Source organism: Thermobia domestica, chromosome 1 (genome assembly GCF_964235325.1).
Source record: "Thermobia domestica chromosome 1, izTheDome1.hap1.1, whole genome shotgun sequence".
Taxonomy (NCBI): Eukaryota; Metazoa; Arthropoda; class Insecta; order Zygentoma; family Lepismatidae; genus Thermobia; species Thermobia domestica.
The window spans coordinates 95,922,208-96,066,386 of NC_137454.1; the positions used below are offsets into that span (position 1 = coordinate 95,922,208).

Consider the following 144,179-nt stretch of genomic DNA (forward strand, 5'->3'; position numbering starts at 1 on the left):
TGCATGAATTGCTATACTGTGCTATACATTCCATATCAATGTTATGCAGCGCTGGCCACACTGCGGTCCGGATGGCAACCCTGATTATGATCTTTCTTCGTCCTTGATGCCCTTGTTATGTTTAGTTTCGTTCTTTTAGTTGACTTTCTTTCCCTGTTTGCAAGAACTTAACTTTTCCCGTCATTCCTCACTTTCTTCAATTTTGCCGACATTCAATGTTTCCTCTTTCCTCGCTCCGCTCCCTATGGCCCTTAGCACCTTAAATTTCTGTGTTCTCCATATCTTTTCATGCTCAATCAGATGGCTATGTCTGCATCTGATTTGCGCGACAACCATATGGTCCCTTACTTGTCAGGACCAACGAGTAACTTGCTTAAAATGTGTAGCCTATATGCGTTTATGATAATAACAATAAAGGGGTAATAAATTAAGTAAAGTGGATATATATATATATAATATACGGCTGCTATTTTAGCAGCTGTTAAGAAATATGTCCGTACAAATGCTTAAAAAACGTTATTTAAAATAAAAAATAATATTTATTATTCTTTCGAATTGCAAATTAGACATATTATACATCTGTCAACTTATAATTCGGAAGATTATGTTCCACGTTCGTCTTGTGCACAAGAAAACCCTACTGCTGTTACTAGTATATAAAAAAAAGAAAAAAAAATAATTGCTCGTAATGAGAAAAACTGGGTAATTTTTACACAACAACTTCCAAAATGCAAGGAAAATATTTAACTAGATGCGAAAATAAAAATGTGTAGTAATTAAGTTAATATTTATTCACCAAATTATTAGACCAAAAGCCAAGGGAGTGTGATAACTCACCCCCCAAAGGAAATTTTTGCCACTATATTAGAAATGTTCCCTAAAATCCTTAGAATCAGAAAATAGATGTTGGTCAACATATAAGAGCAATCCTGGGTCCTGGGGCCCTTAACCCTTTAGTACCCGTGTATATTAACAGGTTTCGATGGGATCTCTTTAAGTGATCGTAGATCAGACCGTTAGTGCAACACTGGAACAAGTATACCTTGATCGATTTGAAAGGTCCTAGGCTTTTAGTTTACGTAATTAACGGGACATTTCTATGTACAAAGTAAAATTAATTGAGGGATATTTAAGAAAATTTCCCTACAAAAGTCGCTTTTTGCAATTCTTTTAGTTCTTACGTGGCGTGTTCTACAATGAATACAACTTCCAAACATGTCTACTGGTATGTAAAGTTATCAAAAAATTCTCGAAGTTATATCGTATGGCATGTATTCTTAATATGTAGTTTTAATATGTAGTTTTTTTAATTGCCGTAATATTAAACACTTTGATATATTCTTTGTGTTCTTGTCTGTCTGTAAGTTAATAACAGTAGCCAGTGGCGTATTTACGATTTTGTTTCGGAGGGGGCTTTGCTAACTTTCGGGGGGGGGGGCTTTGCCTGAAAATGTGAAAATTCAGCAAGATATTTCATATACTTTACTATAGTAAGTAAGATTTCGGGAGGCCTTAAGCCCGGAAGCCCCCCCCCCCTAAATACGGCACTGATAGTAGCACATTCGCCATTCAATAGAAAATTCAATGGTAACAGTTTTGGTCTTGTTGGATCTTTCGAAGGCTTTTGATCTAGTAAATCATGAACTCCTACTGGCCAAAATGAAATATTACAACTTCTCGGAATCAGTTATTAAATGGTTCCACAGCTATCTCTCTTGTAGACAACAACAAGTAATACTAAGAGGAGAAAAGACTCAGGTATCGACCCCATCCCTGATAAAGGCAGGAGTTCCGCAAGGTTCAATATTAGGTCCCCTATTATTTTCACTCTTTTCAGCAGATCTTTCTACAGTCATAAAACATTCATCAGTTCACTTCTATGCGGATGATACCCAGATCTTCATCAGTAGTACACCTGAAAATATTATGGACACAATAGAGTTACTTAATACGGATCTTTTAGCTGTTAGCAACTGGTGCCTTAAGAATGGTCTTTTACTTAATCCATTAAAATGTGTTTTCACTGTATTAGGAACATCACATCAGTTGAGCAAAATAACCCTGATGACCTAAAAGTAACTGTAGAGAATTCCAGTATTCCATTTTCTCCCTTTGTTAAAGATCTAGGCGTAATAATAGACCAAGGGCTTAGCTGGAATAAACACATTTCTGAACAGTGTATTAAAGCTAAGCGCATCTTACGACAGCTTTATAAATTGAAAGGCTATTTATCGCAAGAAACAAGACTATATCTTGTTAACACTCTGATTTTGCCTCTGTTCGATTACTGCGATTCAATATATGGTAGTTCTCTCTCCACTCAAAATACTAGAGCAATTCAGAAAATACAGAATTACTCTATACGCTTCTCTCTCAATTACAGGAAGTCCCAGCATATTCTGCCGGTACTTAATGAAAACAATATCCTAACCATGTCCCGAAGACGATATCTCCGATACTGTTGTTTACTATACAAAATAAATTCACATAAAGCACCACCTTACTTGCATCATAAATTAACATGTAGATCAGAAATTCACCGTTACAATACCCGAGGAAGTAATAAGCTGAATATGCCCCGGCATTCTTTAAAAATAACGGAGAAGGCATTTTCAATCTCGGCAGTAAGAATCTGGAACTCCCTACCAAAGTCAATCACTGACAAACCGTATAATCTATTTAAATCATCACTCCAAACATTATTATTTAGAGATCAGAGACAAAGCATTGGCACACATGACAGGTTTACTACAGTTTGAAATTGGACTAGCAGTATGAGTATAGTTTTTTTTTTTTTTTTATTTACATTTACTGAGTGTTTTATTTATCATTAGTATTATTGAATGTATCATGTTATGTTGTTATTTGTATCTTGTATCTTATTTGTGTCTTTATTTTTTTCTTTCTTTTCTTTGTAATGATGACAAGGGTTAGGTTGCAGAGCAGCCTCCGGCTGAACCTCGCCCGCTGAAATAAAGAGAAATTCAATTCAATTCAATTCAAATCCACGCGTTTTCAGTTATTCTGGAGAAAGAAGAAGAGAAGCTAGTCAGACAGACTACATTTGCAACAAGAAAAGGGATTACTGTTGTGAAAAAATCGAAAATTCTGTGTAATACATTACGCATAAAACGAAATTGACATGAGGACGACAAAATTTCATCGGAAAAGCTTCCATAAAAATTTTCAAGTCAAACAACTGAGGCAAGAAAGTAACACTGCAAAACTGCACCGCTTAACATCAATTTGCATCCAAATTCCTACAGAATACAACACAAACAAACACGGTTTATCGCTGGAACTAACAGTTTCACAAAATTACCACGATTTTTAAGTGATTCTGTTGAATCATGTGTGATGGGAAATTGTACACTCTTAGTGGATAATTCACTATATTTGGAGTGTACTGCTATACGGCAATGTGTAGCCGACATCTGTTTAACGAGGAGCAGTGCGTATTTTGGCAGAAATAGAGCTAAAATGGGGATCACGAAAAAAGGGAAAGGATGTTTCTTGGGAAACGCTAGTGACATGTGTCACTAGAATAGTTGAACGTGCCATTAAAGGAACACCTATTCGTTAAGAAGATGAATCACTACTGTTACAGATTCAAGAAGTGGATCTCATAGCAGCCGAAATGAGTTAACACAACTTGTACCAGATCGTCAAGCTGAAATTGTTCATGGAAGAAACATACCTATAGACAAATCCGTTGAAGGCGTACTCTGTGCAGGTATGTTAGTAAGTGTTTTGGTTATTGAAACAGATTTACTGTTAGGTGTGAGTTCCTTCGTGATCGCCCACGACGGGAATGCTACTATCCAAGAGCTCAGAATTACCTAATCTCTCATGCAGTTTATATTTCCCCTTTAACTGTAAGTGATACGCAAATCCTCGGAAATTATCCCATAAAAAGGGGGAGAACACAGATGAATATTTTTGACTGATGGCTGTAGGTCATCATCCCTTTTGACAACACAATCATACATTGCTGTTTCTAATTCAAATGTTTGTGAATATGAAGATGAGTGGCCTGTAAGGTTGAGCAGAATTATTAATTCTGTACTGCTTGTGAGATATCTGACTGTTAGACCTAGAAGCATCTGCTTTGGCATCAACCATGGTACACCTGAAACAGCTGAACAAACATTTTGCGCTAAAAATTTGGCGACACGGGTTTTCCGAAGATTTGGGTCTATATTACTTCCAGCTAAATGGATAGATATAAACTGAAAAAGGAGATGAGGTATGTCTAAACTCTTGGAATGTAGCAATTTTGCCGTTGGCATCCACAAAAATCTGACGCTTGTCGATGGTGATCAATAAAAGCTAGCAGTAACAATATAACTAAAACACTTACTGACATACCTGCACAGAGCGCGCCTTCAATGGCTTTATTTTTAGGCATGTTTCTTCCACGAATAATATCAGCTCCACGATATGGTATAAGTTGTGGTACCTCATTTCGGCTACTATGAGATCCACTTCTTGAATCTGTAACAATAGTGATTCATCTTCTTATTGAATAAGTTTTCCTTTAATGGCACGTTCAGCTGTCCTACTGAAACGTGTCACTAGAGTTTCCCATTAAACAACCTTTCCCTTTCTTCGTGATCCCAATTTTAGCTTTATTTCTGGCAAAATACGCACTGCTCCTCGTTAAACAGGATATCTGCTGTATACTGCCGTATGATAGCACACCGCAAGTATCCACTAAGAGTGTACAATTTTCCGCCACACATGATTCAACAGAATGACTTAGCAATCGTGGTAATTTTGTGAAAATTTGAAAGTCCCAGCGATAGACCGTGTTTGTTTGTGTCGTATTCTGTAGGAATTTGGATGCAAATTGATATTAAGCGGTGCACTTTTAAAGTGTCACTCTCTTGCCACAGTTCTTTCACCTGAAAGTGTTTATGGAAGCTTTTTTGATTAAATTTGTCGTCTTCATGTCAGTTGCGCTTTATGAGTAATGTATTACACAGAGTTTTCGATTTTTTTCACAACAGTAATCCCTTTCCGTGTTGCAAATGTACTCTGTCTGACTGGCTTCTTTTTGTTTGTCATTCTTCTCCAGAATAACTGAAAACACGTGGATTTCAGGGCAAAAGTGTTACTATTATTAACTTACTGACAGACAAGAATACAAAGAATATATCAAATTGTTTAATATTACGGCAATTAAAAAACTACATATTACATACTATATTAAGTGCACATATATTAAGAATACATGCCATACGATATAACTTCGAGAATTTTTTGATAACTTCACATACCAGTAGACATGTTTGGAAGTTGTAGTCATTGTAGAACACCAAAACAAGTATTGTCAAAAGAACATAACGTAACTGCACAACAATAAAATCATTGCTTTGAAATAATTTCTATTATACCATGGACCAACAAACCATAAAACCTTCCTGGGGGAATTCTCGGTACTGGGAATCTATCGTAATATAACGAATAAGAAAATCAACTAGAATAAATTGTATAACTTGTTTTCTATAGAGAAATAAAACGGAACATTGACACAAGTCATACTCGTAGTTCCATGAAAATCAATTATTATGAATCCTGTGAAGAATACAAAATACGTATTTCCTCTGCTGCTATTTGATGGATCAAGACGAAATTTTCAGTTTAAATCGAACATAAAATGGGACACATAAATACATTTTATTATTCACCTAGTTTGCAGTGTTGTCACGTAATAACTGTACATTGACACAAAGTCATACTTGTACTTCCATGAAGATAAATTATTATGAACCCTGTGAGGACTATAAACTACATATTTTCTTTGCTGCTATTTGATGGATCAAGACCAAATTCTCAGTTTAAGTTGAACATAGAACATAAATACATTTTATCATTCACCTAGTTTGTAGTGTTGCAGTAGTAGTGGCCCCCGTATATCTAGTCGAGTCAGCAAAATTTTAGTGACGTCATAGGTCAAAGGTCAATGACCTTGGCCCGGGATCAATGAGTTGGGGTACTTAGGACCATCCTCTCTAAATTTTGGCAGGGGTGCCTTGGCCCACCCTCTAAATTTTGGCAGGGTTACATAGGGCCACCCCTTAAATTTTGGAAATTGCCAAATCTAAAAATTGGGTGTATTAGCCTAGGACCAGGGTATGAACCTCTATTAGTATTTGGGGTCTATGTCGCTGTCTTTTATGGGTAAAAAATTGCCAAAAATTAAATTTCGGGGGTTTTCGACCTAATTTATCACCTTTGATGAGGTGTTATTACCTTATATAGTTATATGGGCATATACAGGGGTCCATTTCCTTTCATAAGATATGGGTATATTCATGCACCCCTTTAAATTTTTGGGAGAGGTACCTTGGCCCACCCCTAAATTTTGGAAATTGCTCAATTTCAACATTTGGTATTATAGTATAGGACCCTAATATGTATCATGATACATTTGGATGGTCCACCTCGTTCCCTTTTATGGGTACACAATTGGCAAAATATAAACGTAAGCAATACGTTGTACCACGTGTTTGGTTTTTGGTTCATTTTATCCCCTTTGATGAGGTCCTATTACCTTATATGGTTATATGGTCATGTATAGGGGTCCATTACCTACCATAAGACATGGGTATATTGATGCACCCCTTTAAATTTTTGGGAGGGGTATCTTGGCCCACCCCTAAATTTTGGAAATTGCTCAATTTCAACATTTGGTATTATAGTATAGGACCCTAATATGTATCATGATAAATTTAGATGGTCCACCTCGTTCCCTTTTGTGGGTAAAAAAATGCCAAAATAAAAACGTAAGCAATACGTTGTACCACGTGTTTGGTTTTTGGCTCATTTTATCTCCCTTGATGAGGTCCTATTACCTTATATGGTTATATGGTCATGTATAGGGGTCCATTACCTATCATAAGACATGGGTACATTGGTGCACCCCTTTAAATTTTTGGGAGGGGTACCTAGGCCCACCCCTTTAATTTTGGAAATTCTTCAATTTAACCATTTTGTACCACAGTACAGGACCTCAATATGTATTATGATAAATTTGGATTTTCCAACTCGTTCCCTTTCATGGGTACAAATTGCCAAATTTTAGTACAACCACGTGTTTGGTTTTGACCTAAGTTATCCCCTTTGATGAGATCCTATGATTATATAACGGTCAATTATCTTACATAAGACAGGTATATTAGTGCATCCTTTTTAAAATTTGGGAGGGGCCCACCCCTTAAATTTTGGAAATTGTTTAATATAAGCATTTGGTGTTATAGTATAGGACATCAACATGTATCACTATAAATTTGAGTGATCCATCACGTTCCCTTTTATGGGTAAAGAACTACCAAAAATCAAATTTCGGAGGTTATTGACCCCCCCCCCTTTGATGAGGTCTTATTACCTTATATGATTATATGGACATGTATAGGGGTCTATTTTATTTTTTAAGATATAGATACATTGGTGCATCCGTTGAAAATTTTGAAGGAGTACACTGGCCCGCCACCTTAAATTTTGGAGATTGCCAAATGTAAACATTTAATATAGTACTATAGGATCCTAATATGTATTAGTATAAATTTGGGTGGTCCATTTTGTTCCCTCTTATGGATAAAAATGTTAAAAATTCAAATTTCGGAGGTTGACCCCCTTTGATGCGGTTTTATTACCTTATATATATATATGAATGTGTTCAGGGGTCTATTTTCTCTTATAAGACATGAGAACATCGATGCTTTCATTTTAAAATTTGGCAGAGGTCCATTGGCTCACCCTTAAAGTTAGGAAATTGCCAATTTGGTATAATAATATAGGTTCTTATAAATTTCGTTTCCTTTCATGGGTAAAAAATTGCCAAAAATTTAAATGAGCCCTTTGATAAGGATGAATGAGTACAGAGGTTTATTACCTTTATATTTTTATATTCCCTTTTAAATTTTGTTGGGGTACATAGAATCATTTCTTAAATTTGGAATTATCAAATAACAAGTAGGTGTCCCTCTTATGGATAAATATTCAAATAACAAGTAGTTGTCCCTCTTATGGATAAATATTCAAATTTTAAAGGTTATTGACCTATTTTATCTTTCTTGATACGGCTTTATTATTGAATGAGTACAGGATTTATTACTTTTTCGTAAGACACAGGTGTATTTGTGTACCAATCTTAAATTTTGGGAGGGATACATTTCTCATCGTTAAATAAATAATTGGTAATTGTTCTTAAACTTGGATGGTATCTCATTCTTTGGGTAAATCATTGTCAAATATGAGTATGATCACGTGATCAGTTATTGGCCTATGATGGGATTAGGAGTCCAGGACATTGGTACATTGAAACTTTGTAGGATAATTTGAGAATTGTCAAATAAAATTACGTCATTAGTTTTGATTATTCCCGCCAAATTTAAACGTAAGCAATATGATGTACCACGTGATTGACCTTGATGAGGTAGAGTACAGGGACTCATTTCCTTTGTTGCGGTACTTCGTAAGTTTGAGTACACACTTCTAGGAAACAGTTGGTTCTACTAAGGTAAACAATTGACGGATATTATTGACTTTATTGAACATACATATAATGATATGGTTAATTTAAAGACAGGTATATCGAGAGAAGTATTCTTTAAATTGGAGTTGTGATAAACAGAATTTTAACATAAGGCGCGAAATTTGAAACAATACTTTGAACTTTAATCACAGCTCATAGTCTCAGATCATTGGTGTTGGTTGATTTGACCTTGAGCTTTAGAAATCTGATGGCTAACTTTATTGCATCTTATGACTCATAGTCTAAATGCAATACATGCTACAGTATTGCATATACAATGATTTACCGAAAGAATGAGATACCATCCAATTTTAAGAACAATTACCAATTATTTATTAAAAATGAGAAATGTACCCCTCCCAAAATTTAAGATTGGTACACAAATACACTTGTGTCTTACGAAAAAAGTAATAAATCCTGTACTCATTCAATAATAAAGCCGTATCAAAAAAGATAAAAATAGGTCAATAACCTTTAAAATTTGAATATTTATCCATAAGAGGGACACCTACTTGTTATTTGATAATTCCCAAATTTAAGAAATGATTCTATGTACCCCAACAAAATTTAAAAGGGAATATAAAAATATAAAGGTAATAAACCTCTGTACTCATTCATCCTTATCAAAGTGCTCATTTACATTTTTGGCAATTTTTTACCCATGAAAGGAAACGAAATTTATAAGAACCTATATTATTATACCAACTTGGGCAATTTCCTAACTTTAAGGAAGCCAATGGACCTCTGCCAAATTTTAAGATGAAAGCATCGATGTTCTCACGTCTTATAAAAGAAATTAGACCCCTGAACACATTCATATATTCATATAAGGTAATAAAACCGCATCAAAGGGGGTCAATAACCTCCGAAATTTGAATTTTTAACATTTTTATCCATAAAAGGGAACAAAATGGACCACCCAAATTTATACTAATACATATTAGGATCCTATAGTACTATATTAAATGTTTACATTTGGCAATCTCCAAAATTTAAGGTGGCGGGCCAGTGTACTCCTCCAAAATTTTCAACGGATGCACCAATGTATCTATATCTTAAAAAATAAAATATACCCCTATACATGTCCATATAATCATATAAGGTAAGACCTCATCAAAGGGGGGGTTAATAACCTCCGAAATTTGATTTTTGGTAGTTCTTTACCCATAAAAGGGAACGTGATGGATCACTCAAATTTATAGTGATACATGTTGATGTCCTATACTATAACACCAAATGCTTATATTAAACTAACTAACTAACTAACTCTATGGCCTATGGAACCCGGAGGTTCAGTGCTTATATTAAACAATTTCCAAAATTTAAGGGGTGGGCCCCTCCCAAATTTTAAAAAGGATGCACTAATATACCTGTCTTATGTAAGATAATTGACCGTTATATAATCATACGATCTCATCAAAGGGGGTAACAGGTCAAAACCAAATACGTGGTCGTACTCGACAATCTTTTGCCCATGAAAGGGAACGAGGTGAACCATCCAAATTTATCATGATACATATTGAGGTCCTGTTCTATAATACGGAATGCTCAAATCGGAAAACTTCCAAAATTAAAGGGGTGGGCCAAGGTACCTCTCCCAAAAATTTAAAGGGGTGCATCAATATACCCATGTCTAATGGTAGGTAATGGACCCTATACATGACCATATAACCATATAAGGTAATAGGACCTCATCAAAGGGGATAAATTAAATCAAAAACCCCCGAAATTTATTTTTTGGCAATTTTTTACCCATAAAAGGGAACGACATACACCCCCAATACTAACCAAACACGTGTTACAACGTATTGCTTACGTTTATATTTTGGCAATTTTGTACCCCTAAAAGGGTACGAGATGGACCATCCAAATTTATCATGATACATATTAGGGTCCTATACTATAATACCAAATGTTGAAATTGAGCAATTTCAAAAATTAGGGGGTGGGCCAAGGTACCCCTCCCAAAAATTTAAAGGAACGAGGTGGACCATCCAAATTTATCGTGATACATATTAGGGTCCTATGCTATGATACCAAATGTTTAAATTTGAAAGGGAATGGACCCCTGTATATGCCCATATAACTATATAAGGTAATAACACTTCATCAAAGGTGATAAATTAAGTCAAAAACCCCCGAAATTTATTTTTTGGCAATTTTTTACCCATAAAAGGGAACGACATAGACTCCCAATACTAATAGAGGTACATACGCTGGTCCTAGGCTAATATACCCAATTTTTAGATTTGACAATTTCCAAAATTTAAGGGGGTGGCCCTATGTACCCTGCCAAAATTTTGGGGGTGGGCCAAGGCACCCCTGCCAAAATTTAGAGGGGTGGTCCTAAGTACCCCTAGGTCATTGACCCCGGGCCAAGGTCACGTATATATATTATATATATATATATATATATATATATATATATATATATATATATATATATATATATATATATATATATATATATATAAAAGGTTTGCTAGCTACGGTGTAGCTAGCATCAATTGCTAAGGCTATACCCTCTACTAGGGAAAGAGATTTGACATAATTATGGGGAAAAGGATTGTTGTTGGGCAAAGGGACATTTATGGACTTTATTTAACATCCATTAGCATTTTTGTAATCTGAAGATGGAGTTCGGAAGTCTGAGTAGACTTACTATTTATGGTTTGATGAGTGAAATGAAATTATGATGAAATGCTGCAAAGACGACACAGCACAAAGGAACTGATTAATAAGACGAATGCTGGATTATAGTTTTCTGTCCAGGCGCGACTCTGGATATGAGGCGGCTCTGTTAATAACAAGTGAGTTTACTGTGCATGATATGAAGGTGAGATATGGGCCGGAATGTGTGACGTACTGAGGATACTGATGATGTTATAGTTCGGATGATCTGGAGGTACAGTATATTTGTATAATGCAGAAAGCAGTGATAGAGGTATAGGCGTGTGGCGATGGCTTTGAGTGTAGGGAGCGTCACTGTAAACGGTTTCAAAAAAGAGAGCGTGTTCGCTGTCATAACGTTGAGTGATAACGTTATAACGTGTCATAACGTTAAGACGAAGAGCTTCAAGATGGAAAAGAAGGTGAGGAAATGTGATGTGGTCATACAGTTCACGGGTTGGACTCGGTAACTGTATGCGGTAGGATAATCGGAGAGCATGTCGTTCCATTATTAACAGCTTTTCATAATGTTTTGCGCTTGCTGATATCCATGCGGTGCGGAACGAGACGGAGGAAGACCTTGTACATGTTGATGAGCGTGGAAGACTGGAGACCCCATGTTGTACCAATGAGACTTTTAAGTAAATTTAATCTATTTTTGGCTTTGCTTACGACGGTAGCGAGGTGTGGACGCCATGTAAGATGGCGATCAAATGTTATACTCAAGTAGCTCACTGTCTTTGAGTACTGTATTGCAGCATCATTGACTGAAAGGGCAAGACGAGCTGGGTTTCGATGAACTTGTGATCGACGTTTTGGTGGAAGAAGGACTATGGGCTGAGTTTTGGTAGCGTTTATTGTTACGCGCCAAGTCCGACACCAACCGCTAAACCGAAGAATAACTTCATTCATTGCAGTGTTTATTTGAGAGATAGTTTTAGCTAACAGCAGGAAAGCCGTGTCATCGGCGTACTGAAAATTATGAATATTTTGAGGTAAGGACGGCATGTCAGCGACATAAAGTAGATGAAGCCAGGCGGTTTGTAAGGAAATTATAGATGAAGCGGATGTACGTGATAGGAAGACAGAAAGACAGAAGTTTAAATAGAAGTCCCATGTGCCATACGTTATCAAATGCCTTTTCGAGATCGAATAAAACTAAACTGACAGTCTTGGAAGAATTGTAATGATTAGTGATCATGTTGGTGAGGCGAAGTAACTGATCATTAATACTATATTCTGGTCGGAAACCAGCCTGATGCAAAGGTAACTAATTTTTTGCTGTTAAGTGAGGTGAAGTCTGTTGACAAGGATGCGTTCCAATATTCTGCTGAAAGTCGGGGTTAATTGTATGGGCCTGTAAGATGATACGGTATTCAGTTGTTTGTGTGGCTTAGCAAACATGAGTGTTTTGGAAGTCTTCCACTAAGCCTGTGCGGAGAATAAACGTAAAGATAGTTGCCAAAAGGTGTAGTAAGACGAAATTCGCTTCTTTGACATGACGATAACTGATTGAGTCCAGACCTGGGGCGGTCTTGCGTTTGCGAGCCGTGACGAAGTTGATATCTGTTAAAGTGATAGGCGTAGCGAGAGGATGGTCAGATAAAATATGGGAAGTTCTGGTGAATTTATGTTAAAGATATGTGTGGCATGCCACGGAGGAATGGCAGCTTCAGATAGCGTGAAGATAGATTGTAGATAGGTTGCGAAGGCGTCTGCTTTCCCTTTATCCGTCTGAATAGGATTTTCGTTTTCTATAAGAGGATAGGTAGTGTGGATCTTGCGACCTGTAAGTATGTAGAAACGGTGTCAGTATCTGGATGTGTGTGCAGTGTCAGCCAAATTATTGCAAGCTTTTATCCATTGTCGGAGTTTATATGTTTTAACATAATTATTGTGAACTGTGCGTTGAAATTGACGATGTAAGAGCAATTTTCTGTACGTTTGTAATCTCTGTAGAGTGCTCGTGAGCGTCTGATAAGTGGTAAATAATGGAGTGGGAGCGTTCGGTGATAACTGTGGGGTGTACTAGTTGGTATAAAACGGCTGGTTGCAACTGATATGGATTAATTTACAATTTTATTAATAGCTGTCTCTATAACCAGTGTACAACAGTTATGTAATTATCAATTTTTAATAAAATAAATTTCACATTTTCATACAATATTGTGCTTAGGTGTTTACACAAATATTTTCTGATATATTGAATTAATATTTTCTGTACATACAATGTTAATATACAGGATATATTAACATTAGATAGATATCAAATCAAAAACAGGATAATAACCTTGCATGCTTTCTATACATATAGCATACATCACTACTTTACTGTAATATTGGCCCACACATAAATAGAAATTACTTGTACCGTACTTTTCATATCTATCCACATTTCACTACTTATAATTAAATACAAATATTATCAAATTACAATACAACTACCATTCTGGGCAGCTAAAAGCATGCATTTGTGCCAGAATCAAAATAGAAAGATAATCAAATCTACATATTTGTAGGACTTACTAGGGATGATACCATACTGGGACCAAGTACCTGATGAAAACCTATATATCGTTTGAAAGCTCTTGCCATGTGAAGGACGAAACAGTTTTCAAATCACGGGCAAACCCGCAAACTGGCCCCATATGGGGCCTGTTTGTTGGTGTTTGTGACCCTCTGTATGGTATACTGGACATAAATAAAAATAAATGTTACGATGCACCACACATAAGTCCCTGAGCCCATCGTGTTCCTGTTTGGTTCACTGCTAGAACGTGACTCGGGTAAGGGTTTGATAATATCACTTTGCACCCAAACGTACCCATTTCGTCAGTGTTGCCGACGAATTGTAAAAACAACGTTGCAGATGATTCTGTACCACTCGATGTATATCCATGAAAGGTGGCACAAATAATCATTCGTCACTAGAGAAAATATATGTCGGACATATTCCTCTCCCAAGGACCCCAGTTTGTCAGTGTTGCCAACCAAGTATAAAAATAAGAAACTGTAAAATAGGTTCCGTACGATGAGACGTTTATACATCAAGCATGGCAGAAACATCACACAAACTATGGCAAAAAGATGTTGAGTGTGGCTGTCTCCCAACCATTCTAGGCTTTCAGTGTTGCCAACAAGTGTAAATATATAGTAATGTTGAAAATTGTATGAATGCCATTGAAAGAATATATGACAAATGTGACAGAAGGAGCATTGGACAATGGAAAACATAGTGTATGTCCCCGTCTGATAGTATTGAGGATGATAGTATTAGTCATGACAAGCAATCGGTTCGACACATCAACCGGTACACATCAACCATGAATATTTTGTGTATATATACAGAACCGGTTGTTAAAAAATTAGAATAACACCACTGGTTATTGTTAACAACTACTCCGAAAATAATTAGTTTATTTGAATAATTGTGTGAACAACGAACCGCAGATACTATCTAGACCAATGATTCTCAACCAAAATTCCTATCACGACTCTCATTTTATCACATTCTCTTGCCAGCGACCCCCTTATAATTTCTGGTTTTAATATTCCTATTGTGGAAATCTCACGATATCCATATATATTGCTATAATAGTAGAATCCTTTATTTGTATATACTGGATACAGTAACTTCCCTAAAAGCGAATGGATTAAAACTAAATTTGCTCAGTTTATTCATACTATAAATACTGAATCCGATCCACCTTACTGTTTTAAAATGGAGGCCGTTTGAAAATTTTAAAACTTCATAACTCCCTTACTTTTGGTTCACATGCTAAAAAAAATAAAATGATTTCTAATTTTGGTTTTAAAAACTTGGACAGTTGCTTAAAAAAGTTATTGAGTATTTTAAATGACTTGATAATGTGCTTCACGAAGATTGAACCGATCTTTGTCGCACTAGTCATGCTCAGATATCTCATTAGCTTTCAATTTTAGTTGTATTTAATATTCAGGTTTTGTTGCATTTGTATTTTTCTGTATTTCAATATGCAGTTCTCAGTTTCATATCGTACTTCTTTCATTTAAGTTGATTTTTTAACAACTCTGCACCTGTTGAAAATATTTAGTAGATCTTTTCTTTCTTTCTTTTCTTTTCTTTTCTTTTCTTTTCTTTTTTCTTTTTCTTTTTTTTTTGTTAACAGTATGTGTAAAAGGAAAAATATGCATATCAGAACAAAATTCAAAATAATACTTTAAAATATTTTCCGGTATTAGGTTCTAATTATATTTATCTCTTGCGCTTATCTTCGCGACCCTCCAGGTTGAGAAACCTTGATTTAGACCACTGTCCCTTAGATCAAGAATTAATTGTGATTTCGATGTATAATTGTACACAAAATATTCATTATTCAGGAAAAAAGTACTTGCTGTAATATTGAAAAAAATATATTTCAGAATTATGATTTCAGCGCAATCAAATAGCATTACAAATATGTCGCTTTTAATTCTATGATTTTAAAAATGTCCACATAAGCTTATTAACTTCATCTGGACTATCCTGCTGAATAAAGTGATTGCCTCCTTTCACAATCTCAAGTTGTAAATTCACGGCATATTTCTTCGCTTTTTCCAACAATGCAAGATGCAAGAAGTCATCGTGTTCGCCGAAAATGTATAATCCAGGTACCTTGATTCCTGCTTTCTCATATTTTAGATTCAATGGTCTTGAATGTGTTCGCCTAAACGATGCTCTATAATAATTTATTGGAGGTGTAATTGCACCTGTAAATACAAAATATTACGAAAGGTTAAGACAAATAAAAAAAATGGTTTCACGTTAACAATAAAGTTCATTACTTAAGATATATTTTAAGATCTTTTCTACGAAATTTTGAGTTATCTACTTCAAGCATAAAGCATCTTCATGTGGTACTTGCAGCTCTCATGTTTACCCATCACTTTGTTCTTTCTTGATATCTTAAAAAAACTAGTTCCAACATAATGTTTGCCACAAATTCAAAATTTACGATGTGGGATCGAATCTTCGATTCTGTAAACAAGCGCTTCTTTCTATATTTACATATATATTATATGACTATTACAATTGTGATTTAATGGTTCAGTAATATCAATCAAACACAGGAATATTTTATGTAGTATTTTAGAAAAACTCGGTTGAGAAAAATACCAAACAACCAAAACTTACAGCAATATCATAAAAGACATTGAAGAACCAAAATGTAATATCTTTCAGTGTAGCCAGTGAGTAAACAATGTATGGAACACTTTGGATGATACAGAAATATAAATGTTGTAGCAACATTGACGAAAACAATACTAAAAACTATACATCAAAATATTTTTTATCTAACTTAATTGCTTCCTGTAAGGACAGACATTGAGAATATGCACGAGATCAGTTAGAGCTTCATAACATTCATTGCATAAGTTAGAATTCATATTTACAATATAGCGATAAATTAATGTATTATATGAGGCGTTCCGGGTAGTAGTAAGGTCAAACTCAACAAAGGTTTGTTTCCTGAAAATTACTCTAAACGGTTAAAATAGCCGTCCATTTATTCGGATTACGTAAAGTGGGAATTATTAGATTGTAATGTTAGTGCATACGTTACTCCACACGATAACTTTTAAACAAAATCGAATCTTTGGATTCTGGTTTTTTGCAATAACGATTGGCATGGTTCAGTTCATTAATAAGTGAAACCGTTATCATCTTCACGTGTTAACAGTGACTATAACGGTAGCTATCCATATCCAATTTTATAGAATTGAAACAAGGTATATGACTGTAGAAGGTTTAAAGTTACATAGTGTGGCGCTAGATGCCACCAAACATCCTCCAGCAGTTAACGCTTACCGGACGAAATTGAAACTTCTAGATGTGATCCTTTTAATACCATTAACAGTTTATTTCGAAACTGTATTTTCTAAGAGGAAGAGGAACAACTTCCATAAACTATACGCATGAAAAATATAGGCGCTCCCAAACTAACGGTGCTTATTCTCTATATGAGAGACATGTAGACTATCATCCACTTCAAACATTGCACTTTGTAATTCATATGATTTGCGATGTGTACGTATCGTGAAACTCTGCATTGTCAAGATTCTTCAGTTTGTTCTCATCTTCTGGCTTCAAGTATTGTTCTGAACACATTTTTATATCTTTAGTCTGCGTTCTTCAATGGAGGGAATCAGAGCCTTAGCCATACGTGGTACGCTGAACCCGTTACGATGGTTCGGATTACCTTAAACCATAGGTCCATGTCTTTCTCGGTGCTGAAAAGGAACGTTCAAGTTCTCCTTTAGCCCATCCCGCATAACCGTGGGACGTAAACTCAAAGGAATGTTCAAGTTTACCAACAAACAAAACGAGACACCATATTGTTTCGTAGGCAGCCCTATAGCCAACAACGATCAGCAAATGTTCTTAACTACAGCAATCATTTACCAAATTTCATATCTAGGGTTGTATATCTAGTGGTTCAAAAAGATTTCCTCCTTCACCTGGGTCCATCATATTTGGTTTCTCCCGTTTGACGGAAAGTTTCTTGAGATTCATATAGGTAATATAGATTTGATATTCTGTGTTTTCAGGAAGCTTCCATTAGCAATTGTCATGCTTGAACAAATTAGTAGTTTACAAGCAACTTTCTCTCCCCCCACGTGCATCATATTTAATTTGTCTTTAATTTTCAAAATGTGTGCAAGTGAGAGTGATATGTATATGCTTATTCTGTGTATCAAGTAGTATTAGCAAACCACATTTAATTTCTGTATATTTTGATGCGGAAAGTTCAAAAATTTCAATCTTCTTGTATCTGCCAAATTGAAATCATCTCTCATAGGCTAACATTTTGGTGTGTTGTTTCTCAAATTCGTGCAATGAGATGTTCATATCATGTGAAACAAAAAAAAATCCAAATAGCTATCAGTTTCCTTGCCTTATGTTAAACGGGTCAAAAGAAGCTTACAATAATGGTAAAATTTCTTCCTCTTCAATCAAAACGTCTGGTGGAATTTTTAAAATAAGTGAAAGACCATAGTGATTTGTACTATGTGAAACATTGTGAAAGAATTGGTGGAATGAGAATGCGGAAGGAAACGGGAGAACCTCGTGAAAATCCACAGACACGATGTCGTCCGCCACAAACTAACATGGCCTGGGATTGATCCAAGAACCTCTCGCACTAGATAAGCACTCTACCACTGAGCCACTCTACAAGATTTACCACTATTAGTATTGAGATAAGTATTCAATTTCCACTAGAAATATATAATTCTTATTGTGTCATATTGTAATAAGCTTGAGTCGATTCCAAGAATGATCCATAAGTTTAATTTTGTTACAATATGCTGAGTACTAACCTACACGTATTTTTATTGAGATTAGCTGTATAACATGAGTGACGTACCTGGCTGAGAAAAGACGTATTTGAAAGCCTCAATATCATCTTCGGTAATCTGATTTGGTTTATGATTATTCATGAATATGGCCTTGAAAATTGCAAAATCATTCCTTCGAAAATAGACCTCTGGAAGCCAAGGTAATTGGTGGAAAAAGATATACCTGAAAAATATTAGATTTATTACATTTTTATTTACAATAATCAACTATAGTACACCCAAATTCAACTTGTCATTTATCACACAATCATACTAGATATCTTAGCTGGAATTCGAAAAATCGCCATGTGCGGAACTGGTAACTTTCCGGATGAAGCAACAAACGTGCTCTCTCATTTACATTATTAACAAGTATAATATTTGTTTCGTTACTACAGAGAAAATATTAAGAATATAGGAATATAATGCAAGACAACTTTCTGCTCATATTGCAATGCATAAGTCATTTGCGACGGTCATGTCGAAAAGCTATTTTTTTGAGGGGCAAAGACGAAGGATCATTGTATCTTAAACCCATAGATCATTGTATCTTAGACCCATGGATCATAGTTACCCACTCCGATGATACAACACGTACAAGCATGCAAGAAAGAATAATAAAATCAATTACAAACAAGTGAAGTTTGTTTCACACTTGTGAAACTTACGGTAGACTTAGAAACTTGGCGAATTCAATACTGAAACCTGAAGTAATATAACTTTCAGTTGCAATAGAGGGATACATAAAGCTCTTAATCTGATATTGAATCTGTATCAAAAGTACTTTCTTGCTATCTCTTACAATAATTATTACTGTATAGAAATCAATATTGAAACCAAAAGTTCAATTTCTTACTACTTTCGACTTCAGTAAAAGAATAAAACTGAAACAAAATCAATTATCAACGAACTTAAAAAGTTCGTTACTGAATTCTCTGTCTGTCCGTCCGTGTCTGTTATTTGCGATTTTTTTCAATTTTGAACCCTACATTCGATAGAGTATCAGAAACTACCTCAGAAAATGATTAAAATTTTCGCCTCACTCTTACCGTTCCCGAGATATTGGCCCCAAAATGGCCGATTTCCAGATATTTAAGGAGCCATATCTTGGGAACCGTAAATTATAGCAAGATGATATTGGTGTTGATCAATACCTAATAGGATGGTAAATACATTTTGATAACAACTATTAACCGGTGTCCACTGGCTTGGTCAGTGGCTACCAATTAATATCGGTACCAAAATGTTCCTAGGTATTGATTAACACCAATATCATCTCTCTATGACTTACCGTTCTCGTGATATTGGCCAAAAATGGCCGATTTCCAGACATTTAACGAGCCATATCTCGAGAAACAGAAGTTATAGAGAGATGACATTGATGTTGATCAATACCTAAGAGAACCGTGAACATCCTCTTGGTACCAAATAGTAACCGATGGCCACTGACCATCTGACTACTGCCCAACTGGGCAAGGTTCCCCAGATATTGGCCAAAAAATTTCGAATTTCGGGAGATTTAAGGAGCCATATCTCGCCATAACTGTAAGTCATAGAGAAATGATATTTTGCGAATTTTTGCGAGAAACAGAAGGTGCGGATAAAAAGATTTACTTTCTTACAGAAAGTAGGTAGAAAAGAAAGGTAGATTTACTTTTACATGTAAGAACAATCACAGTTATCCTTCCCATTCCATCTCTCCATACTTTTTAAGTTCGTTCTTGGAGCATTCTCAACTGGTTCGGACCTGAATTCATATTTAAAAACTTATTGATTGCCTCCAATTACCATTTTTGCTCTATGGGAATCAATATTGGAATAGAAAGTAACAGTAGATTTCCACCCTTTCCGGCTGCATTGGAGGAATAAATTCTATGCATGTGCACAACGCTCCACTTCTTGTTGCCTACTTGGGTTCCGTCTTTTCCTGTGCGCCTGATAAATATACATACTAAAATACATTTAAAAGTTTGCAGTTTCTACACCAAATTGATCAAAGACTTTGGATGAAAGATGTCTACATAGTTTCATACTTACTTTAGCACTTGAGATAATTTGTGCTACTTTTCTTTTAGAAATACTGGAAATGGCACATGGTATATCTAAAGGCTAATTCAATCATCCTACGTCATTTACTATAAAATATTATTAAACGATGTTGTCGTATAAAACGAAAATCAAATTAAGATGAATATCATTAACTATTGTCTAGGACCCATTCAATTAAAAAAAAAAACGCGATTAGTTCTTCATATATACTTCGTTCCTAACGTAACTGAATAGATCTCTTTGATTCTGTCTTGTATCACACACTTTCAAAAGAACTCTTATTGTGAAATAAGTTGTTTCAATACGAAGGCTTTTCTTTCATTTCCACAATAACTACAAAACCACGTACTGGAATCCCCAACAACTAACTGTCTCTATAATAACCAGATACATTTTCAAATACGAATCACCAATCGCTTACTTGTTATTTGCCGAAACCTATAACATCAATATATGCTCCTAACAATAAAAAAGTTTTATTTCTAATTGGAAAAGACCTTACATAAATTTTAACATGTTGCAAAATGTGAAATGTAATAATTGTATGAGTCGTACCATATAGAAAATGGCCATAATCAGTGTTATAGTTCTGATCGAGCAGAACATCAACTGAAGATGATATAAAACCCGTACAACCCTTAACATTAACTGAAAATATTCAAGTACAGAACGAGAGTGATGAACTGAGTGAAAATCTTCGCTTTATGATCTGGAGAATAAAAGAAAAAGTAGTAATTAATGAAGTTCATGTTACACAATTTTAAATGAATACCTCCTCATGCGGATTGCTGTTAAAAATTTATTCCGCTACTGGTGACATAGGAGCAGAAAGAAAATGAGTCATAATCGTTTAGATTGGGCAAGTATAGATCACAGCTTCTGCAGAACATTATATAACAAGTAACAGAAAATTGATTTAAGACTATGAAGTTAAAAGAAAACTACAATCATCGCAGAAAGTTGTGTAATCGTCGCTGGAACTCGGAAAGAACGCTAAACTTTCTTCAAGTAAAGATGGTGTATGTTATCTTCTGTGACTAGAATAATGTTGTTCATCATGAATTGTTCCACTTGGACAAACCATCAATATTATCAATACTTCTATTTGTAAGCAATGCAGTATGGAAAAAGGCCCCTAAAGCACGGTCAAGTGAAATACTGATGTGCATTTAAGACGTTCCCATGCATTCTTCACTCCTTAGTCTAATTCAAAAGTTCGTCGAGAAACATAATACAGTTGATATGTTTCAACATACAGTTGATATGTTGTAACATATCCATCTCCCTTCCAATATATCAAACTTTGCACCAGTGACTTCTCGAGGATGGAAGCCAGTTTAAAACAACACTGTTTGCAAACGAATGAAGCGATTAAAGAGAATTTGCTATGAGAGGTAACGCGGTTCCACAGAATGTGTTCCAGGATTGCCAATAGTAGAGGAAAACGAGGAGGAGTAGAGGAAAATTGTAGAGGAGGAAAATTGTAGAGGAGGAAAACTAGTATTCTAGTGGAAGAAACTAGTTTGGAAGAAACTATACTAATTAAGTTATGTAACAGATAAATAAAATAATCTTGTATGGACGTTTTGTTTCATTTCTGAAAAGAAAAATAAAGAAATTTTACTACAATTTATTGTATTTCTTACAGTACAGTGAATCCGTACACAATTTGGAATGAGCAATTACTTATAATTTGTATATTTCACTTATGATTTGTATTTTCCTAATTAGAAAACTACAATTCTTACATTACTAACTTACCATGACATCAGAAACTGCTCAAGAGTTGATGTTACTAGTTCCATATAGGCTGCGGGATGAGGAGCATCCATGATTACGAACTGATCAACCATATCTTGATGTTGTGTCAAAAAATCCCAAGCTAACGCTCCTCCCCAATCATGTGCTACGAGAATACATTTTTCTCGACCTGCAAAGTGAGAAAATCAACATCAAAGTAGAAGGTAAATTAACAGAGTATGAGATATCAACATATTTTTCTCGAACATAGACAAATCCTTTCCAAACAAACATGAAAATTTATTTCAGTTCTAAGAAAATAAAGTAAATGGAAAATTGAATGTTGAAAGTTTCAACGCTTATGCAACGAAATAAATTAATCGCACTTATGTCTGGTCATGTTTCATTTAGTTAAAAATCCTAAAAGTAATTATAACGTTTAAAATCGTGTACAAAGTTTTTCTAATATTGATTATGTGACCATGACTATATTATTATTTTTCTAAAAGATTATGATCTTATTCTGGTCATAAAAGGAAGAAATCAGACTACTAAATTCAACACAAAAATAAAGTATGTGCATTCACTTTTATGATTCAATTACGGATCCATTATTGATTGATTGAATTATTATTTAAATAATTCAACTAAGAAACCAAGTATTATAAGTTCTTGAGAAAATCTTCCTAGTAATTTTCAGTACCTACTTGTGGTTACGTTTTAAAACCGAATAAATAGTGTGGGTAGCACCCTATATGACAGTTTCTTATATTCTGACAAACAAAACGGACAAATTTTAGGTCTCCTATAATCTTCCTTTCTAAAGTTCTGTACATTATTTATTTAAAATCTGCGTAAGATCTCCATCTGACATAGATTTTTAATATATATATATATATATATATATATATATATATATATATATATATATATATATATATATATATATATATATATATATATATATATATATATATATATATATATATATATAAACAGGTCTAATTGGAATTTCACACATCACTGCTTGTGGTAGAGAAAAACTATCAATAATCAAACCTCGAAATGTCCCGAATCGTATACCAAATTATGTAATAGATATCATTAGTTCATCTCGCACTTATGTTGGCATATACCCAGGTATATTCAATAGGGGCAGGAGTTTTTCGCAATTTGAAATTAAACGTTTCACATTTGGAATTAAAAGTTTCGCATTTTGTCGCATTTTGAGATATAAAATTTATCATTTTGTCGCTAAGTGAATTATTTTACAAACTCTAATATAGGCCGAATATAAATAATAAACAATAATACTGCTTAGGGCAATGAAATTATTCTTTATGCAGTTACTAACAACAAATTACTTGTTTCTTGTTTTACGTCTTTCATCAGGCATGTACTTAATCAACCACGACGAAATGCAGAATGGTCAACTTTTTCTATGAATATATTGAATTCAGCACTGCAGCAATATCTCGTTAGTCTCATTTATGAATTCAATCTTTTCTACTTTTGCCTTCTGTGTATTTGCAAAACCTTTCAATGTAATTTGTCGCTTCGCCCTGCTTGGTCCACATTCAACTCAGTTACATTTGTGTCCTGTCGACTTTATATGTTTTGTACAGTGTCTTTCCATTCAATGTGTGAATTACAAAATTTACACATTAACGTTTGGATATCGCCTACGTAAAAGCCTTCACTGGCAAATTCACTTGCGCGATCTTGTACAGTACGCTTTTTATTCGTAATTTTCAAAATTATAAACACTTAGCGTACCTATTCCACAAAACACCGAAGTAAGAATTTCTGCTGTTTTAACACGACGCTGAACGTTCGACATTCCACAACTACCAGCTATGAACTTGAAACGGAAGTTAGTAGTAATCAGCGTTGCCAGTTGCAAAAAGGAAACGTTACTTGGAAAATTATACTTTTATTTCTGTATTTTAACAACAGAAATTAACGTTTTAAAAAATTCGCAATTTGTCGCGTTTTGCGGCATATTTCGCTCAAAATGCCAGTTATTGCATTTTGTCGCGACGTCAAAATACCTATTTCCTCACTCAAGTTGACGTAGTACGTTGAAAAACCAACTCTCGGCTTTGTTGGAAAACTTTAGCGATTTCGCAACTTGCGAAAAACTCCTGCCCCTATCAATATGTCTTTGAAAACACATTTTTCTTCCAGAACATAAAAAAGGTGCTTCATAAACCAATACTTAAAGAGGAATATAACAATTATAGGCTTGAAACATTTGCTTATGATCTCAGTGTTTCAACTAAAATTGAAGACAGAGAGACATGTTTTTTTTTTTAAACACAAGCCAACCAGGCCGGTAGCCAGCCCAAAAATGTACGGGGCCAGCAAAAATTTAGGGGGGCCGACTCCCCTAAACCCCCCTGCATACGGGCCTGAAGCCAACTACTACAAATCTTTGTAAGTTTACTTAAAAACATCACCTGTGCTTCACAAAATAAAATCAAGTGTATGACATATTTAAGCACTAGACGAAAATGAAAATTGACACCCTGAATCATTATCAAACATGAATGAATTTTGATACACTCTGTATGCAAGAATTACTACATTAGGTAAGTTTTCTTTACTTATTTGAAGCGATAAAAGTTTTTTTTTTTTTTTAAGAAAAAAATCGATGTGACTTCCCTCAACAGCTGCCACTGGTATAAATATAAATATCTGATAATATGAACAAAAATCATATACAAGAAAAATTCAATAGCTTGTTACAAGTTCAACAACACTATAACTCAGGGTATATAAATTACCTTGGCACAATATTTGAGCTAATAGTAATGCATGGTATTTTGAGAAAGTAGTACCTACGATTTAAAACAGCTATGAACTTACCAATGCATACATGGGGCCAGGAAGCTGAGTCAACTTAAAAATTTTAAATCGAAAGGTATTGGACAGGTAAAGGAATGGGTTCAAATCGAAAATGGTTAGAATTAGTCACTTCCGGTTTCAACGTTTATCGCCATAGAACGAAAATTACGGTATAACAGATAGCGAGAAGCTGTTTTCACAAACGATTCAGCGTCTCAGGACAACATATCATGACTATCCACAACACACCACCGAAATCAGAAGTGGCTCAAATTTACTAATACTTCCGGTTTGAATATAGATTTTCGTAGAACTAAAACGGTAAATGTTAGGAAGATTATGTTTCTTGCAATCGTTTCAGCATCCCAAAAATATGTTCCATCTGTTACGTTAAACCTCTGTTCAAATAGGAAGTACACCATTTCGGGTTTTAACGTTTATCACCATAGAACGAAAATGGTAAGATATAGCACGAAAAGTTTTTTTGGAAACGATTCAGCATCTCAAGACAACAAACTATGACTATCCAGAATAATCTATCAAATCGGGAGTAATTCAAATTTACTATTACTTCCGGTTTCAATACTGATTTCTATGAAGCAAAAACAGTAATTGTCTAACGAGATGCGGTTTTTTTTACAATCAATTCAGCTAGCAAATAATAGGTTCCATCTTTAACGTTAAACCTCTATTCAAACCGGAAGTGGTTCAAATTAACCATTTTCGGTTTTTAGAATTTATCACTACAGAACAGAAATAATAATACCAACAAAGTGTTTTTGCAATTAATACGGTGTCGTATGTATATCACCACAATTCGCAACACTATATCGAAACCGGAAATAGTTGAATTTACTAGTACTTTGGGTTTCAGATTTTATAGAGCAAAAACTATAAGAGCTATCGAGAAGTGCTTTTCCTTCATTCTATTCAGGTCCCAGGAATAGGTTGTATCGCCTCCCTTAACCCTGTATTTAAACCGGTAGTAGTTGAAATATACTATATGATATTTTAACGTTTATCGCCATGTAACAAAAATAGTAAGGTATAGGAAGTAATGCGTTTTTGATACGGATTCAGCGTCCAAGGAAGAGGTTCTAACTTTGAACTTACTACTCTAATACAACTAGTACTTATAGATGCACTACTTCAAGTTTGAGTATAGAATTCGGGTCGTTTAGAAGTCTTCGTTTCACACTATGAATCGATACTCAGTTGTTTTTATATGAAGTTGTTTATATTAAGTTTGTGTCACAAACATAGGCTCAATCTCAACTTTAATCCTTCTATTGAAACCGAAAGTTGTAGCAATCTGTCGCTTCCGGTATAAATATTGGATATTCATAGGACAAAAGCTGTAAGAGTTGGCGAGTAACTGTTTCTTTTACAGACTCAGCATCTGAAGGTATGTTCCATCTCCTCATCATCTCCCTACTAAATCGGAACTGACAAATTAATCACTTCCGGTTAGAATATACGAACTTTATAGTTTGTAAGTCTAAAGGTTTAGAATGTTAACCGAAACTTCCTGCTGAAAATATGCTTTATATTTTGCGTTAGATTTGTTTTGACAATTTAAACGGAAGAATTCATCATTTTTTTCTTCTTTCAGAACGTACTGCAGGTTTCCTCTCCGTGATTTATTTATTTACAAATTCAATAACAAATGAATAAAATATGAAAAACACTAAGGAGCACATACTCACCTAATCCTTGAATAAATTGTCTAATATCCTCTACAAGAGTGTTCTTCATGTAATGTTCAACTCCTTTCGGTTTATCAGACTCGTTGTACCCACGCATATCTACAGCCACAACCCTACAAGTAACGAAAAGTTATTTTTTTAAAATATAATATTGGTAGTAAACATACGCTCGCTTATTTATTATTTATCAATATTAAATAATAATAATAATAATAAAGCTTAAATACCAAATATTGTCCATTCTTTGTACTTTCTTCAAAATCTGGACTTCATTAGGATAATTATATGCAGTGTTGTTCAAAAATATTGGCCAGCCACCATGTTTCAGATTGGCATATATTCTGGCAACGGTGCGTAAGAAATTCCAGAGACTTTAGCTCTCAATAATGATGTCAAGAGAAAATCCAAATTTGTTTGATTTAATTCCAACTATAGATAACTGTACATTGCTTTCCAAACAGAAGTGGGTGGCCAAGGGTTTTTTAAAGACCGTACTGATTACATACCGTACCTACATCTCTTACTTCTGAAGAAAGATTTCCATGTCTTCTACAAATTTGAAAAGAACAAACTTTGTGTGGGTCAAACTCAAGCTTGGTACGAATATCGCCGAAACAATTATAAGCAACTTATTGTGGCTAATAAAGACTTGGGCAAATTTTAAAAAATGGACATGAGTTCAAAAGTGAAAATGGACTAATCCACATGCCCTTGAATGCTTTTACATGTGCCAAAGCAATAAAAAAAACGATTGTTTTGGAAGTTTTTAAAAATGTATTGTACGATCAAAAGACATAATTACGAATTCACACTTGTTGGGTGTCCCGAAATCCGTCAGTCTAAGTTCCACCCACACGGACCGTGATAATCCTGTCATCCCTTCGCAAGTTCCCATGCACAGCGTCTCTACCCTACCGCTCTGGCACTATTGGGTCTTTCAGGTATGACTTCCTCAACCATGTTGAGGATCGTTCCTTTTCGTACCTTTCCTTTATCCGCTATGAGGGTGTCAGGTGTTCTTTCCATCATTTACGACAGGTTATAACTCGGAAAGGACGCTGGATTCAATTATGATTCACGTAGATTTTTTCGTATATAGACTTCTCCCAAACGCTGTAACAGGTGTTTAGTTACATCCTGTATAAGGGAACATCTATGAGCTGCAACATATAAGTTATTAACAATAAAATTCATGCTCAGGTGAGTATTCGGTACGAGTGAAGTAGTATGTAAGGTGATGTAGTACAAATTCGTGCAGCCACGACTTCCAGTGTGTTATTGATAGTAATGTTCAATCATAACTGACGATATATATATATATACAGAGGGTTGATTAATTCGTGTGTCAATTTCATTTGTTCACTGTGCAAAAGTGGTATGAGGTAAAGCCGTGTAATTTGGTGTAACTTTAGATGAAGACATAAGTTTTGTTTCGCCATAGAAGTATGTTACTCGTACTAAAGATTGAAGAGATATAGGGTCAAAAGTCAAATTTCGATTTTTTCCTTATGGGACTGCAATGTTAAATTCTGAAAGAGCCTGAAAAAAACGTAAATCGAAGTGCTAACGAAGAAAAAGTTGTATGGTATGATTCTATGTCGCAAGCCGACCAAATATGCGTTAATCAAGTGTCAAGGTCAGAGGTCACGGTCAGATCAAGGTCACAGGTCACCTTGAGAACCCATTTGAATACACTGAAAACAACGCAATGTCCGTACCTTATCATGTCAAATGGGGTATCAAGGTGACCTTGATCTGACAGTTACCTCTGACCTTGACATTTGATTGACGCATATTTGGTCGGCTTGCGACATAGAATCATACCATACAGCTTTTTCTTTGTTAGCACTTCGATTCACGTTTTTTTTCAGGCTCTTTCAGAATTTAACATTGCAGTCCCATAAGGAAAAAATCGAAATTTGACTTTTGACCCTATATCTCTTCAATCTTTAGTACGAGTAACATGCTTCTATGGCGAAACAAAACTTATGTCCTTCGTCTAAAGTTACACCAAATTACACGGCTTTACCTAATACCACTTTTGCACAGTGAACAAATGAAATTGACACACGAATTAATCAACCCTCTGTATATCTATCTATATCTATCTATCTATCTATCTAACTCGTCGGAACCCATCGTTAATGAAGACGAATAATGGAAGGGTCCCCAAACATTCATGGGACTTGTCACAAACAACTGTAGAGTACAACTAGCTGCAGAACTCTCTCAGTATGTAGAATGACCTGGTGCTAAACAGTCCAACGAGACTGCATAATCTCAACATTCCCGATCGGTTTACTATTTGAAGCGTTTGATCGCCGCCGCAAAAGAGGTGTTGGAAACAAAATATGGACTGCTTAATACATAGTCAGATGACTCATCTTTATTTGTTTTCCTACAACAGGCCGAGTAAATGTACAACAGACGTATATGCTCCGGACGGCTTTGTGTCGATGCGGCAGCGAGTTCAAGGCAGCCATTAACCGTAATATTACCCTCAAAAGCTGGAATACTACTGGTGGGCATGTGAACATCTGAGGTGAGTCCAAGTACAACGCTGTTTCCCAAATAACGATACAGCCTTCCAAGATAACAATGAGCCAATAAACACAATCAGTCCTGTTCAGGCGTGCTTTGAGGAACATCAGGATGAATTTTACCACTTCTCATGGCCCGCTCAATCGCTTGAGTTCAACATTATTGACTACATAGCCTATGTCAGTTTTAGGCCAGCAATTCCAGCATAGCTTTCTTCCTCCACCATTCCTGATGCAACTGAATGTTGTTACTACTTGAAGAATGGTCCAGTATTCCACTGAAAAAGATCCAAATCACAATTCTGCGATAAATGCAAGTTGTATTTCTCCCCGCTGGTCTAGTGTCTACCGTGGGTTCCTTTGGTGCACAAGATTGCCGGTAGGCGAGCATTAATATATATATATATATATATATATATATATATATATATATATATATATATATATATATATATATATATATATATATATATAAAGCTTAAACTGTAGGTTCATGCCTCATATAGTCTCTGTGCTGCAAAGGGACGCTAAACTTCAGCAAACAACAACAAGAAATAAAAGCTGTACTGCAGATCATATTAATAAGGTAAGTTGAATTTTGTTAAGAGTTTTTCATTATTCTGATAACTATCCTACATATCGTCGACATTTTTCAGGATGTGCAAAATCTTGATTTCGAGGAAACGAGGTTCAAGGTAGCAAATTTTGCATTGCCTACGAATCGTAAAAAATGGAAGCTTCACACTACGTCAAATCAAAGATCCAATATAGACAGTGGCAAAAAAAAAAAAAAAAAAAAAAAAAAAAAAATCAAAATGTCGAATTTTGCGTTTTGCCGGTGCGTGATGCATGGAAAATGGGATGAAAACATTGATGATATGTATAAAGTGTGAAACTTACAAGTACTTTATACAAAATAAAGTTTTACTTTGTATAAAACATTTGCCGCGAAATTTCACCACGATCGATTGTTGCCAAGCTACTATACTGCACTTTACTGCTACTTGAGGGAACGTATATATACCCATGAACATGAGTGAAACAAAATTTCCAGAATGAAACTCGTAGATTACTTTTAGAAAAGAATACTCTTCGCTTGTGTCATTTAATATATGCAGATAGTTTGAAACATTCTTGTGAGTTTGAAAAGAGGAAAGCAGTACGAGTTTAAGAGGTTACTATGTAGATATAGATCAATCATTTTCAATTGGATGCTTCGTTACCTCACACTCAGTTGCTCGAGTTGTCAGTAAGCACCATACGCAGAGCTACTCCATATGATACTACGTTCGAACATAAACGCATAAATAAAGCATGAAATAGGTTCAGCACATTCGAAAAACACAAATCTTTTAAATGAAGCAAAAATGTGATATGGGCTAATTTCAGTAAAATGTCTACTAGTAGGGCCTCCGGAAATAATATATATTTCTTATAGCTTTAAGTTGTATCAAATATTGTCAACTTGATTTAACTTGTGAAGCATAGAATGCGCCCACCATACTGTTTCCAAAATAACAAAAGAATTTAAAATATTGCTGCTGTCCCGTCATCTGAACAAAATGTATTTCCCTAAGACGAAACATAAATGTAATCTGGGCCCTACTTCAGTGAAACGTCAACTGGGGCCTCTAAAAGTAGTAAAACTGTTTATTAACCCTAGAAAGACCAAGGGGGTCAATTTTGCCAACAAGTTCTTTTTATATTTACTTTATATGGATTAATATGTATTCAGGACTCTCTGATTTTTGTTATTGTTTCTTTTGAAGAAAGGTTCGTTTCCGCCTTTTTCAACTGCAATATACTGCATTGTTTTTTTTCTTTTTGTAAAACAAATAATTCATGTTCTGCGGGTCGATTTGACTCCCTGTTAGTCATAGGTGCTACTCAACTTTGTTTTCCCCAAAACTCCTTTCATTTGTCTTTTTATATTTAAAACTTCTATTAGCTTTAAAAATGTTAGCTTTCTCCTTTATATAAACACATAGGCTTCCATAGATCTTGTCGAGTGTTAGTTATAATGGTAGTTTTCTGCATAGGGGAGACCGGGGCTATTTGAGTCAAGGGGCTATTTGGGTCAAACTTAAGAAAAAATGTCACTGCGCACTTAATATGCGCATCAATGCTCTGAATTTGCATTCATTTGTGAGTACGTTGGTAAAGGAAAGATTGTATGTGTCGTTGATCTGCTGCTTCCTTAGCAGCTGCTGTAGATATGAGACTATTCTGAGCAAGGTGTCTTGCAATAGTTTGTATTTTGGTCTGATATAAAATAATGTCTGTATAATATAAGGTGCTGAATCTGTGTAAATGCATATATTTGTAAAATTATTACCATACGAGTAAAATAGAACGTCCGTATGTTATAACCGCCATTTTTGGTGCTCTCTTCTGTTTCATGTGAAAATAGTACGTTTCTACGTAAGCATGTGCAAAACGGGGTTATTTGAGTCGAAAAAATTGGGGCTATTTGTGCCAATGAGGGCTATTTGAGTCAGATGTAAACCTACGTGAATACCTTTAATTTATGCATTTTAGTTTTGTATTTATGGTTCAGCCTCCTATGTGATGAATGTATGTAAAACCAAACACTTCATTTTCTTTTTAGACGGTACGAACATACAAATCAAAACATAAATACAGCAAGTGAAATAATGAGGACATGGAGAAGGCCACGCAAAGTGTAACAAAAAGTGATTTGAGTTTACGTGGAGCTTCACAGCTCCGCAATTTTCCTTTTGACACTGTGAAGGAAGTGCAGTTCGAAAGGGTGAGACTAGCTTGGATAATAATAATTAAACAGTTCAAAGTACAAAACCGAAAGTCCTAGGACATTCCACAATACTGACAGAAGAACAGGAGGAAGTTGGTATTGCGGATTATGACTCTCGTGGAAAAAGGACTAAGCTGCACCATGAAACGATTCGTAAAGCTGTGCATCGATATGTAACAATAAATCCAATTCCACAACCTTTTAGAAACTAGTTGGTGAAGATTGATTTTCAAGTTTGATGAAAATACATCCGAATTTATAATTACGAAAGCCTGAGGGACTTTCAAGAGCTCGTGCTCAGGGCGTTAATAAGGAACCAGTGAATCCGATTTTCAATTCTTGAAATTCGTTACTTCAACGATTGGTCTCAACTCAAAAACAACAGCGTATATTCAATGTGGATGAAGCAAAGTCATTGCTAAGAAGATGGGAGAATTGGTGGTATTTACTTTCAGTGAGGCGAAAATGCCACTGTGATAGTCGCTTGGAACGCAGTTGGACAATACTTCCCACGATTTATTATTTTAAAGATCAGCATATGAAGGAATAATTTGTAAACAATCTACCATCGGCTTCTCAAGTTTCCTTATCTGATTATGGCTACGTTAATAAAGAGCTGTTTATTCGCTAGATCGAGTTTTTTTTTTTTTTTTTCAAACAAACTGGACTGAGAGTCAACTGAAAATGTTTGTTAATTTTGTACGGTCATGTTTGTCACTGTTCACTACAAGCTCTCAAACTTTGTTAGCAACATGGCAATGTACTTTGCTTTCTCCAGCACGTTTTTTTTTTTTTTTTTAATATCTTACTATAGATTTAATTTTGACTGACAAGACTGATCGTTAAATGATTTTGAACATAAATCTTATTGTCAGTTCATTTTTATTTTAACAGTTAAATTTGAACTACAGTTTTCATTATTGTGTATTCTTTTTATCTACTGAAAATTAATGCAGAAAATGTAGAACTATCTGAAGTTTCTTTTCTTTATGTTATTCTGTCAGGAGTTCTCTTTTTTCTCGTTTGCTTTTACAAGTGTTTATTTCAAAGAGAATAAGTCAAACTACTCTAACGTTAACCTATACGTGTAAGGTAATATGTTACAGATAAGAAAATTAATAGTCATATTATTATAACGGTGAAGGAGTGTTATCTTATCTTTAACACTCTTTCCTAAAGAATTGCTCCACTTATTTTCTTTTACTATGAAGTTATGTTTGTTTACAAATTATATAAAAAAGAGTATAATTTAAGAATATACATGAAAACTAATGTAATTAATGTAAATAATGTTGATAGAGTGAAGTACCCAAATAGCCCCGTGATTTTTACTAGTTTCGAATTCTGCCATTTTTATTTTAAACTTGTTTCCTGAAATTCCATGATTTAATAGGTTCTTTGTTCTTTAATATGTTGCACTATAATAATGTACGGTACGTAGATTATGGGCTAATTATTTAAACTCTAAAGTGCGTCATGTTTTGGAAATTTCGAGTTTTCCCTTTAAGCATTATAAGAAATCCCCTAGCATTATAAGAAATCTAGTATAATATGTAAGCAGTTTTATGCACCGTATTTAGCCTGTTCTTTTACAAATCAAAAGCACAATTCCTTGAAAAAGTTTCTTTTTTGAAATTTAGTTAAACACGTTAACTCAAATTGGACAAATATACTCAGAAAGTTACTTAAAACCAGTGCGGACAAATTTGACCCCCTCCCCCTTGGTCCTTCACAAACTAGATGCGAGCATGGTCTTTCTAGGGTTAAGGTTTCAAATTCTGGGAGTGCAAATTTCACATTTTAATACAGGGCTCAACTTCATATTTTTCTACGGAGACCTAAATATCAATGCTTGCCCCCCAGGAAAATTTCCAAATTACAGAACTGCTTGTAACAATGTTTCATTCCATTCTACCTACTTCATCAACCCCCCTTTTTTTCTTCTGTTTCTCTTGTCTCTGATCACAAAAGCCAGCTCCTACATCGCATGTGCGGAACTTGGAAAAATAAAATTAACTGATTTCGAAGAATGTGAAACGCCATATATTACGGTATACCTCTAACATTCTCAGAAATTTGGAACAGTATACATACAATTTCGGAGCATGGATTTAAATATAATGGAATGTAACCCTAAGTCGGGAAAGGAAAACACAGAAGTCTGATTCTTTGGTTATCAGAAGATTAGAATCAACACAACAAATCGATGCGATCATAGGTGAAAGTACAAAGTCTATAGAGAAGTCTATAACAGTGAGCTGATCAACGATATAATCATGAATTAACAAGAAACGTGACAAAATAAATACGATGTTAAATGTCAAATCATTGGTAGTAAAAAATATACCTTTGATCTCACACCTGTAAAAAGTATTTTATCACAAAAAGAAATAGATAACGAATTGTGCATTGATAACGAATTAAAACACATCTGCACACATACACTTTGGCTTTGGTGGCGGTGATTTGCTGCGATTAATTCCCCTCCCCCTAATTTGATTTTATTCGTAGAATTCGCTATTCCCATAGTTGATTTGTAGTGGAAGCGGTACGCGACAATTTTGGTTAACATACTGCACTTTTGAAACATAGGTTGCCGCTTAGCACACTTGTACTAGAAACCTAATACAGTAGTAATTTAGAGTTATTCAAAATTTTCCTTAGGATTCAAGATGGCGACTATTTTCCCAATGGTGTCCTCCGACCGAAATTTTGTTCATATTTACTAATTACAAAGCCCTTGGATTCGTTAACATATGATTTTGACTCGTAAAGCACGAATCTCAGGCAGTGTTGAATTCAGGCATGTTCAAGTGGGACTGAACCCCTTAGAATATATATATGCCCCCCTAGAATATCTATAATTACACATGCATTGAAATATTTGTTTTTTTTTTCTGTTTAATTTTTTCGGAAATAAAAGTCTTTAAAGCAAGGATTTTTTTGAAGAAATTTAGTTTCTTCTTTTGCCCAACCTAAATGTTTTAATTAACAAATCGCGTTCTCGTATAAAGTCGAAGTTAATTAAAAACTTGGAAATTAGATACAGACGCATACACGCTTTACAACATTAGTTAGAGAAAAATGGCAATACATTAGTTATTGCAACCGACCAGACGATAACAAGTTGCGAGTTTTGTTGCAACAGATGCTTTCTGCTCTATTACAATCTAGAACAGAGCCCCCTTTAATTTCTATTGCCCCCCCCCCCCTTGTGCAAAAGTCTGAATGCAACACTGATCTCAGGTCAAAACAAGCATCAGACATTAATGCAAGCCATAGCATTATTATTTTACTATAAAATGACGTAAAAGTTAATGCAGAATAAAATAATCAAGTACAAGCAACAATACCTGGTTATTTTCATTCCAGATTACATTTTCTTCCTCTGCAATTGGAGCACATCATCGTGTATGGGATACCAATAGATTTGCTCTAGTATTTTCTTGATGAACATCAGCGTTCTAGGAGAAAAGCTCTGTTACTTCGTGAAAACCACGTAATGTGAAGGATTTTCTTCTACTTTTCCCGATATATGATCAATAAGTATCTTTCATTTCTGCCAAATCCATACATAATCCAGAAACCTGTCAATCCCGTAGATTTTAGGGTATGAAAGAGAGATAGGCTATTGATAGGACTGATTATGTATTAGTACTGAAACTGTTTCTTCCGTTTTCTCAAAGGTGTTGATGCCTTAAATACGATCGAAGTTGATGACAGAAATATGTTCGAGAATTTTTGAAAATAAGGCTTATTGATAAGCGTAAAAGGATTTTACGAATCTTAAAAAAAGACAACTCCAAGCTTTTTTACAACAGAACTAAATGAAGGATAAGAAAATTGATGAACAGCTTTTCTCTAATTTATTTATTGCTTGTCAGATTTGAATGCTTTCTTCTCCCATTAAAATCAGTCCTGTCCACCGTCTCTGTCTGTAAATGAACACCGATGTACGGGAAAGAAAAGAATCTTGTAATTGATAGAATCCATTGAACTGTGAACATTCCGGTAGAGTACACGGTCAGACGGCGTAGCCTTGTTAGACGATATAAAACCACACACTTCAAAAACATTCGGAGAATATTATGATAAAATTTCGGAAGTGTGTTACAAAACTGTTGCTTTTTTTTTTTTTATCTGCAAGTCGTATTAATTGTTCAGGAAATACATAATACTAACAACTTGAAGAGTTTAGTTAGGCAAAAACAAGAAATCACATCACGGCGACAAGTAACTCCGGAAATATAAGTACCGCGCAATCAGAACGAATTTCTTCGAAATAATCATAATAAACTTTTCGTGCTTCTGGTAAAAATAAGCACTGCATAATTTTGGTCATATTCATGTTGTCTCCTATTATTATATAAGATGTCCTATAAAAGACAACACATTATGCCAATGGTGGGAAACTATGACTCTTTGAATGTTTCTATTCGGCCTGCGACGTGATTCCTAATCTGACATGGTGAATTTCAACGAAGATTTCAAGATTTCAGTGCCATTGAAGACTTATATTTTCAGTATGCCTTTTAATGTGAACTGTGAAACCGTGAGACTGGACTTACAACAACTTGAATTAATTGAGTTGCAATGTAACATCAACTCAAACTCAGCTCAAACAATCTTTTTTCAATGTTCCAAAATGAGAGTTCTACAAGTACTTACAAAATCCACTTTTCCAAATCTGATATCTCATGCCCAGAGAGTTACTGCTATGCTGTGTTTCTTCCAGATTGGACGATCCAAGATGTCACAGAATTTGATATCCCCACTTGCCCGCGAGCTAAGATAAATTAAAACGCTATTACATTTCACTCTTGCACAGGGGCACGGCTTTTGGCAAATTATGTCCCAATGCAGCTCCTTCATTTTTCATTTTCCACTCTCCCCGAAGAAAACTTTCTACAAAAAGTCTGTTGCTATAATTGCTTCATCTTATATATGTGAAGATTTTTTTTTTTTTTTTTAATAATGAAACTTAGAAAGAGTTGTATTAGAAACTAATAGATGAGCAATTAACTTTCTGTGAATCAGTGCATTCCAGTTCGAACTAGATTATGCAGTTACAATTTCATCCATCACATTCTTCTTCATAATCTTTCAATCATTAGTAGGGTTTAGTAATCGAGAATTTTGTAAAATGTACCTCTACTTTTTAAAATAAATTATATTGGTCGAAAGGTTTTCTTTTTCCCTTTGGTTCCCTCCTAAAACAATTTGGCCATTCCCACATTACACACTGGCAAGATATCCAGGACATTAAAGTAAAAAACTGGAGCACTAAACAAGAATTAAAAAAAAAAAAAAAAAAAAAAACACTCGACACGCCATCTTCCAATGTGTTTCACATAACATACAGATTTATCAGAAAGCTTACTAACAACCTATACATATTTCGTCTTCATACTGTATACAGTTTTGAAACTTACCAATACTCTTTCGCAAATTCTTTCAATTGGTAGCGCCAAGAATACCAAAATTCTGGAAATCCATGAAGCATTAGCATTAAAGGATTTCTTCTATCTCCATTCTCTACATAATGAAGCTTCACCTCCTGAAATTGAATAATAAGAATATCGAAAATATTGTTATTTTGAATAGTTATTTATGTTTATTTGTAGAATTATTTTACACATTTTATATTCTATTATTTTAGTATAGTTTAATCTATTGGTAGATTATTGTCAATATATAATGAAGGTATTTCTTTATTATTCAACTACGTAACCAATTATTCCTACTAAACTAAGAAATCCTTTTTTCATTCTAGACAATAACCTGAAAGTTGATAAAGTAATGTACGAGAAACATGCCGAAAGTTTTTAGATACTATTTGAAAAATCAATTTATTTACATAAAAGCTTCTACAATTTCTTAAAGTAGTCCCCCAAGCATTAATACACTTTCGGATTCTTAAAAACTACGAGTGAAATATTTTTAAAAATTCGTTTTTCGGAATATCAGAAATTTTATTATTATGCATACGATAGGCTCTTCACTTGTTTGATAGCGGCGTCCTCGAAGCTATTTTTTTCTTACATGCTAGTTTTTGGAAGAAGGCAAAGTTACACTGAGCTAAATCTGGAGAATAAGCCGGGTGCAGTAGAAAAAAAGACTCAACTTTCCTGTAGAAAATCCAAAGTTTTCGCCGCTATGTGCTACTGTGCATTGTTGTGATGAAGAAGAAAGTAAGACAATGGAGACTTTCAGTGAGCAGATCTCCAAGCTGCAAAGACACTCGGGAAGGCAATAAACAGCGTACTACTCTGCTGTAACTACACTTCGTTCATCTAATTATAGGCCTAGTTACTGCATGGCCGGTCTTAGAGAAAAAATGACACCATGACACTTTAAAAATGCCACCATAACAACACCACGCTCGGTACTCGTTTAATTTTCGAAGGTGGAACTTCATTTTGAAAATATCATACTGTCATCTGATATTTTCTTTCGTTTACAAAATGTTCCTTTTTGTTGATTTGGGAAATCTGGCACCTGTCTAGATTGAACATTTCAGGCTTCACAAGAAATATTCAATTTATAGTGTGAGGATAGAAGTAGGTTATATCTATCTAGTTTCTTAGATAAGTGGCTACATAAGCAGATAGACTTGTTAAAAAGTTTTACTGAATTCCTAACCAAGTTCAATGAGTTACGGGGAGAACAAGGGGATTGTATTTTCAACTATTGAAGTGTTTATCTTTTGAGCGGTAACTGGTAAGATTAATAGAAAATGTTTTAAATACATACAAACCACTAGCTTCTGGCTGAGGAAAATTATTTTCACGAATTCAAATTCACAGGAATTCTGAACACTTAGTCTCGGTTCAGACGTGCAGAAAAGTCTGTTGCGGACCCGCGCGAGCCGGAAATACATTGGTTCATATCATCCATGCCACACGTGCAGACTTTCCTGCACGACTCTGCTGCGGACCCGCAGCGGGCAAGAATTGAGTTGCGGTGACTGCTGGCTCGCAGCGAGTCCGCACAGGTGTTGCGGGTCGGAAAACCATTGCTGGCAATGAGGCAAGCCACACGTGCAGATATTCCCGCGCCCGCAGAAATGGAAAGCGAAGAACTGAATGAAGAACTATTCATTAACGAAATACAAAAATATCACGAGATATGGAATTTAAAGTGCGAAATGTATAGAGATAGAAATAAAAAACGGGATGCATAAATAAAAAAGGTTTCACACACCTTATTCCATGCATCACGTTTTTTTTATTTCTATCTCTATACATTTCGCACTTTAAATTCCATATCTCGTGATATTTTTGTATTTCGTTAGTGAATAGTTTTTCATTCAGTTCTTCGTTTTCCATTTCTGCGGGCGCGGGAAAGTCTGCACGTGTGGCTTGACTCATTGCCAGCAATGGTTTTCCGACTCACTACACCTGTGCGGACTCGCCGCGAGCCAGCAGTCCCCGCAACTCAATTTTTGCCCGCTGCGGGTCCGCAGCAGAGTCGTGCAGGAAAGTCTGCACGTGTGGAATGAATGATAAGAACCAATGTATTTCCGGCTCGCGCGGGTCCGCAACAGAGTTTTCTGTTGCGGGTCCGCAACAGACTTTCTGCACGTCTGAACCGAGACAAAGTCATTCTTCAACCCAGCAATTTTGAAAAAGCCATCCCGTCGGGGTCATATTTCCAAAGTCATGCAAGTGAATGATACTTTCATATATATTCCGTAAATCACCATATACCACATTCAGAAAAGCTTCCCTGTATTCCCCTGAGTCTGCCACATTAAATTTGTCTCATGTCCCTACCCTTCGAGTTGACATTTCCAAAACGTATACAGAAGTAGACAAATAGTAACTTTCGTACCTTTTGATCAAGAACAATATTGCGACGAAAGTAGCAAATATAATGTTAATCTCAATAACACTACCTCAAAAGTTGTTAATATCATTTCAATATTGTCATAATGATTACTTTCTAAAAAGAATAATATCTTTGAAATAGAAAAGACTGGTTTTCAAAGATCATGGTATACCTTTTTTTTTTTTTTTGTTTTTTTTCAGTTTCCTAGAATGAGAGCATAGCCAATAACCATTCATTCTTATGTTCAACATCTATCTCCCTCTGTTCTATCCATTGTCATCCTATCTCATCCTATCTCTATCCATTGTCAGATCTTACTCTGCGAGATCTTACTTGACTTCGTTTTCGAAAATTTGATTGAAGTTGGTGTAATAGTTTCTGAGTCATTGACATCGATGTATATACATATCTGACCCGTTAGAGTTTTAAATAGTACAACAGACATATGAGAAAAGCTGTGCAAATATTTGAACCTCAAAAATTCGAAGCATCAACTAATCCTATGGCCTCCTGATGAATTACGTTAGCAGTTTATGAGTTCTTCTAAGTAAGATACTAGTAACTTTTTCATGATGAAAGAATATGCTTTTTTTTTTAAGTATTATTACCCAGAATAATAATATCACTGAACTAGTAGTGGAATATTAGGAGGCAGAAGTGAGCAGATCATGAAGCCAGAATGAAAGAGAGTAGGAATGCTTCCAAAACTATCGGGAAATCCAATCGTAAAAGGACCATTACGAACATTTAGATGCATATACGGGGACAATATCAAGGTGGATCTCGGAGAAATAGAAATACAAAGTAGAAACTGGATCCAGTTGGCTAAGGACAGAACTCAATGGAATGTGGTATTGAACCACCCCACATTCATTGGCCAAAGAGTTAGTTATTTTAAATAATGCTTTGCATTGCCCCCAAATGTCATCTAACTACTGAAATTATATTTTCATCTTTTCCTTTCGTTTAAGGACCAGAAAATCAAAGAAAGTAAAACTGAAAACAAGCGAATTGGTAACTTTCGTGGTTGGGAACAAAATACTAGAAAGGCGGCCAATTTCGCATAAACTATTTATTGTCAAGTTTAAGGACACAGGTTCCATGGTTATACACAACTGTGATTCAAAAGCTGTTTTCTTTGATGAAAGAATCATAAGTGAAAGATATGATTGACACTAAGGTATTTCTCCTGAATTCAGAGAGATGTTTGGATCCATGGTAGGATAGCATGGATCTACGAAATGTTTTTCATTCAGCCCCAATATCTCACTGCTTGTGAATATAATTATGATATCACGCCAATTCCTATTTTAAGGGCAAAAGTTTATAAATATTACAGTTGCTTGTATTTCAAAATTTGACAATGAGTGTCTCAACTATCTGAACTGATTAGGAATGCAAATACTCCGCACATCATTTCGTTTAATCTGGTGTGCGTAACTTATGAGTACCCTGTTTATATTTGTTTTCTCATATTTATTAACTTGAATATACTTACGCTTAATGAATATCTGATATAGGAGGTAATTAATAATAAACTATTTTATATTCTTGTGCTATGACAATATGTCCTTACACTCAAAGACTCGTAGTACTTGTGAAATCATTCTCTGTTTTTCTAACAGCTCTATTTCTATCAGAGAAGTTAATAATATATATATACAGTTTCCTTTCTTTACATAGATTGATACTTAGTTATTTTTCTAATTCGCGTGAAAAGTTTTGCAATGAATATTTTATATGACGTCATGCATATCAACAACTTTCATTTAAGAATTAAGTCAGAAATTAGAGAATCATAATATTATATTACGGAACTATATTAAGAAAAACGTAAGAGGAGTGCTTAAATTAGATGCGATTAATAGTTATATCCACTGACGTAATTACAAGTTTACTGCCAGCTATAAGTAATTATGACAGCTAAAACTCTAAAACAGGAATTAATAATATGTATTTTTGTCGTGGAAGATTATTTTTCTTCACTGTGCCAGCAGCAATGACTTTCTAAATTCAAATTCATTCAAGGATCTTTTTAATTCACTTTAATTTTAGCTTGTTCTCTCTAACACGAAGGAAGTAATTTACTACCTTCTAGCGACTGTAGGAGAAAATAAATTCTTGTCACCATTAAAAACAAAAATTACATACAAACACAGTTTTAACAAATTTACATAATGCATGTAATGTAGCAAAATGAGTTTTAGATGTTGATCCATCCATTCATATGTGCAGAAAAGTGAAGGTCAACCGTTCAATGTATTGTTCAACGTTCAATGTACAGTACAATGGATAAACTTCGATAATAACGTGTTAATAGGACTTTACTCCTATGAATAATAAGGGTAGTTTACTGGGGGACTGAAAACAGTATTTTTTTTTTTTCTGAAACAGGTTTAACGATTTTGTTCATTGCTTAAAGAACTATTACATGAACAATCCACAACATGACATAATTTACTTCTCTCAGAAAAGATCCAGAAAGGGTTGTTTACTGGATAACTGAGCTTTGTTTGAAAGTTCTTTCTTTTTAACTAACTTAACTCTGAAAACTGTGTATGTATTTCGTTGTGTGACTGCTAAAATCTGACAACCAAACTCCAGACGAGAAACAAGTAACTCCGGTGGCCCATACGTTTTATTTAATATAAGTTAACGCTTTTACACATGAAAGACAAAGTGAAAGTAGTGCTTATATTTGTTCCTATACTATCCTTTCAATAGCTTGCATGAGGCAAAAATAATAACATACCAACACAGATTCAAATAGATTTTCTTATTCATTTTCTGGGAGGAATAAATCTGACCAATATACAATTTTTTTTAAGGACTTTAGTTTACCGAAACTCCTTTTCATATATTTACCCTGCCTGTGTGTTCTTTCGTCCGTCTGGCAGACAAAAAATCCTCAAGAATTACTTGATGGATCATCAGAAAATTTGGACAGAATGTAGAGGATAAAAAAAAGAATCGAATTCGTTGATGGAGGCAATATTCTGAAGTAGCAGAAATCAACCATTTCCGGTTCTTACGTTCTTAACTATAGAGCTGAAATGGACATAGGTGGCGAGAAGCAGTTTTTAGCAATCGATTAAACGTATACTAAAGGGTATACTTAATCTTCATCTTAGCTGTGCTAAAACCGCAAGTGGTAGAAATTCATTACAACTTCCGATGTAAATAAAGCATAATCTACATAGAGAAAAACAGATAAGAGATAACAAGAACGGGATTTTCGGAATGCGTGCTAAGAAAAGGCACCATCTTCTCCCTGAACTTGCTATTCAAATCGGAAGGGACAGAAATCAACCACTTTCGGTTTTAACGTTGATTTCCATGGAATAAAAAACTTTAATAGATGGCGAGAAGCAGTTGTCAGCAATCAATTAAGCGTCTCAAGATATTCCACCTGCAATCTAATCTTTCTACTAAAACCAAATCAGAAGTGACAGAAATCAACCACTATCGGTTTTAATGTTGAGCGTTATAGAGTAAAAATTTGACACGGCGAGAAGAAAATTTCCTGCAATTAATTAAGAGTCCCAAGAACATGTTCCATTATCATTCCAATCTCTGTATTAAAACCGGAAGTGGCTTAAAATCAACCACTTATGGTTTTAACAACGACCGTTAGAGAGCAAAAAATGGTGACAGGCAGTAAGAAGCGGTTTGCTGCAATCGATTAAACGTCCCAAGAATATATTCCATCTCCACTCTAGTTTCTCTATTAAAACAAAAACAACCACTTCCGGTTTTAATAGTGATCCTATACGGGAAAAACAGTAATAGGTAGAGAGAAACGGTTTTCTGTAATCAATTAGGCGTCTCAAGAATATATTCCATTTCCACTCTATGATTAGTAGATTCCACTCTACTAAAACTTGAAGTAGTAAAAATCTACTACTACTTCCGTTTTCAATAGTAATTGAGAAAATATCACGCCCATACAAACCAAATTCTCTTACGTGGTGTAGGTACACGCAATACTGCTACTTGTTGGACTAAACATAATAAGTAGTAGTGTCACAGTGTACACTATGTGAAGAAATTTGGTTTGTTATAGTGTCAACAGCGAGAAAATTCAAATATGACTTTTGCACTCACCACTCAAAAAAAATGGTAAGACAAATAAATGAATAGCTCAAAATATGTAGAAAATGTATACAGTATTTAGGTTTCACAAGTGGAAAGTTATTTAGCTTTATTTCAGCGTTGATTGCACAAACAGATTAGTATTTTGCATCCTGAGCGTTATAGTAATCTTCTATTCTCAACATCACTCCACTAGTCTACCAATCAAGAATGATATTCATAATTATTCGAATAGAAATACATTTAAAAATGTCTTTTGATGTCCATATTTTGGAGTCAACTATAGAAGGATCACTAGATGGAATTGAGTCTTTCAACCAACTCAATTCTTAAACGTTTGACCCGCTACACCAGTGTTTCCCAACCTTTTTCGACTTGCGGCACACTACGGGTGTAACTTGGATTCTCGCGGCACACTTATAGATATTATTATTTGTAAATATAAAATACCGTGGTATTTTTTCTGTGATTACTGATCTCCTTCTCACAGAGAAGAAAGCTCGATCACTGGTATTTCCCTGTGGTAAATCATTATGCAAACAAGTCTCTTTTACTTTTAAAATACAAATGTAGGTAATTTGTCGAAAGGATTGAATGATATTTTAAATTTCCAAGTTACGAAATAGTCTGAACAATAAAGAAGCAATAATGGTCATAACAATAACAAATACTTTTTTCAACATTAGAAATGTACAGACAAGTACATGAAACTTAAAATTGTAGATTCATAGTAGAGGTTCATAGTAATGTATAATACAAATATACATTTTCCCCTGCGTTTTGCAATTTGATTGCTATGGAATTAATCATTTTGTTTCGATTTCCTCGCGGCACACCAGCGGCCCATTCACGGCACACCAGTGTGCCGCGGCACACCGGTTGGGAAACGCTGCGCTACACTCTGAAAAGAATTAAAGGTAATCCATCAAGTAGTTCTTGAGATTTTGTCTTTTGGACGACACACGGACAGACAGAGTACATATAAAGAAGTTTTTGTTAAAGCAAAGTTCTTAATAAAAACTGAATTTAATAAAATTGCAAAGTGATGAAAATTACCTTGTGTTAAATATGAAATACTACAACATATAGAAATAAACATATAACTATTTCTCGTAAATTTCACAAAATTTTACGGGGTACGGTGACCTAGGGATAGAGCGCTCACCTCTGTTGCGATGGGTCCCTGGTTCGAACCACAACCACGTGAGTTTGTGGTAGATAAGATAATATTTCTTCTTTTCTCGGGTTCTTCCATTTCCTCCCACATCATCATGCCTACCATTGTTGAATAATTGTTCAGTTCATTTACCTATTTGCACAGACTTATGGGAAAGTTCTGTACGTATATTGCATAGAACTTACCAGGGATGATATCGAAACTGCACCTTGAATTGGGAGACATTCTATTTATTTCCTGATAGGACTTCTCGAGCAAGTTCCAAAACAGGTGTTCGTTTCTTGCCCGGAAATGACCCCGCCTTCGCAGGGGCTAAAATATATAGAACATTTTGACCTATTTTCTATAGCAGGTGTACATAAAGTACGTTGCTACCCTTAAAAGTTGAAACCTATGCTAAAATGCCAAAACACCTGTTTCATCATTGTAAAAGCATAATTTAACGAAGTGAAAATATTTGCCCCAGGGTCTCCGCAGGGTCCCAGGTGGGGTCCAACTCAAAAATTGCAATTGAAAAGAGGGGCAAGTAGCATATCGTTTGAAAGCTAGTGTTAAAAGAAAAACGATAAGAGAAGTCTCACAGTTCTAATCAAGCTCTGTGCGAAATGGCGGAAGATTCAAAATTTGAAAACAGTCTGCAGCTAACAGTGCATGGCCACCACTAGAATTCCAAAACTGTGATACAGGTGTCAAAATTCAAAACACGTTTTTCATTATTTGAAAAGTGCTATTTATCGAAATGATAATTTTTACCCCAGGGTCCCCGCAGGGTCCCAGGTGAGGTCATGAGAGATCCGGAATTGTATCAAGAGTGTCCTGACGTACATCCAGGAACAATCACCCCAGGCTGTACTTCCTATGGACAGCAATTCGATGTGGGATATAATCTTTACAGAAAAATAATGGTGAAGCGTGCCCACAAGCATGTTCGGAATGAAGGACCTGGAGACAAGCTAGACATGACAAATCGGTATTTTAGTGCTCACTTGATTGGGGTAACACGAAATCAGTTGGAATCACCCAGATTCCAAGATATGACCAAGTACGCTTTCGGCAAATGTGGATACATCGACCTTCCTGATGATTTTAGTTACCAGTCAATGAGAGACTTGTCTTTCCGTTTTCACACAAAGGATAAAGCTTTCTCGACATGTTCGATTCCGGACGACGAACACTGTATGAAGAAGAGTTTTTATTCAGTGCAGTTGGTGTCTCCAACCACTGTGCTTTTATCACTTCTTCATGAACAATAGCATGGCCGCACCCCTCCACGAGATACTCAAGCCTCAATATCACGCCGTAGAGTGATCGTCATGCATATGGCCCTCAAACCTGCATAACAAAGATACAGTCCCGGCAGCTACCACGTTGCTACCACGTTGCTACGTGGCGTGTGACTTACGTGGCTCTCACAAATAGACCAGAACAAAAGCCAAGCTTCAGCAAACAACATTCGACGGAGCCGTATCTTCTAGACTGCTTCTACCAGACGGGTCGTCGGGAAGTTGAAGAACGATATCTTATAAACGATATACTTTTTGAAGCCTTTCCAAATGAAAACTTCGAGGTAGACTCCGCGTGAGACCCTACGAGGGCCCTGGGGCAAACATCTATTTTCATTTAGATAAATTGCACGTTTTAAATATTGTAACACATGTTTTCGAATTTTGACACCTGTATCACAGTTTTGGAATTCTAGTAGTGGCCATGTACTGTTTTCAAATTTTGAATCTTCCGCTATTTCACACAGAGTTTGCATTGAGCTGTGAAACTTCTGTTATCGTTTTTCTTTTAACACTAGCTTTCAAACGATACGCTACTTGCCTTTCTTTTCAATTGCCAATTTTCAAATGAAATCTGTAGCTTTTACGTCCCATGGTTATGCCGGTTAGGCTAAAGGAGAGGGTGATGATGAGAGATGAGTGAAATGGTGGAATGAAGAAAGTGGGAGGAAACGGGATAACCCCGAGAAAACCCACGAGCACGGTGTTTGTCCACAATTTCCAATTTTGAGTTGGACCACACCTGGGACCCTGCACGGACCATGGGGTAAACATTATCATTTCGATAAATAGCACTTTTCAAATAATGAAACACGTGTTTTAGAATTTTGACACCTGTATCACAGTTTTGAAATTCTAGTGGTGGCCATGCACTGTTAGCTGCAGACTGTTTCCAAATTTTGAATCTTCCGCCATTTCGCACAGAGCTTGATTAGAGCTGTGAGACTTCTCTTATAGTTTTTCTTTTAACACTAGCTTTCAAACGATATGCTACTTGCCCCTCTTTTCAACTGCAATTTTTGAGTTGGACCCCACCTGGGACCCTGCGGAGACCCTGGGCAAATATTTTCACTTCGTTAAATTATTCTTTTACAATGATGAAACAGGTGTTTTGGCATTTTAGCATAGGTTTCAACTTTTAAGGGTAGCAACGTACTTTATGTACACCTGCTATAGAAAATAGGTCAAAATGTTCTATATATTTTAGCCCCTGCAAAGGCGGGGTCACTTCCGAGCAAGAAACGAACACCTGTTTTGGAACTTGCTCGAGAAGTCCTATCACGAAATAAATAGAATGTCTCCCAATTCAAGGTGCAGTTTCGATATCATCCCTGGTTAGTCATATAGAGCAACATGTTTTTATAGTAGTTTGTCATTAACATTCGTGTGAACATTACACGAATATCCTTAATGTTTCCAGTAAATGATCATAAAACATCATGAGTAGTATGTCAATTTTTTCTTAGAAATCACTTTTTAAAAAAACTGCCTGAACGCATTTTAACTTCCAGAAAACAAAGTTATTTATCAATAGATTAACCATTTGTTTCCTATAACCTAAAGGGCATAACCGTAAAAATAGAAATTTCATTTCATTTCACAGAATGTTCAAAATGGACTTAACACACATTTGTATCTACTACATACATAATATGTCTAATTAAGAGGACGTCATAGTTTGTTGAGAGTGGGAAGGAAACGTTGGATAAGGTTAATGGGGAGTTTACTTAAAGTTTCGAACCATTTAATCTATATTATAGAATTGAAAGTGACTATGTTTGTGACTCTTAATCACTTGAACCGCCCGACCGATCTCGATCAAATTTTTGACGTAGATGCGGTTCTGGCCTGGGAGTATTTTTAGCTGTTCACTTTTACGGGAGGGGGATGTGGGGAGATACAGTATATAAAAATAAAAATAAAATAAAAATAAAAGTGACAAGTAAGTGTTTTTTATGATTTAATAACTCTTGAACCAGCCACCCGATCTCAATCAAATTTTCAACATAGATGAAGTTTGGGACTATAAGTTTTTTATTTTTTATAATTTCATCTTGACGGTAGAACCTAGGGGTGGGGGGAGGGAGATTATGAGGTGGGGGAAGTATATATGTAGATGAGGTTCGGACCCGGGACAATTTTGTCATTTTACTTTGACGGCCTTCTTAATCACTCTTGAACCACCCAACCGATCTCAATTAAATTTTCATCATAGATGAGGTTTGCACCTGGGGTGGTTTTTATCATATCATTTTGATGGTAGAGCTTAAGGGAGGGAGAGAGGAGGTTATCTATATATATATATATATATATATATATATATATATATATATATATATATATATATATATATATATATTGTTGTATCACTTTGATTTTCGGTTTTCCGAAAAAAAAAAATATTCTAAATTATAAAGTTCAATGTCCAATGCATCGGAAACAAGGAAGGAAAATTTAAAAAATAAAACAATAGGAAGACATTATATTCAAACAGAATGTAAATGCAAACGCATGAATATGTTGTAACGCAAAATGCGAGTAAACAATGACTTTGTAATTTCCTGTGTGCTTTCAAAAAATGCTTGGTAGAATCACGAGTTGTCAAGAAAATCTTCTTATGTATACATATTAAGCAAGTCATGATCTGACAAACGTCTGATGTTAAAATAATAATAATAGAACCCAATTCAGGACGAAAAGGAACAATAAAAACGCGGAAGTGTTAAGTCGTATAAAACTTTATGACAGAGATATTTCGTGGTCTTTTTATTCGATCTTTGCTAGAAGTCTATTAGACGTGGTTTTCGCCTTTAGAATTTTCATCTTCAACATTCTAATGATTAGGAGTTGGCTGTTGGTTGCCACTCCGACAGTACAACTCAGTTTCTTGTCTTGAAAACTGATCCAGATACAGATGTCTACGTTCAAAACTGTAGTCAGATACCAATAGACAATTCTCAATCAGATCGAGACGACATAAAGAGGAAGATAGAAGAACAACATCTTCGTCAGGTTCATCGCCACAGATTTGGAGTCACCAGGTCTACCTATCCCGAGACAAAGAAGACGGCGGAGGCGCTCCAGCACAAGTTAGAAATATAAGATCAGTCTTGCTAATTATGTAATGTTGCATTCCATGGCAAACCGTGCAACCTACTAAGGAACTTGAAAAAAACACACACTTTCTCAAACATTTTTAAAGAATTTAGAATCACGTTAAACTTATTAGAGCCAAATGCATTCATGTTTTCATTTACATATCACACAGCGAACCACAAGGGATTAGGCTGATTAGGAGTTACTATTCACAACAGAGTGGGGTGGAAATCTCTCACTCTCATTGGTATTGAAAATAAGTAGTTTTTTTCGTCCCTAATTCATACCAAAGAGAGGTGGGACGAATATATATATATATATAACCTAATAACTCTTGAACCACCCGACTGATCTCGATCAAATTTTCAACATAGATTATGTTCATGCCTGGTATATTTTTTTTATCATTTTGCTTTGACGATGCAACTTAGGGGAGGGAGTGGGGGAGATATATGTTTAAAAAAATATAATGAAAGTTATTGTCTTTGTAACTTCATTACTCTTGAACCACCCGACCTCGATCTCGATTAAATTTTAATCATAGATGAGGTTCAGACCCGAGATGGTTTTGTTATCTCACTTTGAAGGTGCAACTTAGGGGAGGGAGTGGAGGAGATATATGTTTTAAAAAATATAATGAAAGTTATTGTCTTTGTAACTTCATTACTCTTGAACCACCCGACCTCGATCTCGATTAAATTTTAATCATAGATGAGGTTCAGACCCGAGATGGTTTTGTTATCTCACTTTGAAGGTGCAACTTAGGGGAGGGAGTGGAGGAGATATATGTTTTAAAAAATATAATGAAAGTTATTGTCTTTGTAACTTCATTACTCTTGAACCACCCGACCTCGATCTCGATTAAATTTTAATCATAGATGAGGTTCAGACCTGAGATGGTTTTGTTATCTCACTTTGACGGTGCAACTTAGGGGAGGAACATTTATAAATGATAGAAAATGACCAACATTAGTGTCGAATCCATAGTTTTCGGGGTCGCTGAGATGAACAATGATCTTTCCGATGCCGTTTAAATCGATGCCACTAAAAACGAAAACAGCATATTTCAAGGATACCAAACATATGAGATAAGGAGTTGTGCATTTAAATTTTCATTTTAAACAAGCGAAGAGGGTAATCGATGCTAGTTCCCAATATATTTTTGGAGACACATCATCCTACGAAAAGATATTTCAGTAGGGCGTACAAGTAAAGTAGTTTGGAGATGATAGATTCATAACAAGAATCTGATTTCCTCTCAGCAAAAATACATTACGAGCAAACTTTTTTAGTAAATGAAACTAATATACTATGACTTGCAGAATTAGTCCGCTGTAAAACTATTAAGGCACGATATTTGAATGATAATTCAGAATTCATTCTAAATTCCATCATCATTTGTGTCGATTGCTAATTGATAACTCCTCTTGTCACTTTAATGAATGTGTATTGATTGATAAGCTTCTGCAATCAAAATTGAATGAACAATCAGATTACGTAGAAAAACAAGGCCAAAAGCTACAGTGAAATACGATAAAAGCACATTGATCAGATAATATTTTAAGTTCCGCATATACGAGTGTTCAAAAGTCAAAAATAAACATGCAGGTGCTCAAACAGAAATAAGCACGCAAATATGCAGGGGTGCCCACAAGGGGGGGCTATGACGCAAAGTGCGTCATTGAAATATTTGGAGGGGGGAAAAATCTGCATAAATATGTTTGAGGGAGTGTAAAAATTAATCGAAAAGAATATTTTTTCATGGAAGAACACCTACGGCTAGACAATTGGGGGGTGCGTCATGGACATAAGGGGGGGTGGGCACCACTGTAATATGTAGTATATACACAGACCTCTTCTGCTTCAGATAATCACGTGAATGCTTCGCATGAGATTTATTGAACGTAGATAAAGAAAATTTGGAAAAATACATATTCACTTATTTGTTATATTATGGTGATCTAGATTTTACTACTGTTCGCAGTACATTAAAGTACCTGAATTAAAACTACAAATCTTCGTCTTCTTATACACTCAATGAGCTTAATCTTTCCATTTCAGTTTGTAAAATTTTGCAATACAATTAAAGGGTAAACGGCACCTGAAGGGGACGTCTTATTATCTCCATGATCTTCAAATACACTCTCAATAATTAGTCAGGTTTCTAGCTCAGCAAGCCACTATCGCACTTTAGATCTCTCAACTGGCATTTCATGGTTGAATGAACTTTCTCTTCTTCCTGAAATCAGCATTGTAACCTTCTGTCTTAAGATAAACATTTTTAAATCTAACTCTTTAACAGAATAAGGAGATATCACTAGAAAGTTTAATTTCGAGAGTAGATCGCATATAATCTATAAACAGAATTCAGTTATATTAAATTATTATTAAAGAATATATATGATGTATTAAGGATAAGAGCGAACTCACCAGCGAGTCTTTTTCATCATCATCATCATTATTATTATTATTATTATTATTATTATTATTATTATTATTATTATTATTATTATTATTATTATTATTATTATTATTATTATTAGAGCGTCTCTCTGAGCCATTGAGAGATCTGAAGTGCGATAGTGGCTTGGTGAGCCAGAAACCTGACTAATTATTGAGAGTGTATTTGAAGATCATAGAGATAATGAGACGTCCCTTTCAGGTGCCGTTTACCCCAATTAACTTTGATACAGGAAGAAAATCGCCAAAGAACCAAAGTCCTAATAGTAAACTCCATATTGTAACAGGCCAATATAATTAGAACTGCTACATAACAACTTCATCAAGGTTATACATACAGCATTATTTCCCTTCCGTATTTTTGTCTTACTTAGTGCAGTCAAATTAGGATCTTACAGCGGAAAAGTTCCCAGAAAATTGAATATTGTTGTTTAAAATAATATCTAACACGTCCCTATTGATTTGACTCCTGCTAAAAAATTTATAGCGAGCCTAACAATAAGGAAAAAAACTAATCAAAAATAACCCGTGTTAGTGCCGAATCCATAGTTTCCGGGGTAGCTGTGATAAACAGACACACTTCCGATGCCGTTTAAATCTAAATTCAGCCACGCAACATGGCGAGGGGGAAGGGAGAGAAATATAAAAATGATGGTGGCGCTTCAGTAATAGTAAAAAGTGACTGACTAATGGAACATATTACTATTTTTTCTTATATAATTTAACCCAGCAAAACAGATAATTGACGCTAGTTATTTATATTCGTTTCACACAAAATTCATTTCCATCCTACATTTTATCTCAACATCCTGTACTTCAATATTTTTTATTCAAGTTTGTAATAGGAAATAATTATGTTAGGCTTACTATGTCTATACGGAACATCCACTTTTGTTTTTGAACATTTGTAACTTTTCATTATGATATAGTTTAATTATTTATTTATTTATAATAGGTTTCAGATACAGCACTAGGTCATTTTATACTGAAGCATTTTAACAATTTTAATAACGTAACAATTGAATAACAATTTGAGCACAAGATGGTACAGTACAACAGCAACATTACAAAAATAGCTTATTTATATATGATCTAGAAGTATACTCATTTAGAAAAACGTCTACAGTTTCTGGTAACTGATTATAAGTAGTGACAATTCGGTTTAGAAGGAACCTTTGGGCAATATTAACTCTCGCCGCTCGAGTGTAAAAGAGATCACTAGACCGTGTTGTTCTAGCGGGTACGCGAAAATTGATCTGACTTAACTCTTCACATGATATACGGCTATTTACATTTTTTTGCAAAAATATTGTCAGGAATTTTGTTTTTCACTAGGGGAGGTTTGATATTGATGGATTTTAAAACGTCATTTTTTGGAAGTGTTCGGAGGTGAGGTACTCGGTAGGATACAGTGGCTAAAAAGAAATTAATTACGGAATTTATTTTTTTTTTAAATGAGTAGGACAGCCCATGGACCAGATAGAACAGTACTCAATTGTGGGAGCAACATATGACTTATAGAGCAAGCGTAAGGAATTAGGATTTTTTGTCAGTGAAGCGATAAAGGAGTCCCAGTTTTCTCATAGCAGTACAAGATATTGTGCTTATATGATCCGCAAAAGTAAGTTTACTATCAACAATGACACCAAGATCTTTGAAAGAGACGGGATTTATGTTCTTATGACCAATTTTGTAAATGTGGTTTATAGGTTCCTTTTTTAGAGAAATCGTAAGAGAAGCACATTTTTCGATGTTTAAGCTAAGTTTCCAAGAGTTACACCAGTTGAGAAGAATTGAAGCATCGTGTTGAAGAGCAAGAGCATCGTACTCGGATTGCACTTGTCTGTAGGGTTTGCTATCATCAGGGAGTTGAGTTGATTTTAGTTTAGCGTCCCTTTCAGCAGCGAGGCTATATGAGACGTGGACCTACTGATTAACGTGGAATCCGAACCACATGAGCTCCCGCCGGGAATCGAACCCGGGTCTCCCCATCATCAGGGAATAGAAGAATATTGGTAGAGCTGTTTGTGAACAAAAAAGGCAAATCGTCCATGTATAATAGGAATAGAAGTGGACTCAGAACACTGCCTTGAGGAACTCCAGAAGTTACGGAAATAAAGTCAGAAAAGTAATCTGAAACTGAAACTCGTTGTGTCCTATTACTGAGATAGGTTTCCAGAAGACTAAGTAATTTGCCATGTATATTGAATCTAGAACTGAGTTTTTATATAAGAAGATGGTGTGGAAGAGAATCGAAAGCCTTAGCCAGGTGCAAATACAAAATGTCGAGTTGAGAATTTTCTGAGATGCTGGCCACGGCATCGGACAGAACAGATAAATTAGTAAGGAAAGATTTTCCTGGCAAAAAGCAGTGTTGTGAGGAATTTATAAATGGAGCAACAAATTGAATGATCATGTTTTTCATTATCTTTTCACAAACAAGTGAGAGAGGTGATAACAAAGGAATAGGTATATAGGAGGACACATAATTTTTGTTTTTACCAGACTTATGAATAGGAGTGATATTAGCTCTCTTCCAACAGCTGGGGAAGACATCTTCTGCAAAACAGCGATTTAGGAGTTCAGAAAGCGAACTGGCAACACTGCGTAGGAAGCATGTGTAGATATCTGGCCCTAAGGCGTGCTGCTGGGGCCATGTCAAGAGAGGAGAGAAAGTACTTCGGTCGATGTCGTACTGATAGAAGACAAAGACTCAGAACAAACAGGTTGAAGAGGGTAGGGGAAAGAGGGAAAGGTGGGAGGGGATGAAGCAGATACTAAAGTGCTGCCAAAATGTCTTGAGCCGTGACAAAAATGCGAACTAAAGCTCACACCCTCTACACACCCACGCGTTTAGCCAATAAGGTTTCAGCTGTGCTAAGCGAGAGAGCCTTAGCGAAAGGGAGTAGAATTCCTTCAGCCGATAGCAGCGCTTCGAATGGAAGACTAGGTGTCAAGTCAATGTGGTATATCTTTAGCAAAATATTCATTAAATACTCTTGCCCTGTCTTCTTCATTTACACAAACATTTTTGTAAGTCAGTTCTGTCGGTACACGAGAACTATTTCTTCGATTGTTTATTAGGGTCCAGAAACGCTTAGGGTTATATCGATTGGGATGTGTTCAATGTACTTCTCATACTTTCTTTTCATAAGATATTTACTATATCTTCTAATATCTGTAAAGTTCTTATAAGTATATTCACTGGGAAAATCCTTCCATAGCTTCCATGCACTTTTTTGTTGCGAAGTATGCACTTGAGTTCATCAAACCACGGGGGGGGGGACTTTGAATGTCTTTTACGGAAAGGCACAAAATCTTTAGCCACAGCCTGTATGACGTCTGTAAGTTACTCAGCTGCATCGTCAACTGAGCCTGAGGCAAGTAACCACCATGGAAACGTATAAAGATCTTGACATATTTCATTTCAAGGTGCCTTTTTCCACTGAGGTAAAGAAGATCCTGATTTTTGTCATTGATATATTTTGTGTTTGGCGCGGACTTCTAATATTAGCTAATATGTTCCATTTTTTCGTTAGTAGTCTAGAATGGAAGGTATGATCTACGCTACCCACTGGGATTATTCGGATCAGTATGTTCAATACAGAACATCGAATTTGCAACCGAACCACGCGCAAACAAAGCATGTGTGTTAACCTTTTTAGATTATCTTAGATGTGTCTCAGAACTCTACAGTTCCACTGGAAATTGAGTATTTAAGTTGATCACCAAGTTTGGTCTTCATTTTGAACTTGACAGTGAATTGTTCAAGCATCCTCTATATATTCGAATAGCCCTGAAACGATACAAAATCCCAACGTTACTTCTATATTGCTACTGGATTTCTGGAAACGGCAGTGTTTAATGTTAGATTTTTTTTTTACTTATTCCATATTTTTATCTGTGCTCTCTTTCTTATTCCTTTCTCCCCTTTTCTCTCTGTCTCACTTCTGTATCTCTGTCTAACAGACATTCAGCAGTTTTCAATATGTGTATGTTTAAGTTTCTCCCTTCATAACGTTATGAATCTTGTTTCGTCTCGCCTTTATTCTTTGATTTTGTCGATAATAATATATGTCTCTTTTGAAATTAGAATTGCGCTCATATTGTTTGCTGATTTTAGTATGGGAGAGACGAAGGAAGGAGAGAGAGGAGTCTCTTTACCAGAGACGATTATGTGGATAAGAAGGTGTCATTTGGGTAGCCTACCTGTACGGCGTTTGTTGTCACAATTTTATTGATGCGAAATGTGCACAGAAGCACTGGTCCTTTCTAAATATTTCATTTGCTTCACTGGAGTGAAGTCATCTTTATTTGCAAGATTCAAATGCACGTTCCTAAAGTTCTTGAGGTTGGCCATTTTTTGACACACATAAGTCGTTGTCATCTCCAACTGTTTTTCAACCAGGTGGGCTTCAGTCGTTCAGGTTTCATCACAAGTGACGAATGTATGAAAAGATTCTGGATAATTTCCAGAGGAACTTTGGTGATCATCACATAATTCTTTCTGATTCACATCATCTCTCTTGTCAAGGGCTGTGAAACCCAGAACATAACTTTTTCTGTAACTTTTTTTGTAACAGATCCTTTTGCAATACCTAATTGCTCCATGATTTGTCTCATGGTGATGCATCTTTTCAATGAGTTCCTCAATGGCTGGTGCTCCTTTAAAACACCCCATAAGAAAAAGGCAGGTGGTTTCAAATCAGGAGATCGAGCTGGCCACTCCATAGACCAACGTCGACCCGGGATCCAGCGATTCGGGAATGTTTCATTTAGCCACTCTTGCACTGGTATGGCACAGTGTAACGGTGTTCTATCTTTCTGTCATCACAGGTCACTAATGTCCGGTCGTGCAGAAAGTAAAGGATGCACAGTATCTCTAAGCAATTTAAGATAACTTTCTCCACTAACGGTATCATTGAAAAAGAATGGGCAAATCACCCAATCATAAGAGACACCACACTAAAACGTGACACCAGGACTTTTGTCATGCATACTGGTGTAAACATTAGAGTTTTCTTCCCTCCAAGACACGCAATAGTCTTGGTTAACACTTCCCCAAACACAAAATTTGGCCTCATTTGCCCAAACGATGTATTTTTACAAACCTGGATTTTCTTTCAGCATTCCCAGCCATTTTTCTGCGAACTCAAAGTGCCTATCTGGATCATTGTCATTAAGATCATTTATCATGAGGATGATATGGCTTTAATTTCAGATTTCTCGTTATTATCTGCACTGATGCGCCTGAAATATTCAAGTCTTTGCACATATGCCTTTGAGATTTCGGCTTCCCAGGGGACGAGTTAATGGCTTCCAAGACACGAGTTCTGTTATCATTGATATGCATATTCCAGGGCCTACCCGCTTCCTTCACATGCAAAACTTAGCGTCAAATTTATTATTTTTGTGGTTGTTAATACAAAGGGACCATTTCCTTCAAAATCGACTGTCATCCCCTGTCTCACCTCCGCATAATTGTTTGTTGCATATTACAAAGCACACTGTTCCAGAAACAACCGTTCCACCATCCTGTCAGGCATACACTAACGGTTCTAAATTTAAATAAACTTACAGAGCAGGCCCGTGCTGGCCCACCGGGACACCGGGACGTGTCCCGGTGCGCCCTCCGAAATATCACAGTATAGATAATAAAGGTACAAGTTTTTAGTAATAAATTCTTACAGTTTTATTGATAAATAACCCGCGAAAGGTGCAGTGCGCCCTTTACATTAGGCGCCCTTCCGAGACCACATCAAAGATGAATGATTTTATTTACTCTTCTCGTATAGCACAGTTCTGTACAATAAATACACACAGTTACTGTTGGCGAAGAACCCGTGAAAGGCACAGTACGCCCTTTACATAAGGCGCCCTACGAAACATCACATTATAGATAAGTGGTTTTAGTTATCCTGTATACCAGCTTTGTTTAATAAATTCAAATACTGACTGGTAGTACAGAACCTGTGAAGAATACAAGGCGCCCTTTACATAAGATGCGCTGCGAAATATCACTTTTTTAATTTCATTCTTCTGTATTTCAGTTTTGTATTATGAATTCATACAGTTGCTATTGGCAGAGAACAGGTAAACAGTATAATCACTTACAAATATATTAGAAAGTTATATAGCTATAAAACGAAACAATGTAATACATCAAGAATAGTTCGGATAGTCAAACGTACGATGCATTTATGTAATACTACATTGACACTAATCTCTAATTTACGATTTTTACGGCATCAAAGCTTTCACAGTCTTAATATACATCCATATATCCGAGTATATTCATTGTTCTTGTGTGTTTTAAAGCAGTGTTCGGATAATCAGTACCTGTTGTATTTCTGAAATATAGCTGTATTAATTTCCGTAAAATGTGGTCTTCCTGTCACCACAGCACGGCGCGTCCTCAGGTTGTGGATCGAGGAGAAGGCCTCTGGAATATAGAGGTTAACTGTGAATATACAGAGTAAGCAGTCGCGGACAGACAAGGGGTGATAATCAAGCTTGAGAATTTGGTGTGAGGATAACAACCTCATCCTGTAAAAAAAAAAAAAAAAAAAAAAAAAGTTCAGATAAGTTCGCAGAATCCTCGGATCAGAACTGATAACTTGGCACGAACTCCGCAAAGTAAAATCTACAAGAGATTTGGAACATGAAATATAAGAAGTCTCTATAGGGCAGGCGCGTTAAAATTTGTAAAAAATGAGTTTAGAAATAGAGGTTGGACCTATTGGGATATCAGGAAGTTAGATGAGAAGGAAATGGAGGAGTCAAGTCGGGAAATTTTACGTTTTTTTACGGGGAACAAATTAAAAATTACCAACTAGAAATAGGGCTTTCAGTTCACAAACGAATACGTAATATCAGCAATTACATAGGTTGAATTTATAAATGATAGATTTTCTTTTACTTCTCTTGAGGGTCGGTTGTGTAATATTATTGCTTTAAATGAACATGCCCCAACAGAAAATAAGGATGGTGATTTAAATAGTACAGTTTTTATGAAAGAATAGAACGGGTATTTCATCATCTTCTGCAATACCATATGAAAATTCTGAAAGGCGGTTTCAATGCGAAGGTAGGACCAGAGGGTATTTTCAAACCGGTTATAGGGAATAAATGTTTGCATAAGGAAGGTTGTGACAACGGCGTTAGACTCGTGAACTGTGCAATATCCAGAATCCTTATCGTGAAGATTACAAAATTCCAACATCGCGACATTCATAAATATACATGGATTTCATCAGATGGAAAAACACATATTCAAACTGATCATGTTTTAGTAGACAGAAAAGAACAGTTTAGCACAACTGATGTTCGGTCGGTCAGAGAAGTAGATTGTAATAGTAAGAGAGAGACTATCGCTGAATAAAGGAAATATTCAATATCTGAAAACGGAGCGTTTTTTTTTTTCTTTCTTTTTAATAGAGGAGAGTCAGGTAAGAGGGGAGCCAGATTGAAGTGTCGAACAGATTCTCGGTTTTAGAAGGTTCTGAGTACACTAGTGTTCAAGATACTTGGTTGAAATTAGAGATAATATTAAAATTTCAGCAGAAGAAATATTGGAGCACGCAGAAATACGTAGGAACAAACCATGGTCCAACCAGGAATGTACTAAAGTAGCAGAGAAGAGAAAACAGAAGAAACTGCGTTGGCTACAAAATCCGAACAAAATAACTACATAAAATTTCATTGTCATCTGGTAGAAAACTTCTAAAACTTTTAGAACAAAGAAACGCGACTTTTGAAAGTTAAAAATTAATTAACTTGATAATAGTGAAAACAAAAACATTCGGGACATGTATAAATGCATCAACGAACTTAAGAAAGGCTATCAACTTCGTGCTTATATATTGAAGAAACCTAAAGGAACAGTTCTCACTGATACAGATAGCATCTTAAATAGATGCAAAGATTTCTTTGGCGATTTGGTTAACACATAGCCAAAAACTAATGCGCGTGGAGAAAGTGAAATGCATACAGCATGATCGTATATACGAGAACCTAACCAGACAGAAATAAAAATCGCTATTTAAAAATGTTAAACACACATCTCCGGAAGTAGACGAAATTCTGGTTGACTTAATTTTAGCTGGAGGGGAAAATTGTAGAGCAAGATACACAAACTCATTCTCATTTTCTGGAACAAGGAGGAATTACCACAAGAGTGAAGAGAATCAATCATTGTTCCAGTTCAGAAGATAAGCAACAAAACAGATTTAATAATTATCGAGGCATTTCTCTTCTGTCAACAACCAATAAATCCTCTTAAACATTGTATTAAAAGATTGACTCCATACGCAGATGAAATTATTGGAGATTATCAGAACGGATAAAGGTAAAATCGATCAACTATCGACCAGATATGTACCATTCGACTAATACTTGAAAAGAAATGAGAGAATATAACATCCTGGAATATCAATTATTGACTTTAGACTCTGGTAGGAGGAAAACATTGTACAACATGCTTACAGAATTTGCAATACCGAAAAAGGTAGATTAATTAAGATATGTTTAAATGAATCCCAAAGTAAGGTTCGAGTAGAGACATTCTTGTTCGCGAGCTTTCACGTTGAGAATGACCTGAAACAATGAGATGCGTTGTCGTCATTATTATTTACTTTGTTCTGGAGAACACGATAAGGAAAATCAAAGACAGCAAGAAGGTCCTAGAGCTGAATTGTATTTGCCAGGTTATGGCACATGCTGATGATGTAAATTTAATAGGGGATGATAGAACAATAGAAAGGACGCAGAAATCTTAATTAACGCTTGCATTGATATAGGATTAAAAGTAAATGCAGACAAAACTGAATAAATGGAAGTTTGTCGGGATCGTAATACTGCATTTTATTGATGCGTTAAAATACCAAATAATATTTTCTTTCGACAAAATGGATACTTCAAATATCTAGGATCATTATTAACATACCAAAACCATAATCACTAAAAACTTTGATATCAACTGAAAGCAGGGATTTCGTGCTATTAATCAGTTAAAAATCTTTTGTTGTCGCTAATTCTGTTGAAGAATTTGTAGCTCAAAATATAAAACGATAGTCATGCCTGTTTTGCTGTATGGTTACGAAACATGGGAACTGACTGAGAGAAAATCGCAGGCTGAAAGTATTTGAAAACAAGATTCTTAAACCAATATTCGAACTCCAAAATGAACGGGAATGGGGAAAGGCGGAAACTTCATAAGGAGGAACTGCATAATTTTATACCGTTTACCAAACATTGTTAGGGTTATCAAGTCTAGGAGGCTCAAATGGAAATTTTATGTAGCCAGAATGGAAGAAAATAGAAACGCTTTCAAAGTTCTAACTGGAAATCTAAATAGGAAAACGACCATTAGGAAGACCAAGTCGTAGATGGGAGGACAATATTAAAATGGTTCTCGCAGAGGTTGAAATATAAAATAGAAACTGGGTTCAATTTTCTAAGGACAGAAATCAATGGAGAGCTTTTGAAAACGCGGCAATGAGCCCCCTGCGTCCATAGGCGTGCTATATTAAGTTGTTGATACATTTAGCTTCTTTTTATTTGACAGAAATGTTATTACAGGAGCTAAAAAGTTTTTCTGTAGTAAAGAGGATTTCGATTCTATTTACGTTAATACTAAAACAAATTTGGTGGTGATTTTGATATAAAATGGCACCCATACTTTCTTTCAAAATCTCTCTTTCTCTCTCTTTCTCTCTCTCTCTCTCTCTCTCTCTCTCTCTCTCTCTCTCTCTATATATATATATATATATATATATATATATATATATATATATATATATATATATATATATATATATATATTCCCGTTTGTATAGGCGCCCTTTTAGTAGACTTGTCCACCGCCCTCATTAGTATCCCAGCACGGCCCTGTTACAGAGTAATAAGTAATTAATGTTTTACGGGAGAATGTAGGTACAAAACAAACCTGGCCAAGATGAGCAGGTGGCTAACTTAGAGAGGTGGCCAAGTTGGCAGGTTTTACTGTATAAGTTTGGACATTGTCTCAAAGCTCTGTAATACGGCGTAAGTCATTCCTCTTCAAAAAAAAAATCCACAAAGGGTAGTCTACTCTCGGGAAAGAGTGTTTTCGGACTAGTTTTTCACATACACCCGAGAAGATTTTGTATAAAATGTATTTTATTAACCCTAGGAACACCAATGGGGGGGAGGGAGCTCTGAGGCCCACACTCATTGCTTTTAATGTAACCCAAAATGCCTTGGTGTTTCTAGGGTTAATAGAAGTACAATACAGCGATAGTGGTTTCTCATTCAAAGATCCACAAAGGATAGTTCATTCTTGGGTGTGAGTTTTTATTAGGCGATATTTTAGAATACATTGCAGGCGATTTTCCTCATATATCATAAGTATTTCATTAATTACCATATATTGAAGGTAAGTCATTTCCCCTGAAAAATTCTAAAAGAAGTTTATTCTTGGAGGTGCGATTTTATCGGTCGATTTTCTCAAAAACTTCTCAGACGATTTTGTTCATATTTTATAAACAAATGGAACTTCATATTCTTTTCTTCTGGGAATATTTTCAGATGGTTTTTATTCAAAATTACTCTAGTAATTTTGTTTACACTTCATAAATACATATTTCATTAATAAGCGTATAATATGACGTAAAACGTTTCTTCTGAAAACATCCACAAGGAACAGTTTATTCTTAGGATGAGTTTTCTCAAGCAAGTTTTCAAAAAAACACTACTTAGGCGCTTTTGCTCATATTTTATAAATGAACACAATAACAACGCTACAAAGTAGAAGAGTTTTCACTTGCACTCATTCTGGTTACCATCGAGGGAGTCCTTAATGGACCAGCCTTAATGTATTGCCGGTTCGTGGAATGCTTAAAAGGGACTTCAGAAGAAATGCCCCGAATTGTCGAATCCCCATTGTACTTAACTTGGCCAGCTCTTACAGTCTATGTTGGCCCTTAAAACAAGTGGGTACCTACCACCATTTGGCAGTAACGACAACCGAGCTTTATAAAACAAGGTTACCTCCTCCTGGATAAAGTAACCCCAAGTTAGTGTATCCTACGGTATGATCACAGCCCAGCAGAATCCAACCCAAACCAGGAACCCTAGGATGACTCTAGGTCGCTTGAATCCTATCCCTGCCTATCTACTTGCCTTTCAACCAGCGCCAAGGGGTAACGCGCAGGCGACCAATCAGATACCTCCCGGACCCAAGGAAAGATCTTAGCGCCTTACTCACCCATTTAGGAGGTATCCAGAAGACTTCCCTCCCCAGGTAGGGACAGCAGAGTCACAATCCCTGCCTACCTCATTTTATGGAAGAAGTACACTATACGATACATTACCAGTACCGATGTGTGATGTAGTTCATCTGCGCCAGGCAGATATTCCCATTTGGGAGGCACTAATCGCTCTTCCTCAGTAGGAACGGCTACAGTAGTGTATCTCACTGTTCATTAAGGTAGCCTTTATACTAGGATTCTATGAGCCGCTCGCGTGAACTGCAGCTGCTAGTTTTATACTGTCTTAAATGTACACCTTCACACATGCACTTCGGTGCAAGTGAGCCGCGGATCTGAGCTGCTATGATCATCCCGACAGTAGCTGGCTCGAACAGGCTGCTGGCAAGGAAGAAAATAACACGCACTCTTATGAGAGCCCTTCACACGTGAGCGTGAACTCAGTTGGAATGGAGAAAAGTATACATATATTTGATGTTGAAAATTTTCTAATTTTGGTGTTACTCTGATGAAATGCACACTTTATAGACCTACTACATATTATTAGTTCATCAAACGAGGTATAGACATCCTGAAGTAATTGAAAAAAAAAAATCTTTCATCTCTCAGTTTAGGAAACAGACTGTAAAATGAACATTCTTTCAGTCCTGATCGAATTAAAAGATGAATGCACATTGATCTACATCTTCTTTTCCTTTTTTTCTCGCAATTTATCGCAAGATTAAAGCTGCAACTTCTTCTGGCTCTTGCATGACTGCCATTCTGGTATCACGATCTTTTGAGCGGCTCAGAATTTAATGCCTTTTCACTGCAGGTTCACATGAGCGGCTCACAAAATCCTAGTGTGAAGGCAGCCTAAGATTGCCTCTTCTGACTCCTTCAGTAGGAGGTCCCATCACTACCTCCACGTATGTTCATCGCTTGTCGACTTGATCAGGAAGAGCCGGGCACAGAAAGCGATGTTATAATTGTTCCAAGCTATACGAGGATGTCTGGTGGCCATCACTAACGGCTTGAGTCCTCTCTCTTTCTCAAAATCTTTTTTAGTTTAACGTTTAACGATTATGCCGGTTAGGCAAAGGGAGAATGTCAAATGAATTATGATGGAGATCGGTGGAATGGCAATGTGGAAGGAAACGGGAGTAACCCGAGAAAACAGGAAGAATGTCAAATGAATTATGGAGAGATCGGTGGAATGGTAATGTGGAAGGAAACGGGAGTAACCCGAGAAAACCCACGGACACGATGTTGTCCACCAGAAACTTACCTGGCCGGGGATCGAACTAGGGACCCCCACACACATCAGAGATAAGCACTCTACCATTGAACAATTGTACCCCCTCCCTTTCTCAACACGAGTTTGGGACTGACTACGTCAGAGTTACAGCAACCCTTCATGAAGGGTTGTTCAAGTTAAGGAAAAACAGTTTAATGATATTGGTGCGAAAGAAGTTATTACAAAAGAAAATCTTAAAAGGCTGAAAGAAAATTAATTGTTCCATTCTGCTACTAAAAAGCTGAACTACTTATAACTTACTTCAATAAATAGAATTTAATTATAGGGAACCTCTCAAGCATCCAATAGGAGTCATTCTATGCACATTTGATATGCACAATGGGTTACTAAATTATTTTGAACTCCACATTATTATTATTATTATTATTATTATTATTATTATTATTATTATTATTATTATTATTATTATTATTATAGTGGTGAGCTAGAGTGAAGAGATATATACAGGGTGACCAGACGTCCCGTTTTAGCCCGGACAGTCCCTTATTTTCAACCGTTGTCCCGTTTTTTTTCTGATTCTCAAACGGGACGCCTAAATGTCCCGTTTTTAAGCAAACATGACCCAGGTGTTCCGTAATTATTATTCAAAATACAAATGGACAATGCTAATTCTACACTCTTCCGTACCAACACTCATTGGGAAGGTTCAGCCGTGCCTAGAACTTCTGAATATTGAAATGAGAATTGAGCGTTCTGTGGTTCAAATGGGAATTGAGGGAATTCTAAGTTTTGAAGTAGTTAAAAGTATTTTTGGGTAGTACTTAAGTTAGAAACGCTGTGTTATCATTCTTACTTGTGTATTTTGTAAATTGAAAACACTGCTGAGACTCAAAATGCAATGTGGGGGGCGCGGTGGCTCAGTGGTAGAGCGTTCACCTCCGGTGCTTGGGGTCCGTGGTTCGATCCCAGCTCGCACCGTGTGGACTTTGTGGTGGACAAACACCGTGCTCGTGGGTTTTCTCGGGGTTCTCCCGTTTCCTCCCACTTTCTTCATTCCACCATTTCACTCATTTCTCATTATCACCGTCTCCTTTAGCCTAACCGGCATAACCGTGGGACGTAAAACTAAAGATTTCATTTCAAAATGCAATGTGGAAGCACCCCCTTTCCCCCGTCGCCGATTCGTATGGGTCCCGTTTTTTAAAATAAAAGTTCTGGTCACCTTCGATATATAATTAAAATTATGGTTAACTAAAACACATGATTTTATAAATTATTGATCTTAATTGATTTTAAATTTTTAACTGTCCCCCAAACACTTTTATGCCCCGTTAAACTTCTGTAGTTGGTTGGCTGCCTGCTTTGCGCTGTGTGCTCTTCGTCCACGCCTCTTGTGGAGATTCTCTGAAACATTAATCTAACATTGTGCCGGCTCAGTTACAGAAGAGATAGCAATGAAATGTTTCATTTCTTCCGATTTTTTTTTAAAAAAATATTATGAATGAAAATTTATATGGATAGAGCATTTCTTTTTCTTTAGAACTATAAATTCTCTAAATTAGAATAAAAATAACAATTGCACTTACCTTTAATTGAAGATATGAATGTTGGCCCAAAGCTGGATCTTGCAAACAAGAAGGGGGTGTATCGCGGCGTTTCGATGAACACCAAATCCTAGAAGGGTGGAGTATTGTATCTAATAATAGTTTGCAAATAATCAGAAATCCATAGAAATAAGGTAAGATGTGTCCTAAGAGAAATAACAACATTCGATGTATGAAATTCATTCTGTTAAATTGCGTTTAATTGATATGAAGTGAAACAAATCATTCACAAGCTGTGAAGCGGTACTTTTCTTATCTATGGAATAAGCTGAGTCACTGTAACTCTAAATCTCAAAGTATCAAACTGTTCGGTAAAAGACACATTAGAAATACATATAACCATGCGGATGCTCTATCTAACGAATGCTAACAAATCGAGGCGAGCCGCACACTTCGGCAGACGTTTGGCTCCTTGCCAAGTGCTTCCTGCTACCCGCCACGCGCGTAGCTGCAATGACTGTTTATGAACAGAGCAAACAGAACTTCGACTTTTCCCGTTATCAACAGAATACCATTTACAAATTCTTCTTTTATATTTCTTTTAATTTTCAAATGCCTTTATAAATATTATTTGCAAAATTTCCTCGTACAATTAGTGTTACTTAGGAAGTTATGCAATAAATAGTACTCAAGTAATAGGTTCCAGTCTTTCTTCTTCTTCTTCTGCTTATTATTTCTATGCGAAGTTGAAAACCTTCAAAGAGGTATCCCAAATAGGAAATAATTTAAGGAAGTAGCATAATATCTCTTTCCAGTGAAATGCAACGAAGGAAGCTGTTGTTATAGCTTAAGGTTACCAGATTACACGTTTTACCAAATACTATCCGTTTTTGAGAGCCTTTAGAATTCCAAACTATGCTTTGCTTAAGCATAGGAAGCAGGGGCGGACCAAGGGCCGGGAAACCCGTACAACTGCTCAGGGCGTAACAGTCAGGGGGTGCCAAAATGAGCCTCAAAATGTAAATTTTATAACGTGTTTTCCACTGGAGTTTTTAGTGTAAATTCTTGTAAAGTAGCGTCAACTATATCATTTTTTCCATTCCACTTACTTATCAAACTTACGAAAGTTAGAGGATTTCTAAAACTTGCTAAAACCTGTTATTAAGCTTTAGTTTTGTAAGAGCGAGCATTCAGCTTTTGTACAAATTCATGAGATATGTTTTATGAGTGCTATGCACTTCAACTACTAGGACCTACATAAAAAGGGTTGTTTATATTGCTGTGCTTAAAACAAGTTCAATATACAGTATGTGAAATGTATTTATTGGTATTTCACATTATTAGAATAGATTATTACACAGTCGCATATATGGTAGAATGCAAGGGCGGCGTTCCTGGAGGGGCGAGGGGGCCCGAGCCCCCCAAAGCTCATATGGACAATCGCATTATATTTATAAATATACAATATTTGGCATAATTAGAATGCAATTTCTCTTAAAATCCTCATATATATGCCTTTTGTATCTGAATGGGCCAACCAAATTTACAGAGAAATCGGAGCCCTTTAGTATTGATACGAGACGAGACTTCAGGTTGTCTCGTCTCGTCTCGTGCAAAACATGCCTCGTTTCGTGTCTCGTCTCGAAAAAATGTGCTCGTCCCGTCTCGTGTCTCGTCTCGAGAGGTTCTCTCCCGTCTCGTCTCGTTTGTCTTCTTTTGTCTCGTCTTGTCTCGTAAAAAATATAGCAGCAAACCATGGGAACGAAAGTAAAATGTAGCAGGCTGCACCATGCTAATCAAGATACAACTAAGTTACAAGTATTATCCAGAACACACAAGACAAGAAATGTCACGGTAGCTACACCGTGAAGCCTTCACCTCTGGTGTGTGGTAGTCGGTTTGATCTCGGTTAGTGCCATGTGAGCTTTGTGGTGGACAAACATCGAATGTGTGTGGGGGCCGTGGTAGCTCAGTGGTAGAGCGTTCACCTCTGGTGCTTGGGGTCTCGGGTTCGATCCCAGCCCCCGCCAAGTGAACTTTGTGGTGGAGAAACACCATCTGCGTGGGTTTTCTCGGGATTCTACCGTTTCCTCCCACTTTCTTAATTCCACCATTTCATTCATTATTCATCATCACCGTCTCCTTTAGCCTAAACGGCATAACTGTGGGACGTAAAACTAAAGATTTCATTTCAGTTTTCGAATGTGTGTGTTTTCTTCAAGTTGTCTAGTATCCTACCACTTTCTTCATTCCACTAATTTTCTCATCATCATCCATTCGGGGTGAGCCAAAGTTGCCTATAGGCAAATAAATTCAAATAAGCTCACAAGGCAAGGACAAATAGTTTACAAGATAATATATCTCTGCTGTTAGTTGTCTGAGGCTTCTCGACCCTGGCTTTTTTTTTTTTTTTTTTTTTTTACATTCTTTAACATTGAAATTTGTTTCACCAGTTTCAGTACACGGATATACAGTAAATTGCTCATAAGTACGTCGAAGATGAAGACACTAATGTTAAATAATGTTTACATGACAAGCAAAGTTCGATGTAAAGGTGTCACCATCCCCGACACTATCGTATACTATCAGCCCACCAGAGATGGAGTGGGTCGGTGGGTCAAGTTTTCTGGGTGGTCCAGTGGGTCGTGGGTCAACTGCATGTCACCCATTGCGACCCACCACCCACCATGACCCACTGTAACCCACCACCCACCGTGATCCACTGCGACCCATCACCCACAATGACCCACTGCGACCCACAGACTCAGTCTGACCTATCGACTTACTCTGCTCAGTGCATTGTAGACAGTATCTCATGAAGATTGGTGAATTTGTTTGCGTTTTATACTTTCAAGACCTTCATTTCCCTTCCTTTTCCATTTGTTTCTGTCTACTTACCTGAGGTAAGTAGGCTATATCTAAGTGGAAAAAGAACTTCAGGCATTTTTGGATATTGTTCTTTGTAATTGTAATAATAGCGATAGGACGTATACTACTACTTGGCTTTCGAGGCCAGTGAGTTTTTAGAGGAGCTAACTACTGGAAAAAAATACATTTTTGAATCACTGTAATATATAAATTATTATATAAAAAATTGAATGTAACTATGTGTGCCTGATCATCACGGCCAAATTGCAAAGTCAAATGAAATTACTTTTGTTATATAGTTAGGCATTAATCCACACTGGGATGTTATATTACTTTCATTATAATACATATCCTAAGGAGGTAATGAGGTATCGAATTTTTACGGGAAAAAAGAGAGTATTACGCAAGTCGTTAGACTTACGGAGCTGAAATTCAGCGTATTAACTGTTTATTGAAAATAAACATCCTAGCATTTTTTTAAATTCTCCTTTATGGGGGGCGGTGCACTTTCTATATATGGAAAAATGGTAGTGAGTTGGTTTGTAAAAATGATCAAAAACGATCGATATTAGTTAAGAAAAAATTCAGAAACAAAAAATACAGTCCTTCGCTTCATATATACATTGCTTTCTACTATAATAATTGCTGAAGCTTGTGTTTATTATATGGAGCGCTTACAGCACATGGCAATCAACCCATAAAGTTGTAAGGAAAATAGACATAAAATTTGTACTGTAAGCTTAATTACACGGCAATTTTAAGTTTGGATTGTACGCATAATTATATGGAAAATTCTACTCTTTCTTTTCCCTTTACGTTGGTCTACTTACCTGGATTTGGGACTTTCAAATTTCATTCTTTTTTCCACTGAAAAGTATCAATAATTCATCAAGGAAATAATTATACTATGATAATTTAATTGAAATTCATCGTAATTTGGCCCATGACAAACAGCAGTGTGGTAATTGAAGGGGAAAAGGGGGGAAATTCCCAGGTACCTCTGAACAATTCTCTGGGACCTCGTTCCCTTTTGCCTTCTAGGGGGGAGGGAACTTGGTAATGACATCAAACCTTCATGTGCAATTACAAAAAATAAATTTATATACAAATAAGAAATCATCAGTTTATCAGGTTTTAGTTGATAATTTATGCACTAGATTTCCTATCGAAGATGTGGTAGATGAAGTTTCTATTCTCCATGAGTCGACATTGCCAACTGACATAGTCGATATGGAAAAGATGTTGTATGGTGATAGAGAGGTGATACTTCTTGCTGAGTATTTTAAAACTGACCGAGAAAAATCGTTATCAGACTTAAGTCTAACAAGCAGATTGTAGATGAGATGCAGAAATTTCTACGTCGGATAGAAGTATTATCAATTTCCACGACAGAATGCGAACGGGGATTTCCCCTTATGAATTTACAGATGACTGATATTAGAAATAGATTAAGTGCTCAAACATTGTCTAACTTGTTGTTCATCAATGTTAATGGCCCACCGCTAGACAAGCTCAAAGTAGACGAGCTAGTTATTTCTTGGCTGAAGGATGGACATCATTCCGCTGCGTATGATTTACCACGAAAAAATCCTGGAAGCCAATAGGAAGTAAACCCGATTTCAGATTTGTTTTAAGATGGCAAACAAGTTATGGAAAATGTATACTTGTATTACTAATGAATTATTTGTATTATTCAACTTTGTACCTAATTTTTAATAAGTATCTTTCATTTTTATAAACTAGAAGGTAAACTACTTTGAATAAATATTCATAATAATTGCAATTATGCATATTTGTAACTTAAATTTAACGTGGTGTTTTAGTGATTACACAAATTACAATTATGAGCGTACTTTATGGAGAAGCTCTCACAGAGGGTACCCGAGCACCTTTATATGCTATGAAAAACTGATTTTTCAAGTCTTCTGGAGAAAAATACTGTGAACTGAGAAATAATAACCTTTTCCATATTGTATATACAAGGGTATTTTCCTGCGAATAGAAGTTTCTTTTGGAATGCGTTGAGAAATTAACACTTGCAAGAATACTCTCTTAGTACAAGTATATTTTATTCACACACTAATTTCCCCGCGCCTCTAAGTGCTTCGATTTCCTCAGTGACGTAACACTTTACCATTTTATATCGTAAAGGTCAGATCCACCGTTATTGTAACAGAGTTGTGCTTGAGCGATTGACCGCAGAAATTCAAACTCCGATTAGTGACAATATCACAGTCTTGTTTTATTACAAGTGTAAACTCTTTAGTCAGTAGAGAAGAGGACGTGGATCATGTATCAGAGTTGATGACGATGGATTTTGGTGAGTCAAAGTATGTCACAGTGGATGAGAGTGGTTCATGGTGGGTGGTGGGCAGGCCCGTAGCCAGCCTCCAAATTTAGGGGGGCTAAATGTAAATTAGGGTGGGCACACACACAGAGAGAGACAGACATTATATATATATATATATATATATATATATATATATACAGGGTGGGCCATTTTAATTAATCCACGGAAATATCTGAAAAATGATAAAACAGAAGAAATATTTCAAGTACACGTTATATATTGCTAAGAGGGAAACCCAATTCCACCAAAAGTACCCCTCCCCGCCCCCCCTAAATGGGGGTAACTTGGGGTAACTTTGAAATGTCAAATGGGAACATGGGTCGAGTAATACCTCGTTCGAAAGGTCTTGGAAAACTAAGTAACGCTGTACCAAAAGATGTTCCATATTGTGCATTGGTTTCAAAATGGCCGCCATAATATGGTTCGAAAACTCCAGTACCCGTAGTGTGAAAACCATGGAAGGTAAATGAATGGAACAAAATTGTAATACGTAAATATCATAGGGCATATCGAACGGTGTGGTCCCTGTGATCCCAGTGGCCTCCCTGAAGGGTTCTTGGGGCCAACTTCAAAATTTCAAATAGTAACATGAGTCGAGTGGTACCTCGTTCGATAAATCTTGCAAAATCAAACATCTTGCAGGGGAAAACGATTGAGATGAAATGGCACTGTTCTCAAAAGGCCGCAGAAACATAGTATCCGTATCAGAGAAAAGGTGTAGTACTCGTAGTATGAAAGCGATTGGAGATAAATCAACAGAAGAAAAACTGGAGTAGGTAACTGAGTTAGACACATCGAGAGGCGTTGTCGGGGTGACTTCAAGGACCAACTGAAGGGTATCCGGGGCCAACTCCAATCGCTTTCATACTACGGGAACTATACCTTTTCCCTGACACGGATACTATGTTTCTGCGGCCTTTTGAGAACAGTGCCATTTCATCTCAATCGTTTTCCCCTGCAAGATGTTTGATTTTGCAAGATTTATCGAACGAGGTACCACTCGACTCATGTTACTACTTGAAATTTTGAAGTTAGCCCCCAAGAGCCCTTCAGGGAGGCCACTGGGATCACAGGGACCACACCGTTCGATATGGCCTATGATATTTACGTATTTCAATTTTGTTCCATTCATTTACCTTCTATGGTTTTCACACTACAGGTAGCGGAGTTTCCGAACCATATTATGGCGGCCATTTTGAAACCGGTGCACAATATGGAACATCTTTTGGTACAGCGTTACTTAGTTTTCCAAGACCTTTCGAACGAGGTATTACTCGACCCATGTTCCCATTTGGCATTTCAAAGTTACCCCCCGTTACCCCCATTTAGGGGGGGCGGGGAGGGGTTCTTTTGGCGGAATTGGGTTTCCCTCTTAGCAATATATAACGTGTACTTGAAACATTTCTTCTATGTTTTATCATTTTTCAGATATTTCCGTGGATTAATTAAAATGGCCCACCCTGTATATATATATATATATATATATATATATATATATATATATATATATATATATATATATATATATATGTGAAGGAATTATTATTAAAATTTTCCCCTATAGCGTTAGCACAACTTTACCTGAAAGATAGAATACTATGTGTTTCCTTTTTATTTATTTGTTATGGCAACAATTTTTTTCCGTTTTCTCATCTTCTATTAAATAAAAAAAATATTTTTTTAAAAAATAGTTGACCGAACAAACCAATCATTAAAATTTCCAAAGAATTAGTATAGGAAATACGTTTTCCAATTTTTGATCGACTAAAAAAATATTTGTGAAACTTGAAGAAATGACATGTAGAGAGTAATGACATTTAATACTACCTTCAAAGAGATTCTACAGAGAAGGGTCTCAAAATCTTAAATCAATATTTTGAAATACATGTGGCCTAAACAAATATATGCATATTGGAAAAATGAAATTAACATCTTACCTGTATTATTATTTACATCTCCTTAAATATGAAACTTTATATTTCTTCAAATATCACGCGCTTTATTTTACACTTGTACTTCTAAACATTTTTTGAATAGTTTTTTTATGGTGATGTTCGAAAGAAACAATGATATGTTTATGGATTTTTGCTATCTACAAATTTATAAATTTCATAAGATTAAGAAACACAAACACAGCACGCATATACACACTCCTCATGTTAGCACACTATAGTAGAAACAAGTTGAACATTTGAACAATCACTAACAACACAATCACAGTATGTCTCCTTGTTTTGGATGCTGCCAATCTTAGAACAATTGTGTCCAGATCGAAGTTTCTGATGATGTCCTTGTTGTAACTCAACAAAACAAGATCGGCACGTGCAGTTAATATACAACTCCTTAAAAAAATGCCCTAACAAAGAAGGAATTCCTCTCACCTGAAGTAGTCCTATATAACGGTTGACCGGCTTCAGAGCAGAAATTTAGTAAAGAAAATATTCAAATTTACAAACGTAGGTATAATTTCCAATTGCTTACTTTTTTGTAACTGAAAAAATACTTCTGGCATAAAAGCCGTGAGTTCCATTTTATCACAACACATTTCAATTTTTAGACGTCGCGGATCCCATAGGTAGGTCACGTGAACCCCCAGGGTCCGCGGACTCCAGTTTGAGAACCACTGCTCTAGACTCTTTGGAACATACTACTACAATCATTTAGGAGGAGTGCTACTAAAGTCAGGTTTAAGTAAAAATAATCTGTTATGTTTTGGTACTCGAGCATTCAAATAAGAAATAACTCCAAAAAAGCTCCCTGTTCTAGCGCAGTTACCTTCTTTCTCGAAACGAAATTAATAAGAGAAGTAACAGTTCATTAAATTTTCCTTGTATAGTGCAGTTCATATCAAAGTATACATGAAATTCTTCTTTACATTGTACAAATAAGAATTCGAGATCAGTTGCTTTCGTAGGTACTAAAAAAGTTTAAGTTAAGAACTAATGATTTAAACAGCTATTTACTTATTTCTATTGAAGATATCTCTTCTTCAAAATGAAACTACATTAACAAATTGTTACTTTTGTGGGCTACCTCGTAACCTCGTGGGTACAGCGCTCGCCTTCGGCGCGTCTGGTTTCGGGTTCAAACCATACTGGGAGTCCTCGGAGTCAAACCGATAGTGATTTGGATGTTACTTTAAGCTATAAGTCCCGTGTCTATATAGCCTCCTTGTTGAAGAGACGCTAAACTCCCCAACGCACCCTGTTTTAAGTCAAAGGTCAAATTTCAAATTTATAAAGAATTATACATATTTTCATCCAATAAGGTTCAATTTTTAATTGAAAATTCTGTTTTTCATATAAGTGCAACTACTACCTCCGTTTAGTCCGCTGCATTTTTTGTTTACATACCAGAAGATTGCAAGGTATTCTTTTACAAAATAGTAACTTTGGATGATTAGGCTTACGTTTGATGATCTGCATGAACATTTGATTCTGGCACCAGATTGGCAACAATTATTAAATTATTTTAATATAAGTATCTAATAATTCATCCCCGATAAAGATTAAGTGAATCGAACTTATCTTTAGTTTAAAGATATATTAACAATATTGCTTACTTATTCCAAGTTATTTAACAAATAATCAAGTTGCTGCTTCACTACAATTCTCATTCTTCAATTCAACTTCGGTGCATCTTCAGAAAAGCAGCATCGATCAATTTTCAATTACAACCATGTTCAATGCAACAGAACAAGAGTAAATACAATTAAGAAAAGGATACTTTTCTTACTCCGTTATCACGTGACATAAAACGTAGGGTAAGAGGGTACAATTTCGAACACTTTAGAAACTTTTTTTTATTTTCGGACAAACTAGACGCAATAACAGGATAATTTTTGGTAAATACAAAGTTTGTAATCTATGTGTTGCGTTACAGAAATATTAAGAAAAAAGCTCTGTTACAATGTCCATAAACATAATTTTTTTGTTAGCACAGAAACGTTCAGATTTGTACCACATCAGGTACAATTCCGAACACTGGTAGGTACAATTTCGAACACATACATTTTCCACAAATAAATTGTTTCTTACCTTGTGCACCTACACACACTTCATGATACCACACTTGGCAAGATTGGCATCGTATCCAGTCGCCTTTCATGACGAATTCTTCACTGTAATAGCTCAACTGACAAAAGTCATATATGTCCTCATTTGTTGGAGTTAATGCCCTGCTTTGCGGCTGTCTTGTAACTTGAAGCTTCTTTCCTGGAGTAGGCCGGTTAACAACACATAATTTCTTAGCCCGTACTTCAACAATGTGAGCGTTGCTTGTAAGATGGAGCGAGGTTAGGAGTTTTCTTTTACGTGTAGAAGGTTTCTTCTCAGGAGGTTTGAGGATGTTACGAACCAAAGCATTTTCCGGAGAATCGGAGGGTTTTTGTGTACGTAAGAGAATGGTAGGTTTGTCTTCGTCTTGTGGTATAGGAGAACCTGAGGTATTTGGTGTAGGTGAGATAATAGTGGGTCTATCTTGATCTTGTGATGTAGATGAATCATCAATTTTTGATGTTCCTGGTGCACAAATGTCATTAGTTTCAGTGTTATTCCTACACTGATTTTTTTCTTCCGAAGACGATACGGACATGAGGGAAGGAGCAAATTTGGACTTTGGAACACTGTCGTCCGAAAAGGGCATGATTCCAGTACACGCAAAACCTTTTTTGGCCGAGCCAACAGAAGCTGCCTCGTTCCAAGCCTCGCAAAAGAGAGGATTAAATCTGAGCTTCGACAGAGTCTCGTTGGGATGGCGATGTTGCCAGTTTATTGCTTTCCTGTGCTACTGTGCCTTCAGAGACTTGAACAAAGTTCTATCTAAAGGTTGAAGAACGTGTCTACTATAAGGTGGTAAACCCACGAGCTCGATCTCATTCTCCTGGCAGAATTTCAAAACATTGCAATTGGTGTGACTTCCATGATTGTCCAGTATAAGCAAAACTTTACCAGGAGTTTTGTGTATACAAAAATGTTCCAACCACCTAAGGAAAACCCTTTTCGTTGATGTAACCAGACTCGCTCAACTCCACAACTGTTCAAGGTGGCAAACCATCATTGAATTCCGGGCGCATTCTGACACCTTTGGAAATGGACTAAGAGCCAGAAGCATTGCAACAAGCAACGACTGTTACGTTTTCCCCTTTTTCAACGTTGGTTAGTGACACGATCTCACGCTTTCCTTTCTGACTTACTATTTTCATGGATCTGTTATTCAAGGGAATCCCTGTCTCATCCATGTTGTATATGCATTGAGGTTTATCAAACAAATTAAAGTCATTCATTACACCTTTCAGAATTCTAAAGTAGTTCCTCACCTCTTCTTCATTCATAGCTGCAGCTCTAGCTCTCAATAGTCCTTCTGGGTTTCTCAAACTTTTTTGGGTGCCTTTTCATAAAGGTTTTGAACCAGTCATCACCAGCTATCTTCACATCTGGATTCCATGGGTTCTGAACTCCACAGGCCAGATCCACATGAAAAGAAGAATGTTTTACTTGCAAGGGTGTAAGTCCTAATCCTCTGTTCTCGAAATACACTAACCTATTCACCAAAGCCTTCTCTATTTCTTCCGATAGTACTGTGGGATGTCCAATATTGCCTGTTATCGGTGGAGTAAGTGCAATCTGCCTTTCCTTTTCCTTTCCTACACGGTCACGAAGGGTGCCTAGTGGAATGTGATACAATGTCAATGCCCCTCTTAACGATAAATCACCCGATAAGACGCTCTTTACTGCTGTTGCCATATTAGAAAGATTGCACAAAAGACGCTTCTTCGTTTCAGTTTTCCGTTGTGGCATCTGTAATGACAAAACACGGAAGGCACACTGAGAATGGTAGCAAAACTGGCTCATATGTATCTTCAATCTAGTGTTCAGAATTGTACCTTATTGGTGTTCGAAATTGTACCTTTCGCTATACTTTATCTGCGACTAAACAGTTACAAATGCTGCTCGTAGATGGCATCTGGTGTACCATACTTGTTTCCATCATGGACCGTGCAACATACTACAGTAAACTAACAGCCAACATTTCGCAATTTAAAGCAACAATACAACGTCAAACAATGAGCTATTTTATAGTACGACATTTTCTAAGGTTGATATACACACCTTTGCTTGAAGAATAATTTCTGTACGGCCTCAACAAACAATTAAACACACAACTCTATCAGAAACAAACAAGCACAGGAGTCACTGTCAACGCCATATTCTTTATTCAGTGTTGGGAACTGTTGTATTTCGAAAAATGGTGCAAAAGCTTACTGTGTTCAGAATTGTACCTGTTCGAAATTGTACCCCCTTACCCTAGTCAAAATCGCCTGTGTGATTTAGAGCGAAACAGTTGCGACCCCCTGTTGAGGGATGCTGTCTTTTCAATCTCTCGCATATTGACCGAAAGCCAATGGCTCACAGCAAAAGGATGTTTTCAGTTGCAAATTCCAAAAAAGGACAGGAAAAAGGAAACTCTTAAAGGTAAGATTAAGGTAAAAGTATGTTGTTTCTGAACACAAATGCATGTTTGCCGATAGAATAACCATAAATTATTTTTCTCCTGCAGCGAGAGTCGTTTGCACATGAAGCATTAAAACAGTCTCACGCTCAAAGAAATATTAGCAATTCAAAGAAACGTAGCGCATAAATAGGCCAATATATTTAATTGAGGATAATAAAAGTAAATTTTAATTTAGCACTCTAAAGTACATTTAGAAATACAATTTCTTCCAACATTTCAGTGTTCGAATTAAACTTTCGAATGAGACGGTGATGTTTATGTATTGTTGCTGTAAATGTAGAAGGCGAAAATTTATCACAGACAGGGATGTTATATTACTTCTGTGATACGAGCCGGACATAAATTTTTACCGAAGAGGAGTTTCCCCGGCATTCCCGTTAATTCCAACTATGATTTTAGTTAGGGGGCTGCAAAAAATTTAGGGGGGGCTGAGCCCGCCCTAGCCCCCCTCTGACTACGGGCCTGGTGGTGGGTCATGGTGGGTCTTGGGTCAGTGGGTCATAGTGGGTCGTGGGTCAAGTTTTCATTGACCCACGCCAACTCTGCAGCCCACTTGCTTTATAGTGTCTGTATATATATATATATATATATATATAGAGAGAGAGAGAGAGAGAGAGAGAGAGAGAGAGAGAGAGAGAGAGAGAGAGAGAGACCACCGGCTTGAAGGCCCCGGGTTGAGTCCCGGAAGGGTCATGTGTATGGATTTTAACAGCATTTGTTTTTTCGTATTGTGTCAGGGAGCGAAATCGTACGGGATAAAAGGATTTCAGTCTGAAAAAAATTGGAGAGAATATCCTCCCCAGGATACTTTCATGGGAGTAAGGAATTAGTAAAAATGTAGAATATACATTTTATAGCAGGTTTAAAATTATGGTTTGGGTATCGTATTTCTTTTCTGTTAATTATGTTCTTCAATGTTCGAATTTTGATCATTCTCATGATATTTTCTGCTTTCAACGGAGTTCCATGAATATTATACCAAATGTTCTTTACACTCTGTAAGAAACCATTTCTGAAGATAATTTAGTTCCTAATGAATATTATTCACTAGGAAAGGGAAGTATTCAACTCCTCTCAACATGGAAGCAGAGGGCAATTCCGCACTCTGGTAAGATCAAACATTTCCGCGTAACAAAACGAAGGTCCCCCTGTAAAACCTCTTCACTTAAAGTGTTATTGTTAGTATCATAAATTTGCTGAAAGCAAACAATTTGAAGGGTTCGTCGATAATATCTTGTCCTTCGTCCGCCTTTCGAAGGACAGAAGGCTTTCTTTGTCCTTCGCCCGCCTTCCAAACGAAGAGGTGAATTTTACAACATGACTGCTGTATAATAAGCGAGCGATTGGTAGGTAAAATGGTAAAAGTGTGTTTTAATGTGCATGTGTGTGGGTTTAGCGTATGATGCGAGGACCTGGGTGCAACTTTAGAGCGTGAATCTGAGGACCTGCTGCAAAGCGAGGACGTGTGTGAGGTCCTCAGATTAAAAAAAGTTGTATTTCGTCGTTATTCGTCATGAAACATGTTTTGACATTGGAATCCAATTTTTTATATAAGTCCTCATATAACATCTTTTTGATTATGCATGTAATTAATCTGTGTGACCACCAGAGGCTCATAAATAACAGCTTCACACTTGATCTGTGTGAATCAGTTATTCACGTTTTCTTTGAGGACCTTCCTCACACTAATAATTCACACAAGCTTAACTTTTACCACTATATCGGAGGACTTCAAGAAAACCCTTTCAATGTGTAACTCTTTTTAATTATTTTAAAAAGTATTTAAATTAGTAAACAAACATTGAATCTTATTTAAATTATTACAATGGAAAGAAAAACAGTTTGGTTTTTATGGATGTCTAAATAAAGTATGATACTTTATTATAAATGCTTTCTTTATAAAATATTGATTCAATTCATTTAGGTTTTAGTTAGTTTCCATATTACAAAAATAAGCTTTGCCAAAGATAAGCAAGCAGAAACAGCTACATAAAAAAACCTGATAATTTCAAAGAAACATAGCTTTAAAAACAGAAAGAACAGTCCAAAACGTTTTAAGCGAAATGAAGATACTTTAATTCAAATATAAGTAACATATTTTGGTAAAAATTGTATGAATGAATAATCTGTGATGTCTATATTATGATTCAGTCTACACTCAAAGGCAGTATAATAACGTGCACATTCCTTATTGTTGTACGAATCTAAATAACGTACGAGGGCTATCCAGAAAGTAGATTACGTTTTGGAATAAAAAATCAACAAAGTATAGGAAACAAATTTTATTATATACAGATGAAAGCCACACACAAATACTACTTTTCGACATAGTCACCATTCAAATTAAGGCATTTATCGTAGCGATGTACGAGCTTGGAAATTCCTTCGTCGAAAAATTCGGCCGCCTGCGACTTCAACCACTTCGTTACCTCTTCTTGCAGCTGTTCGTCGTCATCAAAACGCTGCATAGCCAGCCACTTCTTCATTGCTGGGAATAGGTGGAAGTCGCTCGGTGCCAGGTCGGGACTGTACGGCGGATGAGGAAACAACTCCCACTGAAAAGATTCAAGAACTTCACGCGTGACATTTGCCGTGTGGGGCCGGGCGTTGTCGTGAATCAACAAGATCTTAGAGCTCAACATTCCTCTGCGCTTGTTTTGAATTGCTCTTCTGAGGTTTTGCAGAGTTTGGCAATACCTTTGAGCGTTTATTGTAGTGCCTCTTTCCAGGAAGTCCACCAAAATCACACCTTTTCTGTCCCAAAAAACAGTCGCCATCATCTTCCTTGCCGACATTGTTTGCATGCATTTCTTGGGTTTTTGGGGAGAACCTGTGTGCCCCCACTGCATTGATTGCAATTTCGTTTCACAGTTCACGTGTTTCACCCATGTTTCGTCACCAGTAACGATGCGATCGAGTAAAGAGTCACCATCCTTATTGTAGGCGTCCAAAAAGTGCAACGCTGCAGCCATTCGCTGATTTTTGTGGTCCTCTGTCAAGATTTTTGGAATCCATCTTGCACAAAACTTGTGGTAACCAAGCTTTTCGCTGATGATTTCGTGCAACAAACTTCGCGAAATTTGTGGAAAACTCAAAGAAAGTTCCGTTATTGTGAACTTTCGATTTTCACGGACTTTAACATCGACTTTTTCGACAAGTTCGGCAGTCACTTTGCTGGGTCTCCCACTTCGATCTTCGTCGTGAACATTGGTTCGGCCATTTTTAAATCTTATGACCCACTGTCGCACTCCACCTTCAGTGATAATGTTGTCCCCATACACTTCACACAGCTGCCGATAGATTTCTATCGGTTTACAGTTTTTTGCTGTCAGAAACCTTATTACTGCACGCACCTCGCAGCTCGCGGGATTTTCAATTAACGCAGACATTTCAAACCGTCACAGTATCTTAACGGAGCACAGCACGAACCTCTCACTAGCACGGCTAGATGCCGACTGAGCTGCGCAACGCTCTGACCCCAAGATGGCCGCGCTAGCCCCGCCCCTAGCGGACACAGACGAAAACGTAATCTACTTTCTGGATAGCCCTCGTATCTCTTATATATTTTACGTATTCGACAATATGTAAACCGTACTTGATACTGCAAGTAGTTTCTAAGCTATAATGCTTTGAAATTACTCGATTTTCCTTGAGGCAGGCCCGCAACCAGAGGGGGACTAAGGGGAGCGTGCCCCCTCTGAAATTTCCGTGGCCCCTGCAGACCTCAATACAAAATACTATTATTAATGCAAAAATCATAATTTAGATATTTGCAAAATAATTTTTAATGACTTGCCCCCCTAACATATCCATGCCCCCCCCCCAACCTCTGTGGCTGGTTTTGGGCCGGCCTTGAGTTTAAGACTTCTAGTTCCGATTCCAATTTGTGTAGGGATACACATAAGACAAGATTTGATGCTGTCTCGTCACGAAAAGGAGTCGCGAAAATTTTGTCTTGACTGGAAAACTGTATATATTTCTATTGGAAGAGCTCCGTCTCGTCTTGAATGTTGTAACGAAAATTCTGTCTCGTGCCCATCCCTAAACTTCTGACAGGGAAAAATCACATTAGATTTTACTGGCTGGAGCCCCATGGCCAAATTGTTGGAAAGAATTTTAAGTAAGCAAATATATATTTTAGTTGTTGGCTTGAATTCAAGATTATAGTTGTGTTCCTCTTTCTCTCTTGAAATTTATTTTAACATTATTTTAGAGAATTCCATAGCTTCAATGAAAAGAGCAAAGTTTCTTTCATATTTTGGTCTTAGAAAAGCGCGTTTATATATCTTCCTATCTGAAATTAATAGCACTTACAGGTATATTTTTGGATCAAAAGGTCCAATATATTTCAGGCAAAAATTTTCCTTTAGGCCTTATATTTCGAGAACAACATACAGTGTAGCCAAACCAAAACTAAAAATTTACTCGTATAATGTGCTTATTCCGAAAAAAAAAACCCCTCGATTGAGGTGCCGTTTAAAAATTTTATGACCCCAGATCCAAAAAATTCAATACACTTCATTCAATCAAATATTTTCTTGTACGCCCCATATTTTGAGAACTACATATAGTGTATCCAAACCAAAACTAACAATTTACACAGTATGATGTTCTTATTCCGCTAAAAATATGAAAACTCAATTTAGGAGCCGTTCAAAAATTTTGTGACCCCTGATGCAAAACAAAAAACTCTGAAGAATTCCCTGCATGTGAAATTTCATCGTTGACCTGAAGACATTGTGTAAACATCGACTAAATTTTAAGCATAATCTGAGGACTTCTGTTGGTGTATAACTTTGTTAACCAGGGGCCACCATGCTAAGCGGCAAATGCCGGGTGGGCCCAACCCAGCTTTATAGAAAGGGGGCTCCATTCAACCTCAGAGAGCAAACCAGCATGAAAGGTGTTTCGAGCTTATGAGCAACTGCTATGGCCTCCACAATCGCCAGACCTGAATATCATTTAGCCCTTCTGGTCATTTTTTCAGCTGCTTTGGTAGAAGAATGGTGTGACATCCCTTTGACAACTATACGCGACCTGTATTTCTCCATTCCCCGTTGACTGCAGGCCGTTCAGGGTGCCAAAGGTGGTCCTACTCGCTATTAATACATGCAATGTGCAATTTGTCAGATGTTTCCATATTCATTTCAATACCCTATATCTTCATAGTTGTCTCTATTGATAAATGGCTTTCAAACCGTTGAGCAATTCCAGTTAAATTTAGCAGACCGTGAATACTCGACATCATTATGTATATGTTAAGGCATAACTTCTTTTTTGTTGTTGTTGTTTGAGAGCGTATTTCTGGGGGAGTATGAACCCTACCTCCCGAAACTTTTATAAGTTATTCAAATAAAGCTTAAAATTTCGTTTTTATTCTCCGAAAAGAAAATCCGTGAGAGGACCACCTGCCTTTCGAACAGACTTCCTGGCTACGCCTCTCTCCCTGAGATTACCTGTAAATTTCATTGCAGTCTGATTAAAGACTTCGGAGATAAATGGTGAAATATCTGGATGTATGCAGTGTTAATATTGTGGTTAATCGGCTTCATTGAGTTTATGCTCAGATATAACTTCGGTACCTATGTACCGATTTTAAAAATTGCTTTTTAGTTGAAAGAGTATGCTTTCTTGCTGATTTATTGTGAATGTGGTTGAGATTAAATGGCAGTCTTTGGAGTTTGATCATGAAACTCATCAATGGCAGGAAGCACTACAAAACAGAAAATAACTATAAAAAAATATTTTAACCGACTTCAAAATGCATTGAAAAACAAACAAATAATAGAAAAGCAGTAACTAGCAGAATAGTAAAATATTAAGAGTTTTGAAGTCTGTACCGAGCTAAGCAAAATAGGGTTTAATACAAAATTAGTAAAACTATTAATGGCTTTGGATTGATTATTTTAACAAAAGAAACACTGACAAGATGTTTTTTTTCGATATTGTCTGAAGAAGGATATGTTAGATATCCGAAACCGTTACGAATTATAATTTAAAATAAAGTGTGTTTTAAGCTTTGGTCAGTGTTTCTTTTGTTAATATAACAAAATTAGTGATGAGCGCAATAGTCTTGGTCTTGCAGTTTTTGCAAGAGTCTTGCATGCAAGACCAAGACCAAGACCAAGACCATACCTGCAAGACCAAGACTCTTGCACAAGTACCGGCACTACTTGATTTTTTTTTTATAAAATGTAAATAAGAAGGAGATGAATGTACAAAAATAAATAAAATTTAATAACTCCTGAATCACCCGACCGAACTCGATCTCATTTTCAACATAGATGAGGATCGGACCTGAGATGGTTTCTGTCATATCACTTTGACTGTGCAGTTTAGGGGAGGGGAGGAGAAAATATTTTAAAATGATCGAAAATGACTGATATTAAAATGTAATTTATGGTTTTGGAGGTAGCTGAGATAAACAGTGACACTACTGATGCTGTTCAAATCCAAATTCAGCCCCGTAGCTTCTCGTAAGGGAGGGAAGATATATAAAACTGATCGAAAATGACGAATATTAGTGTCGAATCCATAATTTTCGAGGTCGCTGAGTTGAATAGTGACACTTTCGATACCGTTTACGACCATATTCAGCCTCGTAACTCCAGGGTGGGGAAAATACATAGTAATGATCAAAAACGACCAAACATTAGTGTCGAATCTATAGTTTTCGGCGTCGCTAAGGTGAACAGTGATACTTCTGATCCCATTTAAATGCAAATTCAGCACCTATATAACTTTACTGAAAATGACCGATATTAGTGCCGAATCCATAGTTTTCGGGGTTCCTGAGACAAACAGTGACACTTCTGATGCCGTTTAAATCCAAATTCAGCCCCGCAATTTGTGTAGGAGGGGAGAGAAATATAAAAATAATCGAAAATGACCGATACCAGAGAGCGCTTTATTAATAGGAAAAGTGACTAGCAAAATATTATTATTATTATTATTATTATTATTATTATTATTATTATTATTATTATTATTATTATTATTATTATTATTATTATTATTATTATTATTTTAGTTTAACCCAACGAAGTGGGTAATTGATACTAGTAATTCATATTCACAAGTGAGACTTCAAATAACTTGGAGTTTGATGCCGTTTTTTTGTATTTCTAATAGATACAGGTCAAAAGTATTTATACAAATTGAGTTTACACAAATTACATAGATAGTTGAGTCGTCTTCAGTTGTCACTCAAATTATTTTAAAATATTAAGAGGTTTGATTATAATAATTATTATTTTTAATTTTCTCTCTTTTTTGGTCAAGATTGCTAAACATATCATCATCATCATAGTTATTCTGCCATTATTGGCAGGTTACTTGCTGCAACGGAGAAGGTTCGACGTTCGGTGGTTTTCAGGTAGTCTCTTCGTCTTGACGTAGCAATTTTCTGTTTTAATATCTTCCTTCAGCTAGTCTCCTTTGCTCCCTCCCTCTCTTTCCTTCCACAATACCCTCTAGCATGTAACTCATAATACAGTTCCTCCTCAGCCAATATCCTAACCAGTTCCTATTCCTCATCTTAACAATATCTAAAATTCTTCTTTTCCCCACTACTGCTAATGTTTCTAACACCTTCTCATTCGTTTTCCATTCAACACAGCTAATTCTCTTTTTTTTTTCTCCATGTACATGTTTCGAAAGCCTGCATTTTTTTCATCGCTTTTGCATAATAGCAATGTTTTCTGCACCATAGAGTACATATTGAAATCAGTAAAACAAAACCTCAATATTTAATTGGAAGTTTGTTTAAATACAATGATTAGCTAGTCGTGGTTAAAAAGAAAAATCTGACGCCTTTAAAGTGTAAAAATAATTTTTCAATTCATGGTATTTCAATAATCTGTACCGTCTTGACTTTCTTTCATGCGTCTCAGGGGTAGCCTCCCCAGTTTGGGAACCAGTGAGTGTTGGATCTGTTAGAAAATATAAACAGATTACGAAACATTGTGATTTATCTAAGTAGTGAAGCGTGGGCACCCATTAAGAAAAATAAAGGTCATCACCTATGTTGTACACTATCATCATACTTACACAAAGTTAAACTATATTACATTTAAAAACATGCGTTGTATTTCCGTTACTATTGGCGCATTGTAGAGTTTATTATCCCTTATATCCATAGTAAAATTTACCTATGAAAAGCTTGAGATTTCTTAAATGCAAAATTGCAAGACTGTTGCATGCAAGACCAAGACCAAGACCAAGACTGAGTGTGCAAGACCAAGACCATGACCAGGACCAAGACTGGATGAGCAAGACCAAGACCAAGACCACTCCGGTCTTGGTCCTGGTCTTGCATTTGCTCATCACTATACAAAATTATAGTTTCGATAGTTTCAATATAATGAAGCCTTAATTTGCTTGACTTGGCAAGACCTGCTATACAGGGTTATTCAAAAAGAAAGAACAGGTTTCAAACATTTATTTCTTCCAAACTACACAAAACAGAAACATGATTCGAACGTTACTTGATTAAGAAAATTTACAATTTATTGTTCGTAATTATGGTGTGCATTCAATATGAGCACCGTGTGTTACACGACAAATGTCAAAACGGTGGCTCATTTCTTGCCACACACGAATCAGCTGGTCTCTAGTTATCGAATTCACAGCTTCAACAATTCGATGTCGTAAACCTTCAAGAGTGTCAGGAATAGGAGGGAAAAAAACATAGTCTTTTACGTAACCCCATAGATAAAAATCACACGGAGTGAGATCTGGAGACCTGAGAGGCCACCGGCGATAATGTTGATCTTCTGCTCCTCCTCTTCCAATCCAACGTCCTGGAATGGTGTCATTCAAGTAACGTCGAACGTGGTTAGAGAAATGAGGCGGGGCACCATCTTGCACGAAGATGAAGTCATCTGAATCATCTTCAAGTTGGATAAATAACCACTTTCGAAGCATGTCTGGATAGGTTGCTTGCTTGTGATGTGGATTTCTTTGGGCTCTTTCGTAAAGTGTACAAATACGCTCGACATTCTCGTTCGGTGTGCGTGGACGTCCCGTGCTTTTTCCTTTGCAGATGCAACCATCTTCTACGAATTTTCGATGTCACTCGTAAATTTGCTTATGATGCTGCGGATGTTTATTAAATTGACGGCGAAATGCTTGCTGAACTGCAACAATGGACTCTAGTTTTCTCCATGAAAAAGAAAGGCCCATAAACTTTGGTTACAGATATCGCACAGCGTTCATCTTTGGTGAATCTCTTTCATGTTGAATACCTGCCGCAAGATTTTCACTTGCCCAAATTCTAACGTTATGGCGAATTTACCAGAAAGATGAAAAGTGGATTCATCGGAAAAAAATTAATCGTTGAGCAAAATTGTCTTCTTCCATATCATCTAACATGCTAATGCAAAATTCGTACCTTTTGTTGTGGTCGTCAGGATGCAATGCTTGCAATAACTGCAGTTTTTGTGGCTTCATGTGCAGACGATGTTTTAGAACTCGCCATACCGTTGGTTGAAGAATGTCAAGTTCTTTGCTTGCTTGTGATGTGGATTCCTTTGGGCTCTTTCGTAAAGTGTACGAATACACTCGACATTTTCGTTCGGTGTGCGTGGACGTCCCGTGCTTTTCCCTTTGCAGATGCAACCATCTTCTACGAATTTTCGATGTCACTCGTAAATTTGCTTATGATGCGGCGGATGTTTATTAAATTGACGGCGAAATGCTCGCTGAACTGCAACAATGGACTCTAGTTTTGCCAATTGTAGCACACATAAAGACTTCTGCTGTGGTGACGCCGCCATTTTACTAACAACAACAAACAACAGCGCCAATGCGGCCATGATTGGAACTTCTATCCGGGCTGTTTAAATTGTAATCTTTTCTTAATCAAGTAACGTTCGAATCATGTTGCTATCTTTTGCAGTTTGGAAGAAATACATGTTTGAAACCTGTTCTTTCTTTTTGAATAACCCTGTACTTTTAATATAAATACTACTATTTCTGCTTTTTACTGCATTTTTATTATTATTTTCTGCTTTTGAGTGCATTTTGAAGTCGGTTAAATTTATTTATTTATTTTACTAAAAATTATTTACTTCCGAGCGACTATAGGAAATAAAATTCGAAACATAAGGTTCTTAAGATTTTTATCAGATTCTCCATGGAGAGGTGTTCGAAATTTCTTCATACCTCCCAAACTAAAGGTGGATTTTTAAAATACTATTTACTACGAAACAGCTTAAAGAGTTTGTTTATATTTCATAAACGAAGTTTCATTAACAATCCTATACTGCGGTATTACCTGACCAGCGAACGAGTGCGGGCGGCCGGTTTTGTAACTAAAATACAAGCAGCAGTGTTTCTAACCGGATTACTTGTAATTAATCTATCACTGTTGTCTTTGTCCTGTTCGTAATAAACCACTTCATGCATATGTTCAAGTTCAGACAAACACAGTTTCAAAAGTTATGTAAGTTACTTCCAGATCATTTTAAGGGACCTGCAAAAGAAAGTATATACACCCACCATATTAATTTGGCAATAACTTTCGAATAAACTAACCTCAGTGTTGTACAAAGAAACACTAAGAACTTCGTAGCATTTGAGCGTAAGGAATTCCTAGTTCTCCTTAACAAAACTTAGAAGTTCATCTTTGTGAATCAAGGTAATACTTCGGCAATTGCACTTTCATTGTTTAAAGCAAGTTCTATTGTTTAGTTTTGAGATAAGACTCTTCAAAATTGTGACCAAGTTGGACAATGCGATATCCGACAGATTGTCTAAGCAGTGTCTTGAATAACACAATTATTTTGCACTGAGATTATCTTCGGATGTGCTGCAAGAGTCCGGTCAGAGAGAAACTGATAATCTTTCACCGTCACACTCCTAAATCCGAAGGAGACTTGGATCCGCACCTGATTGAGATGGTAGATAAAGATAACTCTCTCTGATGTCTAACCTCTCATTATTTAGCGTGGTTTGGTAATTTTAAAAAAACTGTTATTTCTTCCATATTTTGAAAACTTTATTTAAAAGAAATATACCCAATGTTACATTGGAGGCGGTAGGGGAGCGATTAAAGTTTAAAGTGGGGTGCCTGACAATGGAAGGTTCCTTATAACTCCAGCGAAATTCAGAAAAACTCAATTGCGTATAAAAAAAAAAACATACAAAATAAATTTTCAGGGTAACTCTGTTATTGTAAAACTAATGCTACTTCTGAAACTGATTAGAGTGAATAAATACTATGTATCAGATTTTACAAGTCAATTCAGAAAGGCAAGCTATCCAATTCCATAGCCCTTTTAAAAATAAAGAATAAAATTTCTTCACCTCCTTTTCTCCCAAAGAGTTCACATTCACCGAAAGAATGAAATGAAATTTCTTTAGTTCAACGCCCCATGATTGTGCTCTTTATGCTAGAGAAATGTTTATCCGATTTCTGAAAACCACTTTTCATTATCTATAATCGCTTTTCCTGTATAATGATCAACATTGAAAAAGGAAATGGCTCATTCTACCACTTACGGTTTTATTAGAGTGTTAAGAATGAAGATGAAAGTTATCCTTGAAACGTTTAATCGATTGCCGAAACCGCTTTTTGGTATTTATTACTTTTCTTTGCTCTGTGATCAGCGTCAGAACCGAAAATGACATTTCTATCACTTCCGGTTGACAAATCACCTCCATTAATAAACTCCTTCGAGATGCTCACAGTCTTCTATTCAAGAAACAATTTTAAAATCCGCATTCGCTCAAAAGTTGTCGTGCGGAATGACGGACGGTCGGATACACGTACTAATGTTACGTACCACTACGTAACAATAACAATAATAATAATGACAATAATAATAATAATAATAATAATAATAATAATAATAATAATAATAATAATAATAATAATAATAATAATAATAATAATAATGTATATGCGTACACATTTGTGCAATGGAACTGTAATTTTGGCGCTTATATGTATTTCTGTTCCAAAAGCATCCTCTTTGGTCTTTGCCCGCTGAGCATTTAATCCTATAAAGCTACCGACGGAATGCGAAGCAACAGGCACCCCACGGAGTGACCAGTTGCAGAGGTCTAGTTCAGTGGATATTTTTCCCGAACGGTTAGTAAATAGGTGACAAAGACATTTTTGTTGTAAAGTACATCATATCACAGGCTATACTAAACCAGAAGATCTCATTTAAGTTAACAAGACAACCACAAAAATTAAGGAAGGAATAAGAAACATTGTCAATTTTACGAATCTCCAAGTGGCGTACTATTTTCTTTAAGAGTACTTTCAAGCCTTGTTACAACTATATTTAGAAATGAAATGAAATGAAATCTTTAAGTTTTACGTCCCACGGTTATGCCGGTGAGGCTAAAGGAGACGGTGATAATGAGAGATGAGTGAAATGGTGGAATGAAGAAAGTGGGAGGAAACGGGAGAACCCCGAGAAAACCCACGAGCACGGTGTTTGTCCACCACAAAGTCCACTTGGCGTGAGCTGAGATCGAACCAGGGACCCCAAACACCGTAGGTGAACGCTCTACCACTGAGCCACCACGCCCCCCAACCATATTTAGATTCATGAATTCAATGCTGTATGGTGAGCAAGTGAATAAAATAAAATACATCGTTTTCCCATTGACCCACAATTCTACAGGACGATATTCAAACAAAATGCATATTCACTTCATAGGCGGATCCAGAAGGAGGGCGAAGGGTCGTCCCCCTGCCTAGCAGCAGTATTAACATTGTACTTTAGTAGTAATTTGTGGCAGCTTCAGATTATCAGAGGACTATTTCACCATCAAAACATCTAAACGCCCACTGAGAAGTTCATCCGCTCCCCCTAAGAATCCGTCCTGAACCTGCCCCTGATTCGCATGCAAAGTTGCTTCTCTTCAACAAAGTTTTCGATTCTGCTAACGATTCTTAATCATTTCGGCGAGCACTTGATGCTATTTTAAACTTCCAGTTTCAAAGGAATACGGTGTTTTAAAGCTGTATTCAACCTCTTAAAAATACTATAAAAATGCTGTGTGGTATCATTGTTCTCAAAAACAATCAACCACTGAAAAAGGATGATTATAATAGAAAATGAGTATTATTCAATATTTGAATTTGAAATTGAATGTAATTTTTAAGTCCTTTAGACAAATTTTGGCTCAGACCGAGTGTTCTATATTATCTTGACATGTAACAGTCAACATCATCTGAAGTTGTAGTGAAAAAAAAAAAATATTTAAGTCCCCTTGTTGATTAACTCAATATTTATCAAGTTTCTGTAGCGTTGAGTAGCTATATGGTAGCCAGACAAAAATACATGCCTTAAGAAATCATATGCATTTTGAAACTTTCTCAAACATTTTTATGTAGCCATCATGCAACAGCCTATGTTAAATGTATTCCAACAATTTATATACACCTTATATATAGCGTGGACAAAAGTTAGGTATCAATATTTTTTGGGGGGGAGGCAGGGAACGAAAGGTCTCATGAAAATAATACGAAAATGTATCTTAGTCATGTCAATCATTTCTCAAATTCCTCTTCGTTTCGGAACTAAAGTTTTCCGAAAGCGTGGGAAATAGCCTTCATATTTCCAACAGGACTAATAATAGAGCTTAAGCGGCATGTTACGTCAGAGGCTTCTAAGTTGCTTTATCCAAAAATTCATATTTCAAAGTTCGCACTTGGCAGTACGGCAGCGTTCCGCAAACTGTGTTCAGCGTACTACAGGTGGTTCTCGACTTCTATTCTTGTGGTCTGAGTCTAAACTAGATTCAGCTGGAGTAAGTCTGAATAAGAAAGCAACGGAGAACTTCAAGAGAATTGCGTTTCGTACAGAGTATAGTTGAGAATCACAAAGAATTATTTCGTCTGGACTCAAGCATACAATGAATATTAAAATTCGAACTGTGAGCGTGGTCACAAGTTTAAATTCCTCCGGAGTCAGTTGAATAGACTGATTCAGAACACGGTGCGAGGAGGAGCCTTCATTCAGCCGGTACAGGGAGATTGCAAAACATGGGTATTTAAATAAAATACATACTTCTTCCTGTGTAATTTCTTCGACCTTTTGTAATAGGTCCTATAGTTTTCAACCTAAGAAGTTTTAACATGTGATTTTTCTCATTACCAGCATAACTGTAAAGCTGTAAAAAGAGGCATTTGTTGGCCCACGTTTGTTGGGACATTTTTTAGGACACTGCATACATTTAAAGGAGTAGATGATTAGTAACTGTGATCACAAATAATTTTACTTTTCTCAATTTACGTGCGTATGTGCACATTTATTCTAATGTCTTGACTTTGTTAATTTAAAGATCACTTTTATTTACATATAATATGTTCATAGTTGTAGAACTTTTTTACTTTTGGCTTATATGACACGATTTCTTGACAGTTGTAACAGACAAGGTTCCCCTTTGGAAGCTGCATCTTTTATTTTAAAGCTTCGTATTTTTCACCAAATGTATCTATCTGAACCTATATTATTCCATGATTCATCAATCCTTAGCGAACTAAGCTTCTGTTTTTATTCCATCAATCACTGAATAAACTATAATCAACTATTGTCCTTGAAGAGAAATCGTCACAGGGTTAAGAACTTTAAATATCTTAGAGATATACATTGCAGCAACAACTTCATAATAAGTTGTTTGGGCAAATCTTTACATGTAGCTATAGTATCGCCATATGAATCTTTGTCTGCACTCAGTTCATAAAGAATTTGTTTGATCACATCAACACAGGACAACACAGTTCTTAGAGTATCATTCTTATTTGTCCATCTTGTAGTACCCACTCGTTTTAATCTTTCTTCTGTTCATCTCTTCTTCAGACTTCTCTAAGTTGTCTGTAAGTTTGGATTGTCGGAGATTACCAGAAAAGGAAACGCACAGCTTCTCTATTAAGGAAAACATATTCTTCATTCTTGCACAAATATCTATGGATTTTTTAATAACTAATGCAAAGTTGTGGGCGTAACACCACATATACAACTCATGTACCACCTCCGTCCATGCTTTAACCAATTATGTCTTGGAGATTGATGTTAAGATGTTTTTAAGAGTTAATTATACGACTAGATATATTAATGTCAGTTGTATCTCCATTTGTAAAAACCGATAACAAATGTTTCAGCGGTTTTGCTTCTAAATTTGCAAAGCAAAAGTGTTTCACGTAGCGAACTAAGACTGCAGTTGCTTCTTTTTTACTAGCGTCATATGTAAAGTCCACAATGATAGAGTAGTATTTTGAAAAAAAAAATACATTGTGCAATAGCAGAGACAACAAGCTTGCTGGTAACATCTATGAGGTGCGTGGGTTTTCTCGGGGTTCTGCCGTTTCCTCCCACTTTCTTCATTCCACCATTTCATTCATTATTCATCATCACCGTCTCCTTTAGCCTAACCGGCATAACCGTGGGACGTAAAACTCAAAGATTTCATTTCATTTCATTTCAACATCTATGAGGTCAAAAATGTTTCGGTAGCTTAAAAGGTTGGAGCCTATCTTCTTATTTTCGTCTAGACTCATGTACCTTTTCACAATAGATTCGAGCGTCTGGATTATGTTTTGCAAAGGGTCAAAATAGTTTCATTAATTTTCCCGTCATCTTACTAAAAGCCAGCAGCATTTCCTCGTTTAAGTATTTGGAGCAGTTAATAATAACCTTCATTACTTCTCAATATGATTTACAAGTTCATTATTTTGCACCATAAGACTTGAATAAATTCGATTTCCTGCTAACCATTGTATTCTTGCAATTTGACATTTCAAATGCCGTTTTGATACTTCGTGAATCTCTACATCTCTAGAAGCATTCTTTTCTATCCATTCTTTGTATCCCGTTGTAGATCATACAGTTTGATTTCTTGGTGATGCATAGCATGCAATGCACGCAGAAAGCCGCATCTTTAGATTTGCTGTAATCACTAATCAACTTAGGGAAACCAAAAACGATTAATTTGAAACTAATATCGGTAATTTTCAATGATTTTTACTTATCACCATCCGCCTATAGGAATAATAAGGGAAGATTAATTTGAATTTAAACGGCATCGGAAGTGTCACTGTTCATCTCAGCGACCCCGAAAACTATGGATTCGATACTGATATTGCTCATATTTTGTATCTCCCCCTTCCTCTCCCCCAAGTTGCGGGGCTAAATTTGGATTTAAACGACATCGGAAGTTTCACTGTTCATCTCAGTGACCCCGAAAACCACGGGTTTGACACTAATATCAATCATTTTTACATATCCCCAAGTTGCGTCTTCGAAGTGAAATGATAAAAACCATCCCAGGCCCGAAACTCATTTATGTTGGAATTTAGATCGAGATCTGTCCTGTGGTTCAAGTATTTAACTTACATAGTCACTTTCATTTATATATTCAAGTAATTAACTTACATAGTCACTTTCATCCTCGCACCATCCGAAACATCCTCGCACCATCTGACTTTCACCTAGTAATGCTACCGTGTTGCTGCTTTATGAGAAAGAAATATGCCAAGGTGTTTTCTCTCGACGTTTCTCCCACTGTCCGCTTGTTTCAATGCAGGCACAACCAACCCCTGTTTCCATGTCAAATTTTGCAGGATGACCCCCGTCAGAGATATTCAGATGACCCCCGTTGAAAAGTTCCAACTTCCGCCATTTGAAAGTTATCACACGATCTTGCTGGCTAACAAACATATTTTCTAGAGGATGACGAACAGAAAAATTACATAGAATTTTTCACTAAATTTCTGATATGAGGGTTGTAAAGAAATGTTCCTTATACCTATATGAAACGCATGCCATATTTAAGAAATAGCTGCAATATATGCATTTTTTAATTATTATTAACAGTTCTTTTCTGATGTATTCTCTAAGAAATGGACTGAAAATGTAACTATCCTGTACATTTCTGTACCATTTTTTTTCGGGTTCACCCTTTAATCTACTGTACTAGGTGCTGGGAGAAAGATTATTTTATTAAATTGTTAGTTAAAAGCAAGATTAAGTTTAAAATTATAAATAATAAGTATATTTTTCTGGCTAGTCCACTACAATGAGGATTAATATTACACATTAGAAAAAGTATATATTTCATTCTTCTGAAATTAATTTTTTACCCTTTCAGAACCTTGAAAGCTCAAATCTCGTGGTCGGCAATCATAAGAATATTTTTAACCACACAATCCTTTTATCCTTTCAAGGCAGTACCGAAATTATATCGAATAATAAAGCCATTATTGGCACCCTCTCTTTCTGGCCGTCTTAAATACAGTTAATAAGGAATACCAATTAATCAAAAGTTTTTACCTTTAATTTAAAATTTTGTAGAAAATAAAACAAAATATTTTCTACATAGTAAAAATGGTTAATTCAACTCAATTTTAACACAGGGCAGTGGTTCCAGCGTGGCTACCATTATGCGGTGTTAGTTCAACACATACCCCGCGGTATTGGCGTTTAACACAGGGGGTGTGTTACGTCTTTAACACACAACCGGTGTTGAGCCGTGAAGTAAGCGTTAATGAACCACAAAATTACACCTCTAAAATATGTTAAATTGCCTATATGCGTAATGTGTTTAATTATGCTGAGTCTAAAAAAAACTTTAAACAAGTAAAAAAAATATACTCCATTGGCGGGGGGCATGAACCACCAACCTTTCAATTACTACCCACGTGCTCTTCCGACTAGGCCACGGAGGCGATGAAAGAAAGGTCGCTTGTAGAGGGATAAATTGTTGAGGTCTTTTAAATTTGGCTAATCAGAGTGCTCCTTTAAGCCGCGTATATTAGACGATAACTGTTCGGGATAAGTTAAAATCTGCTCACCATATAGACCTAATTTTATAACAACAGGACTAATAATCAACAGGATCTGTCTATTTACTTTATTATATAGTTCTTCCATATTCACTTTCAAATGATCGGCGAAAGTTGTCATCTAATAAAGTTGATGCGTTTGTTGCTTCTAGTACACAATAACTTTTAAAAAAAGAAGCAATAAATGCATCAAATGTGGGAGATGAATTTAGAACACCTAAATGGCACATGCCTAGCACATCTTGTGCTGTTAGGGTTTCTCCAGAAACATTGTGTAAAACAATTGAAAACACATCGCGCGGTTTGCATTTTGAAATTTTGCGTATACCTGGATTTGTTTAAGTATTTCTTTTTGCTGTGCTTGTCTGTAGCTTCAATTCATAAGCCTTTATAATTAGATGCCCAACATATTTGGCAATCACGCAGAAAACAACACCGAAGATTCTACACTTGTTAATTTAACACACAGGCTGTGTGTCATTTCAACTACCGTCATTTGACACACAATTCCAAATGGAGAGTGAGTTGTTCTATAGATAATCTACATTGACTTGATCCCTAGTCTTCCGTTGCAAGCGCTGCTATCGGCTGAAGGAATTCCACTTACTTTCTCTCGCTTAGCAACAGCTGAACCCTTATTGGCTCAACGCGTGGGTGTGTGAGGATGTGAGCGTTAGTTCGCATTTTTGCCACGGCTCAAGACATTTTAGCAGCATAATAACCACTTGTCTGTGTTATATTTTAACACAATCGTGTTAACACATAGGCATGTCGTTGAAATAACACAACGATTTTTTGCAGTGTACTCTTAACACTAGATGGAGTGTTTTGTTCCCTCAATCAGCCTAACTCTTTTTGAAAATTGGCAACACCGCAAAATCAAGCTACAAAAAATTCAGACTTTGCTGGGAAAAGATCTTCTGAATATAAATTCTCTTTAACTAGTTTTCGGCCAAACAGGATTCGGCCAAACAGAAATTCCTGATTCGCCAAACGGCCGCCTGCCCAGGTGTGCGATTTATTTAATAGCCAAAGGCATTCGGGGAAACAGGAAGACACGATTATAAAGCAGGATTGAAAAAAAATAGTTTAAAAAAAACAGAGCATATGTTTAAAACATAAAAAAGATGTTCAAAATGTTTTAAAACACACACGGAAAAAAATGTTTTAAAAATTTTGAACAGTTTAAAACATGATTTTAAACATATATTTTAAACCGTGTAATAACTTATTTGTTAAGACTTTTTGCTCTTTACTTGCAACTGGTGCTACATATTCATCCTGTATGTGCCGTTTAGTGCAACATTGATAATAGAAATAAAATCGTTTGACTAAAAAGTGGCTTTTATACGGATTTTTAAAATGAATTTTTGTTGACCATATTGGATTCAGGATGATTTTATATTTAATACTTTTGTAGTCGAATAGTGCAATGCACCTTAATATATCAAATTTCGGTTTTGTAACACCAGCGGTCTTGGAAATGATTTTTGAGTGCCCATATCGGTTTCAAAATGCTGACTTTATTTTCGTAAGCTATTACTGATAACGCAATTTTTTAGAACCTAATTTCATTTGTGTGGCACCGGTGGTTTGCAAAATGACTTTTTAATGACCATTGGATTTAACATAGCATTCTTTGCGGCATTTAGCTCAAATAATTGTATGGTTATCGGAATTGTACATGGGTGTGCGTAATTTTTACTCAATTGGTCACCTGAAGGCGGATGAAATTTAGTTGCAAAATTTGATTGTAATTTCGGAACACTGATGCTAATAAAATTATTTTAATTAATAAATTATAGAAAAGTACTGTTTGAAACACACTTCATGTTGTGCTAACTTTAGAATATTTTCTGCAACCCTACGTATTGTTTGTTTTTTAAAGTCATTAATTGAATTGAACAAATACAAAAGTAATATGTAGGGCATTCAGAGCACAATGGATCCAAGTTAATCTCAATAAGGTTCAGTTTTGCTCAGCAAATGAATTCTATTGCAAAATGTAATATCTTCGCAGTCAAGAGTCCGAAATAAATGAAACTAAATCTATGTGAAACGGCGTGGGTTAGTTTCACATGACTACCACTAGATACAGGCGTCAGTGGGGCGGGGAACAAGAGAGCTGCCGCCCTTATCCCCACCCTGCACTTCAGATTTGCGACCAGTAAGATAGTTTCAGAAACATTTTGATGAGCAAAGTCCAACAGAACAAGTTTGGGGTCCTTACACCGAATAAATACGGAGGAAATACAAATGATCAAAACTGGAAAGTGGCTTAAGCCCAATTTCCAGAATTTTAAACAGGCTCTAAACTCCAAAGAGAGCCACCTTTAGAATCTTTCAGAAAAAAAAAAAAAAAAAAGTAACATAGGCCTATAGCTCTTTACGGCGAATGGAAATGGATTATAACTGCTCAAAATCCATATTTTTTGGTGTAAGGACTTCAAATTTGTTCTATTGGGCTTTGCTCAGCAAAAGATTTCTAAATCTGCATTTCTGTCCTCAAAATCTGAAATTCATTGTGGGGGCCGGGTGACCTCTAAACGGACGCCCCTCTCTAGCGGCAATCCTATAAAACTCAAGATTACACCTTGTGACGTAGTTTTCCTTTCTTTCGTTTCAGATTGGTGGTTACGAAGATCTGACGTTTTTCGTCGCGTATTCTTTTGGACACACCCTGCATTTATTTAACTTAATTATGCATCTTTGACTATGGCATTCGGAGCTTGACTTGTTAATCTTTATCACGCTGCAGCATACAGATATTATAATGTTAATATCTTAAATTTATGAGCAGGGAGGGGGAAATTAGCCTCCCTGTTCTCCCCCGTTCCAGAAATGCCCTTGTCTAACGGTTGTCCTATAAAAGTCTAGCGCATAGGCCCCGTTCACAAGGTTTTTGTTTCACTTATTTAGGATTCTTGGTTACGAAGATACTACGTTTGCTCAGCAAAAATGTCTTTCTGAAAATGGACTTGGATCCCTTGTACTTTGAATACGTCATATTTAAAATATTTTTGAAAAAAAAAGTTGAAGTCAAATTTATCCTGCAATCCAGGTTTGTTAGAAACGTATAAAATTAATTTGTTTGGTTTGATTGCTCACAGTTTTGCATCAGTAGCAAGGCTATATGAAACAGGACTTATTGTTTAAAGTGGGATTCGAACCATTAATTTTGAAATTTTGTGCCGGATTGCAGTCAAAATCTATACAACAAATTCTAGACGTCTTTGCCTCTACCCTCCAAATTTAATGTTAAAAGGCCGAAAATTGCACCCTGTAGCGTAGTACATACATACACACAGACACACGAACAAATGTAGATCAAATCGTCCCAGGAGCCTCACTGACGTTCGGCAATGATGTGACAATAAGTATCACGCCTTAAGGGATAGTTACGCGGGTGACTGCCATACCTCGCGTTTTCTTGCCTGATCCCTTCAATACAAGCTGTGCCATTATGTAAAGTGTTTAGGAAAATTTAGAACGGAGGTGGGAGAGAGGATGAAATAAAATTTTCATAATAGTATAATGAAAAAGAAATTGATTATACAAAATTAATTCTTCCCTGAAGTTCCCAGTTGCATCTCAACCACACCACTGACGTTAGAATCATCAGAAGCAATTTTCGGATCAACACTTTACTATCTGTTTGGGTTTCCAGTGTCTTTCACATCGTTGCATTTTCATAATGATTCTTCATTCTTTGAACTATACCAATCATTTCTTTCTTACACGTTTTGCAACGAGCTCGTATGGTCGTTTTCTTATCTGGTAAGCTCCAAAAGATGTCATTTTTCTTCCCTTAAAACTCATATTAAACGATTCCGAGTTCTACAAAAACTAGTAACCAACATGTACTGTATCAACGAATGCCTGCGATATTTTAATTTCAGAACCGCAATTGAGCGAAAATCTTTGTTTTCTGAAAACAACACAAAATCTTGTTTCCAAGATAATAATTATTATTATTATTATTATTTAAATATCAGTTCTACAAGTAATCCAACCGTTGACTACACTTTCTCGCAAGCTAACTGATACGCATTTAAACAATACAATAAACGCTAAAAACTAGGGAAAAAGAGAGAAAATAAATTGTAGATCACCACATTGACCTGCTGTAGCCATGAGAAATCAAAACATTCACACGGGAAGAAAATAGCCTTTTAAATGGGGAGTACTCTTCGACAATTTTCTATTTCTGGCAGATTTTTTGTATAAAAACAAAACAAAAAAAAATACATATATGTTTAAAACAAGCTTTAAAAATGCACGTGTTTAAAAGAAAATGTTTAAAACGTATATAAAATTTGTTTTAAACAAAATCCAATTGTTTAAAACAAGTTTTAATAATTTGTTTTAAACATTTTGTTCTAAACAAAACAACCCTGTTATAAAGAAAAAGAAACTTTATCTAGAAAGGTTTCATTTGATGAATATATATTGTAGATATTGATTATACTTTTCTTCTCTGAAAATACGTAAATGTTTTTGGCACATCAAGTTATTATGCCTTTGAAATGTTTTTTTTTTTTTTTTTTTTTTTTTTGTTGATTATAAGTTTTATAATATATTAAAACTGGTCAGCTCACGTCACTTTTGTTCACGTGGTTCCTTGTTCGATTCCTGGTAGGTAACTATTAAAATTTGAAGAATTAATGTGATTTGTATTAAAATTTAAACTGTAGGTTTACGTCCCATACTGCGTCGGTGCTCTAAAGAGACGCTAAGCTTCAACAAAAAACAACTATATTTAACAACTCGCTCTTTCAGTTCTTCTCACCCAGTCGGTTCTACATTTAGGGCAAGAATTCAAATTCTAGAAATTTCTTGAACTGAATCCTCGCACGTGAGTGTACTTTGTATCTTTAATGGGATGTCTACCCATCATCAGAGGCTTCAGAATTTCCATAAGATAATATGTAAAATTCAATTCATAAAAGTATTACAAAATTCTGCACTTAATAACTTGCAATTTTGTACACAAATGCCAAAGAGCAATACAATTAAATTACTGTCACAATTTTGCACCTAATCACTTTGATTAATTCTAATGCTTATTTCCGTAATAAGGTAATGACTACTGCAGGTAGAGAGTCAAAAGACCACTTGCAGACCTCATAACTACCTTATTTCTTGACATTCTTTGAAGAATACATTCTGGGGAGGGACGCACTATGGCAATTAGAGAAGAAAAACTCGCGTCTACCACCTCCATTTTCGTAATCATTTGAGCAGCCTCCCTTCCTCCCTCACTTCCCGATGAGTTCCTACAACTTCACGACGGCAACTCTCTGAATTTGCTTTTTCGGCGGGAACTGGTATGACTCACGCGTCAAAAGAATAATTCCTAGAACAAAGATAATGATCTTCAAAACCTCAGTATCGAACATATGTTTCCAGTTGCTTTTCTAGTTATATCTTTTGTTGCTTGAAACGGACAAATTCTCCTTCGAAGCAGATTTCACCTCTGCCACTCACAACTATACAATCAAGGAGTCTAAATGTTTCTTATTTGCCTATCTCTTTTGTTTTCTGGAAGGATAGGTTTTTTTTTTCATGTTATGTTATTTATCATAGAAAACACATAGTACCATGTTTCTGTCGTTAGAACGGATTAATTGTATGCAGGGGTTGCGAAAAACAAGTTTTCCTTCTTTGCTTTTAAAAAATTAGAGTGGTTTACCAAAACTCCCTTATATATTTACCATACTCTTGTGTCCGTGTCACAAAAAAAAAAAAAAAAACTCATGAATCATAATCAAATTTGGTCAAAACCTAAAAAGTCAAGAATTAGAAATTGAGTTTTTTATTAAAGCTATCCTCTCAAACCATTTCCGGTTTTGATTGATCAGCATAAATTGTAAACGGTAATACATATTGAGGTCTGGTTTTCTGTTTCGTAAGAACATATTTAATCTCTCTACTAAAACCGAAAGTTGTTCATTCAACTATAATTTCTGGTTTCAATAAATATTGATTTATACAGAGCAAAAAACGGGAAAATATAGATGAAAGCAGTTTTCTCCAATCGAGTAGCTCTAAAGCGTCTCATTAGTACCTTTCATCTATTCTATTGATCTTCAATTGAAACTGGAAATCGTAGAAATTAACCACATCCGGTTTCAATGGTGATCTCCATAGAACAGGAATGTTAACAGCGAGAAGCAGTTTTTTTTTTTTTTTTTACATTCTATTTAGCGTTCTAAAAATAGCTACCATCTTCTTTCTTAAACCTATATTCAAATAAGAAGTGGTAGAAAATTAACCACTTCCGGCTTTAACGTTGATTGTTATAGAGTAAAACCTGTAATAGATAGCAAGAATCGGTTTTCTGCAATCAATTAGGCGCCCCAAGAATATACTTTGTTTGTAGTCTAATCCCTACTAAAACCGGAAATGGTAAAAATGTACTGCCATTTGCGGTTTCAATATTACTTGTGAAAACATTTCACTATTTCAAACGTAAACTAGTTTTACAAATGATTTATCAGTAGAACACAAATTATTTACCAGTCTCCCCATTCAGAACTGTTCAACCTTGACTAAACCAAACCGAGGATTGTGAGTGAAAGAAACTAATATACAAGATTAATTGCATGAAATTAAACCTACTTTAGATTTGTAATAAGGGAGAAAAATTGTAAACATCTGAGAGGTTATTTGGTTCACACAGTTGTTAGAGCCTAAATTAGAACAAAGCGGGAAATATAAAATCTTCCATCACGCTATATTGTGACAACCAGCCTCCAATAAAATTCGTAAGCGCTTGCATACTTTTGTAATGAAAGTCTTGATTTTGAGGGAAAAGAACTAGTTGATCTCTGACCTCAAGTTTTACTGGTTTGCGGTCACTTCTTGAGATTGAGACCGAGTTCAGTCGAACTAGCATCCTCAAATTTCAGTTATACTAAAAAAAAGTAGGGCCATGGTTACAGTACTTTTACTTTATTTAGATTAAATATCGATAGAAATCAGTTTCTAGTCGTTCTTATGTAACAGCGGGGTTATGAAGGATGGAATCTACGTCTTAAAGTGGGACACGAATCACTACTCAGTTTGTATCCGAGAGAAACTGTCCTCTAGCCGATTACAAAAGTGACAATACTACAGACTCATCCACGGAGGACACCTGATAGAAATATGTTGTACTGATCTTGTATGTACTTCTGAATGTTTTAAGAGTCACTTTACAAGAACAAAAAAAAAAAAAAAAAAGAAAGAAAAAGAAAAAAGAAAAGAAAAAAAAGAAAAAAAAGAAAACTACACGAAATAAGTACAAAGCACAGAAGATATAATTTATTCCTCCAAGTTAGTTCACTGAGTCAGAAATTCAGTGACCTAATTTAATTTGTATATAAATATACGAACAGAAGAAAGATATGAATTATTTGAGTTCAGTCTAGTTCTGAACTATTTATATTACTTTGAAATGAAAATGAAATAAAATCTTTAAGTTTTACGTCCCACGGTTACACCGGCTAGGCTAAAAGAGACGGTGATGATGAGAAATGAATGAAATGGTGGGATGAAAAAAGTGGAAGGAAATGGGGTAACAGCGGGAAAACTCACGCACACGGTGTTTGTCCACCACAAAGCTCACTTGGTGCCAGCTGGGATCGAACCAAGGACCCCATGAGAGGTGAACGCTCTACCACTGAGCCACTGCTACCCGTTATACTACTTTATTGGTTTAAATCAATTGTTTGTTTAGCACACGCAACTTACAATCCTGACTATGAGTATTAACTTGAATTTCAATGGGAAAATAATTTAGTTCACACACAGCGGAATAGGTATGAAGTTCGTGATCCGAGGTTTCACTACGTATGTTCACAGGGTGCTCGGAAACGACATAAATCAACTTAGGCAAATTAATCCTTACGCGAAAGCACAAATGAAAGTTACGGATCACCGCACAAAAAAAAAAAAAAAAAAAAAAAGCTCAAATTTTTAAAACTAAATCATTTTACGCGTATGCTCCAGTAAAATACAACAGAACTATAAGGTGTTTTCAGAAAAATTTGAAATACCACCCCCGAAAATAAACTACCTTTTGTCAATTCTTTCATGAGAAATGTCATGCTATATATTAGGACTATTAATGATATATCTGTGTATAAAATATCAACAATATAGTGTAAGTCGTATTTTAGGAAATATTGAAGAAACAACAGAAGAGAAAGAAAAAACAGCAAACTAACCAAGAGTAAATTTCTCCTTGGAGATTTTTTTTAAAGAGTAAATATTACATTATGCCATTATGTCAAGCCATTGAGTAGTTTTTGAGAAAATCATTCGAATAGAACTCACCCTCAAGAATAAACTATTCCTTGTGGAATTTTCAGGATAAGTAATTTTCGCCATATGTCAGGTCATTAATGAAATATTTATATCAACAAAATTGTGTTGGTCATTTTTTTTTTTTTTTTTTTAAGAAAATCGTAGGTAGAAACTTATTTCCAAGCATAAGCTACCCCGTGGATTCTTTGTAGGAAAAATGAGTTATGTTATATTGTCATATTATTAGTGAAACATTTATTTATGAAATATGAATAGAATGGCCTGAGCAGGTTTTTTTTTTTTTTTTTTTTTAATCGTCTGAAAAGAACTCACCCCAAGACTAAAATGCTCCTTCTGTTTTTCTTTAAATGCCTTATAACACAGTATAGGGTTGTTGTATGAAATGTAAACAAAATCCGTTAGAGACGTTTCCGAGAAAACAGTATTCTTTCTTTCTTTCTAATTTTCATTCTTCAGAAAAATGCTTTTACCGGTATTTGCAACCCTTTTCGTGGAGAATCTTGGAAAACTGGCACACTTCCTATATCCACTAGTACATTAATGGAATCTAGGCTGAAAATAATCTCTATGTTCTTTTATCCAACATTTCGCTCTCGAGTTATTGCCTTCTTGTACCGTTACGATCAGTTTTCTGCGGAGTATATCTCTGAAATAATGCATTTTTGCACCAAGGTTGGTCTACAGTTGTTTTAAAGTTTTCGTGTGAGTTGAGTTGATTCTGAGTTTAATGTCACGTTCAGCAGCGAGAAATGTTCGAAGTCCTAGTTCCACTTGTATTTATTACCATAACCTGAAAACATTAGAAAATCGCCCACGTAGTCTAAATTATTTAGCTTGGTTGGTTTGGTGAGTTTAGTGTTTAGCTTCCCGGCCGTGAGCCTTCAGTGGAATCTGAATCCTTAATGATGCTTTGAAGTTTCAAGGCTTTTCAACCAGGTATAGAACCTGAGATCTGTGATCCAAAGGTGCCCGAGTTAGCCACTAGACAGACCAACAGGAAAGGTTGCCGTATTTTTGAAAGGTTACTTATGTTTATTCACGGGAAAATTGGTTCATGGGGTTCAGTCCATCGTTTCTGTTGTATGGATCATGAAGTAAAGTTGATTTTTTTCATTATTTTCAGAAAATTATTTAAATAATGTTGCCAGAAAGTAGAAGTAACTTCCCGCTACGAATTTCAAATCCCAGTTACTAGAGAAAATTATGTAGTGTGTATCCATATGAATGTCTCATACAAACTTAGTGCTGCAATGGAACGCTAAATTTCAACCATCATCTGTGTCGAATTATAGATCCTGCTCTCCAAAGTATATTTTCTCCCATTGAGGCAGTGTTATTTATTACAAAGAGTTGGAACTTATTAATATGAAATTAGTGGCTACTGTGTGTTTCAGATGTAAAGCATCACGGGAAATAGCCAATGGTGCGCGATATTCCGCGCCGTGTTGCCGGATCATGGACTCCCCTTTCCCTTCTCGCTCTTCCTCCAGTTGGGATTATGACACATACATTGGCAACATTATTCGCAATGTAAATATACTATTCCAGCAAACTCAAGAATTTTGACTGTGCATCCTAGAAGTATATATAGCAATTAAATTACTTATCTATTAACTTTTCCAGTTGATATGCTAAACACTCGTCTTCAACACTACTTTCACTATCGTCTATGTCAGTTAATATTTCGTCATTGTCTGAATCTGAGTCTTATAAATTTATTATCATGGGCTAAAAAAAAAAAAAAAAAATGTAAACACAAAAAATAATTCTTCGAGCCTGATTTCGTAGCACTTTATTTTTTATTTTATTTTATTTTATTTTATTTTTTTCAAAAGAAAGCTCCGCACTTGTACTCGGTTTGCTTAAATACATTGTCAACTATAATTTTGGAGAAGAAACGAACCACCACGAAAGAAAGTAACCCAGACACTGATGAATTCTGTTTGTGCTAGAAGAGAAGTTACGTTCCTACATAACTAGCCCTTTGTTTCCTTCTCAGTTTTCGTAACAAATAACATTCTTGGGCTTGGTCTAGGTCACACAAAAACAATCCGTCTGATTCCTAAGTAAGTCCATATGATCGAGTTTGTTTTGGGTTACGATAATTTACGACACCATTCAGACGCCTGGTGCTTTTGAATCCCTGCTGGAGGAGGAAAGAGGGAAGAAGTGGTCGCATATATGTAAGGTAGTGAAACGTGAAGGAAAAAAAACAAACAAACAAACATACTGCGTTTTTTCTATCGAATAAGGAAGAATTTATCCCGAAGTAAATTTCAAAACAACATTAAGAACTTCCCATACTTTGTTCTTACGATATTAGGCATATTATATATAATTCATATATATAAATATAAATCAGGGCAAGGCATATATTAGGCATATTATATATAATTCATATATATAATATTTTTTTTTCCTATATATATAAATCAGGGCCGGCGCGAAGGGGGGTCGAGCCGTGCCACCGCCCAGGGCGGCAAGTCTGATGGGCGGAAAAATTGAAAAAGAAAAGAATGCAGAAGCGGCAAAATTTGAGAAAGAAAATATTAAAGGGGCGGCATGTGAAAGTACCGCCCAGGGCGGCAAAACTTCTAGCGCCGGCCCTGATATAAATGAATCATACCAAAGGCGCGTAGCCACGGGGGGAAAGGAGGCCCTGTCTTTCCAAACTATTTCCAACTCCAAAATGAGGTTCGTGGTATGTTGAATAAACTTATTTAATAGTTAGTGCAAATGAGGGACGTTTATAATAACATGAAAATTTAAAAAAATATCAAACATCATCAATACGATTTCTGTACCTAATTAAACAACTAAAATTAACCATATGCTTTATATTCTCATTTCCCTAACTGGGAGCACACCGTATGAACTCTCTATTAGATTATTGCATAACAATATCTGAGTTGATATTTTTTCGAGTTTTTTTTCCTTTACTATTTTAACCCATATAAATACAAAGTCAGATACACAGACTGCTATAAACAGCATTTGTTTTCTTATGAATAGCTTATTGATTCATCTACAATCCGGTTTTCAACTCAGTACTGTCAAGATCCGTCTTTTGATAAGGTAGCATCGTGAAAATATAACATGTGTATAGTATGTATGGTGAGTTAAAATGCTTTCATATTCTGAAAGAGTTCATTTGTTCTCTTTTAAATGTGTGAAAAGCTTTCCTCCCCCTGAAAGTAATGTTCCCCTAGAACAACCTGCTGGTTACACCCATGATTATTCTGTAATAAAAGTTGAGTTCTATTTCCAAATTGAAGAAAAATCCACTGGAAATTAGACGCGGGACTCATCGCTCGTTTTACTAATTGTTTTATATGGAAACCTATAAAGCGTGTATCATAACAACCAGTTGACATAAAAAGATGTAGTTTTCACGTATGTGTTCGTAATTCTTTTCTCTACTTCGTAAAGTGAGCAGTTGATGTGCTAATACAATATTTCTAATAAGCACCTCTGGTATTGTCAAGATTCGCAGTAGCGCGAGAAGTCAGCGTGCAGGACTGCTTGCCGCGAATTGTCAACACCGCTCAAAGCCAATTGGACGCCGCGTGAAGCCAACTTAAGGCCATGCCGCTTATCATTTGAAATCTGCAATAGTAATAATTATTTAACTGGAGTTACTAATAATGAACAAATTGGCGTTCTGTACCTGATCATTGCTTTGGCAGTGTACATCATACAACAGGAAATCGCAAGAAGCAAATAATTCAAATTTTTGGGTTCTTTCTTTGTGGTGTTTACAGAAAATCTTCTATCCGTTCTTCAGAAACGAAGGAAACTAATGGGACGAGGGTGGCACCCCACGATGATCTACCACGCCCATTGGAAAACTACTTGAGAGGGTGAGGAAAATCTCGAACTTAGGCAATTTCGTCACAGGAAATTTCGCCACTGGAAATATTCTCACGGTAACTTCGTCACCGGTAAATTTGTCACCGGAAAACAATTCAGTTGGTATTGAACTCTGCAAAATCGAAGTTTCGGATACTCGACGCAAGAACAAACATTAATAGAACATAATGCCGCCAAAATCAAATGTTAAAAGGGAAAGTGGGCTCCTAATGGGTTGATATATCACTATTTACAAATATTAGGTTTTGGCAATATCAAAATGTCAGAACAAAAAATAGCAAACAAAATATAACTTGTTATAATACAACAAGTGTTTTACATGCTCATTTTCTACTATGCGCAACATTCTAAGCAATAAGAAGCAAAGAATCTTTCAAACTTTTAGTTACAGTGTTATACGTTAAACACAAAGACTAGAGGGGAAAGCGTGTATTGGTATACAAGATTTTCCCTCATATCTATTCCGTCTATCAATACAAAACTTGGTACACACATTCTTACTCTCCATAGTATTTTTCGAGATACATTTAGATTGTATGCTTTTACCGGGGCCCACTCCAGAGAGTGTCAACGTTGATGGGAGGAATTTCTGGAGGGAATTTTCCCGACACTCTACCAATTTTCCCTGTTCAAGTACGTTATAGGCCCCAATACATAGCACCTCTGGAAAGCTTGTTTCATGCTGAAGAGAATGAACTATAAACTATGACTTTCCAATGAACAGTGTTGATGCAATAGTTATTTCACTGCGAGTCTACGATTTTCCTTTTACTAACAGGATTAATGGGCCACTGGGACCTACTCCGTTGTGCATGGCACCTAATTTTTGTGCATGAACATATCTTTGTTATCAGTGTGCGAATTAGATAATTATATTGGGGGGAATAAAATTAGGGCAACAGGACGTAAAGTCTGAAGGTGCATTAATTCAAAATGAGACAATAATGCCTTACCCTCCCTCACACACACATAAATATGACATCTGTAATAAATAAGAAATTTATTAACTCAATAAATCTAGACAATAACTATGTACGTATATATTGTCTGATATGCACACACTACACCTAACTTCCTGAACGTGTTTAAATGTTGTACTCACTCATGTGCCCGTAGCTCGCTAAGGTTTATTTATTTAATAATTCGGCCCGAGCGATAGCCATGATCACAAGTATATGTTAATTTTTCCATTCATATTGAAATCTATTTTGCGTTATTACACACAGCTTAAAAAAAAACTACTTCAGTATCATGAAAACCACTAAAATTATCAGTACAGTTAAACCGAACTTACTTTTAAAAAATCTAGGTATTAGCCTATCATACGAGAAATGGATTGTTGTTCCCAATTTCGGCATCAAGGTCAAATCGAACGCCAAATATTTAAAAACTGTCAATTCAAATTACGAACTTGTGCTTCTACTCCCCGCTAAAGCTGCGTTCTTTAAAGGGATGTCTGCCTATCATCAGAGGCTTCAGATCTACATAAGGTAAGAGAATAAGATAGATTGGGTTAGAGCCTAAGTTAGGATAAAGCGGGAAGTACAAAACCTTCCATCATGCTATTTTGCGACAACCAATTAGGTTACATAATCTCCAATAAAATTCGTAAGCACTTACACATTTTTGTTATGAGCGAGAAGAGCTAGTTGACCTTTGACCTCGAGTTAGACCGGTTTTCGGACACTTCTTGACATTGAGACCGAGCTCAGTCGAATTAGCACCCTCAAATTTTAGTTATTCATTAAAAAATGTAGGGTCCATGGCTACAACACTCTTACTTTATTTAGATTACATATGGATAGAAACAAGTTTCTTAGCCTGTTCTTCTGTAACAGTGGGGTTATGAAAGACGGGATCTACTTTTTAAAGTGGGTTAGAAACCAGTACTTGGTTTGAATCCGAGAGAAATTGTCCTCTAGCTGTGCTCAAACCTGGGACTCCTGATTACAAAAGTGACAATTCTATAGACTCATCCACGGAGAACACCTGATAAAGATATATTGTATTGATCTTACATGTACTGTACTTGTGAATATTTTGAGTCACTTTACAAGGGAAAAAAACTGAACAAGTGAAATCAGTACAAAGTACAGATTACACTGGTCGACAGTGAAAAATTTTCTTTCATGAAACAAAGTTTTCCTTATAGTTTTCGAGCTGCTGAAAACGAATCTGATCTTAATTTTGGCTCTGCACCCTCAGATTTTGAAATAATGTCAATTATAGTAGATTTTGGTTAAAATTTTAAGGAAATCACAGAACTGTAGGTTTGAAACTGTTTTTTAAGACATTTAGAGAAGTTTGCAACACTGACAGTCACAGTACGCAACCATAAGCTCAGTGACCCATATCCCATACATTCAGGTGTGTTATATTAAAAACTCAAAGAGATATCTCAAACACAAGGGGAGTAAAACAGTGTGAAAGTAATTTAAACAGGAGGGAAAATTTAATATTTGAAGAAATTGAAAAGAGTTTGCAACACTCACACTTGCGATACTCACACATAAGCTCAGTAACGAAAACCTAATACATTCAGGTAAAATACTCACAAATGTTATTTGAATAGAAGTTTAGAAAATTTTGCTAAATGAAGTTACCATGTATGTAAATTGTCAACGATTGTTTTTAAAAATTTTAGCTTTTTTTATGGCAAAAAGAAACATGGTCAGAATTTCTTGAATTACATCCAATATTCCAATTTGTGAGAAAAAAGTGGCCTATTGAAGTCTGGCGACATTGTATTTTTCCTCCCTCCCAGTCACCATCTACTGTTGCTCAGTTGTCTGAAGGTTTGAGCGTGGGGCAGGGAGTCTGTACACGTCTTCCTATCGTGTAAGTGTTTTTGTGACTGTCACAATGCCTCGAGATTGTGTTACCCACTCAGATAATGTTTGTTATGTCTGTGGAGAATACATAGTTAAGGCTAAGAGGAAAAAATTAATACTTTTGGCGAAAAAGGCTTATGAACTATATACTTCGGTTTTCCGGTCGTGGTTGAATAACAAACGTCAAGGTAAAATGTCATTTGGTGTTCCGAAGATATGGCGTGAGCCGCCAACCACGTAAGTGACTGCTACTTCTGTGCTGTATACATTCAAGGCATGAAAGGGAAGGACAAAAAAAAAAAAAAAAAATCGATTGCAATAAGACCTGTCGAACACGGTGATAATGTTCCAATTCCTGTACCTCCAGCAACATGATCTCTGGAAGAGGAGAAAACAAACGTAGCTTCTTCAGAATCTGAGAGCTCAGAGTCAGATTTTGAATTTGAAGAGAGAAACAACCCACATTTTGTAACACAAAGTGATTTAAATGACATACAGGAAACGACATGCACCATTCAGTTTTTTTTTTTTTTTTCAACAGGAAGATACACTTTGTTTTTGTTCTGATGTCAATGGTTTGTTTGCTGCTCTTGGTACGACACATGTGGCACGGGAGAGGAGACTTTTTATAGACTCCTCAAAGAGCAGTCTTAAGGCAGTTTTAATACGTGATGGCAATATCCTCCCAACTGTACCAATTGCTTATGACACTCAGGTGAAAGAAATGAAACTTATATTAGAAAAAAGTTCAGTACAATGTTCTTAAGTACCACATTGTTGCCGATTTCAAAGTTATAGCATACTTACAGGACTACAGAATGGATACACGAAACATTGCTGTTCTTATGCGAATGGGACTCTCGAGCCCAAGATAGTCACTACCGCAGGAAAGAATGACCACGACGCAGTACAATGCAAGTAGGTGTTAAGAATGTTGCAACCCCTCTCTAGTTAAATCTGAAGACATATATCTCCCTCCACTCCATATAAAACTTGGCCTATGAAATCTTTTGTGGTTGGAATGGACAAGAGTGGAGCTTGATTTTAATATTTGACACTAAATTTCCGAATCTCAGCACTAACAAAGTGAAGGCTGGTGTGTTTGTCGACACCCAGATAAGGGATCTAATGCGGGACCATAACTTTGACGCAGCGCTTAGCCCTTTTGAGCTATAGTGTTGGGTATCGTTCAAGAGTTTGTGTTCCGGTTTCTTAGGCAAGACAAAGGATGAGAACTACAAAAACACTCGTGGACAACTTTTTGAATAATTACGGAAAGCATGCATACAACATGTCGTTGAAAATTCACTTTCTACACAGTCATCTAGACTTCTTTCCACCGAAGTCTAAATGACTCTGCGACGTAAGTGATGAGCATGGAGAAAAAAGTCACCCACAAAAAAATGGCAGCAATGGAAAGACGTTACCAAAGTGGAAGTGGATGGAAACCGAATATGCTTGCGGACTATTGTTGGGGATTGGTTACGGACACCGAAGATACCCACACGAAAAAGGTCAAACGCAAAACAATGTACTAGGTGAATCATGTGTAGTGTTCTTTGGTCACATATATATTTCTGTATCACAATGTGAATATTCATATTGTACATATATTTCTTTGTTTACTCGAGTTAACCATTTTTTTCTCGCCTAGTAAATAGCAATCTCTATGACTCTTTTAATATAATGAATGTATTGGATGTGTGTTACTGAGCTTATGTGTGAGTATCGCAAGTGTGAGTGTTGCAAACTCTTTTCAATTTCTCCAAATATTAAATTTTCCCTCCTTTTAAAATTACTTTCACACTGTTTTACTCCCCTTGTGTTTGAGATATCTCTTTGAATTTTTAATATAACACACCTGAATGTATGGGATATGGGTTACTGAGCTTATGTTTGCGTACTGTCAGTGTTGCAAACTTCTCTAAATTTCTTCAAAAAACCCGTTTTTCCCAGTTTTTTCAATATTTTTCTTCTTCTTCTTCTTCTACACATTGAGAACTTACCGTTGGAATGTGTGATCCATGCCCTTTCCAACGAGGTATCATTTGTTATTCTGGGATAGTTAGGAAAGGAGTAGAGAGGCTTCAAACCTACAGTTCTGTGATTTCCTTAAAATTTAAACCAAAATCTACTATAATTGACATTATTTCAAAATCTGAGGGTGCAGGACCAAAATTAAGATCAGATTCGTTTTCAGCAGCTCGAAAACTATAAAGAACACCTGCTTTCATGCAGAAAAGTTGTTTTGAAGTTGAATTTTGTCGAACAGTGTTATATACTTCATTCCTCCAAGTTAGTTCACAGAGTCAGAAATTTAGCGACCTGATTTAATTTCCATATAAATATAAGAAGTGAATAAAGATATGAATCATTTGAGTTCACTCAGTTTCTGAACCATTTATATTATTTTATTGGTTTCAACAGGGGTGGATCCAGAGGGGCGATCTCCCCCCTAGAAGAGGGAACTTCTTATTTTACATATAAATAAAACCCGCGATCTTTTTGTTTCTTTCAAATATCGATTCCGTGACGGAGCTCATGAAGTCAACACTTACAATTACTTTACTGTTAGGTTTCAGATTAGTTAATTCACTGTGCTACGTTATTCAAATAAAGTATAAACATTATATTAAAGTTTTCCAGACAACATTATTGGCGTGGACAGCAAATTGTACAGCGAAAAGAAAGATGGAAAAATGTAAGGTTAACTTTAAAAAGCCCATTTCAGTTGAAGTGCTTATACAGACACAGAAAATGGCATGGAGAACCGGTCGTATTAACAAATGCTGAAGCAAATCTTCAATTATGCGTTTACTCACCTTCACTAACATGTCTACTCACTCTGGGCGCACATCCATCAACTTGTGAAGCACTACAAGTTGGGTCAATGGGTCTCACATATTTTGACTCCGGGCCAGAAGGCAACGCGACAGTCGCCTGTGTTTATTTACTGTTTTTGAAGCTCCACGGCGCCGTCATCATTGATTAACATCCCATGAACCGATTTCAAAACAGCCGAAACCAGCACTGTACCAGAAGAAGGTCCTTCTGTGTGTTTGGTGCATCGTGCATCGGGAACTGCTACCAGCTGGTCAGAGTATCAATGCAACTGTGTAGTGTCAGCAGTTGAGCTGTGCTTAACAAAAACTCAAAACTCTGGAGCCATCACTTCTGAATTACAAATGGGTCCTCGTTTACGGGATAACGCTAAGTCTCACGTGGCTAGGATGACTCAGGACACCATTTTCCGCCTTGGGTGGGAAACAATATTGCAACCACTATATTTCCCGGGTATTGCACTGTCCGATTATCACCTGTTCCATTCTTTGGACAATCACCTTAGAAGACGCCAGTTCAAATCCCTAGTAAAAGTGCAAAATGCACCTGATACCTTCTTCGTTTCACGGCCCACCATGTTCTAACGCGATGAAATCAATGGCTTTTCAGAATGTTGGGAGAAGGTCGTCGATGCTGATGGGGACTATTTTTGATCTTCCAGGTTAGGTGACATATCGATGTTCGAAGGTGGTGGGTGAAAAAGCAACAAAACTTTTCTTGGTTACCTTTATATTTAAATTTAAGACCTTGTATACAGAACCTATCTACACAAGATTGATTTTCTTTGAAATTTCACTTAATTTCTTTACGATTTCCTGGCAAAAATACTTAATTATTATTCGTGACTTAAAAAAAAAAAAAAAAACAATTATTTTATTACACTGAGTAGAAATAAAAGAGAGCGCGAATGAAATTCAAATTAAATAAAAGCATTGTTTCTCGCCAAATTTTCCATCCTCTATGTCAGCGTTTCCCAACCTTTTTCAACTTGCGGCACACTACGGGTGTAACTTGAATTCTCGCGGCACACTCATAAATATTATTATTATTATTATTATTATTATTATTATTATTATTATTATTATTATTATTATTATTATTATTATTATTATTATTATTATTATTATTTGTAAATATAAAATACAATGGTAATTTTTTCCGTGATTACTGATCTCTTTCTTGCAGAGAAGAAAGCTCGATCACTGTCTCTCTCCCATGGTAAATCAATATGTTTATTTTTCATTCTAATTTAAAAATAGAGAAGGATTGCAATAAAAATAGGACTCAGTTTTTTAAAAATGCACTTTCTTTTTCAAAATTGTATCCAATCTTTCACTAAGAAGGAATATCACTAAATAACGAACGAACAAGCAAATCTCTTGTACTTTTAAGACACAAATGTAGGTAATTTGTATGCATGTTTGCTTTGTCGAAAGGATTTTGCGGTATTTTAAAATTTCAAGTTACGATGTAGTCTGCAAATAATGAAGCAATAATGGTCATAATAGTTGTAAATACTATTTTTAACATTAAAAATGTACAGAAAAGTAGCACAATAGGAAACATAATTTATTAAGATGGTTAATATACATGACAATTTTCAAATATTATATGAAGGTTATTGTTAAATAATACAGTATTAGTAATGTAACAATCTTTCAATAATATCTATTAAAGGTTACAATTGTTTAATAATAATACAATTTTAAAAAATTGTAAGACGAGTTGGTGCACGAAGCAAAATTAATGTGCAACTTGAGCTTGATGTTCTTTTATGATCTTTTTCAATTGCAGACAGATAGTTGATAAACACCCCCCTCATATCTTCCGGTTGTTACACTTAATGGTGTTCATTGCAGAAAATCTTGCTTCACTTAAGTAGGATGTAGAAAAGGGAATGAGAACTTTCACAGCCTTTGTAGAAATAGGGCTGCTGGAGAGAAATCCAGAATGATGCCCTGTCTTGCTGTGAGTGCTAGAGCCTCAAACCTCGTTCATTCCTCACATCGACCAATTCACTTTCTTCCTGAACATTTAATTCTGCTGACTGTAGGAGAGAATTCGCAAAGGGGTACCTCACCCATTCAAATGAAGTCAACTGAAGTGTAGGAAAATACTTCTCAACATTGGTACGCAACAAAGACAGTGTGTCTGAAATGACTGTTGAGAGGTTTGTGTCAATTTTACAGCACTTTGTAAGCTCAAAAATGTCACATTTGTTTTGTTTTCTAATTTTGTTCTACCAAAGTGAGAGTTTCTTCCTAAATGAACAAATTTTGAGTTGAGTTGAGTTAATTTTGTCACTTAAAGTTAGTATATTTTCGTTTTTTCCCCTGCATGCTTTGGTTTAGTGCATTCAATGTTTGGAATGTGTCGGCAAGAAAAGGTACTTTATTGCAAGAAGAATCATTACTAAGGAAATCGGCATATTCACTTTCTTCGGACAGAAAGAATAGGAGAAGTTATTCTTTGAGTGTATAAAATCTTTACAACATGCGACCACGAGACAATTACCTTACTTCTGTGTGAATAAGCAACTGACTGTATTCAAAATTCATTGCAGAACATAGACCTGAAAATAGTTTTGTTTCAAGAGGTCTTGGCTTTATGTAATTAACCATTTTTACCACTTGATTTAATACTTTTGCAAGTTCAAAAACAAGTGATTTTGAAACAAGTGCTTCTCTACGGAAAAAACAATGTGTAAATATTATCTCCGGATTCTTTTGCTTTACTAATGCCAAAAATCCCTTTACGGAACCTGTCATAGAGGGATTGCCATCTGTGCCAACACTCAAACAAGATTTCCATGACAAACCTGCTGCATCAAAATAATCACTTACTATATCAAATATATTTTATCCCTCAGTTGTTTGGGAGAGCGCTTTACAAAATGAAAACGGTATAAATTTGAAAGTTCATTTCACCTCTCTTTATGGACTTTCAATTGAAGCGTAATGTAGCAGTTAACCGTGAAAATGCACTGAGAAAAAAAAATGTAGGTGGCATACTTAAAAACGTAGGTTACATTCGTAATTCCTGTAGTTTCTGGACTTAACGTACAACCGTATATAACATCCTGCAGCAAACGTATAGCTGAAAAAGTATGTATTATACGTACTGTCTGCACAAGTGCAATGACGTCATTCGTGTGACGTTATCTGCAGTAACAAGTATATACGGAGGTAATATCTAGCTTTGTGACGTCAGGGTCGTATGTAGCATGTGGGTTAATAATGACGACATACACTGACTATCAGGACGGAGCATGATTTCAAGAAGTATGCAATATACGTTCTGTACGTATGTTTCTTGCGTTCAACCCCGAGACAGCATCTATATTGTACTTGTGCCCCATACGTACGACTAGATACAGTATACGTATTGTACGTATGTATTATACAGATTTTCCTTATGTCGCACACAGCTTGTCCAGATACAGCATACAGAATATCCGTATGCACCATACAGAGTGCATATATGTAGCTTACAGACTGTCTGCATGCAGCATATAGATTATACGTATGTCGCGTACAGGTTGGCCATATGTAATGTATAGATTGGATGTATATAGCTAATAGGTTGTCCATATGAAATATACAGATTTTACCTGTATCGAATACGTATTGCCTTCTTGTAATGTATGGATCGGACATATGCAGGATCTAGAGTGTACGTATAGTGCACCATTATTAAAGTGCTGCAACATACTGCAAAGTGCATGATACATTCTTACTGTAATGTTGTCAAATATTGTTTTACTCTGTATGAAAACAAAAATAGCTTAAAATATGGTTGATCTCCTTTGTGCCAATAATAATAAAATTAACAATACTACACTTTTCAAATCTTAGTTTGGAGCAGTGAAACTGTCCAAAGAAATGTATTTACCTGCAGGGTGTCCTATAAGTTTGGGCTTCCTGCTAATTCGTTGGAAAGCTACTGCAAAGTCAAGTGTTGAAAAGTGACACAAGCGTTAATTTTAAAATTATGGGCACAAAGCAGGGGCGGATCCAGGACGGACTTCTGGGGGGGGGGGGGCGGTCGGCGGTAATACTGCTACTTTTAAGAGCTCCAAACTTGTTATGGATGGGTTTATTTATATATAAAATAAGAAAGTTTCCTCTTGTGGGGGGGGGGCGATCGCCCCGATAGCCCCCCTCTGGATCCGCCCCTGGCACAAAGGAGGTTAACCATATATTAAACTATTTTCGTTTCCATACAGAGTAAATCAATATGTGATATATTACTGTAAGAATTTATCATATGGTTTGCAGTTAGTTAGTTGCAGCACCTCAATAATAATGCAAAATGCACAGCCTTATACAATCCTATATTCAAACTCAAACAAGATTTACGTACAATCATTTATTAAGCTGTTATCATCCATTGCTTGTACGATATAAAGATTATTTTACCTCATTCTTTTCCTTAATAGTATCTTCTACTAAAGTGCAGTTGTTACCACAAGAGGCCTGAATAGAATTTTCCAGAAATAACTTCTCTGTACATTTTAATTAACAGGTTTTTTTTTTTTTTAATGTCGCAATAATTAAAAGTGTGGTGTCAGCCGGAAACGCATTCGCTTACAATATTATTCCTACTCAGTACTCGCCATTAAAAATGAAACACCAAGAAGGAGACTGGGTAGATGCGCCAAAGTTCCCAGGCCGATACCTAATAGTAAGTGCAGAATACTCTTAAACGTTCGCTGTATTCGCTGTGTGACAACGTGGTGACAGCGGAGGCGTTGTGCAGCCATCGACTAAACATATTTATTCTTCCCTGCTATAGACATTCTGCAAATTTGGACTTTCCTGGATGCATCCTTCTTAGTGCAACATTTTAAGGAAAGAGCAATTTAACAGTCTCATACATTGCTTAAAGAAAGAGCAATGATTCTCAGAATTACTCGGAAGATATATATACACAATAATTTAAAACGGTTATTTCAAACTTTGCAATTCAAAGCACGAAAAGAACTATAGATAAAGGAACACTGATTTTAGCCAAATAGTAATTAGTAAACTCAATCACACTCAGTACCATTAGTTGATTGGTGTTATCCGTAAGTCAGAGATCACGGTATCTCATTTCGTATAGATTTTTGCATTTGTTTAACGCTAAAAATGTATTTTATCGCTAATTGAACCCAGTACCATATATATACCGACAGGACGTACCTTAGTCACAAGGTGACATGAGTGAAACACTAAACTATTCGATTGACACCTGCGGCCTTGTCAACACTAGAGAAAGTTACAAAGTGATTAAGTAAATACGGAACATAGTTCATACAAAGTATAGCGATGTATGAAGTCTCCGTTTCATACGACTTGGATAAAGGATACATCTGAAATAGCAACAAAGAAATATATAATGATTTCTCTGGATAATTTGGATTAGTCCAGAATTCGAACACACACACGCTGGTAAGTCCAACATTTTTTTTTTTTTTTAACTTCTTTCTTCGGATTCCCAATAAAGTTGACTACTGAAAAGCTGAGTTATAGATTCTGTATGAAAACAACACCTTCGCTAGACATGTTCAGTATACACATTGTCTTACATACAGAACAATACATTAGTTATTAATGCATGTCTGAAATAATAGTGCTTCGTATAGAATTTTACTTCATCCAATCGCAATAGCACAAAGATAAAAAATATTGCTAGGGATAATGTTCTTATTACAGAGAAAAAGAATTAAAATGACTTAACATTAACAATCATTTTCTTTAAACAGAGATAATATTTTATTATAATTTATGGAAGAAAGAAATAATTTGTAGTACAGTATCTTTATTAGGGTTATATATTCGTACAAAATAATGTAAGTACAACTGAGTCTGTCTTCAGAAAGGGCGTACTTTTAGCCACAACCTACACTGCTTCTTTTGACTGTCTTTCAAGCAGAATCCTGGTTTGATGCACGAAATACCTGCAACAAAAATCAGAAAATATTTAAAATGTTATATTCAGTGTGCTTAATTTGGTTGTACTTAACAATACAAAGTATCTTAACATTTTTGAGATTAAATGGACAAAATCTGTTAGGTCAGGTATGGACTTTTGGGTTGCACGTAGAAAAACTATGAAGTGTTTATTGATGCTGAACAACAACTCAAAATGTATTACCATTCAAAAGTAAGTGGGTACCTCAATGGTGTTCGGGCTACCATGGGGTACCTAATGTCTGTATTTTTTAGATATATGAAAATATATGTCTCTAAAATGTAAGGAACTGACATCTGTTTACCGAAAACCTCAACTCGGTAAGCCTTATGGATATCGAGATATGGGAAAATAAAGAGCGACACTACAGAACTGTGGAGTTTGCGTACTAGATGGTGCAGTTTCGGAAACGTAATTACGAGGGCTTACAACAACCTCAAAAGTAGTTTCAATTAAATACACTACACACACGCCCTGATGGGGGTTTTCGGGTACCATGATATTCCCAGAACTCTCATTTCTAAATATTCTAAAATATGTCTTAATAACGTTTTAAAGAACGTTAGAGGTGTGTGTTTACCGAAACCGCAAGTCGGTACGCCTAACAGTTACCGAAATATGGTGAAATAAAAAGCGACACCATAGGTACGTGGAGCTTGCATATTAGACAGTACAATTTAGAAAATTAATTAAAATATGACTATCAAGATATTGTCAAATAAAGGGAGGATCCATATAGTTATGGGGTTTTCGTGTTAGGTGGTAAAATTTCCGAAACCGATCATGTAAAGTTAATAAGCATCAGTAGCAATTTCATCTTAAAATAATTAGGTATTTCCATGGAGTTTAAGAACATCATGGGGTCTACCAAGATTAAATTTTAAAAGTTTTGTAAAATATATTTTGACATTTGTAAAGAGTATTAGAAATATGTATTTACCTAAAAGTTCCAGCTAGTACATCTAGCAGCTAGAGAGACACCATACAATAAAAGCGTATTAGATCTTGAAATTTCAGAAAACAATTATTGATCCTAACAAAAGTTAAATAAGATGGTACTTATATGCGTTAAGTGAGAACCTCAGACTCGTCAGTACAATTTCGATCGAAAGATTAATTCAGCTCTAAATTTTCTTTGGACAATTCCAAGCGTTCATCGGGCTCTGAAATAAAGTGAACATTTTTTGTCAATATCTAATATAGCAAGCGAGATATAAGGAATTATGTATTTTATGACGTCGTAAAAATAGAGACCCACATGGATTTGTACTTTTGAGTATTTGCTGTAAGAAGAAGAAATTTCAGAAAACAACCGTATATACCTTAATAGACAATTAAATGGGCGGGGGCACAGTGGCTTAGTGGTAGAGTGCTTACCTCTGGTGTATTGGGTTCTTGGTTCGATCCACGGCCAAGTCAGTTTGTAGTGGACATCGTATTCGTGGGTTTTCTCGGGGTACTCTCCTCCCACCTTTGCATTCCATCAATTCTGTCAACAACATTCACTTGCTTTAATCATAATCTCCCTGAGACTAAAATGCATAATCGTGGGTCGCTACACTGAAATATTTCCTTTTATTTAATTTTAAAATTAAATAGGGAGTTAAGTATGATCGTATTTCTATGGGTTAAGTGAATACTCCAATAGTTTCTGCAAAAAAAAAAAAAAAGATTAGTTAAATACCCTACCACTAAGCTACTGTGTCCCCGCCCACTGAATTGTCTATTAAGGTATATACAGTAGTTTTCTGAATTTTTTTCTTTTAGGAAAGACCCAAAAGTACAAATCCATAAAGATCTCTATTTTCACGTCATAAAATATATAATTCCTTATATCTTATTTACTATCTTAGATATTGACAGCGAATGTTCATTCTTTTGCACAGCTCGATGAACCCTTGGAATTGCCTGAAGAAAACCTAGGACTGAACTAATCTTTCGATCGAAATTGTACTGAGGTACTGATTTAACCCATAGAAGTACCATCTTATTTAATTTTGTTGCGACCAATAATTGTTTCCGAAATTTCAAGCTTTTATTTCACAGTGTTTCTCCAGATGTTAGATGTACTAGCTGGAAGTTTTGGGTAAATACATATTTCAAATACTGTTTACAAATGTCAGATTATATTTTCAAAAGCTTTTAAAATTTAATTTTGGTAGACTCCATGATGTTCTAACACCCCATGAAGATATCTAATTACTTTAAGATGAAATTGCTACTGGTGTTTATTAACTTTCCATGACCGATTTCGGAAATTTTAGCATCTAACACGAAAACCCCTTAACTGTGTTGGTCCTCCCTTTATTTGACAACATCTTGATAGCCGTTAGTCATATTTTAATTCAATTTCCGAATTGTAGCGTCAAGTATGCAAGCCCCACATACCTATAGTTTATTTTCCCATACCTCGGTATCCATAAGGCTTACCGAGTTGCAGTTTTCAGTAAAAAAAAAAAAAAAAAAAAAATCAGTTCTTTACATTTTAGAGACATGTATTTCCATATATCTAAAACGCAGAAATTAAGTACCGCATTGGAACTCCATTGGAGTACTCACTTACTTTTGCATAGCAGGGCAAAAACGCCAGTGGTTCTCACTTTAAGGTTGAAAACATACTATTTTGTCTCTTCTCTGAGCATCGTGAATCTGTCGGAGCTGTACCATAGTTGGAAAGACTCACTGATCCTTCCTATAATGACCATGTAGTTAGAATTAAAAAAGGAGTAGCCGTTGGAGGAAAAACAATATTTTAAAATCCTTGCACCAGTAGTCGTCACCTTAAAATCAAAATGTTCCAGTAGTAGTCAGGATTTTCTACCAGTGTTCGTCACTCAAATAACTTGACATAATTTATTCAAAAACGCACTGTGTATCAGTTTAGGGTTAAGAATACAATATAAAGTAGTAAGCTTAATAACTTTGCATCACTTTTAGCACTCAAGAAATAAAATAAAAACGTTTTTACATACTTTTTAAAGCAATTTCAGAGAGAAAAATGTTAACTGAATTCAAAAGTTAACTGTATATCACTTCCATGTTAAGAGTACAATATTAAATACTATGTTTAATAACTATACGTCACTTTAAACTCTCAAGAATGAAAATAAACGTTTGTACATACATTTTAAAAACAATCTGAGAAACAAAATAAGTTAACTGAATTCAAAATTTAATTATACATCACCTTAAGCTTGAGAATACACTATAAAATACAGAGATTAATAAAAAATGAAATCTTTAAGTTTAACGTCCCACGATTATGCCGGTTAGGCTACAGGAGACAGAGATAATGAGAAATGAGTGAAATGGTGGAATGAAGAAAGTGGGAGGAAACGGGAGAACCCCGAGAAAACCCACGAGCACGGTGTTTGTCCACTACAAAGTCCACACGGCGCGAGTTGGGATCGAACCAGGGACCCCAAACACCGGAGGTTAACACTCTACCACTGAGCCACCGCGCCCCCCTGAGATTAATAATAATGCATTACTGAAGAATGAAAACAAAAATGTTTTAGCTACCTATATTGTATTTACATGTTACCGGTATTTCTCATTAACTTTTTTTTTTTTTTTTTTTGATACCTCATGATCAAGTGTAGGGATGCGCAAGAGAAAAGATTTGAGATTGTCTCCTCTCGAAAAGGTGCCGCGAAAGTTATGTCTCGTCTCGAAAACTGGATCCGTTTCTATTGGAAGAGCTCTATCTCGTCTCGAATTTCGTAACAAAAATTCTGTCTCGTCTTGTCTCGTGCGCATCCCTAATCAGGTCCATAGCCAAAAACTTCATTTCGGAGGGGGTTCGATAGGGCTTTGGGATATCCGAATTTAGATATAGATAATCGATATTGACAAACTATCGAAACTTGTTCGAAATATCGAAAAATACAGCAATATCGAAATATAAACAATATCAAAAATCGAAAATATAGAAATATGAAAGAGATCAAAAATATGGATATATCGATCAAAAATGGATATATGATCTTGGAATACGATTTGGTGGAATAATGAGGGAGAAAAATAATCATTGATTAAATATTAAATTGAAAAGAAATAAGAGCCTGACGCTCAAATACTTATCTATCCGGCACCCATCTTGATCCCCATAAAATATCATGAAGTGCTTGATTGATTCTAAACCCAATAATAGTAATAGTAATTTAACAACAAACACAGAATATATAATTTACGCACCTTGAAATGTAGAAATTAATGATTGTAATCCCCAGCTTTCCAATAGACGTTTGATTTCTCCAAATGAAGATTCGGATATCTTGTTTCTTCTCAAGCAATAATGGGTTACAATAATCAGTTGCAGTCCAAAGCCAAGTCACTAAGTTAAGCATGAAAATAAAGAATTCATTAGTTAGATGCATACAAAATCCTACGCATATAAATCCGAATCTACTTGTATTAAATTGTAAATTTAAACAAACTAAATTATACTACTTTGGAAAGCGTCTCCAAATATAATGTTTTCATTCTAAAGTGAAGGAATTTTTAAAATCGGATGACCCGTTTGCGCTGTACACTCGCTATGCGTCCAATGTGAAATGAAAATGCAACATTGCCATTTACCTGGACCCACAACGTAAGTGAGTGAAGTTACTGTCTTTTACGCTAACATGTCGATGGCCAGCCCCCGTTTCAAACAGTAACTTCATTCACTTATGTTGTGGGTCCAGGTAAATGACAACGTTGCATTTTCATTTAAAATTGGGTGCATAAAGAGTATACAGCACAAACATCTCGTCCGATTTTTTTTAAAAAGTGTTCACTTTAGATTGAAAACGTCATATTTCGAGATGTTTTTCCTCTTACATTTTGTTGTAACTCTGATAATAACAGAGTTATCCTATGTCAGGGAACGTTTGAGACATCCTGTATACATCATAAGAAGTTCCTTTCTAAATTCTACACGGATGTGGTTTCATTGAATGTGAGGTGGGTGATACACATTAGGCCTTTTGGGAGTACGTCACACGGACGACCGTAATTTTGTGTTCAAAATTTTTATGAATTGATGGGATATGTGATACATATGGCCACGGACTAGAATTTTCTCAGTATGTCAAATATGCAATCAGATTTCATGCAGCTTAATTTGGTGAAAAGCTATTGCCAATTGAACGTTACATTTACCTCTTTCTTGCAGATGTTGAACCATGCCGTTAGCACGTGAGGAATGGATCGAAATAATCAAACTGTGGGGCGGGAGGAGTATATGTGCAGTGGTTGCCGATTGCAGTCATCCACAATGTGACTCTGTGTCACATGTTTCAGTGTCACAGTAATTAACTAAATTTGAGAAGACGGGGACATTCGTGAACATACATCGTAGCGGTTCAAACTCGCGGAACCTTTTTCCTTCCCCATTTTGAACCGGTACATGAAAATGCCATTTTCTCCATGTTTGCCTGCGCCGATTTTGAAAATTCCTTCACTAATCGATTTCTCTCGTCGAGTACTACAAGAAACAGTTAAAATCTCGCGGGCCCTTTTTTCTTCCCCATTTTGAACTGATACATGAAAATGCCATTTTCTTCATGCTTGCCTGCGCCGATTTTGACAATTCCTTCACTAGTCGATTTCTCTCGTCGAGTATTACAAGAATCAGTTAAAATCTTGCGGCCCTTTTTTCTTCCCCACTTCGAACCGGAAAATGAAAATGAGATTTTCTCTATGTTTGCCTGCGCCGATTTTGAAAATTCCTTCACTAATCGATTTCTCTCGACGAGTACTACAAGAATCAGTTAAAATCTCGCGGAACCTTTTTCCTTCCCCATTTTGAACGGGTACATGAAAATGCCATTTTCTCCATGTTTGCCTGCGCCGATTTTGAAAATTCCTTCACTAATCGATTTCTCTCGTCGAGTATTACAAGAATCAGTTAAAATCTTGCGGCCCTTTTTTCTTCCCCACTTTGAACCGGAAAATGAAAATGAGATTTTCTCTATGTTTGCCTGCGCCGATTTTGAAAATTCCTTCACTAATCGATTTCTCTCGACGAGTACTACAAGAATCAATTAAAATCTCGCGGTCGTCTTTTCTTCCCCATTTTGAACCGGTACATGAAAATGCGATTTTCTGCATGTTTACCTGCGCCGATTTTGAAAATTCTTTCAGTAATTTATTTCTGTTGTCGAGTACTATAAGAATCAGTTAAAATCTCGCGGGCCCTTTTTTCTTCCCCAAGCCAATATTTTTGTATATTTTGAATGTATTCAAGTATGGAACAAAAGTATTATATAATTCCCTTAGTAGGTTTCTCAACTTCATATTTTTCAACTTAAATTTTATTTATTTTAATTATTTATTTTCTTGTGACTCAATATTTAATTGCAATCGTTCATTGGGGAGAAGGGTGGCCATTCTCAAATATATAAATATAGTATTCTTAAAATTTATGTGTTCTCGTACTATTAGTTTCTTCCACTAGACCTGGAAATTGAAAAATTAATACCTGGAAAACCTGGAAAATTCAGGGAAATTGAGTTCCATATTTATATATGAACACTGCTATTTACAATTTTTTTTTCGAATAGGGAGAACTGTACAAAAGGGTGTTTTGGGAATGGTATAACAATAGGTTTCTGGGAGTGTTGTTCGAAATGAAATCTTTAAGTTTTACGTCCCACTATTATGCTGGCTAGGCTAAAGATAACGGGGTGTTGTTCGCAGTGTTGAATTCAGACATTTACACCCGGGGTGGAATGTCAACTGCTCGGGGGAGGGTTATTTTTCTGTATTTTTTTCAAGAAAGCAGCATATTTAACAATTCCATTCACATACACATCTTACCTAATATTGAGACTAATTGCTGATAAATATTCAATGAGATTATAATTTTAAGAAAACAATCGTTTGATTTCATCTAAAACATTAAATAAAGACTGGCAAAAATAGTTTAGACTAAACTTTAACTGCTATTTACAGTAACTATTTTTATTATTTCCTATATTCAGTAATTACTGTTTGTTACTAATGTAAAAATTTTTAAAAAGATTTAAATTAACTGAAATATTTTTTCTCCTAAAACAAACATACTTAGGAATATCTTAATAAAAAGTTATCATTCTTTCTCACACTTCTGATTCTAAATCAAACATATTAGCCTTGGTTTCTTCACTGCATATACATCAATAGTTTAGTTGACGAAATCTTCAGTAGGATTAGTGCCGTGTCGTGGAAAATTGGCGCGAGAGTATACGACGGCATCCCCATATATATGAGTGAGGTCGACAGACCAGCCGCCAAAGGTGGGAAAATTTTAAAAAGTAAACCCTGCTTTTCCTTGATTTTGAGCACTTTTCATTACTTTTTTCCTTTCATTTTATATATGTCCACATGTATTTCATTCCTCTGTTTTTCTTTCCTTCTTTTTTCTTTTTCCCTCCCGAATTTTTCACCCCTTACTTCGGCGCCCGGGGCCGTCGCCCCGCTTGCCCCTCCCCCATGGAACGGCACTGAGCAGGATCTTGGCCACCTTCAATAGCAATCTTTCACTTATATACTATTATCATATTGATAAATTCTATATAAGTCTCTAATCAGGGAGGGATAACTGTTCCTCCCTGATCCCTCTAAATGACGCCCACTGAATCTCACCCTTTAACTGAATTATTTTTAATTAAAGAAAGATGTGTTTACTTTAACAATCGTAAAACACATTTACGTCTGTTACTTCCGATGCGAGAAATGGGATTTAGGCGCCCTATTTCAAATAATGTAGGAACTGTATATTTTCAAGAACTGAAGTCTGCTGACATGAGAGATTATATGGAATGATCGAAAGATCTTCCCTATCTTTCCTTTCGTATCTCAACCTGTGCTAGTGCTACCTACTAATACATAATATAGGGCGAGAGTATAGTACCTACTAAAATACAAACCTTTCTTCAACAGTTAACAATTTCATGTTCTGCCAAACTCAGTCATAGCGTTAAGAAATACAAGTTTTATTCACTATTTGGTATTCTATCTTAGATGTTACATGTTAACATTTATATAGAATGGGTCTGCGTCATTTATATGTATATTGAGAGATCGGATTTCGTCTGCACGTACACGGACAGAAAAGCAAATAATTGGGTGAAGTAATTTCTACATTTTGTGACTGAAATTTTGGGAGTTTCTCCGGGGGGGAATGAATTTTCTTCGGGGGGGAGATTCCCCCCGGGCTACCCCCTGAATTCAACCCTGGTTGTTCGGTGGGGGTCAATGTTGCCAATTTTGGGTAAAGTCGCTAAATAAGGGGAATTCGACCTCAACGATAGCGTAGGTTGACCATAAAATTTTCAGTTAAAAACGGGACAGGTTCTTGCAACCCTAGACTTTTAGATCTACCTTTGTTCTTATCAGTGCCTTGATATCAGATTTCCTCCTCTCTCTCTTTGTTACAGAACGGGTACTTATGAAAAAGGAAAGACACGTTGAAATTTGTTCAACACACAACCAACTGCTAAAACCTCTGCTGCCTTTCGAGCAGTACTGCGAACTATAGAGTATGTTTAATATAGGGAATTTCAGTTCAATTTTTGCCTCTTTGTTATTATTAATTATTAATACTTTTAAAAGGAGTAAAGATACTGGGTTTGTTATTTACTTCTTTCATTTACATAGAACGGGACGAATACTACTTTTTCCATCTACTGACGGGACGGCCGGGACACGCCACTAAAACGGGACTGTCCCGGTCAAAACGGGACGTATGGTCGCCCTACGATAGCGACAAAAAATATTTTTTTCCGATTGGAGACTTTTTTGAGTGATTTTTAAATGACGATTTACCTACTTACACATTTAGCGACTTTCTGCTCCAAACAAAATGTTCATCTGTAGAGAAGCATTATTAGTTCAAAACAGTTTTTACGTTCTTTTTTTCTGTTTGTTTGTTTTAATCAGCGCAACTGATGAAGAGTTTGGAAATACAGCACACTCACTGCCCCACAATCCTGCATTGTTATGTTACCCTTGCCCTCTAACGAAGAACAACTACAAACTTGATGTCCTTTAGTTCGCAGAGTTTCCGTTGAGAAACACACGTAATACATCATTACCGATAGCAACAAGATTAGCTATAGATTGCGTGAATAAAGGCGAAGAAGATGTTTGTTATATTTGTCCTTTGGGGTCTTTTAATTATTCTGCACTTTTTCTTTTACAAAAAAATGATCCCTGAATTAAAGGATTGGTTGCGCCCTATTTACAAAGATGTGAGTAGAACCAGCGGCGCAAATCTGTCTTCAACATTGGGAGGGGGGGGGGGTAAGACCGTTACCATACTTTTTTTTTGACGATGTCCAAAATACTTATGAAGTTGAAAAACAATGTTGTGGAGGATCAGAGTTGTTTTCAGCGTTGGGAGGCTGCAGATTTGAGGCTTATTCTGGGGGACATCTATTTTATCTCACGTTCCTTTGTAGCAATCGGACAAAAATAATCAAATTTCTCCCAAAAAACACATTTCAAATCGGATTATTGGGGAGAAGTCCCCCTCAGTTCCAAGATTGGAGGGGACATGTATCCGTCATCCCCCCCCCCCCCACGGATTTGCGCCAGTGAGTAGAACATATTGTTTAGTTTACATCTACAACTTTAAAACAATGCTTATAGACAATGAATTTCTCTATTATTTTTTATAGCGACTTTTCACCCAAAATTGGAGTCGTCATATCCCGTTTCGCAAACTTATTGCCAACATTTTGGAAACTGGTTGCGAAGAGAGCTACAATGGATGAGTCGAGTTATTTCGTCGCTTCCGCTGTGAACCTAAGTACAAGATTCCAAAGAGATTAAGAAAAAATGAAATGAAACCTTTGAGTTTTACGTCCCACAGTTATGCCGGTTAGGCTAAAGGAGACGCTGATGATAAGCAATGAATGAAAGGTGGAATGAAGAAAGTGGAAGGAAACGGGAGAACCCCGAGGAAACCCACGCACAAGGTGTTTGTCCATCACAAAGTTCATTTGACGGAGGCTGGGATCGAACCCGGGACCCCAAGTACCGGAGGTGAACGCTCTACCACTGAGCCACCGCAGCTCTTAAGAGATTAAGAGTCACAAACATAGTCACTTTCAATTTTGTAATATATATAGGTCTATATATTGCATCACTGACTAATAACTAAAATCCTTGGATTGTATATATAAAAGTCGCCCCCTGCCCGTAAAAAGCTTCATTCGAACTCGGAATCGAACAATTGCATCTGTAAAACAGTGCTGATTTGATTTTAACGTTCCTTTCAGCAGCAAGGCTGTATGAGACGTGGACCTACAGATTAACGTGGAATCCGAACCACATAAGCTCCGGCCGGGAATCGAAAAAATGAAATGAAATCTTTGAGTTTTATGTCCTACGGTTATGATGGTTAGGCTAATGGAGACGGTGATGAGTAATGAATTAAATAGTGGAATGAAGAAAGTGGGAGGAAACGGGAGAACCCCGAGAAAACCCACGCACACGGTGTTTGTCCACCACAAGGTTCACTTGGCGGGGCTGGGATCGAACCCGGGACCCCAAGCACCAGAGGTGAACCTTCTACCACTGAGCCACCGCGGCCCCCGGCCGGGAATCGAACCCGGGTGTCCCACGCCAAAGGCGTGTTCACTAACCACTTAGCCACGAGGGAGCTCATCTATAAGGCAGTGTAAGCAAACAAAAAAACGCACACTGGATGTTTGCGCAACTGAGGATCAAAACATTCTCAATGGAGTATGAGAAATAGTTAACGCCAATCAAAGTGTGCTTTTGCTTATTTATTACTTCGTTAATACTTAATTCCTTCTAGAAATAGTGAAACTATACTATGAAGAAACACTAATAAACTAATAACAATTACGTTGTATTTCTTACCACACCACGACCATTTTTACCACCCATAGAATTTGAACCTAGTACTATACTGCATTAGTCACGCCGTAACGAAAGATGAACATCTGGCACTCGTAGCTGTTGAAGCTACCTGTATATCACGCGGCCTGCGTTGGTACTCCTCAACATAAATACCTCACAGCCCAAAGCCAGGAAACATCACAGACAGAAGACAGGGGCACAAGCAGTGCCTGACACTTCACGAACTCTAAACCCGCCAAGACTCAACTCAACATGACCTTCAATTACGTTCTAGAAACCAAACCAATGCTAAGGCACAAACTTACCAACTTCCTATATGAAAACACAAGAAAAAAAATCTAACTTTTTTGGTTCCAAAGTGATGACATAACAATAATACTAAAAAGGTTTTAATTTTCAGTAACCCAAACATTAATTAACTAGGGAACATAACAAAGCAAAAATAAATAAAAATAAAAATAAATTAAATTAAAAAATAAAAATCTGACAAGTAAACTCTCCCTGACTACTTTTTTTTTTTTTAATTTCAGTGAGGCTGTAAAATATGTTAGTATCTTCGTAAAATATATATATTTCAATGTAAACAAGTTCTTTAAACAAAAGAAAGCTTTGTAGTAGAGCGCTTACCTCTGACGCGTTAGGTCCCTGGTTCGATTCCTGCTCCCGACAAATAGCCTTTTGGTGAACACTGTAGGTGTGGTTATTCTTAAGACTTTCCAGTTTCCTTACATTTTCTTGATTCCACCATTATCATGTATCTCATTGTCACCTTCTCTCTTACATTGATGTACAATCCTGGGGCGTTAAACTAAAAGCAAAAAAAAAAAAAAAAAAAAAATTGCAAATATCCTAGTAAAAATGAGTTTTCTAGACTACACAAGTGGCCCCGCGTAGGGTAGTCGCTAGCGCTCTCGCCTTCGGTGCGAACGGTTCCGGGTTCGATCCCGGGGGAGAACTCGGTCGAAAAAGTATCAAAAGATTTTAAGTCCAGCCATCCTGAATGAGGTTTCCTTGGGTTTTCCTCATTCACAGCAGGCAAATGCCGGAGTGGTACCTAACATATAGGTCCCAGGCCGTTTTCTTCCTTCCCCAATCCTTTCTTCCCTTCCTTTCCCCGGATAGTGTACTCGCCGAGGAAAGTCATCCCTCATATGGGGTAACAAGGCCATTGATGCCGAAAGCCCAGAAATCTAAATCCTAAATCTTCACTACACAAGGAAATTTCCGCGCTGAAAACGGTTTATTAGCAATTATCTTAAGCAGTCCTGTAGTAAATCTGCACCAAGTAATAAATCGTCACATATAAAATGGAATGAATAAACACATAACATTCATTTTGCTACCTTGAAACATAATATGTTTCAAAACATTAATATTCAAAGTTTTTTCAAAATTCAGATTCACCCATTCCATTCTCCTCAATCATTTACGAGTTACAATAGTAAGAATTGTAGTCATAAACTACATTACTTACTTAGTACTATATTAAAGCAAGTTACACTAAAAGAATATATAATTAATGGGAATATTTAACTAAAGTAATAGTTAACTATTGTACTTACCCAGGCTTCCCAGGTTTCCTTCCTCTCTTCTGTTCCGTTTGTAAACAACCTCGTTTCTCAAGCAAAAGACGGTAGTTCAATGACGTCAGCCATGGCGAAAGAAAGAGTGTCTATAGGCGGTCTGGATCTTACACACAGATGGACTTATATAACGTATAGCTGAAGTATTTAACATACGTATACGTATGTAAAATACAGAAGATTGTTAGATATCAGACATCCTGCAGAGACATGATGTAATATCTAAGCGGGTAAAAGGCAGTACCTATGTAGTATATGGATAAAGTACGCTCCGTACAGATTTCCTTAGTAAACATAACGAATCCTTGTATTTGTACAATATACCGCTGTCCGGATAATGGATTTTTCTCAGTGTGTGTATGGGGATCTGGCAAATAAAATTCTATTACCGAAATACTATCTTTTGCACAGTATTGTATGTATAATAATATACAACAATTACAGTAATTTTTCCATTGTAAAAGTTCATGAAATACAAATATACTGTTGCATCACCGTACATAGAGTAGGAATGCACTGAAGGCAACCTAATACAGTAAGAAAATTGTTGCCCAACAGATTGGGGATGTTGTCTCCACCACCAGCTTTTATGAAAAGCTGGAAACATGAATAATTAAATTGTATAATTCTTTTATGTAATGCAAGTAATGCAAAAGATACTAAATTTTGGATGTAGCTTTAACAGGGTTAATGTTGTAATAATAAATGAAATACACAAAATACATATTTCAAAAGATGCAGCAGAATTTGGGTAGGTAGACTAGAATGTTAGGTCTTGAAGAATTGCAGTGGTTTTAAATGTAAAGTTCCTTCAATATGTCAGCTAATTACAATACCTTCAAGTATCGAAGTGTCTCCATGACGTGTCGTTTAACGATGTTTTCTCCGTCAAAATCTTACTCCCACTTCCTCGATAAACTCGGTGTTCGTGGTTTTATTCAGAGGCTGGTTTTACAAAACCCAACCCCTTTTTCTTCTTCTCTCCATAAAAGGCAACAAAACTTAAATGTTCGAGAACACCCACAGTCACGTTGTCTTGACGTAAAATAGAAAGTTCTAGAAGGTTTAGGACAAAAACCTCCAAAGTTCAGTACCACAAACATTACCCTCAATGAACCTCACAGGAGGTGACATCGTCCAACGTGAACTCACCAATATAGCTGATAACGTAGAAAATAAGTATTTCCACAATAAAATAATGTTTATGTTTGCGGATATAAATCACTTCACTCAGTAAAAAGAGCATTATCTGGCATGTTAGTCAATTTCAGAATATTGACTCAACAAAGTGACAAAACAAAATATAGCTGACATATGACTCGAAGTGAAATGTGAAAAGTAGCAAGTAAGGGGAAAAAAGGCAGGACAAGGAATAAGGTGTAGACATGTGCAGGGTAAAGGACTTCTGCCATTGCATCTAGTTTAATGAACCAGAAAAGTATTACAAATTGCTTCAAAGAAGCTTGAGGCTACATTTCAAATATTCTTGAAGAAAGAAAAAAAAATAAATGTAAGTGACATCCACCAGAATCGAACGACGGACTTCCGGGACCATATCTCTCATCATGTAACATGGCCGCCCCCAAAATAATGTTTTTAGTCCATGAATCGAGAAAATCGCAGAGTCTGGACGAAAAACATGGAATCTGAAAAAAACTAAACGAATTTTTAAATAACTGATATCCAAAATAAACACAAGATGAGATCGTAATACCAAAAATAACCTGTAGATGGCATCTTAATACAGGTAATCACGATAAGTGTACAAACCCAGAAACAATGGCGCTGGCATCTTGTAGAAGGAATCGGTCGTTCGATAATGCAATCTTCCGACTCCAAAGGAGCTGGTTAGTATGAATCAGTAACGAATCGAAGACTCGCAGAGTCAAGCAAGATGATTCACAACTCCCTGGGAGTACACTTGGCATCAGCATGGAGGAAGAAAATAAAGAAAAAATATAATGAGTGGAAATATGTTGTTGCAAATTTATTATAAATGATTAAGATATGGTAAGTAAAAAAAACAGTAGTATATGTATATATATATTAATTTTGGCATATATTCCGAAGTTGGGCGTCCGCTTTCGTCAAGATTTTTCACTGTTATCTCCTTTCCACACTTTCTGCAATTTGTTATTAGGTTCATTAATCCGTGCTCTTCACAAATTTTAAAAGATTTTGCTCGTTATCAATATATTCCTTCACAAATGTTAAAACTGCTAGTTCATTGCCCTTGTACATTCGCCATATTGACAACATAAATGCTCGTTTCTTTCCCACAATGCAACTGTTTGGTTACCTTGCGCCAAGTAGTTCCCTCCGCTCGCCATATAGTCCCAGGTTTATAATCGCTTATATATAACAAATAAACAGATTTTTCGAGACTCTTATATATTATCAAGCACACAAACGATCAAATTATCCATATATTTCCTGTAAATTTTAAAAATTTCGCTGAAAACGGACGCCCAACTTTGGAATTTAACCCTTAATTTTTATAGAAATGATATCAAAAACATAAATTTTTAAATTAAACCTAGTACAATAAAAAAAATAGTTTAAGTGCAAGGAGATGAGAAAGCACACTTCGATAAAAGTAAACACGCTATAATATAGGTTGTAATTTAAAATATATTTATATTTAAATGCATTGAGAAAAGAATAAAGGGAAATCAAGTGACAATCAGCAAAGTAAAACTGAAAACAACAGGGGAAAGGTAAATCTTAAAGTGCAAATGGTCCTAGCACTAAACAGTAGGGAGGGAGGGATGTTATATTATGCAAGGAAGTAAATAGTGCAAAGAGAATGTAAAATATATTAAGCATATTTAAAAAAAACTCTAATTGAAGAAAATCACTCTAATTTGGTGTACGGGCTAATTAGCTAACCAAAGAAGATAGAAGATGGGGGAGGGGAATAAAAAAAAACTGTGAAAGGGTTTCAACTCTCAATCCTCGAAAAAGAAAAACTTGAGGTGTTTTAAGTCTCAAGTGACCGAAGAATACAGGTTTATAGCGACCTGGGCTCGCTTGTGAGGGTGGAGAGAGTAGAACGAAAGACCATTACCACTGCTATATCTAACTAAACACGGACTAATTCGAAGAACTGTAGCAATATGTGATAATAACTGTAGTTTATAAGCTTGTAGTCCAGGAAATACCAGCGTAAAATAATCAGCAAACTGTCCGTAAAATAAAAAAAAATACATCCATTTTTCTGCAATATGCTGGGAACAAATTCAAATTCTGCATCCATAATATCACTGTTAACAGAAGGTAGCGTAAAATCGAAGAAAACATATCGTAGTAGTCCAAACACAATGTCCAGTATATCATTATCCAAGTAGTAGATTTTATCTCGAGGATGGCGAAATCCAAATTGAAAGGTTATGTTGTATAACACAAATTTTATATTCACATATAAACAGTGCGTAAATAAATTAGTTATTTTGTTCCCCAAAAAGTATACACCAAAACCACCAAAAACATTAATATTTGTACATTTCCGTAGATTCACTCAATTTGTAATCGTCCTGTAGAATCATTAATCGTTCACTTACTGTCTGTAGCAAATATCATATTTTAACACAGTTGTAAATATTGTCCATGTAAATAACACAACTAACTAACTTCTTCGTCGCAAAATAATATATTCACCATACTAAGTTTCACATTAACTATAATAAAGTATTAGTTCCGTAGAATTGTTCTTAAGGTATTTCTTCACTTTTCTGGTAGCAAACTAGTATACGTGGAACAAAATCCAAAATTGTCCGTCAACGAAACAATACAATGTCGTCATAGGCCATAAAAATAACTAAATTCAATACTTCATAATAATTTTCACTAACTTTTGTTATTCTTTCCTCCTTTCTCTTTTAAACGCAAAATATAGTGCCAATAAAATAAAATATATGCATATATGTACATTTATATATATTATTCCTTAAAATCCACCACAAAATATAAAATATAGATAGTAAAATCCAAATGTTCATAAGAATGAATTAAATAATCAACAAAAACAATAAAATAGATGCAACTATAATAAATAAGAGCAAAATGTTAAAACAGGTTAATAATACGTAGTATAATCATTCAAATATGACACTGACATAGGAATATTGGAAGATGATCGTGCATTTTCGGTGTTAGAAGTAGCAGGGGGAGGAGGGGGTGGCAAGCTTGAAGCACGAACAAGGTGAGGGTTTCTTCGAACAACAACACGTCGTTTGTACAGCTTAAACAGTAAGAAAAGGGCCAATAAAAGTAAAGTAATCTCAATAATGTGGACTACAATCCATAAAACGTCTTGATCCAATGAAATCTTTTCAGCTCTTGCACTACGAAAGCACAATGCACATAAGAAAAATCCTTGGCGGTGTAATAAATATGCAACCGCGACAGACAAAATGACATTCCATATCATAAGAAAAATTGGAATAAAATTTTCTCTATAATATATGGGCTTATAAGGGACAATAGGAGCCACAGAATAACTAGAAATGTTTAAATGAGGTACAGAAAATCTCCAATTAAGGTTCAATAAATTTGAGGAGTTAAAAACTTCATGAGACTTAAATCGTTGATTTAAATGAATAAAATTATTAGAAGCGAGAAATGCAGGGAACAAATGGAGAACTGTTGGGGAAACAGCATTAGGTTGAAAACATGGAAATACAGCTTTAGCAAATAGGTGGGCGTTTACTTTTAAAAGCATGTTGCAAGGTAGCGAAATCAAAAGAGAACCAAATCTTGCTTTTTCTGAAATGTCCATTAAAGTTGTATTAGCACCAGTAATCAATTGCACAGTAGAAGGTGGGTGAGTAAGAACATACGTGTGTGGTTTCAATTCCAAAAGTTGAGACTGCGTATTATCTCGGCATACATATGAACACGTAGAAATAATGTCATGAACTGTAGTTCCGAAAAACCCATTAAATATGCAACGTGCTAACTGTGAGGATACAGCTATATGAGAAGGAATTTTACATAAGTTAGAAACTTGAAGGTTACAAGAAAGTAAATCTGAACCAACTAAAGGTAGGGCCAAAACTTGTGATTGAAACACAACATAACTTGGTTCCAAGTTAATAGAGCAAGTCTGATTGTGGTAGCCGAAAGGTATCGCTTTAACAGAATACAACTTAAACAAAATGTCACGTTCTCTAAGAGGTACTTTAAGTTGAGCATAAATGTAAGTATCAGTGATTGTGCAGGATAATAATTTCACAGAGTAATACACATCAATATCAGAAGACGGTATCGCAAGTACCATTCGATGGGTAAACAAAGATTCTTCCAATAAACGTAACTGGGCTTCCAACACATCGTAGGGAACTAAAGTTGGGTCTAATTTTCCCAAGCGGCAACTTTGAACAGCTGTTTCATATTTTTGTAATTCTACCATCTTTAAAATATGCATAGCTAATTGATATATCTCGCCCAAAAGCGAAAAAAGTTGAAGTTGATTTCTATCAGAAAGGCTTTGCAATGATTTAGCTAAAATTTTGGATTGGTCAAGTAGCGTTTTCGAAAATACTTCCATCTTTTGAAAATTCTGGCCTAATTTTGATTGAAATTTTAAGAGTTCCGTAGAAGCATTATGAATATAAATAGAATTATGTAGTAATTGCTGACGAAGCTGTAAAACAGTTTCTTCCAATTTATCTTGTTTTTTCTGATAGGATGATAGTTGACCTTGCGTAGCTACACCACAACAATAGGAGAAAAGATTTCCTACAAACCCTAATAAAGCACGTTTAGAACGAGAACCTTCCTTATGCCTATACGGTTCGTTGATAGTCAACAAGTTATTTGCTAGGTGAGAATGTAGGGCATCCAAAGATGAGGCTAGACTACACGTCTGTATCGGGTAAGAGGAATTATCGGCACAATGTAAATCTTTAAACATAGATGAAGCAGGAATAGCCTGCGGAAATTCAAAACTTACATTAAAAAAAAGTGGGGCTGAGTGTTGATAAAGAACTTGCCCATGCAGTTCATTAAAATAGAATCCACTCGATATGGATACCTCTAAGTTTGATGAAACATATGCTACAAAGAAGCACAGGATCATCTGAAAGTATAATACAAAGAAACATACAAAATATAAAAACAAAAGAAAACTATTCCCTTAATATTACGATAATAATACAGTATAAATGCATAATTATTAAAAAAAAATCTACAATGTTTTCTCTTAAATAAGCTAAATCCAAGTTCGTTAGTGAAATAAAATACACCTGTTTAAAAAAATACTTGGAAAAAATAAGTTTTTTTTTTCAATAAACTAACATATATATGTCTCAATTCTTTATTATTATTCCCTCTCTTCACATTAAATACGTAATTATTAAGTATCGAAGCCACACTAAATAGTATCAAACAACAAGCATCCAATATAAAATATAATAAAATATAAAATCATGTCATAATTCAGGTAAAATAAATAAATTAAGAATCCTAGGATTAGTCATGTCCATGAAAAATCAAAATTAGTAAAAGAAATCACAATAGGGATTTTTGAGCTCATAACTATGTAAATAATGTATTCTGAGTAAATAACAGTAGTTCAGGTAAATAAAGTATCAAAGATACAAAATCCATTTAATTGCAGATGGTGTTGGCAATTCACAAATTAGGCGTTAAGTCAAAATATGTCAAATTAGGGAATAAATAGTATCCAATGTAATACTATCAATATGTCAAATATTAGTTCATATGCGCATATGGAAAGAAAAAAAAATCCCAAATAATCAATTATGGATGGCCATTCCGTAATTGAAGGGAAAACGTCTAACAGAGATTAGATGTAAATTATCTCAGCGAGAGAAAAAAAAACACAGTCTAATCAAGGCTTTTTTTTTTAACGGAGATATTCCTTTATATGTCTTATCTAGAATAAACTAAGCAGACTTATATTCAGTCATAGGAAAATAGATGGAAATATTGTCATAATAGAGATCTTTGTTGTCTTTGTCAAAAACGCAGAAAACAATTCGGTCAAAATCAGCTAAATTTTTCTCCAAAACATTACGTACTGTTGACAAAGCAATCTTCATAGCTTCAGTTTTGTCAAAATGAAATGCGCCTGTTCCTAAACATGGAATACTCAAAGTTCTATAATTGTTTTCGATAGCTCGCTGACAACAGTTGACATAACATTGACGTAAAATACGCTTATTGTTATCTCTTGGCGCACATGTAAATAAAACAATATCTGCTGGCAAGTTGAAACCAGGAGAAATTTTAACCTCACCAGGTTTCAAAGAACCCAGTTTTACACAAACTTCTCGTAATTGTGGCCCGGCTGCAAAATGCAAAGCACCGTCCACTCCTGAAAGAGGTGTTAAAGTTTCATTTGCAGCATTAACGACTGCATCACACTTCAGTGTGGCAATATTTCCATGATAAATACTAATTTTATCGTTAATTTCCTCATTATAATTATACAACGGTTTTTTCACCGGAAATCTATATTTCATTTGAGTAATAGTTGGTAACTTCAACACGTCGACCACAGCAAAACTTTCAGTAAATGGTTCAGATTCTATTGTTAATGCAGCATGATTAGATTCATTGGGTCGTTGATCTTCCGAGTCAGGAACACAATTACTAGCATGAAACACTTCTTCATCTTCTTCGTTCGGTGTGACATCTGGGTAATAGGGCTTCAATCGTGTAATGGCTATCGATTCGATCTTTTCCCTGCCTTTCGAAGTTTTATATTTAACAAAATAAGAATTAGCGTTGTCCTTTCGAACAACTATTGCTGGACCAAAGAAAACTCCTGAAAATGCTCTGGCGTGGCCACGACGTCTAGTTGGATCATAAATCCACACACGTTGACCCTCATTATACGTCACTGTTGTATGATGTTTCTCATATGACTTTTGTGATGTCCGAAACCTATCAAATAATTTATCCTGTGCTTTCTCTCTGATGTCGTGAAGGGTTATTAAACGTTCTTCGTTGGAAATATGAAAACAAGGTCCATTTATAATCGCTTGATGTTCTAAGTATGGTTCAAATCCATGAAGAAGATAAAATGGACTGTAAGATGTGGATTGATTCACAGTCACATTTTGAGAAAAGGTCACAGCAGAAACATGCTCTACCCAACTTCCATGGTTCATGGGATCCACTTTCCTTTTTAACAACGCTTCCAAATTCCGGACCATAACTTCCGTAAGACCATTCGTTTGATGATAGTATGGATTTATAAAATTCATCCTTATGTCCAAAATATTGCATAATTCCTGAAATAGGGAACCAGTAAATGCCGTTGATCTGTCCAGTACAATTTCTTTACAAAGGCCAAATCGAAGTATTACGTGATTATAAAGAAAATCAGCTAAAGTTGCTGCTGTCTGGTCACCAATAGTAGCAGTAACAACATATCTTGTATTATGATCAACTGCAATTGCTAAATATTTGTGACGTAAAATATTAGCGTCTGAGTATGGCCCACTTACATCTAATCCCAGGCGATAGAAGGGGGCCACCGATGGCATCATCTGAAGAGTTCCTGGAGGCGATCCTGGGACTTTCTTGTGGCGTTGACATACTTCGCACTGGCGGCACCGGGCAGCAATAAATTTCTTCATATGAGGAAAATATACAGTTCTCAGTAACAACTGGTATGTCTTGGAAAAACCAGAATGTGACGATCCCAACGTTGAAGTGTGTGCGGAAAAAAATACTTTTTCACGAAGAGTAGCTGGAATAACAACAAGACACTGTGGGCCAGATGGACCACGATGTTTACGATAAAGAATTCCATCTTTCATTTCATAACGCAACGCATGCCGTTCCGTGGTGTAATCCTGTAGATTTTGCCCTTCTAAAAACAAAATGATATCCTTGAAATATGGGTCCTTTCGCTGTTCTTCTTTCAATGTGTCATCAATTTCGATGTGGAAAACTCGCGGATCTTCAAGATTTTTCTGTTCGTCGTCGATGTCTCGAGGCGCTAACACATTTCTTGACAAACTGTCTACCAAAGTGTTCGACTTGCCAGGAATGTGTGAAATAGTATAGTTATACTGCTCTAATTCAGCGAGAATCCGTGCAAATTTAGCCACATTTTTCGTCTGACGAAGATACGTTAAGGCCTTACAGTCGGTTCGTAAATAAAAATGTCTACCTAATAAAAAGTAGCGAAAGCGTCGAAGAGTAAAGATCAATGCAGCTAATTCAAGTTCAAAAGGATGATATTTCTTTTCATGGGGACCCACAGCACGACTACAAAACGCAATAGGAACCAATGGAGCGTCTGTTTCGTCACTTTCAGGTTGTAGGATGCATCCAGAAAATCCATGGACACTGGCATCTGTATAAACAAATACGTCTCTATGCGGGTGAAATTGCATAAGAGTTGGAGCTGAACAAATGGCATCCTTAAGCCGCTCAAATGCCTGCTGCTGGACCGCAGTCCACTTAAATGGAACATCCTTTTTAAGCAGTTTTTGTAAATCTTCAGTTAAAGTTGAAAACTTGTCTATATAATTTCGCACAAAAGAACACAGTCCTAAAAAACTCTTCAGTTGTTTCTGAGTTCTCGGGCGCTTGTAATTTCGAATGGAATCCGTAATGCGATCAGAGATCGACACACCATGACAAGAAATAGTATGCCCAAGAAGTTCTAAAGAAAAGTGTCCTAACTTTGTTTTTTCTGGAGAAAGTTTTAGACCTCTACTTCTCAATCTCTCGAATAACTTTCGAGTGGTTTCAATAACTTCATCAATCGTATCCGATCCCCACACTATGTCATCAAGATAATAATACACGGAATATTTCTCCAAACCAGCAAGCGTTAACTTCATCAGATCGTTCAAAGCAGCTGGGGAAGTAATGCACCCTTGTGGTAACGAACAAAAACAATACTGCTGGTCACCAGGAATCGAAAATGCAGTATATAATTGACTCTTTTCAGTCAATTTCACTTGAAAAAAACCGCTCGAGAGGTCACTAATATTTATATACTTTTTTCCACTAGAACGTACCAAAATGTCTTGAATAGGTGGCACGGGAAAGACGGTGGGTACAATACAAGCATTCAACTGCCTAAGATCAGCAATAAATCTATAAGATCCATTTTTCTTACGAACTAAAATGATTGGGCTGTTGTAAGGGCTACTACATTTTTTAATAACCTTTTGTTTAAGTAACTGCTGCACTTGTTCATTAACAGCTTCACGTAAATGATACGGAATAGTGTATTGACGGACGTTTATTGGCTGGTCAGTTTTTAGTTGAATTTCATGCTCATAGTCGCGGGCTTGAGAGAAATCGTCCGGGGACCAACTAAAAACATCTTTAAATTCCGTTATTAGATCATAAAAACGTTGTTTTTCACTATCTGACAGTTCAGGATTCACATTTACTCTAGTACAGTCAAACTGATCAGTTTTAGTTGGTTGAGGACCATTTTCAAGCGTAAGGTTAGTACACAAATGTTCTTCCCTATCTTCTACCGCATTACCTAAGATCTTATTGCGCCATAAAAGAAATCGCTTCTTGGTGGGGTTAGTTACCCAAATATGTGAATTAATACTATCCACATATGACTCTTGCACTAACAAATTGACAGTACTTGCTAAAAACTTGTTAGGTTGCAACCAATTTCTAGAACCCACTAAATCAAAACATTTGGTGACTGGAACACACGTTTTTGTACGGGGTGGCAACCAAACGGAAGACAAAACCTTAAAAACTGGTGTGATTAAAGTTGCAAATTCATGAGACACATAATTAACATGAGGAGAAGTTGGCAACGTTGATGGCGGAATTTTTCCGAACCTTGTAACTTCTAAAGTCAAATCATTCTGATCTAAATTAGCCTTGTGTGCAAGCAAAAAATCCTGTCCAAGAAGTGGAGGATGTGTATACGTAGGAACTACTCTAAATGGATGACAAAAAATATGCGATCCCAACCGGAATCGAACTAGAGCTATCTTATTAACTGACAAAGTGTTCCCCGTAACTCCTTTTAAAAATGAACGCGTGCCCATTAACTTAGCACCACGTGGAACCATGTGAGAGCCTATACACGAAATCTGAGAACCAGAATCAAGAAGAATAGGGCCCTCTTGTCCACTTATAATAGCGTTAATATGTGGTAGAGTTCGTTCTATGTATATAGGGACTTTAACACGCTTAAGAGTCAATGGCCCTTCATCATCAACCCTGTGTACTAGTTTAAATTGCTCCTACAATGCTGAGCAAAATGATTCTCTTTGCCACATTTGTGACAAATTACAGGACGTCTATTGAAATTCCGTGAATTGCCACTATTATTGTGATCACGAGACTCACTGTGTTGTGATCTCTGGCCATTCCCCCTACGAGAGGAAAAGTTACGTCTAAAGTTGTTATTATTATTATTACGTCTAAATGAGTTGCGCTGGTCAGTATTTTTTTCACTCTCATCCACTTTTAGAGTAAGCTGATTTAGCTGTTTCTGAATTGCAGCTAACTGATCTTTGTACTCTTCTCTCGTCTGTGAAGCGGAAACAGGAGAGTTCAAAGTCCGAGTCGGAACTTGAGAAGGCTGAGTTTGCACTAAATGTGTTTGTTGCACAGCTGTAGTCTCCGGAGGATTTAACTGAATCGAAGAATTTGCTAGGAATGGATTTTTCTTCATGATTTTCTCTATTGCTTTACGTTCAAGCAACACACGAGCTTTTTCTTCCTCAAGTAAATCTTGAAGCAATGCTTCCACAGTATCGTATTTCTTCTTTATTGCTAACCGCATGTATTCAGGAATAAGTCCGTCTATAATGAGCTGAATTTGTTTCGAAACCGGAGCATCTTTGTCATTACGAAGTATAAGGTTTCTCTTAGCATATACGTACGAAACTACAGATTCAGTCTCATTCTGCTCACGTGCCCTCATTTCCTGTTCCGTTAACTGAGGTAACAAAGAATTCTTAAATGCATCAAGAAACCTTTGTTTAAATTGCGCGTATGTCATATCAGGGAAGTCTGACTGTTTCGAAAGTGTGTCAAACCAATAACCCGCAGGACCTTTCATCAAAGAACCTAAAATCCACTTCTTTTTCAAATCCGACCAGTTATTCACCTGGGCTAATATTTCAAAATGATCAACATATCTCTCTACATCATCGCCTATCCGCCCATAAAATGGTTCTGGCCTGAGAATATGTGAAAAAACCCCTATGTTATCTGTCTGTCCACCTTCAGCCATGT

General features: G+C 36.0%; 1 protein-coding gene across 1 annotated transcript; it reads right to left on the bottom strand.

The window, feature by feature from the left end:
• Nucleotides 1-15,585: 15,585 nt before the first annotated feature.
• LOC145687451 (epoxide hydrolase 4-like) lies at nucleotides 15,586-66,706 on the bottom strand. The gene is made up of 6 exons (XM_081760906.1): nucleotides 66,228-66,706; nucleotides 37,653-37,777; nucleotides 26,908-27,020; nucleotides 22,376-22,544; nucleotides 18,595-18,749; nucleotides 15,586-15,937 (listed from the first exon to the last, which is right to left on the bottom strand). The coding sequence occupies exons 1-6, from the start codon at nucleotides 66,426-66,428 to the stop codon at nucleotides 15,663-15,665; spliced, it is 1,038 nt and encodes a 345-aa protein (XP_081617032.1). The 5' UTR covers nucleotides 66,429-66,706; the 3' UTR covers nucleotides 15,586-15,662.
• Nucleotides 66,707-144,179: the final 77,473 nt, after the last annotated feature.

Excerpts from the sequence above, each read along its gene's own strand:
- LOC145687451 (XM_081760906.1), bottom strand. The coding sequence starts at position 66,428 with ATGAATTTCATACATCGAATGTTGTTATTTCTCTTAGGACACATCTTA. Across the intron at positions 37,778-66,227 it reads ATTCATATCTTCAATTAAAG|GAGGTGAAGCTTCATTATGT; the intron begins GTAAGTGCAATT and ends ATTCAATTTCAG. Across the intron at positions 15,938-18,594 it reads ATACGTCTTTTCTCAGCCAG|GTGCAATTACACCTCCAATA; the intron begins GTACGTCACTCA and ends TTGTATTTACAG.